Genomic DNA, 142477 nt, shown 5'->3' on the forward strand with positions numbered 1-142477 from the left:
CATGGGTTCTGGGGAGCTAGCCTCATGTCCTCACGCTTTCGAGACAAGAACCTTATTAACTGAGCCGGTTCAAGTTTTCAAAAATCGTAAATCAAACCTAATATTCACTCTGAGGCATGAAATACCAATGTTTGAAAGTGATGTCTAATTGAGTGGCAGATGTGACGGACGGATCAGAGAAAGATTTGACAGAATGGGATATGCCCTGCTCTGGGGCAGTGCAGAGAGAGAGACAATGAGAGATAGGTTGCAGAGAGAGAACAAGCTAGACACAGGCGAGGGCAGATGGAACCAGAGAACAAGAAGGAGCCAGATTAGAACAGATTACCAACGTTAATATGAGGCCAAACAGAAGAATTCAGTCAGAGGCTGAGAGAGAAGCCAGATGGAATCGGTCATTTTAGAGCAGAGTTTGAGTCAGAACGGCTCGTTTGAACCAGTCATCCAGAGCTCAGGAAGACCTAGAAAGGGTAAACTCATTCAGCAGTAAGTCTCAGGGGCTGAAAACACTCTAGGCCTACGTTAGATCGTACAGAGATCAGAAGCTTCCAGAGCTAGGCCTAGGTTAGCAGACAGAGGCAGTAAACCACGGGGATGAGTTACACCAGGTGAATAAACTACTTTTGCAGTGCTATTCGCTGAAGGCAGAAGGCCTTCCTGTAGTGTATGGGGCCGCTCTCCCGTCTTTCTGTTGCATCATATCACTCAGTGAGTCATTCATCACAGCTCCACTAAAAAGCTGTGTCTTCTCCTCTTGTGGCGAGGTCATTTGACATTTTGTCTGGGTTCAGAAGCAAGGGTTCCCAGACCCACACGCTTGTGTGGGTGAGCAGACCCACACAAATAAGTGTAGACCCTGGAGAAGTAGGAGAAGCTGAGACCTAGGGTGATTTCAGGAGCATATACCCAGGACAGGAGGGGTGGCTCAGTCTTAAAGTCCATGTTCAAGGGTGGGGGTTTAAGTTTGAATCCCAGAACCTGTTTAAAATGCCAAAAATAGTGGTCCATGCTAGTACTGAGGAGATGGAGAAAGGAAGATCCCTAGGGCTTGCTGGTCAGCCCGTCTAGGCCAGCGAGACACCCCGTCTGGAAAAAAAAACTGGGTGGGGGGACCTATGGCTGACCTCTGACCTCCACATTTACAAGAACACACAGAGAGAGAGAGAGAGAGAGAGAGAGAGAGAGAGAGAGAGAAAGCGAAAGAGAGGGAGAGAGAGAGAGAGAGAGAGAGCTGACAACAGCCCAGCGGAATAGGAGCAATAACAGCAAAGCAATAGGAGATGTGTCTGCACCTGAGGGAAATCACCTTTCACAGCCTAATGCTGGCAGGAATGCTGAAAAACAGCCCAACGAGAACTTGCTAGGAGCCCAGAGTCCTGTTTCTGTGAAAGCCACCGACTTCATCTGGCTCTGTTTCCTAGCTACTGAGATTATCCCAGTGCTCCAGAAAGAGCAGCACCCCTCACAAAAAAGAAATTGGATGCTTACTTAACTGCAATGGCTCTGCCCCTTGCACAGCTGGAGGTCAGCGAGAGTGGGAAAAGCCAGACTGTGAGGTCCAGCTTCCACACGGCCAATATGATCCGACTTAGATGCAAAAATTCTAAGAAAATGAGGCTGGAGAGATTGCCCAGCAGTTAAGAGTCCACTGCTTATAGAGGACCTGGGTTTGGTCTGGGCGTCTAGATTCAACAGCTCACAGCTCCCTGTAATTCCAGCTTCCGGAGATCTAGCGCCCTCTTCTGGACTCTGTAGGCACAGCACTCACACCTGTGCGCACCTACGTTCACATAATTTTAAAAAAGATACATTGTTTAAAAAGAGAGGAAGTATGAAAAATGACTCCTTGTAGGCTGCAGAAGGCACATTTCCCAGGTCTGTGTCCGTCCACGTGCACAAGATCACTAGTGTACTTTTCCTCATTCAGTGGACTGAGCCCAGAAATCAGAGCAGACTTTTCTTTCCCCCACAGAGGACAGCCATCAAAGCCATGAAGCTCTTGTTATGACTTGGATAACATTTTATTTTCAAATCAAATACCTCTGCCTATTTAGGGGAAAAAAAAGAGAAAAGAACATTGTATTTTCATTCAAAACTCCTCCTGATCCATGATGCTACTCCAGTCATGTGAGGCCATGCTATTTTTAAGTTGCTATCACCAGAGAAAGTAAGAGGGCGAGGAAAGCAGTTCAGGAAGTGGACAGCTTTTTGCTTGGTTTTTTTGTTTGTTTGTTTGTTTGTTTTTCCCTGAGGCCGTCTGGTAACCACTGACCTGCTCACCTCAGTTTCTGGGATGCCTGAGTCAGGAGGAAACACCTGTCTGAGGGAATTCGTCATATCAGCTCTTGGGCAGACACAGGAAAGCCCCTCCCCCACCCCACCCATTGTTGCTTACGAACCATGACGAATCTGTCTGATTGCTTACCTACAGAGACCAACATGAGGATATAATGGGGATAAAAGTTTCCCGTCACAGATTTATGCAAATTTGGCCATTTGATCCTTGGCAAACAATAAACAAAACAAAACCCACTGAAGAAAAGACATTTCAACAGGTGGTATGATCAACAGAAGGGGTGAGCGATGGGCGGCGTGAGCAATGGATCCACCACAGGACAGGAAGTCAGTCTTTTTTGAAAGACAGATTGGACATGGCTCACAGACCTCAGTGAAAAACATAAACCCGAAAGCCTGTGGAAGGAAAGGCAGGGTAAGCCTTGTGACTTTAGCTAAACAAAGATTTCTCATATGACAATCCAATAGTGCTGGCATCATTCATTGTCAAAGGGACACGATGCCCAACAGGTGTGTGTATACGGGGAAAAAAATCTCAGGAGAATTACTTCTATTGTTTAACCAGCCCAGCCTGTGGTGTTCTACAGCAGCCCAGGAAGAGTGGAGCTCTCTGTGGAAGAACTCACTTGTGCTTGACAGAGCTAGCCAAAAGTATCTTAGGGGCTCCACCCACCAACCCATCAATCATCAGCTGCCCCAAACACAGACTCCAATCTTTCAGTCAGCATCTCTGGATACTTTGTGTCTGACTCTTCCCTCCTTGACCCTAGGTTGGCCTCACCTGCACTAGGGAAGCATTCTGCCACTGAGCTCTGCCCTGCCCGCCGCCGGGGTATCTTACTTTTTTGAAACAGGTTTCTGCTACTTTCCACAAGCATCAGAGGGCAGCTTTGTCTTCTCTCTTTGATCGTAGGAAACTGGCTGTTACCACCGGACTCCCAGAGGGCCTCTTGCCCTCTATCATCCCTCTTCAGAAGACTTAGTAAGTACTCTGTAAATAAGACTCCTGAAGTCCGGTGCTCGGAGTTCCTGAATGGAGGGATCAGCGATGGTACAGGAAGGGGCAAGTGCATCTCCAGGACTTGCATATTGAAGCTCATCCATCAGCTGCATGCTCTCCAGTATCCTGATGCTGAGGAAGTATGGAACCCTGAAGAGCTGGACACTACTAGGAGGTCATTGTCTTGGGGAACGCTGACTGTCCTTGGCTGGATTTATGACATTCTCATACATCTTGGGTTGGTGTCCATGAGTGAGTTTTTTACAGAAGAGCAAGTCTGGCTTTTCTCCATACTTTGGCTTTGTGCCCCACCTTGCAACTGTCATGATGTTATCTGTCATAGAGTCCCCAATCAAAAGATAAGGCCAAAAATAAGGGACCAATATGTTCTGGAACCTCCAGAACCAGAATTTAACAACTATTCTTAAAAATTATCCAGCATTGAGAATTTTGTTTCAGCAGCTTAAAAATGGACTATTCTAGTATCCTAATTAAGAACGTACTAAAATGAAACTTTCTTCCACATTTCCCTTGGGACTTCGGGAAACTAAGGCGGTCTACAATAGGTACCCAGGAATATGCTGGGTTCTTCCCAGGAGAGATAACAACCTCTTAAAGTAGGGTTGGGGGCCTCCCTTTCTGCTCTCACCTCCACCACTCAGAGAGCACTGTGCTTGTCATTAGCATGTGAGTGAAAAGGTCAAGGGCCAAGGAAAGTGTGGCTCTCCCAACAGGCTTATCAGAGTATGTGCTGTACAGCAATGCTAAGAAAATAAGACTTGACCTTTGGGCAGGGGCTCCTTTAATAAACATGGTCAAGGTCAGCCCATCTACACAAAGAACAATGGCGGGACGGATGAAGAGAGATGATGGATGATCTCCAGCCTTGATGATTAAGCTACTCATAAAAGATAACCAGGACTGGGTCTAACGGCAGGTGCTAATTGGGATAGCTGCTTCCCAAGTGGCTCTACTTCCTGAACTTCCTGTAAAATAATCTGCAAGGTTTCTTGGCCCAGGTCTGGTCTCAGTGCCTATACTTCTTAGGGGTCATAGGTGAATCAAGGAGAGACTGGGACAAGCTGGTCCCCAGAAGTGTGGGATTCTTGTACTGTCCTCATAGAACTCTCACATCACGAAGGGAGGCATGACACTCATGCCCTAGTCAGTGAAAGGCTATCAACAAAGTCCTACTAACAAATGATGTGTAGGCTGTTTTCATCTTCTCTAATGCAGCATCCATCATAGTCACTTCCCGGTGCATTTCCCCTATCGCCATGGCAACCTTCATCCATCATAGGCAACTAGTACAACAGTATCCATCAGAAGGAAAGCGGAGGCCCCTTATCTTCAGCTCACGTGGTTATTTCAAATAATGACCTTGTCTCTCGGTGAATTCTGATCATATTATAACCCCGCATAGCCAGCTGCGAACACTTGGTAAGGCTACAAGGACATCTGGGCTTTTGGCATGAAGGACTGATCAGATTTTAGTTTCCTTTTTAATGACCAATTAAGGGCAAGATTATATAAAGTCTCAACTTCTGTAGTCAGTCTCCACCATAGTCATTAAATGATACTACAGTAGTCAAAGACAGAGACAATGCTGACTGACACAGGGCAGCCAAAGGCCCCTCCAAATGGAAAGTATGGGAATGGTATACAGCTCAGCCTCGCCTGCAGCTCTGTGCCCAGGCCAGCACATATAACTCCTATGGATTAACTACTTCAAGAAACTTCCACAACCAAATTATCTATTATAACTTCTTCAGGTTAATGGAGATGACCCAGTTAGAGATGCACCCACTGAGGCATGGTTGAAATTACTATGGAGTTATAATAGATTTCCACCATGAGCTGGGGACATAGTAATTCTTCATATAGCTTATAACTCCAAGTTAGGGAAGAGCCCAGATCTCACAGAAACATTATAGTCAAGGCAGACAGAAGAATACATAAATAACACTACTGTCTGTCCTCATGGGTCTACTGACTTGCTTTTATTGTCCTGGTAAGTAGGTTTCACATTTGCCCCTTTAAAACCTTAAGTGAAGTCTCTCAGGGCAGCAGAGGGCATCTGTATTCAGATGTAGGATATTGCTGACACTCTACACTGAACTTGGTGCTTCACAGCACAGCTGTCAACGTGTGAGACAGCGTCTAGTCAAGGCCGAGGCACTCACCTGCAAGGCAGGATGGCGGTGAAATAGAAGTCAAATACACACGTGCTAGACTGTTATTAGCTAGGAACTCACAGAAGAGGCATTTGCATCGAATCATGAGTGGTAGGTGAAACAGTTTAGAAAGAAAAGATGTTCCAGATAAAAGCAGGTTGAAAAAACAAAAGCCAGTGAAGTCAGGGCATCACCCTGGGATGATGAACGAAGACCATCGCGGCCTCACGACTCCCAGACTCAGACAGACATCAGCTGATTCCTCTCATTTCTGTTTCCTAGGTTTTATGTCACAGGGATACATCAAATTAGACGCAGACACATGGCGTGGCATGAATGTAAAGCTCTCTAGGAGAGCAAAAAGGACTGACGAGGGATGGTGTGGGTATGGGGGAGACTATGCTCAAATTACAGCATATACCTGTAGAGAAATGTCTTTATCTGGGCTGCAGAGATGGCTCAAGGTTGAGAGCACTGACTGCTCTTCCAGAGGTCCTGAGTTCAGTTCCCAGCAACCACATGGTGGCTCACAACCATCTGTAATGAGATCTGATGTCCTCTTCTGGTGTGTCTGAAGACAGTAACGGTGTGCTCATACACAAAATAAATAAACTAAAAAGCAACAAAAATAAGAATTGTCCTTACCCAACCTACCACCATGTACAATGAGCATCAATAGGAATCAAAAGGAATTACAAAGATAAAAGGAAAACTACACTAAAAATATAGTGAGAAAGCAGGTAGACCTCGGCAGAATGGATTTTTTAAATAGAAGATTAAAGATGTTTTTCTTTTTATTAATTTATTTTTATTTTATTACTTTTAGTGCCGGGGCTAGAACTCAGGACCTCACACATGTTAGGCAAGTGCTCTTCCACTGGGCTACTTCCCTAGCCCTAAGATATGAAAGACTTTTGACAGTCTGGGGGATTGTTTCCTGAGTAAGGAAAATGAGCTGTGTGTGCTCTGATGTTTACTCGTTGTTTCTTGTTTATTCACTAATTCCATTCGTATTTCAGTATTCAACTCTGCTGTAGCATTGCAACTTAATAATGAAGACTCTTAGTGAAAAGCAGTGTTGTGGCAGGGCCCAGGGGAGTCAAACGGGACTCCAGGTCCTTCGAGGCGTTGTCTGCCAGAACCTTACCTGCTGCGACATCCCCACACTTCCAGGACCAGAACCTCATCTGCTACACCATTTTCATTTTCCCAGACCTGGTTCCTGCCCCTCAGCTCCTGTACTAGTCTTGCCTGGTGAGTTCTTCCAGAGCCACGCCTGCCTAGTCCTGGGCCTAGGCCTGGATGTGCAGCACATGCACTGGCCTTGCCTAATGTAGTTTATAGCCTGTTTTCTCAGTAGATGGACACCAGCACAGAAACCCACAACTACTCAAAAAAATGCAGAGAACAGTTGCCTGCTATGCCTACGGCACAGGGAACTTGGCAGAAGCGGGTGTAGAAAACTTGTAAGAACAGGAAGACCTGAATGACCGCTGTGAGACAAGAATCTTCTGGACATGACAGAGAGGCTGCAATCACGAAATCTCAACACTACGGTCATCTAAAGACAAGCATGACAACACCAACTGGGACATCAATGTGCATGGGGAAATCTCACAAGGCCCTACCCCTATCTGAAGAGCTGCAGGCAACCAAGGCCTGCTTAAAGAAGACTCAGTCTGCTCTATGGTCAAGTCCTCTGATCCATTACACTATCCTTGGTGGTCAGCCTTAAACACATGCGTATGAATAACACCAAACAGACTCAGCAGGCTGTATGTACACACACACACACACACACACACACACACACACACACACATGTACACACACACTCACACACACACGTACACACACACACTCACACACATGTACACACACATGTACACACACTCACACACATGTACACACACTCACACACATGTACACACACGCTCACACACACGTACACACACACTCACACACATGTACACACACATGTACACACACATGTACACACACACTCACACACATTTACACACACTCACACACATGTACATACACTCACACACATGTACACACACATGTACACACACACTCACACACATGTACACACACACTCACACACACACGTACACACACACACACGTACACACACTCACACACACGTACACACACTCACACACACGTACACACACACACACATGTACACACACATGTACACACACACTCACACACATGTACACACACACTCACACACACGTACACACACACAAACACAATTAAAGATGAGTGAGGTCATGAGCTGGAGATGGTTTGGGGAAAGCATGGAAGAGGTATGGGAAGGGGAGAAGGGTATTCTGAGTGAAATTCTTAAAAAGTATTAAAACAAAACAAAACAAAAAAGTGTCATAGACTTGCAGCTGTTTGGTGTCCTCTAACACCTTTTCCTTGAGGGAATTTTTCTAAACAGTTACAAGAAATCGTTTAGTTTCATAGCTGTCCAAATAAATGGGCACTAAGACAAATGACACATTAGCAAAGAGCTTAAAAAGAAAGGTTAGGGGATGGGATATCCACAGAGTCTTTCGTAAGCACCTATCTATTTCTGAACCTAAAAGTCCATGCCCATATGAGTCGAAACTATACCCAAGGCTGAAGAGAGCCAAGGAGGCCCCACATTCTCAATTCTGCTGACCAAAGGCTCTGCACAAGTGGAGTCAGAACTGTCCACAGCCTGGATTCTCTTAAAGACACAGGCCAAACCACCGCGGAATTTCTTGGCAACAACTGGGAACCTTACTATGATTCCTGCTGTCCAATTATTAGTTGGTGAACAATAAAGCTGAGTGACCAGACACTTCTGCGGTCATTCACAGTAAAGGATGATTACAGAAGTCATTCAGAAAAGTCACTAAACAAGCAAGAATAGCCCTCCTAGCAAACAGTAGCAGAAGCAAACATTTTGATAATGGAGACTATAAAACACAAAACTGATGTAATGAGTGGGGCAGACTCAATAAGGAAAAAGGCCTGACTAAGGCATGAAGAAGTCATGTGCCATACTCCATAAGCAGGGAGATGTGGGGATGTCCAGGAAACTCTGTGAGAAACAAAGAATCCATAAGGAGATAAAAGTATAATATGACGGCTGAAGCTTTCTCTGTGACAACACGTGGTAACAATCAAGACCATGGATAAAAGGTGGGAGGGAAGAGCTTTCACACAAACAGGAAGTCAGCGAGACTACTCTCAGGTGCAGCATCGGACTTCAGAAGGCACCCAGGTGTACACCTCTCTGGAAACTGCACTCCAGTTCACACTGGGGAAATCGAGACGACCTATTTATAGATGAATGCTGTCTGATCCCTACCTCACAACATATGCGAAACTTCAAGTAGATGAAAGACCAAACGCTGCGACCACAAAACTCAGAAAATGGGAGGCAAGGCTCATGGCTTTGGATTTAACAATGGCTGTGATAGTGAAAACACGGCAGCAAAACAGAACAAAACAAAACAGAACAGAACAGATAAATAAAACCTAAATCCTCACATCAACAGTGCTGTCAAGAAAGTGAATTGACAGCAAGATGAAAGATGATATCTGAATGTCTGATCCGAAACTGAATTATGCAGTAAACACAGGATCCTGCATCCATCAAGGACAGCCAGCCCCAATTTCAAATGGCCAAAGGGTTTCAAGAGTTATTTCTCCCAAAAAAGACCTAAGAATGGCCAATAAACACATGGAAAGAGGAAGACCATCACTGCTCATAAAGAAATGCAAATCAAAGCCATAGGAAGATGTCACCTCCATCATGATGGCTGGGATTAAAACAGGTTATCAGCTGTCTGTAATTATGATGGCTAGGATTAAAAAATTAGAGGTTATCAGCCATCCTTAAGGACATGGACAGATTAGAACATTTGTGTGTTATTGGTGGGTGGGTGGAATGGTAAAACCCCTGTGGAAACACATAGGTCGACCCTTCCCCTAAATTAAACACAACTACCAGCTAATGTAGCATTTCATTTCTGGGGACACAGTTGAAATCAAAGTAGCGGCTTGAAGGGGTATCCATTTGACCACCTTCACCGCAGCATCGCTGACAGTGGCTAAAAGGTGGGAGCAATCGTGTCTATCAACAGTTGAGTGAATAAATGAAATGTGGTCTATGCCCAAGATGTAATTCTACCAAGCCTAGAAAGGAAACGGGATTCTGACATAGGCTACGGTCTTGAAGAGAGTATGCTAAGGGGAGTTAACCAGTCAGCAAAGGACAAGTACTGTGTGGCTTCTTGTATGTGAGGGCCACAGAGTAGACCTGCAGCTGCCAAGGGCTGTGGGGAGTGAGGACAAGAATTCTGTGATAATGAGTACACGTGTCCAGTTCTGCAACGTGAGGTTTCTGGAGACAGACGGCAATGACTGTTGCGCAAAGGCAGGAATGTGTTTCACGTCACAGAACTGTTGACTTAAAATGGCTGAGATGGTAGATGCCATCTCATCTTTAAAACCAGGATAGGACAAGAGAGATGATGACTGTATTGAGGAAAGGCACAGCCAAGAGGCAAGAGGACCACTGGGGGTGTTCAGACAGGGTGAGTTTCAAGCTAGCCCAGATTATAAACTGAGACCCCATCTCACACAACCAGATCCAAATCCTCGATGAAAACAGCAGAGCGCAAAGGTCAGAGCCTCAAACACCTATAAAGACGCTAAATCTCAGAGCTCTTCATGACTCCTTCAGTTGCTGAGATCTACTGTCCGTAGGGACTACGAAAATGTAAGATTCAAACAAGAGTGTATATGAGACATTACTAACGTGGTGTATCATCACACAGGGGCACATTATTAGAAGCTCAAAGGGTGATGGCAGAAATGCAGTGGAACCAGGAGGCTCACACAGTACCTCTCAGTCCTTAACAGAACAGGAGACAGAAACACCATCAAAATAAAGACAGGGACATTCTTATCAAGTGCCCACCATGATGACAAAGACAACCTTAAAACCTTTAAAAAGTTACACTTGCATGTTAATAAAAAAAAGTAAGAAATAAATGTGTGCTAAATAATCCTGGTAAGGAGAATTAAAAAAGAATAATAAAAAGTCACAGAGACACTCACAGATGTGTTCACTGATCTAAATAAGAATAAAGGAAAAAACAACTGTATACACTCAGGGACCACCCCCCCCCCCACACACACACAGAGTTACGGAAGGTTACTCTGTAAAACCTTGTGGCAATTGACTTAAAACCGGAGTTAAATAGGCGATGTTCCAGAAGGCAATTAAGGAAGGCAGCTCGAAAGCTGCAAGAGCCTCTGTAAGGAAACCATTATAAACTGCACAGCTGTTAGTTTTGTTGCTGCAGAAAATGCTGAGCTTGCTCTTTTTATTCATGGTTCTTTTAAACTTCCAGGAAGTGTATAATTCATGTAAACATGTATGTATTCTGTAACAAAACACCAGAGAAACACAGTAAATATGCCCAAGCTATATCTAAACTCTTTACATGGAGGATCTGTGTTTTTACTGATTTTTTTTTCTCCAGAAAGTATGACAGACAAAATGGTCCCCAAAGGGTTGAAGTAAGTCTCCTGTGTCCTCTCACCCTTATCCTTCTGCCCAAGCTGCTAGAAGCATCCAAAACTTCTGGATCCCTAAGGTCTGAAGGTTAGGATGCTCTTTCTTTTTTGAGATTAAGCACAAGGCCAACCTTTAGGTGAGCTGTCCCGCTGAGCTCTCAGCTCTAGCCCAGGATGGCTCATCTTATTTACTGTGTCACTCTGCTTCATGCCTCAGAATGAATTCCCATGAAACCAAGAAGTAAAACATGGTAATGGAACTAGGGGAAAGAGAGGAGCTCATATATGCACCAGGGACTTCTGTGGTCAGTGCCTCAAACTTCTGATAAAAACTGAAAACTTCAACAGTCGTCCAGCAGTGGCACTCGCCTTTAATCTCAGCATTCAGGAGGCCAAGGCAAGCAGATCTCTGTGAGTTCAAGGCCAGCCTGGTCTACAGAGTGAGTGAGCCCAGGACAGCCAGGGCTATATAGAGACCCTGTATCAAAAAACCAAACGCAAAACCAAACAAACAAAAGCATAAAACTTCAAAATTAGGAACCATACATTTGAAGAAATAATCTTCAAAAGAAAAAATAGAAATGTTTAATAAACGTTTAAAGAGCCATATTTCTAGGCGTCAATAATGTGCAAAGTACATCCTAACAATAAGGCAGTCCCTTAAGGTAGCCCCTTATCCACCCGACAGACACCTCCACCACAACTGATAATTTGACAGACTGGGGAAAATTTCCCAGTGTTCAAGAGATCGTGAAAATTCCGACTTCATATAGCCTTTCACAAATAGTTTAGAAAAAGACAATTTACTACTAAAAAGTTTTCACAAGAAATGTCACAAAGGCGTTGGAGTGACTATCTCTAGCTAGTAAGGTTTTACTGAATTTTTCTTTGTTTTGCTGGGACAGGATCTCTCCTTTAGCTGAGAGATGGATGGTTTTAAACCACAGTGGGTCACACAACCCCACAGGGGTCATGTGTCAGATGTCCTACATAGCAAATGTTTGCCTTGTGCTTCCTAACAGCAGCAAAATTGGTTATGAAGGAGCAATGAAAATAATTTTATGGCTGGGGTCACCACAACGCGAAGAACTCTTCTAAAGAGCTGCAGCATTAGGAAGGTTGAAAACAACTGCTTCGAACTCTCCAAGTATCCCAGGCTGGCCTTGAACTGGCCACCTGCCTGCCTCAGCCTCTCCAGAGGTAGGATTAGGTATTTATACCACCACGCCTCACTCGCGCTTTCAATGTTAGCTTTTCTTGTATCACCCAACATTATAACCAACAATTAATCATTTTAAGAAAAAAAAAGATTATAAATGACAGAACCCAGTACTCCAAGCCTTGAGTGTGCTCAGAGACCACAGAAAGCAGAAAGGGAAAAAGCACATAGGAGAGCTAGAAGGAGAGAGTGCGTATGCGAACTAGCTGTGGCAGCCTGCCAAAAAAACCCTCAACATGGCCGGCCTGCTCATCAACTCTAAAACTGTACACATGGCATGCAAGAGAATTTGTCTGCTGCTCACCTAGGGCTACTCCCTTGGGCTACTGCAACTTGAGCAAGGGCAACAGCCCTCTTCCCAGGCACACTTGAAAGCCAGGAGAACCTTTACCTTCTTCCCCTCTGCAGAGCAGGCCTCAGCCAGGACGCCTGATCTCCTTCCACTGGACATGTACTCATGCGCACGCGCGCGCGCGCGCACACACACACACACACACACACAGAGGGGGAGAGAGAGAGAGAGAGAGAGAGAGAGAGAGAGAACACATGCGAGCCCTCAGTATGAGCTCATCCCTCACTGGCCACCAGTACCTTCACGGGTCAGTAGTCCTTTGCAGGAGGAAGTGTGTTTTGTGTAACTCTCCACCCTTCCCATCAGAGGCAGCAGCAGGCAGGCCCAAGATTCCTCAGAAAAGTGGAAGGGGCAGTCAGCTCGCCCCAGGGGGCAGGTGGTTTTGCAGACATTCCTTCCCAGAAAATAACAGGTCTTCCAGGACCACGAGGAAAAGGGAAATGACCTCATAAATGTCACATGTGCTCAGTCGCATTATCAGCTGGCAAATGAATAGCTCTAATCAAAGTAGGAGGCCAATGTAGATGAAAAACAAAAAACACCAAAGCTTCCTTTTAAGACTGCTGGGGCTTCTTGACCCCCGGACTGTCATCCAGACACACCCTATCTTATTTTATTGAAGATAACCAGCAGCTGCTAGATTCATCTCAGCATCCTCACCAACTGCCACTGGAGGCATGAAACGAAAGAGATATTAAAAAACCATCGCTTTAAAAACTATGTGTCATGGCTGGGCAGTGGTGGTGCCCATCTTTAGTCCCAGCACTTGGGAGACAGAGGCAGGCAGATCTCTGAGTTCAAATCCTTAAAAAGAATCCTTGACAGATCCTGAGTGCCACACCTTATGGTAGGCCCTACTATGTGAGATATTTAAAATCATCAGAGCAGATTCACAACTTAAAGGCAATTAATGTTTCCTGTTGCAGGTGAGGAAAAGGCTGATACCACCCCAGTCTAAAGCCATTATGTTTCCAAGTTCGGTTACTAACACTAAAGCATCTTTAGAGAGTATTTTTGAACTATTCCAAGGCCAAACAGATACTGACCACAAAATATATGGATGCCCTGTGCAATGAGAGAAAAACGTTGATGGCATCTGGCAGGCCTGATTGTCTTCCCTGGACAATCTATGTGGGCTACTATATGTGCTGATGAGAGGAGAGACATTTCTAAGAGGAAATGGTCCCACCACACTCCGTACTCACGTTTCTTCTCCATAGCTGGGGGTTTAGTCAGGATTAAAGTGCTGGGGAAGGGGTCATTAGAAGTTATAGATTTCTTCACAATTCTAGCCAAAATTTCTAACACCTCATTTCTCAATCTATTCACCCTCCTCAGGAAGCAAATGTTGCTATTATTAGTTCATTGTTCAGACTGGGGGATCTGAGGTCTTCCTTTCCTGCAGCTCCTTTTGAAGTCTTCCCATTTCCTAACCACACAAATCCCAGTCAGGACGAGGACTGGGAAGGGTCACAGCTTGGGATGCCTGTCTCATCGTGTTTTGACTGTCTCAAGGCCACTACAGAATCTTAGTCCTCACATTTCTTGAGTGGACCCAAGCGCACTGCAGGTTAGCAGTGTTCCCAGAGTGATTAATAAGAGTAACCCCTAGAGACACCCCAAAAGTCAGCCATGGTGGTAACAATGTCTTGCTCTCCACTGCCTGTTAATGAAGGCTCAGACTCCTGACTGGTCATGTAAGTGAATATATAAATGTCTTCCTCCACTGAGTTAGTACCGGAGAGAAAAAAAGCCTTCAGGCTTCCCGAGAACATGAGAATCCTTAACCGATCTGAATCCTACATGCTAGCTCGGTTCAGCAGCCTCCTGTTCTAAGCTCGAGGAATGAGGTGAAGATGTTGCTAACAGTCTCTCAAACAGCATTGTTCCTGCTTGGAATCTCTCACTTCCTCGGGAGGTGGAAGGGGCAAGTACTGTGTGAACCTTGTCATCCCCCAAGTAGGTCTAGACTCAGCACTGCCACCCATAGCTGTGACCCTCGGAAGGTCACTGTCCCTGGTCTCCAGTTTTCACCCACCTGACAGTTTTAGGAACCCCGAATCGTCTTAACCTGGCAGCGTGATGTTGGAACCCTTTGGACAGTAGTGTGTTGACGGGTCTCTTCACTAAACAAGCCCAAAGAAAGGTGAGTTCAGGGGAAAAACAAGTACATATTATCGGCCAGTCCGCACCCGTTCCAATGAGACCTGGGATACAGCGGATGATTGAGAAGTCACTGATTAATACGATTCTTCCTCAGGTACTAGAAATACTTGGATCTTCTCGTCATTTATACAAGTCCATACATGAGTAAGCTTCCAGCTTCGCAAGGCAGGCTGGAACGCTTTGAAAGGAGACAAGGTGTACGATCCCTGAACCCCTTACTGCTCACATGACAGCATCATGCGATGCCAGCCAGCTGCGTATACTGACCATTCCCTTCTCTGGGTTACGGGTTCTACTTATCCCTCGTGATCTAAACCGTGCCCTTTGCCCTCCCTCCCTCCCTCCCACTAGTTTTCCCTTCCAGCTCGCCCTAGGGCTGCTGCTGCACCAGGCCCCACCTTACCAGCCAGGTCAGCTGACTTTGGATCCAGCCCTTCCCTGCCCTGCAGACAGTACTGGGAGCATAAATTCCTTCCCCGTGAAAGTGAGTCTATGAAACTGGCTCTTCGAAAATCTTGCAGAGTCAGCAGTGTAGAGTTCCACAGCATAGCACAGGGGAATCTGGACGCAACTGTTGTCTCAAGGATGTTCTGGGACCCATTTACTAAGGGGCCTTTTTTTTCTTGAGGCGTGTCTAGATGAGAAATAAACACAAGGGCTTGTCAAGTGTCCCCTCAGGTCACATTTCCAGCTGTTTTCATTCTTCTGACTAAAGTTATTTGTATTTAAGTTAACCCATGAAAGCCAGTTTTTGAGTCCTAACAAAGAAATCTAAACACCGATTTAACAGGGGTGGTTTTTAAAAATGTATTTGTCTTCAAATGCCTGGAAAATCTATCACAATTTTTACAAATATTTTGCAAAAAGTAAATTGACCAAACGGACAGCATTCCTGAACTTCTACTGTGTTATTTTTATTAGAAATACAAGCATTACAACATTGATGACTAGATCCAAAATTCCTCCAAAGAACACCTTCACAGTGCAGCGATGGCCTCTGAGAACAGGGAGAAGGTCAGTTAAACACACACTTGGACACATGCACATCTATCACATGCACCATGCATACAACCACACATACAACATTCCCACTTCCCAAACATCACATGTACACCACATAGACCACATACACATATACACATATATTATACACACACATTCACACACACACCACACATATACAAAACACATTTACAGACACATATCCACTATACATGTCCCATATACATATCATGCACACCATACACATACACAACATACCCCCCCACACACCACACACACCACACACACCACGCATACAGATACTGTAGGCAAACACATATACACATACTTCATCTCCACAGAGCCTATGGGCTAGTAATGACATCGTTCTTTTAAGTTACACAGTAGCACTAGCATAGAAAAGTCTATGCTGCCTTAAGAGAACCTAAGAATCAGGGAACAACAGAACTGATCTTCCTAAGACAACCGCTGAGCGTTAGGGAGACAAGGGGAGAGGGCAAGGGCTAGTATGGGGCTAGTTCAGTGGTAGAGTGGGTTCAAGCCCCAGCACCACACAACAAAAAAAGTACAGCAAATGAAACTCAGAAATCAAGACTTGTTAGCTACAAAGGTGTCTGTGGGCAGCTCAGCTTATTCTTTCAAACAAGAGCCACACTGGCTCTCAGTGGGGACCATGACTTACCCACATAGGTGAGACGATCAATACACAGAGATTATGGCTGTCATCCATGGTCTCTGTCTGCCTTCTCTGGCCAATTAATCATCCCATTGATTTGCAATATGTTGAGCTACTAGATCAATAATAGTTGATATGCAGATTCTGTCTGCTTGATATCTTAATGACACATACTTCAAATGGTGGTAGGCTGAAGTCATTCACATTCCAGTCCCCAGAAGCTGCCTGTTCTTTTATTGTAAGAGATACTTTTGTGCTGTGTTTAGGGTTAAGGCCTTTAGATGGGAAGATTAGATTGAATTCTTGGGCCGGATCATTACACGGGAGCCAGTTTTTGAGGGAGGGAGGAGATCAGAGGGAGAAACGGTCTCTGCAGTGATTGGGAGTGATGTCATCAGAGCCAAGGAATAGGGAAGGAAGCAACTTTTCAACAGAGAATCTGGAAACAGTCCTGCGGACAGACATCTTCATTTTGAAGGCTCATTTTGTATTTTGACCTGCCAAACCATCATGTCTGAACACAGTGCTAATTAGCTCCAGTATTAACAGGAAATGGATGCCACCCCCACCCTCTGCCCACATACACCTCCACATCAAGCCTGAAAACTACTCAGCCCTTGGAAGTCAACTTTATGGGCAAGTGACTTGAATTTATCTACTGGGTCTTTTCTGCAACACCCTCTACACAAGCAAACAACTTTCCCTCCTCTCCTCCTTGACTACAGTATCTACTTCCGGTGACTATAATCGTAGCACTGATTTCCGGAATAATGAGAACAGTATTTGAAGAAACACTGCTGCTGCTCTGCCATTTCTCCTCCTGGGGAACTTCAAAGTTGGTATTCTGTTCTAAGTGTTGCAACAGAAGAAGCATGTTATGGACATACCAATCTATTTGGGGTCACTGTTTTGATAGTTTGTATTCTCAAGAAAGTGGGGGTAGTATGTGAGGCTTTAAAGCATATTTTTACTGTATTAGTCAGGGTTCTCTAGAGTCACAGAACTTATGGGTAGTTTCTATATCTAAGGGAATTTGCTGATGACTTACAGTCTGTAGTCCAACTTCCCGACAATGGTCTGCAGCAGCTGTGAATTGAGGTCCAAGGATCTAGCAGTGGCTCAGTCCCACAAGGCAGGCAGGCGAAAAAGAGAGACGGCTTCCTTTTTCCAATGTCCTTATGCAGGTCTCCAACAGAAGGTGTAGCCCATATTAAAGGTGTGGACCATCATGCCTAGATCTGGGACTTGCTTTGTCCCAGATGATCTTGAACACCGAGATCTCCTTGCCTTAGTCTCCTGGGATTCATAGATCTCCATGTCAAGATCCAGGTCAGAAACTTGTACCTCCCAGCCTCGAGATCAGGAAAATAGGTAAGCCTTCCAATTCTGGATTGTGGTTCATTCCAGATACAGTCAAGTTGGCAAACAGGAATAGCCACTACAATCCATCCCTTGTCAACTTGACCAAATATCTCATGTCCACATGAAATAATAACAAGGCCTAAGATGATATAACTATTCCCCATACAATCGAAAACACATTTGTAAATTTACAATGGTGCAATGTCCCTTGGGAACATTCTTTTAGTATGGAAACTTAAATGTCAATTGATGTTAAAGAAATTGGAAGAAAGGCAAATGTGTACTCTTTGGATGGTGGTTTATCCCTGGGAGCTCTGGTTGGTTGGCATTGTTGATCTTATGGGGTTGCAAACCCCTTCAGCTCCTTCAATCCTTTCTCTAACTCCTCCAATGGGGACCCTGTTCACAGTTCAATGGTTGGCTGCTAGCATCTGCCTCTGTATTTGTCAGACTCTGGCAGAACCTCTCAGGAGACACCTATATCAGGCTCCTGTCAGCATGCACTTTTTGGCATCTATAATATTGTTTGGGTTTGGTGTCTGTATATGGGATGAATCCCCAGGTAGGGCAGTCTCTCGATGACCTTTCCTTCAGTCTCTGCTCCACACTTTGTCTCTGTATTTCCTTTAGACAGGTGTCATTTTGGGTTAAAAATTTGGAGATGAGTGGGTTGTCCCATCCCCCAACTGGGGGCCTTGCCTAACCTCTGGATATTTCCTCCCGTGATTATTTTGTTCCCCATTTTAAGATGGAATGAAGCATCCCCATTTGTTCTTCCTTCTTCTTGAGCTTCACGTGGTCTGTGGATTGTATCCTGTGTATTCAGAGTTTTGGGCTAATATCCACTTATCAGTGAGTGCATATAATGTGTGTTCTTTTGTGATTGAGTAACCTCACTCAGGATGATATTTCCTAGTTCCATCCATTTGCCTAAGAATCTCATGAAATCATTGTTTTTGTTGGCTGAGTAGTACTCCATTGTGTAGATGTACCACATTTTCTGTATCCATTCCTCTGTTGGAGGCATCTGGGTTCTTTCCAGCTTTTGGTTATTATAAATAAGGCTGCTATGAACACAGTGGAACATGTGTCCCTGTTATATGTTGTAGCATCTTTTGGGTATATGTCCAGGAGTGGTGTAGCTGGGTCCTCAGGCAGTTCAATGTCCAATTTTCTGAGGAATCGCCAGACTGATTTCCACAGTAGTTGTACCAGTTTGCAATCCCACCAACAATGGAGGAGTGTTCCTCTTTCTCCGCATCCTCATCAGCATCTGCTGTTACCTGAGTTTCTGATCTTAGCTATTCTCACTGGTGTGAGGTGGAATCTCAGGGTTGTTTTGATATGCATTTCCCTGATGACTAAGGATGTTGAACATTTCTTTAGGTGCTTCATGGCTGTTCAATATTCCTCAGCTGAGAATTCTTTGTTTAGCTCTGTATCCCATTTTTAATAAGGTTACTTGATTCTCTGGAGTCTAACTTCTTGAGTTCTTTGTATATATTGGATATTAGCCCTCTATTGGATATAGAAGAAGATCTCAAAGGATGGAAAGACCTCCCATGCTCATGGATTGGCAAGATTAATACAGTAAAAATGGCCATTTTACCAAAAGCAATCTATGGATTCAATGCAATCCCCATTAAAAATTCCAACTCAATTCTTCATTGAATTAGAAAGCAATTTGCAAATTCATTTGGAATAACAAAAAACCCAGGATAGCCAAAACTATCCTCAACAATAAAAGAACTTCTGTGGGAATCACCATCTCTAACCTCAAGCTGTATTACAGAGCAATAGTCATAAAAACTGTATGGTATTGGTACAGAGACAGGCAGGTCAATTAATGGAATAGAATTAAAGACCAAGAAATTAACCCACACATCTATGATCACTTGATCTTTGACAATGGGGCTAAAACCATTCAGTGGAAAAAATACAGCATTTTCAACAAATGGTGCTGGTTCAACTGGCGGTCAGCATGTAGGAGAATGCAAATCAATCCATTCTTATCGCCTTGTACAAAGCTCAAGTTCAAGTTGATCAAAGATCTCCACATAAAACCAGATACACTGAAACTAATAGAAGAGAAAGTGAGGAAGAGCCTCGAACACATGGGCACAGGGAAAAATGTCCTAAACAGAACACCCATGGCTTATGCTCTAAGCTCAACAATGGACAAACGGGACTTCATAAAATTGCAAAACCTCTGTAAGGCAAAGGACACTGTCAATAGGACAAAATGGCAACCAATAGATTGGGAAAAAAATCTTTACTATTTCTAATACCTACACTTTTCTATGGATTATAAGTACTCAAATCATCCACATTTTTCTATGGATGTTAGGCTCTATTTTTAGGAGAAATTTAGGTACCATGTAGCCACACCTGCAGACTTCTTTACGGTGGAAATTAGCATAGGACTTTTGTATTTGTATAATATAATAGTAATTGTTCTGATTGGAAAATATGGCACAAAAAAGAGAGAACTTCATTTAGTAAGTATTCCACTTGCTCTTTTAAAAAGAAATAACTTTATTCTTTGAGAAATTTATATGCCTCCCAGATCTTTATCTCCCCAACTTCATATCCCTCCCACCCCCACACCCACCTTTAAAAAGTTAGTAATGGGCTGGAGAGATGGCTCAGCTGTTAAGAGCACTGACTGCTCTTCCAGAGGTCCTGAGTTCAATTCCCAGCAACCACACGGTGGCTCACAACCATCTGTAATGAGATCTGATGCCCTCTTCTCGTGTGTCTGAAGACAACTATAGTGTACTTATATGTAATAAGTAAATATTTTTTTAAAAGTTAGTAACCCGTGCACTCCAATTTGTGCTATTTGTATAGCACTTCTGAAGAGGTGGTAGGTGGTAGGACATCACTGGAACACGGTTGATCTACCAGGAACCACAGCCTTAAAGAAAACAACTCCCCTCCTCCAGAGTCACTCACTCTTGAGATCTTACCACCTCAATATTTGAAATTTTTTATTCCATCCTGTGCACATGAAATGGAGTATATGCATTCTCTGATTTGTCCATGTACATATATATGTAAATATAAAAACTCATTCTACAACTAATAGTAGCACAACGGGACTTCTTTGAACATGTCTCCATGCATGTATGTGCATTAGGCTGGAAGTATGATAGAAGGGACAGCACATCTTTCTATAGCTGCATGCTCTGACTTACTGAATTGTGAATCATCTCAGAATCCTCACCAGTAATCTTTTCTCTTTAGTGAGGCAGTATGGTGTGGATATGGGTTATTATAGAAGTGTACACACAAATATGTTGTTTGTCACTGTGCAAAACTAGGCCTTACAATGTTACACTAAAACCTGAAGGAAAAATTATTCCATGATTACAGAATATGCATATTTTCCATCCGACTTGCCAAAAATCCAATTGAACAATTTTATGCTTCTATCATGATGTCAGTAATATTTTTCTCCAGTTTCAATATTTGGTAGTCTGACTAATTTTTCTGGAATCTACTTATCTTTTTTGATCAAGATTACAATTCATAATTTTGATATCTTGGAAGTCTGGTTATTTACTGGGTTTTTGTTTTTTATTTTTAAAGAATATCTTAACTAATTTTTTAAAAAAATCTTTACTTTCCCATGTGAATTCCAACATTATTTCATGCCTATGTAAAATGTTACTTTAATTATCATTGGCACTGACTATCAACATCTCTGGTAATACTGCCTGAAAGAAATAAAATGGCTCCACCACTACGAAGCACAGCCATAAAAAGCAGACCTCTACCTAACTTCCATATTTTAAGTTCTGCATTTGATAGGCTGAAGCTAAATTGCTTCAAGAAGCACAGCTGCAAGGGAGTCCAGGCAGTGCACACTTTTAGTTTAAAGCTTTGGCAATACAAGGGAAATGGTGTAATTTCAAGTGGGGTTACAACTTAACAGTTCATAACATTTATTTATGTCACAAATGACAAGAATGAAACAAAATTGTTGAATTATATTTTATGAGAGTTATATACACATTTATTTCATATTTTATGCATATTTATATATCTTTAAGGAGAGAGAATATATGAAAGCATTTCTTAGGCTGAGGAACTGACTCAATGTATAAAGTGCCTACTATGCAAATATGAGGTTCTGTACTAGGGCCCCAAGCAGGATGCAGCAACATGCCTCCGTAGCCCAGTGCTCAGGGGTGGAAGTGGGTGGGTCCTGGAGCCTCACTGGCCAGCTGGTCCAACCAGAATGGTGAACTTTAGATTCAGTGAGAGACTCTGTCTCAAAAAATTATGTGGAGAGAAATAGAGGAAAATTCTCAACATCAACCTCTGGTCTACACTCACAGGAGCCCACAGGCACACATGAATATATACATTTTTAGAAATATTGTGTACCTGGTGTGTGTGTGTGTGTGTGTGTGTGTGTGTGTGTGTGTGTGTGTGTGTGTGTAAAATGTATGTGTGTGGGCATGTGCATATCACAATGCATGTGTGGAGACCAAAAAGCAAACAAAATTGTTGTGGAGTCTGTTCCTTCCTCCCACTTTTATGTGGGTTCTGGGGACCAAACTAAGGCACCAGGATTGCACTGCAAGTGCCTTTACCCATTGAGCAGTCCTGTTGGTTCCATAACAGTTTTGTTGTCTTTTTTGTTGTTGGTTATTTTTGGTTTTGCCTTTCTTTCTTCCTTCCGTCCTTCCTTCCTTCCTTCCTTCCTTCCTTCCTTCCTTTCTTTCATCTTCCTCCTCCTCCTCTTCCTCCTCCTCCTTCTCTTCTTCTTCTTCTTCTTCTTCTTCTTCTTCTTCTTCTTCTTCTTCTTCTTCTTCCTCTTCTTCTTCTTTTTCTTTCTTCTTCTTCTTCCTCTTCTTCTTTTTCTTTCTTCTTCTTCTTCTTCTTCTTCTTCTTCTTCTTCTTCTTCTTCTTCTTCTTCTTCTTCTTCTTCCTCTTCTTCTTCTTCTTTCCTTCTTCTTCTTCTTCTTCTTCTTCTTCTTCTTCTTCTTCTTCTTCTTCTTCTTCTTCTTCTTCTTCTTCCTCTTCTCCTCCTCCTCCTCCTCCTCCTCCTCCTCCTCCTCCTCCTCCTCCTCCTCCTCCTCCTCCTCCTCCTCTTCTTCTTCTTCTTCTTCTTCTTCTTCTTCTTCTTCTTCTTCTTCTTCTTCTTCTTCTTCTTCTTCTTCTTCTTCTTCGAGACAGATTTCTCTGTGTAACAACCCTGGCTGTGCTGAATGGACCTCACTTTGTAGACCAGGCCCCATAAATTTTAATTGTAGATCAGGATCAAGAAAGTCTGAAGACTGCCGTTCCAGGAGATGCAGATACTCTCTGCCACTCACCATATCTACTACATCATCTCTTATTTCACTAAGTAAGTTTTTGTGGAAGTCCTAGGACACATACAGGAATCAATTCTCCACTTCCATTATACGAGTCCCAGGCATTGAACAGAGCTTAAGGCCGGGCCATTTTGCTAGTGTTTCCTGTATTCTTAGTCTGTTGATAGCTTTAATTTGGAATGAGTATTGAATGCTGTGCCCGCTAAAGTGTCATGAATCTTTCTCCTCTGATGTACACCATGCATGGATTTTCCAAAATGTGTCATCTTTGCATTCTTCAACACTGTTCTCCTAGGATTCTCCTGTAAGCCTCTGACTTTTTACAATCCATCTCATACAGAACTCGTGACTTCTAGGTTCTGTATATATCAACGTTGTTACTGTACTCCTAGTGCACTCTATATGAACAAAAGGCCTGTGTTCTGCGATCCTTTATTAAATTCATAAAAGGCAGGCACTAATTCCTGGTTTTATTTAGTTAATAAAATACCCTGATCTTTGTTACCTTTGCAACCTAAGGACCAATCATAAACTATCTGTAGGAAGAAGTCCTACTGAAAAGTGGGATTTCAGTCTCAAACTCTTACCTGACAGTTACTTGAATATGTGTGCAATAAGAGCCTAAAGTGCACTAAACTGGACAGTGCCTGTTCCAGTCACAGCCACGCCAGTAGTGCTCCAGAAACTTTATTCTTCTTGTATTTTGTGTTTATGCTGAGAAATGAAGACTATCTCCCTTGCTACAGAGCAGCCAGGAGACAAGCTGCCATGCTTCAAGGGACGAAGTTTAAACCCAGCATCTGAAACTGAAGCACAGTATCTTTGAACAGATCATGCAGCATGAAGACTACATTAGACCTCTGGGACTGAAACCATGAGTTTTCCTATTGTCTACATTTTTCTTGTCACTTTTAATTTTAATTAAATTAAATTTAATTAATAATTAATTAAATTCTAATTAATTAATTAATAATTAATTAATTTTTAATTAATTTTAATTTTAATTTTATTGTTACATATGTCTATCTATCATACACACACACACACACTCACACACACACAATCAACAGGGTCTTACCCTCCATTTCTGGAGGGCACCACGGGCAATGGCAATAGCCTATGATGTTTTGTGGGTCTCTTGGACAACCCTATCTGACAACTCAAGAAAGGTGTTTTCAGCCTCGTGTTGGACTTCCTGTTAGTTATGACTGTTGTCAGCTCAGAGGGGCAGGCAATTCTTATTTAAACTCCACGTGTTTGTTTATATGGTGATTTCCATGTGTTATAGGTATTTTTAGGTAGATACTGTTTCTTTAAAGACACTTTTAATAGACTATCTATACAAGCCAAATATGCTACCTACGAAGTAAGATTTCGGTGGCTTTGTGCCATCAATATTCACTAACAGCCATAGGGAAGAAAATCCATCTTTACAAAGGCAGAGAAATAATTATTAAACCGTGCTTAGAGAACTACCCAGGGAGAAGAAAAATGTAATAATTTATCCAACAAGAGCAGCTGACAGCCAGCCCGGCCTTATTACATGGCACATAATTCACACTGGGTCTCTCCTTCCACCTCTCAGCTGGGAGTTCCCTGGACCTTCACTTACTTAGCCAGCAGCAGCAGGAACTGCAACAGTGGCAGGGAATGATACACGGGAAGACAAGCCACAACTCTGCTTTTTCTGTGCCTAGGCTGATGGATACATTTTCTAACTTCTAATATCAAATTCTCTCTAACGGGTTATTGTAGCTCTTTGTATTCTGATGATAATTGTATCCCTCAAAATGGTTTGCATGAGAGGGTCCACATGTAGCTTCTGGGAGCCTGCCCCCAGTTAATTCTGATTGGTTAAAAAAAGATGCCAGCAGCTAATAGTTGGGAAGAAGGGAAAGAGGGGTTTTAGGTTTCCAGGGCTAGGAGCCTCGAGGAGGAAGAAGAGGAGAGAAGCCAGGCTTGAGAATGCAGGACAGAGAGGCAGAGCCACCATGTAAAGGGGCTGGGAGAGAGCGGCCCAGAGGGCTCTCAATTGGGTCAGGAGCAGCCAAGATGGAGCATAGAAATAAGTAAGTAGTAATTCGGAATCATCAGTGGGAAGTAGACTCTAACAGCAGTTGCCCAGCTATTGTGCTACACAAGGCAATTAAATTATAAAGGCTGTGTGTGTGCGTGTGTGTGTGTGTGTGTGTATGTGTGTGTGCGTGTATGTGTATGTCTGTGTGTGTGTCTGTGTGTGTGTCTGTGTGTGTGTGCATGTGTGTGTGTGTGTGTGTGTGCATGTCTTTCATTTGGGAACACAAACCATTGAGGCAGGAAGCAATCTTGCATCAGAATATATTGAAAATAATAATCCTACAGGTTATAACACAAAAAGAGAGATCAAACCAATAAAAATTATATAAATTTACTGGTTTATTTTAGACACTTTATTGGACGAGAACCAAGAGTTTCTGGAAGCCCTTTTCTTCCTCTCCTGAGGAGAGCTGACCTCCCTTTCCCGGAGAGGAAAGCAGCAGGACTTCGTACTTCGGAGTGTGGGACAAGATGCTGCCGGGAGTTCCATCATCTTCCTGACAGACACAGGGTCACTATCGGGTCTTCACCACATCCTGGCCGGCCAGGGTTCTCCACAGTGGTAGAAACAGCTCCCCCATGAGCCAGGGCATAAAGGAAAGATGACCTAACAGAGGAGCAGATGGATACAGTAGAAGCCGAGACAACATGGAGGAGTCCAGGAGCATAACTGGAGGCAAGGAATGCAGGCTTGCACAATTTCCAGGAGCATCTACAGAGCACCTTTCCCTCAACATTTGTGTGCTTTCTACTCCCCAGAGATTAGCATACACAGAAATCCTAAACACACAGCCGCTTCCCTGGTCGGGAAGTGACCGATTGACCACACGTGGACTCTGGCTTATATGCCTATTTGAGAGTGTTCAAGTTCTGTGAGAAATAGGTATTAGGTGTGATTTTGATTCATTTGGAAATCCATGGAAGCACTTAATGAAAACTCACCATTTTCTTAAAAGAAAAAAATAACCCACTAGTAGAGGCTGATGTAGTGCAGAGTTCAAACCCTGGTGTGCTGTGCAAATCCCTCATTGCACACTGTTGAGAATCTTCACTCTTAGGTCATTTCACAGGTGCTTAGTGCATCGCGCGCTGACCACCCTCAGTCTGTAGAGTTTCGTTGTTGGCTGGGCATGATTTTCAAATTATTGCTGATGGCTAGAATCTCACAAAGAAAAAACAATTCCCCAACTGCTTCCAAGTGGGAACTGGGAAAATTGCACAACGCAAGTGCCAACGGGAGCTACCATGCCACAGCCAGTCCTCTGATGACGGATAACTGCTCCGCAGATTCTGGAATTCACCAGTGAATGAACTCAGACTAAAGGCACAAGCAGCCCCGGCAACCAATGAGCTGGGAACCAGCCGATGAGCCCAGGGGAAGCTGGGAGCTCTGTACACATCAGCCTGCACCAGAAGATTCCTGGTGGGGAGAAGCAAGTGACAGGGATCCCGTGAAGCTTACTAGGAAGGTGAAATCCCGGGAAGGTCTGGCTAACCCTAGTAAAAGTGTGAGCAGTTTCGCACACCAGCTCTTAGGTCCCGAGGAAGGGAAGCAGCATGAGACACAAGGTGGATCTGAGCTGTGCAGCCAGAGGCACGGTGCTGGGCTCAGCCTCAGTCCTGACAACGACTCTCCATGCAGCAAGTTCTCCCTTGTGGAATCTGTCCTCCAACCGCCTCTCCTGTCTGGAAAGCATCAGTGTGGGCTGAGCAGTCTCTGGTGCTGAAGCTGAACGAGGCACTAAGAATGATGGGGCTTTGCTTCTGGGCAGGAATTCGGGCTCTTCACTTGATCATCTGTGTCTCCTCATTTGCATCATAGAACTCTTCCTCCTCTTCCTCACTCTCGCTCCCCAAGCTGCTGGCCTTGCCCAGGGGCTGCAATGGCAAAGGAGATCTTGTAGAAGCCGTAAAATGTGCAAAATGACATCACGACAGGTCCAAATGAGAATTACCACCCAGGCACTCAAAGAGTGATTTCACTGTTGTTTTGAGACAGGGGCCCAGGCAGACCAAGTCAGCCTTCAATCTGCTAAGGAGCTGAGATCAACCTCAGAACTTCCTGCCTCCACCTCCCAAGTGCTGGATTTACAGGGGTGCACCACAACTCCCAGTCTTAGATCGTTCTGAGGATCAAAGCCCAGGGCACCTAGATGGTTACAGCATATGTCTGTTTACCTGTGGAGGATCCAAGGTCTGTAGAGACAGCGCTTCCTCCCCTAACCGCCGATATGAGTACATTTGAAGATCAGAGAATGTCTCCAGCAAAGGACTGTTCAGAGTCTCTGGCAAGAGCAGGCTCAGGAGGCCTGAGGTCAGGCCTGTGGCTCCAAACACGATGAAGGGCAGGGACCACTGCACGTCCTTCTGTGGAGACAAAAGCCAAACAAATCTATCAGCCCCTCAGCAGGTGACATCAACAGTCCTGTGACCAAGAACTGCCAGGTTTGCTGTATGGTCAGCCCCTTCTCACAAGAACACCACACACTGCGTTTTCTTTGCTCTGAGACAACCATCCAGGAAACGGGTATACAGAGTGAGCCAAAGCCTTGGACCAACCGTGTGAGGCAAGGCATGGCCATGGTCACCTGTGAGCCTGACAGGCTCACATCAGCAGAGCTCCTAGGAACTCTCAAGTCCGGCTTCCACCTGAGGGCAGAGTCTGCTCCACACTGGTCTTCACATTCTCTTCATATGAACTATGGACTATCTACTGCTAATAAACTTTGCAGTGGTCAGATGTGTTGTCATGACATCATTGAGAGTCCTAAGATCAAAAGAACAGAAATCCAAAGAAAAAGGTCTGTGGCACACAGAGTTTGTAAACTATTTGAGTTGAATGTGGTGCTACCAGGAATTGCTTCAGAGATTCACAGGGAATTCTCAGAGAAAGTCGATGATTTCTTTCAATGCACAGGCTCCCGACCACAGTGAGCTGGCTCTAGCGTTTAGAATATTTCTTTTCAAGATCCTCTAGAAAAGTCCTTAAAGGCAGTGTTGAAACCATAGTAGAAGTAATAACATAATGATATTTTATTATATAATAAGATACCTCATGACATAATACTCTAAAGACTATTTCAGGATTTTTAACTGTGTACATGTGTGTGCACGGATGTGCTGGTGCCCACGGCAGTGATGGAGGCCCTGAAGTTATAGGAGGTCAAGGGCTGCCTGACACAGTTCCAGGGATCAAACTTGGTTTCTTTGAAACAACAGGTGTGTTCTAAACCATCGAGCCTTCTCTTCAGTCTCCTTTATAAACGTTCTAGGATTTGGTGTTTTTGTTGGTGTACATGTGGAAATGTCCCGGACCCTTCCAGAGGACAATGAATAATGAAGGGCCATACTGACCCTCAGAATACAATATCATGGCTGCCACACGTCATGACAGCTCAAGGTCTCATGCCTGATTTTATAATTGTCTACCAGTTAAGACATCTATGGTCCCTTACAGCGACTATGGAGGGTTACATGCAGTAATATGTGCAAAGTACTTAGCATAGAACCCAGTACTCCATAGATCATACACATTAGTTGACTTCTGAGTGTTGATGGGAGGGGGAATGCTGGCATCACCAAACCCTCCAATGAGTCCAGGTGAACAAAACGTCAGATGCACCAGGGGTGAATGCCCCAGTCCATCCACCCTGACAGAGTACGGCGCTCTGTGTCAGAAAGGCACAAGCTTGGCATTTGTGTAGCCACTCTTGGCCGAAATCACTCATTATCTCTTTCTACACAAAGCACAAATGGTCGCCAAAGCAGAGGACCAAGAACAGAGACAGGAGGTACAAACCAACCAGAGAGGGGACGAAGGGAGCAATGATCCCACCGACTCGGGAGAACATGGAGCACGTTCCGAGGCCAACGTTTCTAGAAGGCAGGAGAGAAACCAAGTTAATTAAATAAATACAATCATTAAGTCTCAGGGGGACAACTTTAATACTGGGTAGGAAGACTATTCCGAATCCAACATAGTAAATTCCTAAGGAGAAGGTACAGTGCCCCATTAGACCTTTCTATGAGGCCAAGGAGTTCTGAAATGACATCACCCTGTGCCACAGCACTGGACACATGAGGCTTTTCATCACTTGAATGTGACTCATGAGGATAAGGAAAGGAACTTTTATTTTAAGAACAAGGTCTTGCTATGCTGGCCCTGGCTGGTCTTGAACTGTGCCAATCCTCTTGTCTTCCCCCCAAGTTCTTCAAACTGAAGATATGGGCCATCATACTCAGCAGTGACAGACTTTTAAAAAATGTATTTATTTTTATGTATATGAATGCTTTGACTATATGTATGTGCATCATGGCCATGCCTGGGACTGCTGCAGTTAGAAAGGTGTTGGATCCCCTGGGGCTGAATTTTCAGGTAGTTGTGAGCTGCTATGTGGGTGATGGGGATTGAGTCTGGGTCATCTTCAAGAGCAGTCAGTGCTCTTAACCATCTCCAGTGTCTGTAATTTTAATTAATTTAAGTCTCATGAGGATAGCAATAGCCGTATGGGTCAGAAGATGAACAGATTGAGCATCTGAGTGTGTCTCATGGAAGGAGTGAGCTTTAGTTCTTCTGTCAGTTAAGAGAGCTACAACCAAGGTTTTGTGAGCCAAAATCTTTGACTTTTTTAAAAACTCAGCTAAGTGTTAAAAGCCAGGCATGTTAATAGAAATGATGTGTGCACACTGTCAGGTAACCCAGAACAACAAGCCAGGGATCAGAGAATGGCGCCGTTTCCAGATAGGCTAGCCCTCCACTTCTGCCTCAGCCTTTCTGTTGGCATGGGAAGGCGTTCCTGTGTGTGTGGATGGACGGTGTGGCACCCATGTTGCAGAAACAAGGATGAGGAGACACCAGCAGAGCAAGCTGTTTCTGGGAAAAGACTTCAACAGGTGGAAAGCACTCGGAGGCCTCCTGCTTGAAGAAACAGAGGTTTTCCAAATGCTCTTTAGGGAGACTGGCATAGGACTGGCACAGGGAGGACCAGCCCAGGGCACAGGAAGCAGAGCTGAGGCTGCAGCCCCATCCTGAATCTGGGTTTGCCCTTGTCCTCATGAAGGGCTATTAGGATTGAAGATGTTCTTTCTTATATAAGTCTCCACTCACTTCCCCTCTAAAACAACTGACTCTCAGAAACTGTAAGCAAGCCTCCACGTAAATGCTTTCTTTCATAAGAGTTGTCTTGGTTGTGGTATCGCTCACAGCAATAGAACAGTGCCTAAGACAATGGGAGATTGAATGCTCTCATGAGCGACACATGCCCACGCAAAGGCAGGGAAGGCCATCTCCGTCCACAGCAGCACCGTTAACAAAGCTGGACGGCATGAATGGGGTACGGCAGCAGGAGAGAGCCTTACCGGATGACAGTGGGGTACAGCTCAGAGGTGTAGATGTAAACAATGTTGAAGGCAGCGCTGATGGTCAGCTTTCCCAGCAGGGACAAGGAATGGCTGTTGACCACGGCAAACACACCTGTGTCTGAGGAGCAGAGACAACACGAGTGAAGTCTACGGGCTTTGTGGACCATTCAAAACCAAATGCTCAAAATACCAAAGTGTTCCACTGTGGTGAGAGATAGGCCCATGACATTTTTGAAAGAAGATATGACGATGTTCTGAAGAGAACAAAAGGTGAAAGAAATTTGGAAAAAAACTTGTTTTTTCTCCATTTCTTGCTTGGGTTATTAACTGATAATTAGATTTGAATTTCTTATTCTGTTTAAATAAAATATAAATGCATTCTAGTTTCACATTCTTAGTAAAATAGTATCCGGTGGTTCTTTCTTTTATTTTCTGGGTCTCTATAGTTGTTATCTGTCTCCAGTGAATCTCTTCCTTCAAAAATCCACACACCTCTGCCTTCTAAATAGCAACTTTCTCCTTGTGAGGAGAAAACAGGTCTCAAGCTTTCTGTGCCTCCTACAGTTACCATCAGCCTTGCCACTGATCTTCCTCTCCAACTCCCAGCACCCAGCTGACTCCCTGCCTCTCCTCAAAGTCCCCAAGGGCCAGCAGCACTGTCCCAATCTCAGATGTAATTGCCTCTCTTAGTGACACTTATGCCAAGCAGAAGACCTTGTCCCCTCCTTGGGACCACACAGCTCATGAGCCCCTCTTCCCTTAATATCTCAGTGATGCTGCTCCTCCCGCTGCTCCTCCGTATAACCGCTGCCTCTTCCTCCCAGCCCACCGACCAGCATGCCTCGGGCGCTCTCTTGTTACCCACTTTCCGTCTTGTTTGCAAGAGTGTATTTCAAGGTATTCTATGCTAAGGTTGGTGTCCTATTTATTCCTGTCTGACCCAGAATTCCCTGTGGGATAGGGCACACCGCTGATTACTAAGTATCTACTGAACTAAGAGGCACTGGGACTCTAGCTGGCATGAACGTGGTGGGAAGAGTCTGTGTTCATGCTACCTCAATTGCCAGTGAGGAGGGCATATCCCATCCCCAGTCCAAAACCATGTTCGTCTACTTTAACATGGTGTCAGGAGACCATGAACAGGCATCTTAAACATCTAGGATGACATTCAGTGCTGCCAAGATATTTGGGGATGACCATGGCTGCTGGTTTAAGTGATATATATATTTAAGCTACAAGGTCTCTCTAGAAAGAGTCCATGCCTCCCAGCATTTGCTCCAAGGCATGTTTCTAGGACCCTGATCTCACTTCCTCTACTAACAATTTAACTAGATTATTCACTTCACCATTTCAACCAATAATTAGGATATGTGAGCCTCTCCACTATTTTCTAGAAAACTGAATCAGGAAAAAGTATTGAGTAGCAGGGATGAAAACAAAACTATTTGTGTAAACTGAAGTTTCCTCAAAACCAAACGATCGAGACACCTACGCTGAAGACTCTAGGCATTCCTGAAGAGTTAGAATGATGTGGATCATAGTTCTGCCATCAGGCTTTCTTAGCGCCCCCTGCCCCGCCCCTGTGCTTGATCTATCAAAGTGTCTACTATAAAACAAAGCCCTTGGAAATGTGCCACGTCTTCCACCAACTCCAAGGACAGGACTACAACCAGAGAGCATCTGAAGCCCACAACACAACTGTTGTTTGGATAAGTTTGTTCCAACCCATCCGCCTGCAGCACCCCACAAACGCAATTGGTGGGGACATGTTTATGACGTCTCTCATTCTGTGGCTAGCAGATGCTTCCTTATCAGAACATGTTATCCCGGGCACCCTGGATCTATATAGGGTCCTTCACACAATCGGTACTATTTGGCTCAAGAATAAAATATCTCTTCTTTCTCTTGAGGCGTGTTGCCTTTTAACTACAAATGGCTTTTGGTAGCGGTGGATTTCCCTCACGCCCTGCCCTGTGCACAGTGGCATCTTTCAAAACCACAGGAAGGCACTCTACATCTTTACTAACAGGAGAGACGATTGCCATCTGGAAATTTAAATTCACGTGGAGGACACAGAGACAATCATCTAACCTCCAGCCGAGTCTAAAGCTGCAAGAGGATTCCCCCGTGAGGAGGAGGACACCTCCAGCAGTAGCTCATTTGGGGAGGCTGGCTCTGGCCACAGGCCAAAGCTAGTCCATCTGCTGCTTGAACCTTCTCTCCTCTGCTCCTGCCAACACACCTGCAGTCACTTCTTCAGGGGGAACCCACTTCTCCATCCCCTAAGATGGCTTATGTCAATAGCAGACAGCTTTCTTTGTTAAGGTTCCTGCTTGTGCAGCTGCTGGGCTGCGGGCTGTGTTCCAGAAGACTCTGCCGCCACTGAGCCAGTCCCCTGCCTTCCTGACCTACATTCCTAAGTCATTCCCAATGAACGGTCAAAGCGTTGTTTGGGGAAGAAGGCAAAGTGATTTAGAGGGGAAGTTAAAATGGAATTACAGTTTTTAAGATGTGGGTTTGCACACTTGTTTCTTTCCATGTACTAGACTCCACGAGGTCATAACTTAGCTCCCACAATGCGGCTTTGGAGGACAGAGTTTCCAGGACTTTCAGGAACCCTTTGGAGCCATCAGAACAAACGTCTCTTTTGTCCATTTATTACTGAGTTGTAAAACTCCATTCTTTATTTCGAATCAATCTTTCGCCATGCATATATATTTTACAGATATTTTCTCCTAGTCTGTTCTTTACTTCTTTCTGTTAAGGGTGTTTTGTTTTAAGGGACTTGTGTTTCCTCTGCTGCTCACGTTGGCCCTGAACTCCTAGCTCAAGCAATAAACTGTTGGTTCCAAATAGCAAACTTCAGTCACTGTTCTTTTACAGAATGATAATCATAAGCCAATCTGTTTTATTTTGCTGTTTGTAAGACAGACATGGTTACAGGTAGCCCAGGCTGTCCTTGAACTTGCTGTGTACCCAAGGATGACCTTGAACTCTTGTGGTGGTCTCTCCTCCTCCTGAGTGCTTTTCTAAAATTCAATCCCTTCCCCTGATCTATCCTATCAAATATCGCACTATCTGGATTCCTATAACTGCGGTAAGTTAAACATGATAAATTCTACAACTTTGTTTTTCTTGATAGAAATTATCTTGGCTAGTCTAGAATCCTTTGAATAGTCATATTTGCACAAATTTATTCTATCAGTAAACGAATACTCCTGGGCATTTGATAGCTAAATCGGTTTGGTAAGAGACGAAGGCTTAAAGGGCTTGGTGATCTCCTTATTTGTGAATATTACTATTGCTAATTCAATTATTTAGCCCTCTCTAGTTCCTCCTTTCATGGTTTTATGTCATGCTTTATACATGCTATGGAAATTTTACCTCTAAAACTTTAAAAATTTTTATTACTAGTGCCATTGTTAATTGCATAGTAGATTATTTGCTAATGATATATAGAAATAAAATTGTGCATCCATGATTCTGGCAGGCTTACTTAATTCTATTATTTAGTGTTTAAATGTGTGTGTGTGTGTAGTGGTGTGTGTGTGTGTGTGTGTGTGTGTGGAGTGGTGTGTGTGTGTGTGTGTGTGGAGTGGTGTGTGTGAGTATGTGTGAGTGTGTGTGTAGAGTGGTGTGTGTGTAGTATGTGTGTGTGTGAGTGTGTGTGTGGAGTGGTGTGTGTGTATGTGTGTGAGTCTGTGTGTGAGTGTGTGAGTGTGTGTGTGTATGTGTGGAGTGGTGTATGTGTGTGAGTGTGTGTGTGTGCGTGTGGAGTGGTGTGTGAGTGTGTGTGAGTGTGTGTGTGTAAGTGTGTGTGTGGAGTGGTGTGTGTGTATGTGTGTGTATGTGTTGTGTGTGTGTATGGAGTGGAATGTGTGCTGTAGTTAGAGCAGATCTCTGTGGGTTTGGTTCTCTCCTTTCACCATGTGTGTCCAGGGCTGAACTCAGGTCAACAGGCTTATTTCCCTCTGTCTCGGCTTCAGTCCCTTCCCTTTCTTTTCATGGTTACACTGCATTCACTGGTTTGTTTCTGACCATGTTCCATAGAGAATGGCATCCTGATGACAGCGATTATTCACCCTTTCAGTGGTAAATGCAGCATTTGCTAGAGGTTTTCCCTTGATCCAATCTGTCAGGTTAAGGAAATTCTCTTGTGCTTCCAGCTGCTAATATTCTTTCTTTTATTGGATATTTTATGCATTTACATTTCAAATGTTATCCCCTTTCCCAGTTTCCCCTCCATAACCCCCTATCCCATCCCCCTCCCACTGCTTCCATGAAGATGCTCCCACTCCCACCCACCCACTCCTACCTCACCCCCTGGCATTCCCCTACACTGGGGCATCAAGCCTTCACAGGACCAAGGGCCTCCCCTATTGATGCCAGACAATGCTATCCTCTGCTACATATGCAGCTGGAGCCATGGGTCCCCCCATGTGTATTCTTTGGTTGGTGGTTTAATCCCTGGGAGCTCTGGGGGGGGGTCTGGTTGGTTGATATTGTCGTTCTTACTGTGGGGTTGCAAACCCCTTCAGCTCCTTCAGTCTTTTCTCTAGCTCCTTCATTGGGGTCCCTTTGTTCAGTCTGATGGTTAGCTGCAAGCATCCTCATCTGTATCAGTAGGGCTCTGGCAGAGCCTCTCAGGAGACAGCCATATCAGGCTCCTGTCAGTAAGCACTTGTTGGCATCAGCAATAGTGATTGGGTTTGGTGGCTGCATGTGGGATGGATTCCCCAGGTGGGGCAGTCTCTGGATGACCTTTCCTTCAGTCTCTGCTCCACTCTGTCCCTAATATTTCTTTTAGACAGGAATCATTCTGGGTTAAAAATTTGGAGATGAGTGGGTGGCCCCAACCCCCCAACCAGAGGCCTTGCCTAACCTCTGGATATGGTCTCTACAGGTTCTCCCTCTATTTTGTTGGACCTTTCAGCTACTCTCACCTGTGTTGGGTCCTGGGAGCCTCTTGCTTCCCTGGCATCTGGGACTTGCTGGTGACTACCCCCAGTTCCCCATTCTCCCATTGCTACACACCTCTGTTCAAATTCCTGACCCTCTGTATATCATCCCTGTCTCCTCCCATACCTGCTAATATGTGATGTGATTATCAGTAACTTTCGTTTTTTTTCTGGGTTTTAATATGGCGAGTAACACTGTGCTTGTGTTTGTGAGCTAAAGCTTGCTTTTGTCTGACTTAGTCCTCGGAGTAAGTGATGGCCTAATGTTAATTGCTGGGAAATCACATGAATTGGAATTTCTTATTTACATGTTTTATAGCACCCAGGAGCAAAGCCGTTGGTGTTCTCTGTGGGATGTTTCTAACCTCACACTCAGCTGCTCTCCAGCGAAGGGCCGCTTGCTTCCACATAAGCTTTCTGGGTTTGCTTCTCTGCAGACTGGACCTAAATTGGATTTACTAGCATAGGAATATTCTTGATGTTTTCTCATTAATTGCCACAGCTCCTTCAGTGATGGCCCCATTCTCATTTCTGATATTTGTGATCCGTGTCTCCTTATATTTTATTAGTTTAGAGGTTTATTCATTTTAATTGGTCCTAAACAAAAAGTTTGGTTTCCTTGGTTTTCTCTATAATTTTTCTGTTTTCATTCCTTGCTTTTTTCTCTCTTATATTTATCACTTTATTCTTCTGCTTGCCTTCTGTTTCACTGGCGTTCATTTTTTAGAGTTTATCTTCTAGAGACAGCATTGAGATTACCAATCTGTTGAGTGTTGACAATTATATAAATTATATAAATGTTCAAACTAAGCTTTATAAAAGTTTCTACATGAGTTTTGATGGTTATATATTTATGTTTTAACCAAAATATCTTGTAACTTCCCGTGTCATTTGACCTGTGCATCCTTAAAAGAGTGTTGTTTAGTATTTAAATGTTTAGGATTTTTTCCAGATACAGCTATTGATTTCTAGTTTAATTTCGTTCTGGTCAAGCAATACTTTTACAAGTCTTCAGTACTTTTAATTCCCTTTGCTTGTGCTCCTGGCCCATTTGATGGCATCCTACCAGAGGCTCTGTGGCTTTTCAAATGGAAGCCATGTTCCCTGGCACTAGGGTAAGGTGTGTGTGTGAATCGGTTGGGTTGTGCTTGTTCTGTCTCCATTTCCTATTTTTCAATCAATCACTGAACCAGCCATTGCAGGATCAACTGAGTTCTGCACAGGTTTGTTTTGGGGACTCTGAATGCTTTATAAGAGGCACATAGGATCCTCACATGGTCACTAAAAGACATTTGAAATTTTATCAATTTATGAAGCTCTTGGTCATTGTTTCTGCAGATATTTTCCCAAGACCAAAGTTAAAAGTCAAGTCACTTTATATTTCCCCACACTCACTGTGCTCTGTTAGATTTAATTCATTTTTGTTTTAATTTTAAGGTGAACAGTTTTGTTTTTTTAATTTCTAGCTATGACTGAATTCATGGATCTCTTCTTCTGTGCTATCCAGTCTGGTGTTGGTCTCATCTCTCCACTGCTTTCGCATGCTGCGTGCTTCCCCTTGAGCATGTCTTCTTTATGGCTTCATTTTTTTCTGCTCATTCCAAGGATGTTTTTTGCCTATGTGGGCTCACGGGACACAGTATACCAGCTTCTTGGATTGTCTGCTTAAACCCACAGAGCGTAGCCACGGGAGCTGCTTGGATATTCGTCCACTCAGGCACATGGGCCACTGTTGCAGCTGCTGCTTGGATCTCCTGGCTTTCTGGTCCCATCACTCATGGACCTCAGGGTTGTTTCTGCTGAATTCTCTCCTTGTGAGGAGGATTTCTCCTGCTTATGTGGAAGCCTGGAAATTCTGACTGAAAGCTCTGCGTGACTGTTCCCTGGTGAGGTGGTGGGTGGGCTCCCTTAGTGACTTTGCTCTATGGTGCAGTTCAGTTACTCAGAATCGGTTGATCATGGAGTGTTTGTGTTGAGCATTTTGGCAAATGGCTTTTCACTTAGGCTTCTTCTCTAATGGTTAATGCCCAGCTAAAGGATGCACAAAGGACCTTGGCCTGGGTTCCATTGATGGATCTACTTGCTATTGTCTGATCATTTCCTCTACTCCTATTTGATGGTCCTTTCTACTTCTGTTTTATTGTCCTCCCTACTCCTGTCTGGTGATCCTCCCTTCTCCTGTCTGGTGGTGCTACCAGTTCAAACTCACAATCTTCCCTACTCTTGTCTACTGGTCCTCAGCTCTACTCATGGTCTTTCCCACTCATATCTACTGATTCTACCCGGTCCGATCTCATGATCCTCCCCACTGCTGCCTGGCAGTCCTCCCCACTCACGTCACTCCATCGGACTCTGATCTGTGGTTTCCTTCTGTCCTCACGCGTAACCTCCCTTGCATGCACAGAGCCTGGAGGATCTTTCTGGAGATCTCTGGAGTCTTCCTCTGTGTATTTTACTCCTCTCAATATTGTTTCCCAGCAACATTTAGCCCCCTTAATATCTATTTCTTCTAGCCACCTTAATATCCATTTCTCAATGTTTTTGCCTTAGCAACTTGTAGCCATGCTCAATAACTAGTTCTTTGATTCTTTGATTGACCCTGCACAAAGACCCTCCTGGAGCCTGCCTTTGTTTAGTGTCCTTATCTTGGGGTCATTGCCCTATGCAGCCTGTTGTCCAGTGGATAAATATGAACATTTTAATGTATATTTTATTAGTTTTTTTAAATATAGGTTTTATATTTTAAAGTGCGGAGATGGCTGCCCTCTTACGATCATGGCTGAAGGCCCAATCACTTGTCAGTTCTCCTGTGGCACTGTTGCTCATTATTTTTGGATCATGAGATTTTAAGCTGTCTGAGGCCAGGAAGCAGGCCTTGGTTACAGGCAGGACCTCGTATTCATAGGTGCTGGAGAAGCCGGGGCAGAGATGGGCAGACGGCTCTGAGGGAGGAGATGTGGCGTGCGGCCACTCCGGGCAGTCAGTGCACATGATCTCCATCCTCACTGTGGCTGGTCTGGCACATGGTCACATCTTCCAGAGAGGACACAGCCGCCACAAGCCTCCCCTGCAGGTCAGGGCCACCCTAAAGTCAGTCTTTTAAACCCACCAGGCCTGCCACTGGAGAGTTGAGAACTGGCTGTGATCACACAGTGTTGTTCATGCTCAGACACCACGGCTTCCCCGTTTGCAATCACGGGCTGTGCTGTGAGTCAGGGGTGAAACGCCAACCCCTCACTCTAAAGCTGGACATGCTAGCTGACCAGCCTGAATTTTAGTTCCCGTATGTGGTGACGCGTAATGACCTTCTGTATGTGGAGAGAATCCAGCACTTAGTCAACACTCCACACGGCAATTTATAATTGTAAGATTAATTAGAACCCTCCTCTGAGCAAGAATACAAACCAAGTAAAATGCCTGCTGACCAGTCTGTTTTAAAAAATGAGTAAGTGGCCCTGTTAACATTCCTAGAGGAGAACACAGGGAGGCTAACCAGGAAGGAAGCTCCTGGAGAGGAAGCTTCTCTATTAGTGTTGAAAGTTTTTGGATTTTGGAACACTTCAGGTTTCAGCTTTTTGGATTAGGGATATTCCACTTATAATTATAAATCACAGGCTGCAAGATATCACACATCTGGTTTTTAATCTTGTTTTCTGGAGATATATTGTCACGGTATTCACAAACGCCCCCAGAAACTGAGAACCACAACCATAGGCAGATGCTAAAAGGAAGCCATGGGTAAAGGGCACCTGAGTTGGCAGAAAGGGGAGAGCGCAGGTGTGGAATGCTTGATGGAGGAAAGCAGGGAAATGAGCAGGAGCACGGTGGAGAAATGAGCAGGAGCACGGTGGAGAATTGAATGGTCTTCAAACTCACATGAGCTGCTAATAGAAACTGCGAAGTCTCTTTCTTAATACACACTTATCAGGACTTTCATAACCTATAGCTTGAAACTCTGAAAAGGGCAGATTGAAAAGAAACCAAGCAAAACATCTTAAAGGGTCAATATGAATAGTTTAAAGAATTTCTTTTACTTTCAGAGAGGATTCCAGAAAGAAGAAGAAGGGTTATGTACAAAAAATAGGCCATCTGTTCTCTGTCGTTAGTGATGAATCAAAGGGGGGAAATGGGCTCAGCCGCAGTGGGAGAGGATCATTCTAGCAGTCATGGTTGTGAAAACCAGACATCATTTACTAAGGGTCATCACAGAATTTCTTCCCTAGGAAATTTTTGCAATTTGTCAGGCTGTCCACTTTTCTAAGCATAACTGCCGTGGTATATTTATTCCCCAAGGCTGTGGAAAACAGTGCTCCACTGTGTCTCAAATGTGTTCATCAAGAGGCACAATCCGCAGAGGGTCCCAGCAGCTCTGAGGACAAATGGGGATAAAGAGGGCTGGCTGATCTGGTCAGGAGATCGCTCACGTGTGTTCATCTTGGGTTTTGTTTTGTTGTTTATAGTAGAGTAAATGTTAAGGAAAAGTCATGCGCAGAGTCCTAGGGGTGGGCTACCTGGATGTGCAAGGAAGCAAGAGGGAAAAAAAGATATCCCTTGGCCCTGCCTTCCATAGTGAGATGAGGCACAGAAAAGGTTTATGGCATAGTCAAAGCTTTGCTCTCTGAGGTGAGGCATAAATATGACAGTCATGGTAGAAAACTGCATCTCCAAAGTTGTCTGCACAAAGCACGCTCTGCTGAGCATAAAGCTACCACAGTTAGAAGCCCGTTATCTCTTGCCTTAGACAAACAAAACGAGAATGCTGGCACTGGTATAGGATAAGAAATGGGCAAGCATCCTGAATTGTCTAGTTTCCATGAGTTGATAAAATCCCTGCCCGGCTGTGGTGCAATCCCAGCCTAAATCGCTATTGAACAAACACACGGTGTGTGATCTGCTCATGGCACGGAAGTTCAGGTGGTGACCGACTGAAGAACAGTACACCGCAGGGTCAGGAAGTGAGTCTGGGCCTCCTGAAGGCTCTGGATAAGACCCTAGAACAACTGAACTCAAGGAGCAGCAGTTTAGCAGAGGGGTGCTTAACATGCAGGCTGCTCTGGGAAACGACCATTTCATGCTTCCCAGAAGCTACCAGAGTATCTCCATGATTCTCAGAGCACGAGAGCAGCGATCGAAATCCCCAAACTCAGCGCAGGGTGTTATTAGCCCGTGTACCCTGGTAGCAAAGCTGGTAGGACCCGCCTCACTGAACACCATGTCTCTGTGCTGGAACAGTCACATCTCCAATGTGCAGGTACCATAAAAGAAGCACAAAAAACAAACAAACAAACAAAAAGCTTAGAAAGCTGCAAATGCCTATGTATCTACAGATTTTCTTCCTCTTTTGTTCTTGAAACGGTGTCTTGCTGTGTAGCACGAGCCTGCCTTCAACTTGCTACACAGCTCAGATCTTACTGTTGGGATCCTACTGCTTCCACCTCCTCTGTGCTGGAATTTCGAGCACACACTGCTATATCCAGCTTCACAGAATTCCTACATGGCTAACATTAATCGGATGGCAAAGAGACATTTATTTCTAGTAGGGTCTCATGTATCTGACCTCAGATTTGTAATATAGCCAAGGATGTCCTTCAACTTCTAATCTTCCTGCCTTCATCTCCAGCATTCTGGGATTTGCCACCGTGATCAGATTTCATGTGGTCCTGGGATTGAACCTAGAGTTTTGTGCAGGCTAGACAAGTGGTCTACCAGCTAAGCTACAGTCCCACTCCAAATATCTTTTGAAGCTGTATTATTTAGTAAAGCTACAGAATTATAAAAGTACCAAAGCTTCCTACAAACACACTTTATTTGAAGTGGGTGAGCGTGTGTGTGTATGTGTGTGTTGTGCGTGTATGTGTGTGTGTGTGTGAGTGTGTGTGTATGTGTGAGTGTGTGTGTATGTGTGAGTGAGTGTGTGAGTGAGTGTGTATGTGTGTGTGAGTGTGTGTGAGTGAGTGTGTGTGTGTGAATTTGTGTGTGAGTGTGTGCGTGTGTGTGTGTGTGTGCACCACAGCATGTGTGGAAGTAAAAGAACAGCTTGTGGGAGCTGTTCTCACCTCCATCATGTAAGTACTTGTGATCAAACTCAGGTCGAAGGCTTTGTGGCTAGGGCCTTTACCAGCTGAGTCATCTCAGCACCCCTAAGTCATGCTTTAAATTGAACAAGAGCATAACCATTGTGATGGACAGTGAGTGTTACTCTTATGGTGTTGCTGTTGTTATTATTATTAACCCTGGGGGAATCATGTGGAGACATTTAGGGGTTCCGAAGCTACCTCTGAGAACCAGTGTCCGACCTCCTGTCTCCAGCCTGGCCAGAGCATTCAGTTTCATTTGCAGCTTGGAAGGAGTGTTTTTCAGTGCAGAATGGGCCTTGGCCTTCCCATTATCAAGTAAACAACTCTAACGTCACCAGTGCTGCATCCCAGACACCCCAGATGGTAGCTTAATAGCCTGAAAGAATTAATAGCACACCTCTGAGCACATTATTCACCAGGAGAATAGTTCAGGCAATGCGAAGAGTCTGGCCCATTATAGCCCGCACAGTTGCTAAGTGATATGCAATCATAGAAATGACGCCTGGCATATGGTAATCCTTTTACTGTATTGAGATTCATTGTAATAAAGTGCTGTTTAGAACCCTCGTGGAAATTTGAAAGGCATACCTTTTTTTTCTGGAAGAAACATCACAATAAGACAGGCCAGTCCTCCAAGGCACAGAAACGCCGCTAGTGTCCGCTTCCGACCAAACCTAGACAATGGGAGGAAATAACATGTCTCTCTAATGAATCTTATAAAGCCATCTTCCTTCTCCTGCAACTTTCCTACTTAAATGTTCTCAATTTAATCTTTTTTTTGAGTGGGTGGCAAACGTAGCTGGTCAGGAGACAGAGCGGGATATAAACAAGCATGAAAGGGGATCCACTGGAAGGCAGGATCAGATCCCGTACACAGAGTGTGCAGTGTGGCAGGACTGTTTTAAATGCGTGCCACCTATTACCTCACTCAATCCTGATAACACATGTGTAGGCATGTGCAGTTACACTCTCCGTCTTTTAGAGACTCAATCTAATCAAGAGAACAGAGTCCTCTAGTTTGTTTTAGTCTCTGGTTATCCGATTCTTATGGTATTAAAAAAATTAAATACAAGGTTTGTTGGGGCTTTTTTGTTTGTTTGTTTTTGTCTCAAACCTTTGGAAATATAAACAGGAAAAGAAAATCCTTGCTAGTGGTTTCAATTAGAGTAAAATGTACTGTATGCTTCAATTTTCAATTAAGAGGACCAGGCTTAGAACAAAGAGGTGACATTGATCTCCACTCTCAAGCAACAGGCCAGCAACAGGCCAGCAACAGGCCAGCAACAGGCCAGGGCCTCTGCTAGGAACTTCAGTATCTACGTGTAATTCTGATAATTTGTCAGGGTAAGACTAAGGTTTTAGGCTAAGTACAAATGGAAGCTTAGTGCAGGAACTTGCTGAAGTCAGAAAGCTAGCAATGTGGCTCAGACTAGAAGGAAACCCAGGTCTGCTTGATCCAAAGGCACTGAACTTCTCCCCTGCAGATTGCAGCCCCGCCTTGAGGCAGTAGCTGCTGGAAAACAGGAAAGGTCTGGCGTCTTCTTGACAGCTATCTTCCAGGTTATTTTTAACAGGTAGCATGCAATGGCTTTTGAGTGGCATCGACCATGATAGGCAAGCCTGGGGCATAGGCTACCCTCACAAAAGCTTCCTGGTGATGCTGGAAGTGGCCATCAGAGGCGCACACAGGAACCTGTAGCTGCAAAAGAGGAGGACCTGCCCTTCCAGGGATGCTGCTGAGTATGCTGGCTGGCCTGCTTCTGGGACCATGGTGAGAGGGAGAGATGGGCACCAGCAGAGGACTCAGGCCAGTCATCTGCAACGCTCTCTGGGAGGACAGCTTCCAACTGAGCAGAGACCTGCATTTGGCTCTCAGCTGAAGCACGCTGTCAGGAGGGCAGGTAAGTCAGGGGTGGGGCTATAATGGGGGTTGCAGCTCATGGCCCGATGCTTTTGATAGCTTTTCCCTTCAGCTCACTAGTCCATCTCTTTTTTCAACATTGACCTTTCTACTTTTATTGGATTATTTTTTTATTTACATTTCAAATGTTATCCCCTTTCCCGGTTTCCCCTCCAGAAACCCACTATTGCATTCCCTCTCCCCCTGCTTCTATGAGGGTGCTCCCCCTCCCACCCACCCACTCCCTCCCACCCACCCACTCCCTCCCACCTCCCCACCCTGACATTCCCCTACACTGGGGCATCCAGCCTTGACAGGACCAAGACTAGCCCACCTCTTACTCAGCAATGTTTTACTCTTTTGCTTTTAAAAACAGAAATAAACAAGAGCCTGGGAGAGGTTGGCCCGGCACCTAGCATTTGTCTGCTGGCCATTCTCTTCATCTCGTCACATACATATTTTCCTCGGCACTCTAGATAGCACTGTTTCTCTGACTTCTGGGTATAATTTGAAAGCATGGCATTATCTCTGTCTCCCCTCTGCCCAGATCCAGCCTGCCTGCCCCATTATTTTTCTTTCAAACTCTAATAAAATTGTCTTCAAGCTTCCTTCTAAGTCTGTTCAAAACTTTTTTCATTAACGAGGCTAAATAACCATTAAAGGACTCCTGGTTTCCTAATCAATAGTAGAGTGCTAGGCAGAGCGATAGTTTGGGTTGAAATGATAATGTCTAGACAATGAGAAATGTCACAACTCACCTGGCCCCTCAGTCATGACGTAACAGAGGGGCTAAGCAGACAAAGATGCTGATCTCTATAAAATAACTCTTGGAATTTCACTTCCTTGCTCACAAGCAACAAAAGCAGGGTATACTCTGCCCCATCCTAGTAGGTCTTAGGAGGTAGGGAGTCTTTCTAGTTCTGTCAGGTTTTGTCTTAAAAGAACGTGCAAATTCTGAGTTGATGGGGTTCTATTTACATGGAGCCACCCACCACGTTGCTCATGCTACGAAGCTGCATTGACTACTCAATGACTATGACTGTAAGCCTGTGTAAGCGTTCATATACACAAAACTCAAGAAATACTACAATGAAAGGTGAGCTGAGCTGCACTTAGCCTGAGAAGAACTCTGATGGACAGCGTTGGGCATACACTGTCAGGCCATGGAGCAAAGCAATTAGGTATGTGCATACATATGGAAGATTACATATACTCTAACACAGACCTCTGTGTGTGCCTTGTCATCCATACTCACCATCTTTGGTTAATCAGGTAGATGCAGAGAGGGTAGGATGGAATCTCTATGAGGCCAGATAAAGCCAGGTTGGCATAAATGCTCCCCCCTAGGTCACCCGCACTCAAGGTAAGACCGTAGTACACCAAGCTGCACACAAACCTATATCGGAGATCAAAGGACTGAGAGGTGAGAGAAAAGTTCATAGGGCAGAAACAAAATTTTTTCCAGGAGAGATTAAACAGTACCATTCAATATACTACCCTCTGCTTCAAGTAACGAGCTTTACTCCCCCACTGAACTTCCGATCTTAATCTAAACATCTATCCTATTAAGAAACAAAAGCATAATAGGGCTTTGGGAGTGATTTATGTCTATGTATTTGATAAAGCAATAGATGTATAGTTCCTGCTTGAGAGAAGACATTGTTCCTGCCTCCTCAAGCGTTTCTGCACTGCCATGAAAACAATGGCCCTGTTCTTACTTCATTGGGTCCAGCAATCTAGGGACTATGGCCTGTGGCCTTGTGATATTACCAGAAGGGCGGGACAGAGCCTTCTATGGGGGAAATCCAACAGGTGGTGGCTAGAGAGTGGCCTGAACCCTCAGGTGGGTCATCTGCAGGCCACCAAGCCTGGCCCTCCATCCCCCCTAGAACCCTAGTCACTTCCAATCCAAGGTCTTCAGCAGTCACACAAACTACAGAGAGCAGAGTAGAGAAGAAAAGGTCAGGGTCACAGCAGAGCAGGACCTCCTGAGAAGAGCAATGGGGAGGGAGGCTCTTGAGAGACATTAACTCATTTCTGCACACCGTCACTTAGGAAGCGCCTCCCAGCCCTGGTATTGTGCTGGACACATGCCTGTCTCTTGTGGTGGGGGATGATGTGCTCCAAATAAGACTGAAGAACTCAGAAGCACATCAGTGATTAGCAAGCTGCTATATTAAAAATCACAACACAGAATAGCTGGTTCTAACAACCTGAGCTTGGCCTTCACTGGTGTATGAACACAGCTAGTAAACCACAAGTTCCTACCCAAGCAATAGATTACCTGGGATTTCCAACTTCCACTAGCTGTTCATCTGCTGCACATCACAATGGCCAATGCTTGCTAAACATTTGCTTCTATTTTGTTTTCCCTAGAAAAAGCCTGATATGTTGTGGTTGCATTGGGGTCGCATGCCAAAGGGAATATTTTGCTCTTCCCTCTACCAAAACCATAGAAGTGGGCTGAGTGTCCTAGGCTATGAACGACAGGCCATGGTGGGCTATAATATCGCTCAAAGACAGAGCAGTAGAGCATTTGACCTGACATGTATAATGCCCTTCACTTCCTTCTATCATACACGCATACAAACACACATGCACATAGGCACACGTGCTTGCTTACGTGTAAGCTCTAAAGGGAGATGCTTCCTCCAAAGCAGCTGATGGACATGTGACAAGCAAACTCACAGCAGCGTCATACTGACAAGGTGGCTGCAGGTAACCCTAACAAACAGGTTATCAAGAGACCTTTAGCATTCAAACGGGAGATCCCATAACACCTCTCGGAATTACCAGATGAACATCAGGATCAGAGTATGTCCTAGGAGGACCCGGTAACGGAACAGATCCAGGAAGCTTCCTGTTTCCCTGTAGCTCCTGTTGGCCGGATGTGTTAGTGAGAACGTGCACTTGAGCTTGCGGTTCCTCTTGGCAATGAGATACAGGGCCTCCTCCGCCTCACTCAGCCGACCCTGGGAGTACAACCAACGAGGTGATTCAGGAATGAATCTGAAAGACACGTCATTAAAGGCTGGATATTCATACAGGTGCACGTGCAGAGGAAGGAGACAAACATCCCCTCTGTAGGTGGCTTCCCTCTCCATGGCTCACTTCCTTCACAAGCATAAAGTGACTTACTTCCCCAGTGACACATGAGAGAGAACAAAGGGGCCACTCTGAACACTGTGGTGACGGTAAACGGTGGCTCATTTTTCTCAGTTGGAACTGAGCTTTTCAAACATCGGTTTCAATAAAGGTAAATAGTTTCCATTTCAATAAGTTTCAGTAAGTGAATGGCAAATCTCCAGTACTGGAGGATGCATGTTCCTCACAAAGCCTAGGCCAGGCTCAGCTCGGGATCCCCACTAGATGTTGTTGATAGACAACACAGCAGTGGGTATAGCATAGCTTTATATTTTTCTGATCTCACTGGGTAGAACAGGCTGGCCTCAGAGTTGCTCCAAAGTCCAGAATAACTCTGAACTCAAGACCCCCCGTAGTGCTGGGATTTAGGCTTGTTCCACCAAGCCTAAACATCTAGGTTCTTAAGTTCTGGAAAAATCTAACATTGAGATAGACTTTTTATCAAAAGGAACCTTTCAAGGGTGTTTGTAACATAATGACATGGTTAGGAGGAAGCATTATTTTATGATTACACAGAAGCATGAAACGGTAGAACAGCTCTTTGTCACTTCTGAATGCTCACTGCTTCGAATCATCCAACACAGCAGCTTAGAGAGTAGGGAGGCTTTCATGTCTGTCACACCAGGCCTGCAAAGAGTAAATGGCTAACATCCAGTCACAGAGCAACGGGCATTTCCCATCACAGCCACAAGGTGTCCAACTACTCTGGGCTAGGCCAGTTCAAAAACGTAGGTACCATATAGATTTTTGCTTCAACATTCTGCTTTAGGAGGCCTCCCCAAAGATGTGGAAGAATGGAAGCCTTTTAAAAATTATAGTGTGTGTGTGTGTGTGTGTGTGTGTGTGTGTGTGTGTGTGTGTGTGTGTTTATAGGTTGTGTTCTTAGAGGCCAGAGGAGGATGTCAGCTCCTCTAATCTATCCACTCTTTGCCTTATTCCTTTGAGGCACGGTATCTCACTGAACCTGGAACTAGGCTGGTGGCCAGTAATTTTCCTTGGGTTACCGGGGCATGTGGCCACACTCAGTTTTTTAACATGGGTACGATGATTCAACCTTAAGTCTTTAAGTTTGCAAAGCAAGCATTCTTCCCTACTGAACTGTCTTTCAAGACTGGACGCTTTCATTACTAAACACAACATCGAAATACTTGTTTAAAAAAAGTCCAATCTTATATTTTCTGCCTTAAGTCAAATTTTGATGAATGTAATAGGTTTTTTGTTTGTTTGTTTGTTTGTTTGTTTGTTTGTTTTCAAATTCCTGCTACTCCTTAGTAAGGATGGCAAGAGCAACAAGCACTACAGGATCTGGAAGTGTAGCAGACAAACGTTCTGTCAGAAACCACTGAGTGAACATTTCCACTCTGTACTGGGCAGGATAATGGGTGCTGTGAGGAAAGATGTCGGGACAAAAAGGAGATTTTATAGAACTTCCCCAATGGGGACAAAGACACTCATGTACAAACCTGGACTGTCAATCAAAGCCATTTATAATGTCTTCTGAAAATCCTTTAGACACTTCCCTGTTGGCATTTAACTACTGATGTTGACTAATGTAAATAACCAAGCCAACGGTGTTCTGTTGGAGGCTGCATCTTCCAATGATCAAGCTTGACCCACCGACCCAGATGCGTGTAACAGCGCTACTATGTACACTATCTGATTGAGTCTCCGTGTAAACGAAAGGAACTGTTAGGGGACAGCCACCCTGCCTATGCAGAGAAAGCAGATAAGGAGAATTTAAACTGGGCAGAGTTGGAAGGAACGAGAAAGAACCAGCAGGAAGTGGATCAAAATCCTGACGTGATTTTCGGTTATTAATTTTTGGTTGTTAACAGCAGCCATGCACTCCCGGGCCTCTTTGTGTTTTTAGAATGATTAATTAGTGAAAAAACAAAACAAACAAAACCCTCCATCCATGATGCCACCAACCACACTGAAGATGAATTTGGGAGTGTGGATGCTTCTAGAAGTTTTACATCCCTTTCTCTCCATTGTTCATGCCCTGCTGTCCTTTTTCAGGTAGGACAGTTCATCATCTAGCACTAGGCAGTAACTAACTCAGACTGCAGACTCAGGGAAAACAAAAGCACACAATGGCTCACAGCATGCATTGAATTTGTCCTGCTATTGAAGGAGGGAGAAGAGCCAGGCTAGGTGTAGAGGTATGAGCTTTGTTAAATATTTTAAAAGAAAACTCATTTATTCACCAATGCGTGCATGACTACTTATTAACTCAATGTACCATATGAAGCACAGCTTTATTACTTTTAAAAATGTACAATGTGCAAACTGTAAAGTGCTATTATTTCCCTTTATAATAAAATCACCTTGGTTGGGGATTTAGCTCAGTGGTAGAGCGCTTGCCTAGGAGGCGCAAGGCCCTGGGTTCGGTCCCCAGCTCCGGAAAAAAAAAAATCACCTCACTGAAGTTCATATAACTCAATCCTTTAATTTTTTTTTACTACAGTTAACTATTCTGCTGCATTTGTTTCTGCATTTAACTCTTCTTTTGTTTTCAAAAACACATAGAAGCAAATTTCAGTTCAGATCTCACCAAATCTCAACTTAGAAACAATAAACAGTTACGAAGTAACAGAGCCACTGACACTGAGACACTGCCACGGGTCTGTCTCACTGTATGCCGCAGAAGAAACCCCAGACACCATTGGATGAAGTCTTCGTTTACACAAAAGATTTTAGTCGGATACCTTAGAGAAGATACAGCTTTCATTCAACACGTTAAAGCTTGCTGAAGGGGGCTGAGCTTAGTGGCTTACCACCCTAATGTGTCACTTGGGTGATTGTTTGTGGAGCCCACCCTGACCTGGGAATTATTTTTTGTATTGCTCTAAGTGCTCCTGTAGACCTTGTAGACTCTGTACTTGAAGAACCTGAAATGAGACTCCAGTGCAAGATGGACAGATGTCACTACATGGTCAGCACTTACACTTGGCACCATAGTATCAGACCTCAGTCTCGAACCTAGTCCATGGTGAGATCCAGCTTGAAGATCTTTAAGCTTAAGGCACCGAGTTAAAAAAATAAGAAGAAAAAGAAAAGGAGGAAAAAGGAAAGAAATTTCCAATAGCCCGAAGGCCAGATACTGTTTACTGAGAAATTAAACTTGAGATACCTGTATTCTGAACTAATTAACTAGCATCTCTCTCTTCAAGAAGCTGGCAAAAATTGAATGTTTGCAGTTTAGCTCTTCCCAGAATTCACTGCAGGCAAGCTCCTGGAAGACGCAATGCTGCTTGCTTGCCTGCTCACATCTTCCAAGATATTCTGGTTTATGGAACAAAAATCCCAAGGAGAAAAGACTACTTACAAAGACAAGAGAAAGACTACTGTTCCCTGAAGGTTGACCAGAATGGCTAGGGTCCTCCAGGAGCGGATGAAGTATCCTAACAGGGCGTATTGTGCGATGCCAACGGCAAAGAAGAGACCGCCAATCGATCCTAAAGCAGGGAAAAGAGAATTGTCACTGGAGAGGACCACTCACGGCACCCTTTCCAAACTGACCAGTGTGCGTGTCCTCCTTGTGAAACATTGGTCCTGCCCTCCTAAGTGTGAGAGGCAGAAGAGGGGGAAAGACTGCATAGCACCAGCTTCTAATGCTATAACACCAAGAAGGGGCAGAAATCTGTGAAGACGGAGGGAGGGCAGCTGAAAGCCTGTTCCCTGTGTGCACAAGACGGAAGTTCAAGGCTTTAGTCAAGCTTTCTGTACTGGGTGTGGCAGTGACTTCTGTCTACACTTGGGGCTGAGGCTGGAGATACTGTGGGGGTGATGTGGCTTTTGGGCCATGCAGTTCCTGCAATGCTGCTCTTAATCTTCTTAAAAGGTTGAATTCTGTTTTTATTTACTGTTCTGTGTGTCTCTGTGTGTGGGCTTGCGTGTGCCACAGTGCACTTGAGGAAGTCGGAAGACGACCTGTGGTAGCTGGTTCCTTCCTTCCACCACGTGGGTTCCATAGATCAAACTCCGATAGGCTTGTCAGAGAGGGTCTGAAGGCACGGAGCCGTCTTCCAGCCCCTGACTCTTAATCTTTATTACAGAGGCTATTCATGAAAATAGTATCTCGAGCCCCCCCGCCCCACCTCCTTTTCTCTACTCAATTTATCACCATCAGACGTATGACTACTTACGTTTTCCTGTTTCTCACCTGCCTCTCCCAAGTAGGAACACAATCTGTTTGAAGCACGGGTTTTTGTGAAACACTAATGGGAAAATATCAGCCACAGAACTGTGACGAAGCCTGTGGTTTTTTTTTTTTTTTTAAATAAGTGTTGAGATAAAGATTAAATGTGCCAGCTTGCCTGATGCTCTTGCAAATTCTGTACCTCTGGCACACTTTCTGTAACTGCTATTGTCGCTGTGGACAGGTTATTGAGTTTTGTTGAGAATAATCTACTGTGTGTGATGTTTTATGAAACAGGTACCATTATTAACTGCACCCTGAAGCAAGAAAGTAGCTTGTGGGTTACGGGAGGTCTCAACACAGCACGTTGGATATGACAAAGTCAGGCATGCACAGGGTCCACCGGCACTCTGAGCCCTTCCCATCTCCTTTCCCATCTCTATGGAAAGGCAAGGTGTTTTATTGTTTTCTGGGACAGGACTCTGTTCCGTAGCTCTGGATGTGCTGGAATTCACTCTGTAGACCAGGCTGGCCTTGTGCTCACAGAGATCTGAGTTCCTCTGCTTCCGAGAAGCTGGGATTAAAGGTGCCTGGCAGGAAAGGCAGTTTTTAAATGGGCTTTGCTACTCTTAATTTTTCTATGCTAATCTTATAAACAAATGTTTTCTTTGATGTTTGTTCATAACTTATTACTTTATGACAAAACATGATGACTTGTGTATTGTTTGCCCTGGTTAAGGAAAGAGCCAAAGGGGTGTGTGTGCATGCGTGTGTATATGTGTGTGTGTACGTGTGTTTCGTGTGCATGCACGTGTGTGTGTACGTGTGTATGTGCGCATGTGCATGCCTCTGTGTGTGTGTATATGTGTGTGTATGAGTGTATGTGTGCGTTTGCATGTGTGCGTGTGCGTGTGTGTGGGTTCAGCATTCTGAAAACAGGATTCAGCAAGTGAGGGAATAGACACAATATGGAGTCCCCTGGAAATTTAAGACAATCAATAGCTATTTGCAGATTCATTATAGTACATCAAATAGCCCCTGGCTGGCTTCCAAGGATAGGGCTTCTTTCTCTGTCACTCAGTATTCACCCATCGCCACACAGTCAGGGGACAGTATTAGCTAGTTTCAGAGGAATCAAATCTAAACCCCGATTCTTCCAAATACTAAAGGAGTGGTTCTCAATCTGTGGGTTATGACCCCTTTGGGAGTCAAATGACCCTTTCACAGGGGTCACATATCAGTTATCCTGCATATTAGATATTTACAATATGATTCATAACTAGCAAATTACAGCTAAGAAGCAGCAACAAAAATATTTCTATGGTGGAGGGGGTCACCAAACACTGGTCTTAAAAGGCAGTGCTCATTATTAACAGCTTCCAAAACTAAATGCTTGCTATGCAAGTGTTATATTTGTGATCTTGCTACTTTTCTCCTCACAGTGATGGGGCATCTGACAGGAATCAATTTACAGGTGGAAGGGTTTATTTTGGCTTACACTCAGAGGGCTGGAGTCGGTCATGGTGGAGAAGCACAGCAGGGAGAGGGTCTGGGCGGATCAGGGAGCATTGGAGAGAAGAATGCTGGCGCTCATTCATCTCTTGTTCTTTTCTGCTTTCCTCAGTCTGCACTCTTAGCCCACAGGATGGGGCCGCCTCCTTCAGGGTGGGTCTTCCCTGTTCATCGTCTCTGGACACTCTACCTCAGGCATGCTCCAAAGCGAGCTCACTAAAGTGTTTCCTAATACAGTCAAGGGGAGTCGGAGTGAACTACCACAGCCCCCTATTTCAGTCTGGGTTTGGGTTTGTACTCTTCTCTACTTATCAGGGTCAGGGCAGGGAAGACATACGGACACCTCTGGTTATGAGTATTCATGACAGAAGATTTTCTGCCTTCCCTTCCTTTCTAATTCCAAGAACCTCTCAACCACACTGAACTGGAGGACTGATTCTATCTTATTACTCCTGTTGTCCAACTTGGGACTACCAATCACGGTTCCCTTCACTGTAAGAGTAACTCTTCCTGGACCAATCAGAACTTGCCATTTCAAGTACTATTTGGGTCTCATCTCTGACTGAGAAGGTTTTCAGACAGGATGGAGAACAGAGATGAGGCACCCAGCTTCCAGGTTTCAGAAGTCTCCTTGGCCTGGCTGCACTTTTGTGAGATGCTGAGCGAGTGGGTTCCTTACCCATCCGCTCTCTTTAGAGTTGAGCCTTTCTCACCATCAAATGGATGTGGTGGACCAGGGAGATGATCCAAAGGTATGCTGCAGCTCGGTGGAAAATCATAGCCGAGGCTTCCAGCTTACACACTGTGATGACAGTAGCAGGCGGAGGTCCAGACAATAATGCCAATTGTAGGAGGAAAGAAGGTAGTGTTGAGTCTGATGGGCTAATAGACGGCCACCTAAGGTCCAGCAAGGAGCCACACATACATACCTGCAAATGACAGCAGGCCCAAGGAAAAGGGCTGCAGACCTGACATGACTCAAACCATTGAAAATTCGAGGATTCCAAGACCATTCATCATTCCAGTCCTGGAATACCATGTGCGGTCTGCTTAATGCTTCCGTGCCTCAGGGTCTTGTGCTTTTATTCCTGTTGTTTTCCATTTATTTCTTACACAAGTCCCTACTCAGTTAGAACCTGCCTATATGTTGGCAGGTTAGACAATATCTAGTTCTGACTTTATTTTGTAAATGCCCCAGTCCCAGACCCTGGAGCCACCCTTGGGCCTGTGTCCCCACCTCTGCTGGTCCCTCTTCAGGTCGTGGCCATCTAAATCTAACTCAGTTTTCCCTCCTCCCTCTCTGCTGCAGCTCCCACCTAGCCTGAACCATCACTGGGCTCACAGAGCCAACTACCCAGCTTCTTGAAAAGACCCTCAGTTTTTATTTTCTCTTCTCTACATCAATCTTTCTGGAGGAGGTCCCACCGTAACTTTATGTAACATAGGCCCCGTGGCCTTCATCTGCATTTTGAATAAAAACCCAAATTGTTCATGCAGCTCACTTTGGGCCAGGCACATGTGGCCCATCCCCTCCTTATTCCTCTGTCCCTCACCCCTTCCTTTATCTTTTCCAACTGCACCACAGTAGGGCCTCAGGTCTTGGTCACCATAGTAGGACCTCAGACCTTGGTCACCACAGTAGGACCTCAGACCTTGGTCACCACAGTAGGACCTCAGACCTTGGTCACCACAGTAGGACCTCAGACCTTGGTCACCACAGTAGGACCTCAGACCTTGGTCACCACAGTAGGACCTCAGACCTTGGTCACCACAGTAGGACCTCAGACCTTGGTCACCACAGTAGGACCTCAGACCTTGGTCACCACAGTAGGACCTCAGACCTTGGTCACCATAGTAGGACCTCAGACCTTGGTCACCATAGTAGGACCTCAGGCTTTAGTCACCACAATAGGACCTCAGGCCTTGGTCCTTTCCATTCCAACTGCAGTTATTTCGTTTACTGAATTGCATGTGCTCAGGTTTTCCTATTTATTCAAATCTTAAATCAAACACCTATCCTGAGGTTTTCTCAAACCAGCCTGTTTAACTACTCTGGAAACTATCTGGCCCATCACAGTGCTTAATTTTTCTCATTGTCCTTAGAATTCTCTGAAGTTGCTTATTTTCTCAGCTTCCCCTAATTAAAAGATAATCTTCAGGACAGCAAGCTTCTGAAGTTGGTAGGACCGACAGTCCTGCCAGCGATGGCCCTAACTGACCACATCAACGACCCATGGCACAGTAGCGCTAATGAACAGAAGTGACATGCATGCCCTAGCTGTAACCAGCTTCTCACTCACCAATCTTCAGGCCTGCTCAGCAAGCAGGAAACCATGCCTGGCACTAGAAACTCAGTGTTAGAACACATGGCTGTTGGAGGAGTGGCTACGACCAGTAATTTACTTAAACAGCACGATTGATAACAGTAATGTACACCCATTTGTCCTTAGGTTGACATGGAAGTGTAGTGTTCATCCCTCATCAAGGACACGTGATTGCAGGAGACACAAGTACAGAGAAACACATCTAGCCAGGTGCAGACTTGTGGAACCTCGTCCCAGTGGACACATCTACAAAACATTCCTTCAGCTAAGGCTCAGGGGACAACGCAGAAGAGGGGGTGGAGAGACTGTAAGAGCCAGAGGGTGGGGGCTTCTGTGACAGCGTGTCTCCTAGGAATGTTAGGAGTCACTCCCATACAGTCTCACCAACAGGACTGCTGCCCAGAGGTGAGCTGAGCAATGACAGTATCAGTGGATATGACAAAACGGAGAGGGAACAGCCCACGAGGTCTCAACCTTGCACAAAGAACTATGGGTAACTGAGGCAAGCTGGGAAGGAAGGGAGAGGAGGTCCTCCCTAGGGAAGAGTGCACCAAGTGCTGTCAAATGGTCAGCCCTGAAAACACACATGTAAGTAACCTATGGACTGATGAGGTTATGGTTAGGAATATATGAATATGTATAAACATTTACATATATGTATACAATAACAATAATGAGAGCATGAATCTGAAGAGCGGTGGGGAGGGAGAAAGAGGAGGGTTTGGAGGGAGGTAAGGCAAGGGAGAAATGTAATTATGATCTCAAAAAAGTTGTTAAAATTAGTAAGTTAGTTCTAAAGAGTAGAAATGGCATTCTCTCATAATTTTATTATTTAGATACATTTTATCAACTATAAAGCGAATTTTGTTCTCATATTGGTTCAAAAATATTGTTTGCACCAAATGACTGTCAAGTAAATAAAAGGTTTTTTAAAAAAAAAAAGAATCTCCAAGGGGCTGGGGATTTAGCTCAGTGGTAGAGCGCTTACCTAGGAAGCGCAAGGCCCTGGGTTCGGTCCCCAGCTCCGAAAAAAAGAACCAAAAAAAAAAAAAAAGAATCTCCAAAAGTTATCAGTACATATTAATAATCTAAAAGGTAGGAGTTTAGTTATAGGCACTCTCCTAAGGTGATATTTGAAGTCACATAGTGTTTGTGTGGGCATGTGTGCCTGTGTGTCTGGTGTGCATGTGTGCCTGTGTGTCTGGTGTGTGTGTGTGTGTGTGTGTGTGTGTGCCTGTGTATCTGGTGTATGTGTGTGTGTGTGTATGTGTGTGTGTGTGCCTGTGTGTCTGGTGTATGTGTGTGTGTGTGTGTGTGTGTGTGTGTGTGTATGGTATATGCATGTGTGTGTGGTGTATGCATGCGTGTGTGTGCATGTGTGTGGCAGGTGCCTGTGCCTGTTCATGTGGAGACCAGAGGCTCACATCTTCCTCTATTGCTCTCCACATTATGATTTGAAACAGGGTCTGTCACTAAACCAGAACCTTGCCACTTCCTCAGCAGAGGTGACAGACACACACTGTCATGTCTAGCTTCTTATATGAATGCTGGGAAATCTGAAACTAGCAAACATTTTACCCACTGAGCCATATCCTCGGCCCCCAGCCTTTATGCTGGTTACTTTTATGTCAATGTAACACAAGCTAGAGCCACTTTGAAAAGGCAATCTCAGCTAAGAAATGTCCCCACAGGTCTGGACTATTGGCAAGCTTGAGCGTATTTCATTGATTGATGAGTGATGGGCAGTGACACCCCGGGGCTCGTGGTCTTGGGCTCTGTAAGCTAATGGCTTGTAAGCCAATGCACAGCACTCCTCCCTGGTCTCTGCATGCAGGTTCCTGCCTTCAGTTTCTGCCCTCATTCCCAGATGGCAGGCTACAAGAGTAAAGTGAAATAAACCTTTTCCTCCTCAACTTGATTTTAGTCACAGTGTTTCATCAGAGCAACAGCAACCCTACCTAAGACAGCCTAGTGAGATGGCTCAGTGGATAAAGGTGTTTGCTGCCAAGCCCGATGACCTGAGTTCAATCCCCAGGTACCACATGATGGAAGGAGAGAACCGACTCTTGCAAGTTTTTCTCTGAGCATGAGCATGTGGGCACGCATGCTTGCACACACGTGTGTGTGAATGCATATACAACAAAAAATTTAAAAAAACGTAAAAATTTTAAATAATTCTTTTTACTGTATATGTGGTCTTGAGAGGATGTGGAAATTATTAGAAATAACACAAAGTGTGATCTCAATGTAGAAATTTAGCATCAGTAAGAAATACTACAATGATGCCCTCTACTGACCAGAGAGAACAGTAAGGATGAGGAAAACCACGAAACAGGAGTCATTAGGAGGAGGTAAGGGGCCTCAGGAGTTCTGAGTTTCCTGGCCTTGCCCTGTTTCCCAGGGTAAGGGAGAAAGTGATGAATGCTGTTCTAAGTGAATGGGCCACTTGCCACAGTCATCTGCACACAGGTCGTGAGGTGGCCACCTGTCTGTGAGGCAGGCCCAGGGAAGGCTCACCAGGGAATATGACATCACCATGTCTGACACCTTGAAGCACACACCGGAGAAAGCATGTGACACAGGCTGAGCATCCCGAATTCGAAAACCTCCAACCCCAAATGTTCTAAAATCGGAAACAGTTTGAAAGTTAACACAATTCAAGTGTAAAAAATAATCCATGCCTTACCTGGACATGATGGTTTGAACCCAAAATAGAGACAGGGAAAATGCCACATAGCGTCACCCCCAGGTTATGCGCATAAAGCAGCTATGAAATGTAAATGCATTTTGTGCTTCGAATTGGGTCACATCTCCAAGGCATTTCATTATGCACACACATGTGGAGTCTGGAACACGTCGGGTCCCCAGCATTAGGGCAGGGAATACTTAAGCTGTAGATACGAAGTGCCTCAAGTCTAAGTGTTTTCTGACTTTCCCTCAAACCACTCACACCCAGAGCTGCACGAAGTGAGGCAGTACCTGCAAGTGCCCAGTAGGCGGCGCCCACGCACTCATTTAGCAAGACAAAGGCCACCAGGGACATCCCGCCATTCATCATGCCCACCAAGAAGCGAGTTACTGCGAAGAATTCGTATGAGGGGGAAAATCCATTTGCAATGGCAAATAAGATGTCAAGAGCAAAACCTGGGAAGAGAGGAACAATATTCAATGACCCAGAAGCAAAACAGCATTTGAGGACAGTAATAAATTATATTCGCCAGTTTGTAAAATAAGCCTTTGTAAGCTTAAATGTCCTGAGATATGTTTTTATTTTTATTTTTTCTACCAATTTGCATTGAAAATGATGAAGAAATACCGAGGCTTGCTTTCTTTGTTTTACAATTTCTGTCAATCACGCACTGTTTTCGGTTATTTGTAATAATGCTAGAAATTGAAAATCCTCGCTCCCATTCGGCCTGTCAAGACGGCTATGCCAGGTCCTACAGAGCTCATTTGAAATAAATCAACACAGAAAAATACAGGGAAATGGAAGGGAAGGCTGTAGCAATCCTTCACTGCTCTCTTTAGAAGCAGGGCAGAGATTACAATGGGGGGGGGGCGGCAGTGCAGAAAGCACTGTCAGGAAAAAAAAATGTCTTTAACCAAAATATCTGGTCTTAGCCAGGTGAGCTCATTCCAGAAAACCACTTGGCCAGAGTCAGCGCTAGCGCGGTGTGGCCTCTCGCCAATGTAATAAACAGAAGCTCTCTGTCCACCTGCGAACTCACAGAGAACGTTAGGGAAATAACCTCCCTTTGTATTTTCATAAGAGTCTTAGGAAAATAAAGCCTCTCATTCGGTGTATGCACATGGTGACAGATTACCTGTGAGATAGACTTTTTTCCTCCCGAAGCGATCTGAAAGCTGACCAAAGGAGATTACGCCAACAAACACCCCACTGAAGAAAAAGGAGCTGGCTGCGCTGACTTTGTAAGACCGGTTGGCAATTAAGAACCACTAGAAGAAAGCAGAAAGAAAGAAACAGAAGGGGGACAGTTTAGGCCACAGACAGCAACATATGCAGTGAACTAAATTAGTCTAGTATGCAGCCCAGACCGGGACACCTCACTGCATCAACCACTATTAGCCAGCATCTGGTATAATATTCATCTTAGACAACATCCAAGGAGACAGCTTCAGAAACAGTGGGAACCATAGCTGCTGTGGTACATTTCCAGAGTATTCTTCATCCACTTCTAACAGAACTGGACGCAGCATATCTGATTGCTGACTATGGCTTAATCCTCAGTCCTTGGCAGTTTGTGGAGAGGAGACACCTTGCTCTACTTCTGTTTTTCTGATGCCTGCACATCACGTGGCACATAGGTAGTGATCAGTACTTCTTTCATTTAACAGATTAGTAGTGTGTTTAAAATTCCTGGAATACAATCCTTAAAAAAATTAAAAATGGGAAGGAGGGCGCCAAAGAGATGGCTCAGGGGTTAAAGAGCGCTTGGCTATTCTTCCAGAGGACCCAGGTTTGATTCCCAGCACCCACATGGCAGCTGACAGCTGTTGGTAGCCCCGTTCCAGGAGATCCAATTCTGTCTTCTAGGTTCTGAGGGCACAGCCCAGACATAGGTGCAGGAAAAACAGTACATGCTATACTCATAGACAATGGAATATTATTCAACCTGTAAAGCTAACACAGTCGGATTCATGCTGCAACCCAGATAAACTTTGAAGACATTGTGGTAAATGAAACAAACCAGGCACGAAGGAATAAATACTGCATGAAGCTAGTTACATGAGGTACCTGTAAGAGGAGGTAGCTTCGCAGAGACAGACAGAATAGTGGTTACAGGAACTACAGGAGGAGGAGCAAGAGAGCCGCCGTTTAAAGGGAACAGACTCTCCATGCAGAATGATGAAAACCTTCTAGAAATGGACAGCAGTGGTGGCTGCAGAATAGTGTGAATATACGTAAGGCCACAGAATTATACCCTTAACATTAAACTGGCCAGCTTCGTGCCGTGCACATTCACCACAGTAGAAATCCACAGAGTACGATTATCTCCTGTAGGACGATTATGAGGTCAGATTCTGATTAGCATCATTTCCTGACAGCCTGTCTAATGATGGTTAGTAGTAGAGACCAGTAAAGTATGTCACAGAGACAGTAACCTCGTAGGATACAAAGATATTCATATTTCATCTTCCCAGCGCCCTCGCAGAGCCATCCAAGAGCCCTTCTCATTGGGAACTCTCAAGGTGGCACCTTTCAGGGCTGCCTATCCCTGTTTATTATGTTACCCCTTCTCCAGGCTCTGACGCTACTCATTAGGGCCCCCAAGTACACCTAGTCTCTCTCTTTGCTCTGTATCTCCTATGAGCCTGGACTGATGGCGGTCTTGACAAGCCAGTCCTAAGGCTGTATATTATGTGTCAGGATGTCATATAGACTCATGGAGAGCGCTCTGGCATTTGGAGAAGAGTCTTGTTCTGTGAAAAGTTAATTTATTTTGGATACACTGGTAGTTCTGAGGAAGAATGTTCAGCTCAGGAGGAATGACTATGGCGACATATTCTGAAGTGGAAAAATGAGACGTTAGATGCTATGCCGCCCTAGAGATGGATGCTCAGCATCCACCACGGGGTCAGCCCTGCTCCTGTGACAGACGAACAGGACCAAATGGAATTGTTTTTAAGTATAATTACCTCCTAATTCAGACACTTGTTATAACATCATTGCTCAGTGTTTGTGTTTGCACGCTTTTAAGACCTGGCTTGCAACTCTAGCCTTCTCTCCTCTGTTCTTTAGGGTTTTCCGATCCGTGTCCACAGTGAGGATACTTGGGTGGACTCTGAGCTGGGTCTGTTAATCAGGAAGAAATGAGTGTTCTGTTGACTGTATTTTCCAAATTTCTCATATCCACTAAAAAGGCTACAGAGCTGTCCCTCAGCAACTGAAGAGCTGTCAACTTGGACAATGATTTTAGGGAGAAATGGCCCAAGGGACAGTTAGCCAGCGAGTTCCAAATCCTGATTCTCAGGCTGCCAGTTCCAAGTGTCAAAGTGATTTCTACTAATCTTTCTTCAAGTCAATGTTGGTTAGGCTAATGCACCCTCCCACTTCTCCTGGAATTCATTCAAGGATGACCAGAAAAACCGAAAGGCAGATAGATTTTCCCAATGCTAATGGGAGAACGGCTAGTTAGAAGATGGGGTAGCTCCCTAGCAGAGTTTCATAAACGAAGAGTGGCTGAGGCAGGCCATCAGCTGGCTGACAGATTTCCACACCCCTGACCTGATGCTGTTTAACATGTTTTGTTTTCAATTTTCTAAAGAGTCATTTACATTCTTATTCCTTAGCTACATGTGATCGAAAGGGTTTAACTTTGTCCAAACTCGACTAAGGTAAAGTAAGACAGGCTCCCTGTGGGTTGGAAGACTAGATCAGTTGCTAGCTTGTTTTCTCACCCTGTGGTTGCTATTTAGTGCCAGGATAAAAATCTAAACCAGGAAGTCACCAGGACACAAGAAAATAAATTATAACAGATGACTCGAATGTCAGAGAATGTCAAGAAACATTTTAATGAGTTTTGAGATTTTAAAAATAAAAATGTATGTCATTCAAGATCTTATTGGCCAGAGATTATTAAAGTGGTTACTCTCTTATTTTTTGTTAATGGCAGGCCAAATTCTAAAGCAATTAGAATGAATGTTCCCTTATAGTCATTCATTTCAAATTAAAGAATAGCTTGCAAATCCAAAATGTAAGAGTCCCACTTTCTCTCCATGTATATTAATTGGAAAGAAAGACGTATAAAGACAAATACTTCTATCCCCTCATGTTGACCTGACTAAACAGTCTACATACATCTGATATCTAAACCCATGAGCATTTGCTGTGTTTATTTCAAAACAGACTGGAAGGGCCCCGTGTCAAAACTAGATAGCATAGTTCACTCGGCTACAGAAATAGGCCTGAGAGGAAGTCAGGCACAGTGCAGGCCAGAACCAAGAGCAGATGCCTCTACCATAAAGGATGAAAGGAATATAAATACAGCCAACACAGGCGCGGGCCCAGCACCAGGTGCTCAGCAAAGCCTTCCAGCTCTCAGAGAGGAGCAGAGGTGATGAGAATGAAGGTGGACTTCCTCTTGGCTGGGTATCAGTGACACGTTTGGGAGAGGGTTTTGTTCAGTCTTCAAGCTTGCTTGTTTACAGGCTGAGGATAGAGGGGATGTCCCAGTAAGGCACTGAAGTCTGGGAACAGAGAGGGCAAATCTACCCTGGTCACAATACAAGTGTGGGACGAAGATGGCAAGCTGACCGTGAGGCCCAAGATGGAAAATTCCCCCTCCCTCTGCATGCATGTTAATAGGAAAGGAAGACTATGAAGGCAAATATTTTTACCCCAAATGTTCAGCAAGGCAGGCTGGCCTGAACGGAAAGGGGCAGGGAGGGCTTCTAGAACAGAACAGATTCAAGTTAGGCATGGAGACCTGGTGTTCACAGAGTCTGAGTCCAGGAACAGGAATTACTACTGAATGGACCACACCAATCAAACACAGAGAAAAGCTTGCAGATGAGTTTTAAAGGAAGTCGTAAAATGTGTCTTCAGCACGTCTTGAGTGCACCAAACCTTATGCTTTATGGAGATGTCAAGTCAACTCAATCATTTTTCTGACATGGCAGATATATGATCATCTAGGGAAAAAAAAAACCAGCGTTCTTCCCTAAAATGGACTCCATGCTCAGGCATAATTCTAAAAGCAAAGTTAGCAGCCAAAGTAATGAGAAACACAGACATCAAAGAGCTGTCAACCAGGCAGGCTGCACACTTTACAGCTAGATAATTAGCCAACCGACTTCTCCACATTCTTTCCTCCTGTCCCCACAGCCACCCTTCGCACAGAAATGACAACATACCGGGGAAAGAGTTTCTAATTTTAGCCCTCGGCATGTGTTCTAGTCAGGAAACATGCAGGAAAATCAGCTATCGGAAGGAAATGAGGAATTAGTAGATCTTGTAACTTAAAGCAGTGATTCTCAACCTTCCTAAATGCTGTGACCCTTTAATACAGTTCTTCCTGCTATGGTGACCCAACATAAATTTACTTCTCTTGCTATTTCATAACTGGAATTTTGCTACTCTTATAAATTATAATGTATATCTGTGTTTTCAGATGTATCTGTGTTTTCCGATGGTCTTGGGTAACCCCTGTGAAAGAGTTATTCAACCCCTAAAGGGTCATGACCCTCAGATTGAGAACCACTGACTTAGAGAAACAGACTACAGTATTACTGGGAGGTAAGAAGTGTGTGTGAGAGAGTGTGTGTGTGAGAGAGTGTGTGTGTGTGTGTGTGTGTGTGTGTGTGTGTGTGTGTGTTAAATACAAATGCCCAATAAAGTTTCTGGTTTTAGACTGGGGTTGTATCACCCACCTGCAGTCTGTGTGCCGTACACAGGTCCCCACATGACACCAGGTGTCATTATTTTCCTTCCACACTGCATAGCTCATGGTCACCCCTTCCTCCCTGACTGCCCCAGCCCACAGACCCTGCAGCGCATGCTCCTCAGGTGAGCATAAGTACTAGAGGGGCAGGAAGGACCTCTAGTACTGCTAGCATTGAGAACTGCGGTGTGCACAGCCTGACTCTTAGCAGCTCAGGAATGCCACAGGCCTGCCTGCTTCATGTTCCCCTCATGGCCTAAATGGCCCACTCTCTTCCACTTTTGTTTATCTTCCCAGTTTATGGTGACATTTTTTGGAACAGTAGTTGAGAGCTGTAGTCTCGAACACAGGCCCCTCTTTTCAGAAGGATCTGTACCTGGGAAGCAAGTTGTGATGAACAGTAGGCTTTTATGAGCATTAAGTCATTTCCCTCCTCCACGGAGGCCTGGCCCTCTCTTGTTGTTCTTGTTTTGGCCCAGAGCAGGTAATGACTGCATCACCCACCCAAGAGTGATACATGACACACAGCCTGCCTTGCAGGAGCTCCAGGGAGGGCATGGCATCGCTTTCAAAGGGAAGCAAACATTTTGATTTGCGCCACCAAGTTCCTTTAGGGAACTGACCTTTCTTTGTACGTTGCTAGGCCCCTGCCTCCCCCTCCCCCAGCCTCCCCATCACCGAACTCCTGTTCATCTTCTGTAACATACGTCCACACCGCAGTCTGACCCCTCTCAGCAGAACTGGCCCTCTCTTCTCCCTGCCATATTTTCTTCTGCATCATGCAGACCCAGCCACGTGCTCCCTTGTTTCTCTCACACAATGCCCTGAGCGTCCTGAGGGCACACTTGAAACCCACGTGCTAATCTCACAGTGCCTGCCAACACTAATCACTCACTCGCTGAATTATGTATGTAAGAGTGGATGTTATATGGTCTTACAGGCATCTTCACAAACAGAGGACTTGTGTTTCTGGGTCTGGCTGACCTTGAACCAGAGGTGCTCCTTCTGCCTCCACCCTCTGACTGCTGGGACTCTAGCACAGTCCATGCATCTTGGCATCATGACGTCCAGCCTTGCATTTTGAGTTTACTAGTATACAGAAACTAGCTAACTGGCCACCTTGCCTTCAGAGCCACTGAGGGGGCATTTGGAGTTTGAGGGGCTGTCTTCTTTCTATAGTCAATCTGACATCCAGACTACTTTGTTTTACATTTATCTCGTGTTCATTAATGCACGAGTATTTCTACTGAGAACAATACCCATCATCATAGGAAGAGCAGTGCCATGGGTGGGCGCACGGTGGATCAGTGAATCAGTGAGCCCTGGCACCCCTCCCCTGCGGCTGAATCTCCTCTGGAAGATGGACTTGTACTGGGCCCCAGTATACTTCACAAGTACCACCTCAGCTTTCCAAGAGATGGGTGCAGACCATGGCAGTCTACAAAGGAAGACAAAGCAGCTCCCTGGCTGTTATGGCCACCTAAACACAGGCAAACAAGACTGGCCCATGCCCACCCATCCAGCACCCTGCACCTGGAAGACACACTTTGGGAAAACCAAGTTATAACAACTACTTCCACACCCAGATTCCTAGCTCATGGATATTCCAAGACTGCTGAGCTGGAACAAACAGCAGTTTTCTAACACCCCAAGGAACGACCTTGAGGGCCCTACAGGACCTCGAGTGGTTACTCATAGCAATTCCACACAAACATCATCACCAACCTCTTTGCCCTTGTCTTCTCCATAAAAATTACAAATGGCTTTGTGCAGGCAAACCTCACTCCGGGAGCAGATCAGGTAATGAGAGCTCCCGAGAGTGGGGCGTACTTGGACCGGGCATCTCCAGAGCAGTTTCATGGTGATTAACTAACTTGCTTCATTCCCATGTAGTTGTCATTCTGAATCACCACTTAATGGGTGAAGTGTGCAGGCGAGAACAATCCGTAGCACAGGCGTAAGGAAGCAAGACATTAAAAAAAATTAGTCCCCACAGCAATTAATTGCAGTGAATTTTTCAAATAGTTTTAATACTCTGCCTTTTGACCCCGGGGTCTGGCTTGGGGAAAAAATATATTAATCTCAAGATAATAGTCAGTCAACCTCGGCTCTTCAATATCCACAATGATATTAAAGATTCCAACCCTGTGCTTTTTGGTTGCAAACATTAATTAAGCATGATAATTGTGTGTCTCCATGATATTTGGTATTTTCTGTAGGAGTTGGAGCTCAGGGAATAATTTGAATATAGCAGACAGCAATTTGCTACATAAACCCACCCCAATGGCCATTAGCTTGTTTGAGAATAGTCAAGACTGCTAGATTAGAGGATTTTTTAAAAATTAAATACCGTGTTAATCACGTAACGTTTTATTCACCCTTCCTAAACCCTCCATAGAACAGCTCTTCAAAATCAAGCACAATAATATGTTGGTAGAAGCTATAAACTGTGGATTTTAACACAATATCCTAGACTGTGGTGTTCTGTCAGCACTATCTTGGTATCTCTGTAGACAGGTAAAGAGGATTTCATATTATATTTTATTTGGGTTTATTTAATAGGCTGGGGGATGTGTGCCCCACCAGGCATTTGTCAAGGTCAGAGGACAATCAGCTGGTCTTCTCAGTCTTGTGTTGGGCAGGCATCAAGCTCAGGTCCTCATCTCATCTTTGGTCCAGGGTGGCTTCAAACTCATAATTCTCTACCCCTTGAATTCTGGGGTTGCAGGCATGTTCCACCGTGTCCAGTTTTTTTTTTCATTGCCTCTGCGGTGTTTTCTGTAGTGTTGGGAAGCATGTTCCCTCATGTGGGTTAACCATGAAGCAGGACAGAGCCTGACCTCTCCCACTGTGCTGTACAGGCGTGTGTGTGCAAGACAGCTACCCAGGCTCCCCGCATGTCCAGAACAAACACCCTAAGCCATATCTCCTCAGAAAAGGCAAGTGTGGAGCACTGTTCATAGACAGTTGCTTCCTTGCCTGCCTGCTCTGTGCCTCCGTAGATCACAGGAGTCAGTGAACAGGCTCCTTCCTTAACTATGAGGACACATTGAACAAGTTCCCTGGCCACTCCAAGAGTGCATTATTCTTGGTTCTCTATTTTCCCAAAGGCACTTTTGGGCAGGTGAGTGACCGTGGGAAGGTATTTCTTTTATTCAGTCTTCTGTCTGACATGTGCCCCACACAGTCTCTCCATAGTCATTTTGTTGAGTGCACTGTCACCAAACTGCCTGACCGTATTGTCATTCCTCGCTTCTTGCCACCTCAGTGAAGTTAATACACAGCTCAGGAGAGTGGTCATATTTTCCAAACAAGGGTTTCTAGAACTAGTAAAGGCAGAGCTCAGCTTAGACCTCTCTTCAAGGATGACAGCCAAGTTCCTACTGTTAGATATGGTAGGGCTGGCTCAATAGCCTCGGCAGTTAAAAATGCATACTTTCTTTGTTGGGATTGGACTGGATTCCCATACACATTGGGTAGCTCAAAATTGCCTGTAACTCCAGCTCCAGGGGTTCCAATGCCTTTGGCCTCTGCAGGGACCTGCACTCCTGCACACATACACTAGATATGCTTACACCTAGATATCAAAAAATAAAACATTTTAAATATGACCCTCTACTTAGGACATTCTTTAAAACTAAGCTTTATATGGAAAAGTGTTTGGAAGTCACTATGTAATGGAAAGAATATGGAGTCACTGGATCCCAGGACAGCAGCTTATCTGGGATATGGTTTAAGGCTAACCCCTTGCCATCTGTCAAACTTACTTTTTGTATTGCTGTGATAAGATACCACAACCAAGGTAGCTTAAAAAGAGACAAAGTTTAGTGAGGATTTACAGTGTCAGAAGCTGTGTTCAGTTCATGACCACCATGGTGGGGAGAAGCACATCCATAAGCAAGCAGAAGAGCATTAGGCCAGTAGCTGAGAGTTCACACCATGACTATCAGGTAGGAAGCAGAGAGAGCTAACTTGGAATGGCACCTGCATTTGAAACCTTAAAGCCCATCCTCCAGGGGCATGCCTCTCCAATAAGGTCACATCTCCTAATCCTTCCAAAGCAGTTCCATGAACAGGGACCAAGCATCCAGATATATATGCCTAAAGGGGCCATTCTAATTCCACTGTTGATTTACACAATAGGGCTATTGGGCTATGAAAAGCCAGTGGTATATGAAGCTCAAGAAGATGTCAGAACAAAATGTGGATGCTTCAGTCCTTCTTAGGAGAGTGAACAAAATACTCATGGGAGAACTACAGGGACAAAGAGTGGAGCAGAGACTGAAGGAGAGTCCATCTAGAGATTGCCCCACCTGGGGATCCATCCCATATGTAGCCACCAAAACCAGTCACTATTGTTGATATCAAGAAATGCTTGTTACTAGAGCCTGATATGGATGTCTCCTGAGAGGCTCTACCAGAACCTTACTGATACAGATGAGGATGCTTGTAGCTAACCTTTGGACTGAGTACAGGGACCCCAATGGAGGAGTTAGAGAAAGGACTGAAGGAGTTGAAGGTGTTTGCAACCCCATAGGAAGAACAACAATATCAATCAACTAGACCTCCCAGAGCTCCTAGAGACTAAACCACAAACCAAAGAGTTCACAGGGAGGGACCCATGACTCCTGCTGCATATGTAGCAGAGGATAGCATTGTCTGGCATCAATAGGAGGAGAAGTCCTTGGTCCTGTGAAGGCTTGGTTCCCTGGTGTAGGGGAATGCCAGGGTGGTGAGGTGGGATGGGTAGGTGGGGAGGGGGAGCATCCTCATATAAGCATGGGGAAGGGGGAATGGAAGAGGGGGGAACAGGAAAAGGATAATATTTGAAATGTAAATACATAAAATATCCAATAAAAATGCAAAAGAGGCCTGTGGTAGATAGCCTGACCCATGATCTCTGAAAGGCAGTCACACTGTCTGCCTCTCCATCTTCTCTTCTACCCATGAAACCTTCGGTAGGTTCATCTTTCCTCCTACGAACCTGGAGCACAGAATGAACAGTCTGTGAATAGCTGAGAGGCCTGGGAGGGTAATGGATTTCAGTCCCAGTAGTAGACAGTGTTGTCACCTGTACTACTTTGTGAACAACGCAGACAGGTCATGGCTATCCTTGCAAAGCATCATGGACCTACTCAGTCTGAGGCAACTGGTTAAGAGTTGAGATGCTCCACAGATAATCATGATTCCAGCCATCCTGGAGAGGGGCTACACATCTACATTTCCCAACAGTGCAGCAGACCAGTCTTCTTTCACCTCAGGTCTAAACACACTAGAGGGATGCTGGAGGGGAGGGCTCACTCTATGCAGGGTAATTTGCTCCCTGTAATGCTCTCTGAGGGTGGAATATTGATGCTCAGGTAGGAAAGGAACATAGCATGTGCCTTTATGACCCAGAGAGAAAGTCATTACAAACCTACAGTCAAGATGAGTAGTAGCCTATAGGCTCAGATGTGGGCATCTAAGTAGTACTAGTGAGAATGAAAGAGAGGTAGACAAGGACGGCAGGAAGAGAGAGACAGGAACAGAGAGGAAGAGAGGATGAGACAGAAACAGAGAAGCATATAAAGAGGACAGAAAATTAGGGTCTCAGTATGTAACTCTGGCTGGCCTGGAACTCACTATGTATACCAGGCTAACCTTGAACTCCTAGCCACTATCTACCTGCCTCTGCCTCCTCAATACTGGGACTAAAAGGAATGCACCATTCTGCCCGGCAAGTCAGAGAACTTACAACATGAAAGCTTTATGTGGAAGGGAAATAGGGAGTTCAGCTCAGAGAATGCAATGGGGGAGAGCACTGGAGTCAGCATGACAGAGACAGGAGGAGAAGTAGTAAGGGGAGGGGAGGAGGAAGGAGCCAACACAGGCGCAGACTGACAGACAGATGGTGAGAGAGAATGTGACTCACAGATACACTCCAGTGGGACGGATACAGGTAGTGTGAACACAAGGCGTATCTGAGCCCTTGGGTTATGTGCTCCGAGGGATGCTCTGGCTGGAGAAGCCACTTAATTCCATTTCTCCTTCACCAGCCACCTCTGTCTCTGTGGAGGGAGCTCTCTGAGCTCCCACTTGGTAACTCCCACTTCTGTCTATCCTCAGTCAGTCATGAAGCACTGTTTGCTGTGAGCCTCCAGAGTATCAGCACAGGACATGGTGAGACAGATGGCCTAGTCCTGCTGCCCTGAAGTGTAGGGTCTAATAGCTCTCCCTCCTACTGTGGAGGCAATCATGAGGCAAGTAGTAGTCGCTCAATGAACACTGGTTAGTAAAGGTGTCCTTCCAGTCATAGAGTATTAATTTCACTCAGTTCTACCACAATAGGTTGTGTGCCTGCAGTGCTGAAGCACAGTGTTGCTCTATTACCTAAATTAAAAGTATTTAATGGATGCAGTGGGACAGTCTACACAAGTATCATCGAGGCCTAGTTTTCACTGGCCTATAATTCCAACTGATTGGAAGGCTGAAGCAGTAACCAGCCTGGAGTAGACTGAGTTCAAGAACGGGCAGGGAAATCTAGTAAGATCCTGGCTCAAAATAAAAAGTAAAAGGAAAGATATTAGGACAGCTGTGGTACAACACTTGCTTATCATATTCAAGGCCCTAGGTTCAATCCCCAGTACCACAAGAAAATCAAACAAGAAAGGGTTGCTGCTGGTGAACTGAATGGGATTCAGAACACGCAGATTAGCTCAGTGTATTTTGACAGTGATCCCTTTACTTTGTAGGCAGCAGCTTCTGAGATAAGCAGTGTGGTCTGTACTCTTTACCTACTGGGGTGACCCCATTTCAGTCCTGAACTCTCTGAACTCTGGAATCATCTCTTATCTCATGAGTTCAGGGTACCCCTGGGAAAGAGTCAGTACTCAAGCCTGCAAGAAAGTTTACTGAGAGCTTCTCTGCTGGTGATAATTTGGTTGAGAAGTGTTTCCATGTGCAGCAGGCTTTGGCCTAAGACTCACTTGCATTATAGTATAATGGACTTGTTAAAGAATAGATCTATAGCTCTCACCCACCTCATCATCCTGGGGGAGACTAAATGGGACCAGGCTTTCCTCAAAAGACGACCAATACCACAGCTTGGACATGGAGCTGAAAGATAACCTGTGATGAATTAGGCCAAAGACACAGAGAGACAGACAGACAGCCTCTCTCTCTCTCTCTCTCTCTCTCTCTCTCTCTCTCTCTCTCTCTCCTCTTCTTCTTCCTCTCCCCAACTCATGTGTGTGTGTGTGTGTGTGTGTGTGTGTGTGTGTGTGTGTGTGTGTGTATGTGTGTCAGGGGCGGAGCGCTTAAACCCAGGCCCTTGTGCATGTTAGCCAAGAGTTCTACTATTGGGCCACATCCCTACCCCTCAACAAAGGTGTCTCAAGTACTTTTAAAAATCAAAATCACCTGGGAGGATGCCTACTTTCTAAGGGCAGAGGCACGAGACAAGGACAAGGTAGACACCGTTTTCCTGCTCTCCCCCAAACGCTGCTGAAAATTACACATGAAGCAAACACAAGGTGACTCTGCAAAGTAGAAAAGAATCCATCTAGGGACCCTAGATTTCAAGAAATGACACAGTGGAGTGCTCACCTGTTTTCTCCAGCTTCATATTCAAGACTAGATGTTGGAGAAACCAGCATGTCAAAAATGAGACAGACAGAAGGACCCAAGCTTCCATAAAGGTACTGGCTGAGTGCTCAGTAAGCAGCACCAAATACTGTTAAGAGTGTTAGTGTCCCTGTAAGTACCCAGTAGTGCTTCTTTTTCTTCCACATATACTAAGCTGGTTAGGACGATGCTGTCAGAATTTCCCTGGAGCTCCAGACTTCCAGAGAAGCGCTCACTGATGGACACCCAGCCAGACCAGCATCGTGGCAACCCTACTGCTCAGAACATTCCAGGTAGAAAGAACTGCAACCACAATGGATGTAGAAGCTGTGACCCTTCCAGAGGCCTTGTTCAAGTGGTGACCAATCACAATCACAGCTGCTTAGAGAGACTCTGCTTGAGCCACGGCAAGCCTCAGGGAACCCTGCTCGACCTGCAGACGTTCTTACTCAGGCTTGTGATTGGGGAAGCTAGAAACCATCCTGCAACAAAGCTGTGCCTGCAATAGATGCAGTAGACTCGTACACAGGCTCCAGGCAACTCCTAATAAGAAAAGGTGCCCCAAATATTTATACAGACAAAATTATTATGTGCAGCCTTAGTATGTGCAAATGGAAAAGAAACAAAGTAATATGATAATTTGGAAAACAGTCAAGCAAGAAGAATTAACCCAGTCCATCCCAAGCTTATTAGCAGCTAAAATAATACAATGATACGATCCTAGTCTAGTCAGTCAGCAGATTATGCTGAGCAAGGAGGTGGGGGGGGGATGCAAACCACGAAAGTCTCCAGCACTAAGACCTTTATACAATTCTTCAAAATGGCATCCCCTAAACATGGAAGTTTAGGAGAAAGTATCTGTGCTTAGGAGGAACTATGAAAGGGTGAGCCATGGAGAGAAGCAGGACTGCTCTAAAGGCAGCAAGAGACGTCACAGCAATGTCAGCATTTAGCTGCCATCAGCGGAGATGTCATAGAATGGTTCGGGAAGATGTTATTGATGGGGAGACAGGGCAAAGGGTAATATGAAATTTTTCTGTATTATTTCTTGTGACTGCATGTAAATTCACAGTTATTTTCAATTAAATTTCAAATTAAAAATAAAAGGGCACTGCATTGGTAAACTGGGGGATAATTTAGTTAGTAACATAATTAAGGGCTGTAATAATCTATAAATCACTGGAGAGAGATCTACACAGACATACTTTTGATAGATATATAGATCAAATATACAGACACATGGGGAAAAGAAAAGGATGCCAGCTTACAGAAGGAAGCAGGCTCCAGGCCTGTCGTGTGGAGGTGTGCTGAATTCAGAAATAACCGTTTGGCCACTATGAACATCCTCTATACGGGATCACACAAGAATCATGCCTGGCCACTGAGCTGTGCATGGAGCTCTGATAACCAACAGTGATTATAATCTGAAAGTCAGTCCCCATAGACTTCGTATTTCTAAAAAATGAAACAGAAACTGTACAAGGAGTGGGGGAACTCAGATGATTCCTGTAAGACATGATGTCAATGTCATTAAAGCAGAGATAAGTGGCCTGAGACAGGACACATCGAGCTAACCCAACATAAGCAACATTTCCGTTTTTAAAAGGGAGGTGAAGTGGGAATTTCTGGTTTTATTAGAGATTCAGTTGTGTCATGTGATGTTTTCTGGAAACTGTCTTATGGGAGGATGTTTTGCTGAGGTAGACATGAGAAAGGATGCTTTGCGAGAACAGACAGGAGGTGTTTTTCTGGAAGCTGTCTGGTGAAAGGGCTTGTGATGTTTTGCTGAAGTGGACAGCTGAGAGAGCACGTGATGTTTGGGAAGAGAATAAGTATAACCCAACAGACGGTGGACGGTACTCTGGCATTGGTTGCCTTTGCTGGTCTTCGTTAGGCTTTCCTTGTTGATCTTCACTTGTTGCGACTTCCTAAAGGGAAATGCACCAAACAGCTTCTGGTGATATTCCGGCAGCTTCTCATGGCTTCTGCGGACTCATGGCAATCAGCAGAGCTCTGAGGTTTCTCCCGGATCAAGCCGCTGCTACTGATTCATGGACTGGACTGTCACTGCAGATCTGTGCTAGTGGGCTGGACTGCTCACAATGAAGATTGGAATCGCCCCAAAGAACTATTTCTAAGCAGTCCACTTCTCTCTTGATCTGTTAGCCATCTTCCTCCCATAGCTTTGTCTGGTGGGCTATAAGGGAGGTTGAAGCATTTAAGATCCCTCACTAAAGTAGGTTTTGAAAAATCTAAGCCTACAGGGAAGAATGGATTGTTGAAAAACAGACTCACAAAAGCAAGGAAGGTGAAAGGTCACAAGACCCTGAGCAGCTCTGGACAACTAATCGTCATAGAGCATCCTGGATTAGATTTGACATACTTTGAAGAGAAAACAATCCTGTTGTGGGAGGTACTAACCACGTGACACAACCGGATGAGGCTGGAACACTAATTCTAGCGAGGTGTCTATCTGTTAAGTTGGTAACTGAGGTATAGTTGATAATCCTCTCTCTTAAACTGATGGTCATAATTCTCTTTGTGAGAGAATGTTACTGTTCTCAGGAAACCCTGTAATACTTAGTCTGAAAACACTGGTGTGTACAACTTTAAAATGGCTGAAAGCCACAGACAGCAACAGTGTTGCAGAAGCAACAGATGAAACCACAGGATTGAAGGGCTGGCCTTTTTCCATCCCCATTGTTTAAATCAGTTAGTTTCCATCACTCCTCCCCTCCCTCAGTGAAGACAGAACGTAGGGCCTCATATGTGATAGGCAAGTATAGTACCTCTGAGCTCTAGTCTCAGCTCTGCCAGTTTAAAATTATTCATAAAGAAGGACAAAAATATTAGGCTACTGCTGCCAGTCAAAAGAACTTTAGAGATGTGCACCCCAGTCTGGATGCAGACAGGGTGTTCTTTCTTGGAATGAGAATAAAGAGCACAGGGTTCCAAGTTAAGACAAATCTAGGTTCAAATACCAACACTGTCATTATGAGTTAGGCTTGACCTCGGAATCTCAGTTTCTCCATCAGTCAAATGAAGAAAACAGCCAACCTCCACTCCAGAAAACAGCCTATCCCCACTCCAGAAAACAGTCTGTCCCCAGCCTAGAAAATTACTCTGAATGAATAAAACAAGCCTATAAAGTACCACAATGTCTGGTCTGGAGCTAACAATCAGTGATGCTACTTGTCTCATTAACAGGCTAGCGGTGGGCAGTTGGTTACCGCTGTTGCTGCTGGACCAGAGACATACAAAGACAATCAAAGCCTGCTTTCTTAATGCTGCCCTCAGTAGATGGTTCTCAGCTGCTTCGTCTCTGGTTGGCTCTGCGGCATCAGAGTCTCTTGGTCAGCAGTGGCCCCACAGAGCAGGATTTCCTGCTTACACTGGGGAAAGGATCTGTACTTTATCCTGTGCAGCCAAGGAGTCCTGCATCTCCATATAGCACGGGGCTGAGACATAAACTCTGGGGGTTTCAGATAGGCCACTTGCACGCTTTTGCTTTAGTCAGCTAACGTGGCTTTTAGTTCACTTTGTAAAGGGCTCTCCGGACAACATAGGCTCTTTCAGAGTTGATGCCTTTTGTCACCTGGCTGGTTTGGTGGCCTGCTTACCTCAGAGGCGATAGAGGTGAAGCTGTTGCTGAAATGCACGTGCTTGTGGATCTCACTGCCATTGGCGGTCAGAAGCCAGTCCCCAAAGGCCTGGCCTTTGCCCGAAGACTGGTTGCTGTGGCTCTGGTTGGGCAGGAGCTCCGCCATGTCCCAGTGGTATGCTGGTGTAGCTCCAATTAGTGCAATGAGGATGGCTTCCGTGGCCACATAAAGCTGGAAGTAAATACACAGAATCAAAGGCTGCAGACGGGCATGAACCTACAACACTGGGGAAGCCTGCACATCTTGAAAGACACAGGGATTGGGCCAGGGTGACGCTCAGCTGGTTGGGTGCTGGCCTAGCATTGCACAAACCATGCACATTGCCTCACTTCCACCTTCCCAGCACTTAGGAAGTGGAGGCAGAAGGAGCTGTAGTCCAAGGTCATCCTCAGTTACACAGCAGGTTCAAGAAAGCTTGAAATACCGGCTAGACTTACTCAAGAAGACGAAGAAGAGACAGCAAAGAAGAGAGAAGCGGGGAAAGGGCTGGAGAGATGGCTCAGCAGTCAGGAGCCCTGGCTCTTCTTCCAGGGGGCCCACATGGCAGCTCACATCCATCCATAACTCTAGTTCCAGGGGAGCCAATACTCATGGGCACCAGGCATGCGGGTAGTACACATAAGTTCATGCAGTCAAAAACACGAACACACGTCAAGTAAAAATAAAGAATCAAAGAAGAAGCAGAAGAGAAAGAAGAGAAGAGGAGGGAGAGGAAGAGGGAGAAGAGAAGGAGGTTGTCTGTAGGTGGTGGTTCTTCCTTCTGTGCTGTGTTTTGTTTTGTTTGGGCTACAGAAATAGACCCCATCAGAAGCCACGAAGAAAGAAAAATGAAAAAGCATCCCATGTTATGAGAGGGCCATCATCAGGGCACTCACAGAGCACTCTGAGCTTCCTTAGACAGTTTTCCTTCCGTATCTGCAGTGTGTCTGATGCTGTGGGCTTTGTGTGATATTGTCCAACACTGGCGTAAGGCCCGCGTCGCTGGCTCTGGTTGGAACGATTGATGTCCCAGTTATTTCCTTCTCAGCACAGGGTTTTCAGCTCAAACAATCTGTTACCGGGAGCCTGGAGGCTCTTAGCTTAGGATTCATGATCTAAAGGCATTGTTTTAAAATGTGGCATGCAATTCCTAAGACTTAAAAGGGTTCAAAATCTCAGGCATATTCAGATTGCAACTTGTCGCTGTGTTTAATCTTTGTTTACTCTAACCATAACTGTCCACTAACAAAGAAAAATCGCAGCACCGATTCATATGCCATCTGCTGATCGCTCTAGATCTCGCGGCTTTCGTGGTTGGGTTTATGGGGTGCTGAGCCCTATCAGACTTTACTGATATGGACATCTGTTTGTGTTAGCTCTTGCTGTTGGATGATTATTTGAGATTTCAAATTCACTAAGAAAATATGTAATTAGCCTGCAGGTTAAGAAGGTCTTATTTCAAGGAAATAAGATCCCTGTTGACTTTGAACTTGGTCTTAAAAATAAACTAAGTGTCTAAAAGCTATAAAGCATGTGATTTCTGTCATTGTGTGGCCATGAGTCCCCTTGCCATAACGGCTGACGAGGCACAAGAAGACAGGGAGTTTGTCAGAAGATTTCTCTTCTGACCACCGAGAACTCTAGCTGAGGGCACCTTCCACACCATTCTGTGGCGCATTTTCAGCTAATCAGATAAATAGAAGGGCCAACAGCACGGTCATCTACACAGCAGTGGTACATGATAGAATTAGTTATGGAAGAGAAAAAAGTCATGACATTTTGTGCATTTTCTCAGGAGCTAATGCAGAACTTGGGTTGTGATTTCTTCCCTCTTGGTAAGGCTGAGGGGCACAAGACAGTACCAATCTATTCTGAGTCTACATACTGTGGACCTTCTGGACAAAGGTACCATGGGTCCATATGCTGCAAGATTTCCTATGAGGTGCAAAGGAAAATCTGTTCCTAGGCTTGCGTACTTCCTGGACCTTATTTGCATGCTATTAAGGACATTTTAGAAGAGGAGGCAATCAGCTTATAAAAATAAAAACCTTAATAATCACAAGAACAAATAGATTACACATCTAGCAGTAGCTATAATTACGAAACCACTTTCATCCACTTAGTAACTGCCCCTCTGATTACAATCTGCTGAAATTTAATTGATGGGTATAAAGAAATGAAAATCATGGGCCCAGGGAATGCAGGAGATGACTCAAAGCACAGCCTTTCATCAGGCAAAACAAACCAGCCACATTCCCTCTCTAACTGTGCCCCCTTCTACTTCTGTGCATTCTGCTCCTTTCCCTGGAGGCCCCATCTCCTGTCAGCCACGTTAGAATGCTCTCATTCTCTGACAGTCCGCTTCATTTACCTGCTTCCTTACCAACTCAGCTTCCTCTCCAATGGCCCAGAAGTTTTGCTCATGCATATTTGTTATGTCTGATTCATCTTTGGGCTTCCAAAGTAGATAACCACACTCAACAAGGGGATGAGCAAATGACAGAGAAGGACAGTAACAACGGCACATGTTTCTATGATGTTAGCTATGTGCCTTCCCTAGTCCAGGTTCTGTGAATATATGTTAGCACATAATGGTTTTATCTGGATTGTTCTGGGACAAGCAATATTCCAGATAAAAGAGGAGATGCTCTGAAAGGTCCTCTCATTTGAGTTGTGCCTCGTTATGACGGTCACACCGTTCTTGGTATATACTACAATTTGGGGAGGACAGATCAAGATGAATGGGTGCTATTGCAGCACTTTCTTCATAGAGATCGATGGAATCTAGGTAATCAGCATTGAGAAACCGTGCGAGCTCCCTGCATCCCTAATAGCACTCGCTCTTCATCCTCTCTGCCCTCCTCCCACCTCACACAATGTCCTCTTGGCCCCTCTATGAACAAGCATGAGTGTGCATGATGTGATATACACACACATTCAAGGCCCTTAATGTATGTGTTCATCATTTTATGTGAACAGAGATACTAACGGATGGAGCTCTTCTATGCAGTGCCAGCCCAGGTCATCCTTGGTTTTGTTACTCGTCAGGGACACACAGTAGCAGATAGGAGCCATGCTGCGTAATAAACATTACACGGGGCACCATGAGATTAGGCCAGGGGTGAGGTTCAAAGCCCACGAAAGGCTGGTCTTCCATCCCAGAGACACACCCGGCAGTTACAGGTCATACGAAGTCAGAGGTGACACAACCAACCGTGGGGTGTACCACCCACACAGAACACGGAGGTGCTTACCCTTGGTTTGCCATTTTTGACTGTGACACAGTTCACATCCTCCTCTATCCCCCAAAGCACCAAAGTGGCCTCTCATTCTTTACCACCACTCTGCCATTACCATGTAGGCACTCGCTCACCCACATTTTTGCCTAATGAAATCACACCTATCAGCAGATGGGCTTCAAAGCCACAATGAGAAACCACCATCTACGCTCTTTCTGTGCGGGACTAACGACATCGTAGATAAATCATAATCTCCTCTGGCTCTAGCTCCGGGGAAGAACAAGTACCCCAGATGGCTGCATTCCCCTCCCCCACCCCATCCCCACCCGCCCCCCAGTGTAATTAAAATTACAAAAATGACTCAAGGGTATTGAAAATTTGTTTCCAAAAGTGGAGGTTTCTAAAGTAATTTTATAGACACACCATTATGGGCTTTCATGATGTGTCTGGGGAAACCATCACAACCCTGCACTGTGAAGTCATGGGTGTATGCCTGATGTTTACTTTGTGAGTTGGAACAAGATACAGAGCAATTAAAAATCATTCAAGGTTTCCTGTAACAGCAAAACCAAGATGAGAGTGGGGCCACCTAATTCTATGGACAGATCGTTTTCAGGGGAACATAAAGAACAAAAGTCAAAGTTGATTTCATTGCTGCCGTTGCTATTAGTCCTTTATGCGTTTAGGACTCAGTTGTTTAACTGGTCAACAAGAAACACTGTGTGGGTAAGACCTTAGTCATGGAAGCAAGACCACATGTCCAGTGTCTGGAGCATAGAACACTCTTAGTTATTGAGTGAGTGTCTTGCTGATAAGGATGTCTTTGAGGGGTTTTAAATGTGGACCTCACACATTCTAAATGACTGGCACCTCTCTTCTCCGCTCTAATCCATCTATGCTGTATCACCAGCTCAGTTTCCTGAAACTCCTCTACAAACTCTTCTGGTCAAAACATACCAATGGGTGCAGGATTCTCACTAGTCTGCACTCAAGCTTTCTGCATTGGCTTATGCACCATGACTTCCCACGCTCGGCTACTCTAAACCTACTAACTTCTTGCAGTACAGCTGGGTGTTAATGTACACCTCTGTCTAGTGCACTCCCAACTAACTAGCCTCTCCAGAGGGTCCAGTGGAAAAATGCTTTACTGAACAGCAAGTCTGTACAGTACTATGGGAACGGTATGCACCAGGGCTTCCCAAACTTTCATAGGCAGATCCTGGATAAGGGGTGCAGACTGGGACTGTTTCTCACCAGCTCCAAAATAGATTCTGGGCTATGTGTTCACTCATTTGTTTGAATGTAGTGTATGTGTGTATGTGTCTTGGTGAATGTATGCCACATGGTGTGTGTGTGTGCCTAGGTGTCAGTGGAGACCAGAAAATGGTGTGGGATCCTCTGGAGCTGGCTATGGGTGTTTGTAATCTCCCTGATAGGGTCCTGGGAACCAAACTCAGGTCAGCACCTTTAGAGACATCACACTATGGAGTGTGGAAGAAACTGAGTTAGCTCTATTCTATTTTCATAGAACACTAAGAAGTGTGCTCTCTGCCCTCCCTCCTTTGACTGGGCTATTGCTTTTGTTAAGAATTCCTCTCCCGAGCTTTACCACACCCACCTCTCTGCACTTATTCCAGTATGACATATACAACATTTCCCTGGAAGATCAGCAAGGACTCAACTCTTGAGCCATCTCTCCAGCCCCAGCCAACGCACAGGGAAGCAGAGATACGAGGTATTCTCCGCTTCTGTGATGGCGTTTGTCCATCTAAAGTTACCTTCATGTCTCTCTCTAAACCTAAGCTTCCAGTTCAGCTGCTCATCCTTCTGAAGGCTTCAGCAAACCCCGACCTCCTTCCTTCCTTTCCAAGGCATTGGTTGGGTGCATTTTTCACTGGGGGAAATGGTACTTGGCATAACCACATGCATTGAGTTAAACTCTAACTTTCCAAAGAGCTGTGAAGGAAGACACATTCATGTGTCATCTAAGCCCTCTTTGTACCACTATGATGATAGCACATCCTATATATGTTTAAACTGATTCCTTCCACAATGGTATGGCAGAAAAATAACCCAACCCAACAATTTTGGGCCAGGCATGGTGGTGCATGCCTTTAATCACAACACTTAGGGAGCAGAGGCAGAAGGATCTCTGAGTTTGAGACCAGTCAAGGCTACACAGTGAGACCTTCTCTTAAAAATAAGCACACAAACAAATAGACTCAAACAAATGAGACAATGATTCTGGTGTCTCATTTTTTAGTCCCACTACTTATTAAGATTCTGGAGAATTCTTTTATCAGTACCTATATTTCTCCTTCAAGTCAAATGAAGTTTACAAGCACACAGAGAGGCTGTTCAGGAAAAAGTATATGTCCTACCGTGTAAGTGCAGAGAGGCTGCTGAGGTGTGAGTTGAAGTTTAAGGGATGGAATTCTTAACAAAAGCAATAACCAGTCAGAGGAGGTCAAGCAGAAAGTACACTTCTTAGGGTTCTATGAAAATACCCTAGAGCTAACTCAGTTTCTTCCAAACTCTGCCATGCGATGTCCCTAGAAGTGCTTTATTTTCTATATGCTTTTATTCACTAGTTTCTTCTAGACCAATTCAATTTCTAAAATTTTGTCATATTTGTATCTATTGCTTGGGGTAGGGTATGGACATCAGAGGATAAGTTGTGGGACAATCTGGTTCTCTCTTACCATGTGGGTCCAAGGAATTGAACTCAGGTCTTCAGGCTTGGCACCAGACACCGTACTTGGCTGAGCTAGCTCACCAGCCCTCAATTCAGTTCTTTTGTGCATAAGTCAACATAAAAGTACAATCTGTTATCAATACAGCTATCCTTTGGCAGGTGGAAGTAACAAAGAGACACACAACATTACAAACTCACGTGTTGCCTGGGATATTCTTGTCTAAGATGACCTCCAAAACATATTCTAGGCAAGATCTGCTTTTGGTTTTGTGCTCAAAAGGTTGGGGTAGGTGCTTTTGTGCTCCACACTCCCTGTCAGTACTGGCTAGCTCAGGCGAAGCGATACAGCTGCTGGGCCTGCAACTGCTCCTTCGTCTGGGACTGCCTTCACATGCTCTGACTTCTTGCACCTTTAAGTCTATGCTCAGAGGCATCATTTTCACTGAGGATGCAGGCAGTGAGAATGACACAGATTCCGGTCAGTTTTGATACGCCTCCAACCATATCGTCCCTTCCCAACAGCCTGCCCCGCCAAGTCTGAGCCCCAATATCACACAGCAGCTCCTATATCAATGTGTGTTCAGATCTTAAAAGCGCAATGTTCATTAGTTACAGACATCTATCTCACATCCTAGGTGCTATCTGCCCTGCCTTACAAGCTAAACTATAACACAGTCTTAAGCAAATATGGAAAAAATATTAGTAGCATTCAACCTGAATGTAAGTACATGTGTGTTTGTGAATTATTCTTTACATTGCTTGAAGTGATTTAAAATTATAAACAAATTTTAAAAGAAAATTAATAAAAAATTACAGTGAAATAAAGCAGCGTCATAAGGTCATGTTTTCTCTCTGTGCTTCAGAAGGGGAGTGTCAATCAACAGGCAAGAGATGGGGTCCAGAAAAAGAAGAGCCCAGCATCACAGCGTGTGGGTTCTGAACTGAAAACAGGAAACTGATAAGCAACCTAAGGTATAGTTACACATCAAAGATTATACGTGGCAGCTGTTGAAATTAAAATAGGAGTTGTTGATCTGTGACTCTTGTAACAGGTCCCCAACCTTAGCACAACTGACACCATATTGAAAGTACCATTCTGACCTTAGAACCCAGGATGTAGGCACTTACACCTGCCAAGACCTAATCCATCAAAGACCTAGCTCATAGTTCCAGGATCCAGGAACATCCCTAAATGCACTAACCTTGCCTTTTGGCTTCTGTAGTTTGGCTTCTTGCTAACCAAAGTGTATCTATTAGGATGTGGTATTTGGGCATTATAGAGAAAGGACAGCAAGGCTTGGGACTGCATGATTTGGGCAAGATCTCTGTGCAGCTGTTGGCTGGCAATACAGATTTTCTAATGGGCTTTGAGAGTGTTTGTGTGTGTTCTCTGGTGGAGTTACTTCTCAGTACCAGCAAGGCATCTAAACATCGCCAAGAGACAAAACCAAGCAAGAATATGTGTTTCTGCAAAAGAGCTATGTGTGCATTTAATAAAATATTGGAAGGCTACACACCAAAATGTGACCCTAGTATACACTCTAAAGAACTTTTTTATTTTCTTTCCTTTTTTCACAATGTCTCTTTCTTTCCCTACAATCACCAAATATAATCTGTGGCATGCATACAGTTCTCGAGAATGCAGACCTTGGTTTGCTTGAGCTTTAGTCAAGGAACCAGAGGAAAATTACCAACCTGTGTGCCTTTTGGTTTGATTACCTCTTGGTCATAAAACACCTTCAAACTGTGGTGAGAAACAGTCCAATGTTCTAAAAACCTCAAGGTCTATGAATTATGCCAACTATTACTACTAAGTTGGTTGGCAACTTTAGGAAAACTTTTCAGCTGGAATCCAAAGGAATAACTATAAATGCTTCCTTAACAAATGCATTCAGTCTATGCTGGACTCATATTCATGTTGATCAGATAAAGTATAAATGTTAAAGACTAAAAGTGCTATCTACATTTGCAAAACAAATTTTCACCACAAGCCATCTCCAATGGTCTTTTGCATAAACTCAGCAGTGATAGGGTGGCAGGACCCTGTACTTTCCACTAGGTTCACTTTATCTGCCTCCCTTTGTAATGGCTTCTTTTGTGCTCCTTGAAAGGTGACACCTGCTCTGTCAGAGCACTGTCAAAGAGAGAGCTGGGGGTGGCCTTTCCTTGGGATCTAAATGCTGAGGTCACAGCAAACTAGATGCTTTCCGACCCACACTACACTTCTCGAGATAGTCTGAACCCAAAGGGAGTCCTCTATATTTCCCCTTGTACCTTGACGGCCTCCTCAAGAGGAACTATCTAGAAGACTCACAACTTTATCTGTGTTACATGAATCCACAGTCCAAGGCAACCATTGTTCCTGAGAGCATACTGGGGGAAGTGTGGCCCACGGTCCCACCCACTTAAACTGGTGCAGGGATAGGTAAAAAGTTGATTATAACCCTCAGGGGGCCTGTGACAGCTATCCTTAGGTGTCAACTTGACTATATCTGGGCTGGGACTAACACACATGTGGCTGAGTACATCAGTGAGGATGGCTTGCTTGTTTTATAAAATTGAATTAAATTAAATTAAACGGGAAGAGCCTCTTTAAATCTGTATCTTTTGAAGTGAGACGATACATCTTTAATCTGAGCCACATGAGCTAAAGGACATGAAAGAAGGGAAGCTTTAGATTTTTGCCTGCTTGTTCTTGCTGGCAAGTTCATTTCTTCACTAGCATAAGAGCCCGTTTCTTTGAGATTCTCCTAACCAGCTGAGACATCCAGCCTCGTGAACTAAGTAACTATAGGATTCTTGGACCTTCTGTTGGTATAGAGCCATTGTTGGACTAGCTGAGCCACAGTCTTTAAGCCATTATAATAATAATGATGATGGTGGTGGTGATGATGATGATAGTGATGATGATGATAGTGATGATGATGTATAATGAAATATATATATTTCATTCTATAAGTTCTGTTCCTCTAGAGAACCCTGACTAATACAAGTCTCAACCAAGCTCTAAGCCCAGGAGCAGCATAAAACTTATTCCAACTTGTAGAGCACTCTGGCGACTAGTCATTATGTTTTGGAGTGACCGTTAGAAAGCTCTTACTAGATAAAAAACCAAGTCCTCTTTTTGGCTGAACTCCCTAGACAAGAACAGTTCTCTTCATGGCTGAACCCTTCTGTGGAATGGGCTGGACTTAGACTACGATACAGTAAGGTCTTTGATAATGCTTATGATGTGACCCTCATCCCTTGTCTACAGCAAGCCCCTCAGAAGAGCCAGCTATCCTTTCAGTCACATCACATCATAAAGTAGTCTTTCTGTGGATCTCAGGTGGAGGAAGGGACAGGTATGGCCCACACCTACAAGATAAACATTCATCCACTTGAAAACCTGGCAAATAGTGACCATAAATCAACCAATGGTTGCTGAGCAAAAAGAGCTTGGAATTCTTCCTAAACAATGAACTAGTTCGGCCATTAATATAAGCAGGGGAGGAGTGGGAATGAGGTGTAGGTCAGCAGTAAAGCTCTCCTATAAAAACCACAAGGCCCTGGATCTCCTGCTGGCAGTGGGAGAAGAAAAGCCCAGGAAAATTAACAGGTCCTGACTCAGAATACTCATCTTTTCAGTGCCACCATCAAAAACATTTTATTCTAAGTTGGCAGCCACCTGGCTAAGCAAGTAAAAAGGTGCTAACATAGGAAGTGGAGAGTGGAGTGGTGGCCAGAAGGGATTGCCAAGAAAGGGAATATATACTTGGGAGTCCTGGTTAGGCAGAATATTGTCAAAGAAACCAATATACGCGAAGACCAGACATTGCAGTTACATTTTTATTTCTCTATACTAATTCTTATTCTGCTAAGAGAAGGGTTTCCAAGTATCACCACTTGAACCACTCTTCTGCCTGGTGCTGAAGTCAATTGAACTTTTGAAGATTTTGATGGGGATAGAGAATCAGTAGATCAAGTTGTACCTTACTGACTCTCTTGCTGTTGCAGCATCACCCCGATGTTGAAGCACCTTCTGGGCTCTGGTTATAACCATGTCCAGCCAGTACTTCCCTTGGAATAAGACCTGAACTACTTAGCTTAGCTGTCAGCTTGCCTCATCACAAACCACTTCATCCCAAGAATGCAAGCATCCTGAGCAGGGAGCGAGCTTCATTTTCTGGCCCAGGTAGGGATCAAACCTAGAGCCTAGCACATTCTTTACCACTGATTTACTTCCCAGGGACTTTCTGAGCCGCTCAGGCTGACTTTGAATTTGCCTGGAAGAAGAACCATCCTTTTCCTGCCTCAGCTTCCATTGTGCTATGATTACAAGAGTGAATCTCTTGAAGAGCCCAAGGCCCCCTAGAATCAAGAGTTTCAGGTTGAGGTGTGCAAAAAGGTTCTGAGAATTCTATACAATGAACCACATTATGTGAATGGTATCATTTCCCTAGACCAATGCTGGCCTCAGAGCTTTATAACCCAGTAGAACTTTAACCAGAGGGAAATAAATTCCGGTGTATGTGAAAGCCCCCTTAATAGGAAGTCCTCTCAATCTCAGAGAGGGCTGAAGGAGGCCGTCCTAGACTGGATCTTTTGTGGGCAGGTTGTCCATGTTGTCTCTGTCTTAGACTGTAAGGTGTTAGAGCCAACGGGTTAGGGTGCCGACTCCTTTTGATTTTTGCAGCGATCCCAGGTAATGGTTTTCATCTCTCAACTAGCCCTGGCGGTGAAGTGTCAGTGCCAGGCTCCGGGTGACAGCCTGGGAGAGCTCAGTGGCTGGCCCGCCACCGCGCGGCGCCCAACCCCTCCCGCCCTGCGCTCTCGCGCCACACCTGGGGCCAGGCTGAGCTGAGAGCGCCCGGGGGCCGCGGGGAGCCGGGGACTCACCTGCAGCAGCACGGCCAGCAGGAAGCACAAGTACATCTGATAGAGGCCCATCTCGCCCACCGCCTGGAACGCCTCCTCCACCTCCATGGCGGGCTCGCGCCTGAAGACCCGGCCGCCACCGCGACGGAGGACCTGGCTGCGCGGTGGCTGAAGATCGAGCAACAGAGAGACAGAGGACTGGGCCGGGAGAGGACGGAGGGCCGAGCGGCGGGGACGGGAAGGGAGGACCAGGCGGACCGCGGCCGAGGCGAGGACAGAGGACTGGGCCCAGCCGGGGGTGGAGGACCGGGCGGGGCTGCGGCCCAGGAGCAGACCTGGTCCCGGGGCGCGGCGGAGATGCGCGACTGGTCGCCCCAGCGCGGCCTCCCCGCTTCCTGTCAGAAGTGACAGGAATTTTTGGCGAGCGGTTGGCTGGCGCGCGGAAGGGAAAGAGGAAGTGGGTGCGGCGCGGGCGGCCACGGCGACTCACGGGAGGGGCGGGCAGCTCCACGCCGCGTCCCGCGGGGTTCGCCCCTTCGCACAAAGCGGTGGAATGCTGGGGCGCTGAGAGCTCTAGAGCCTTCGGAGGAGAGGGCCAGAAGCATCAGTCCCCTTCCTCCTTTGTCCTGCTTTAGATACAGGGTCAGATGTATGCTCCGCGCCTCGAGACACCCAGTTAGAGAAGTGCCCGCAAGGCCCACGGACAAGGAACAAAGGCAGGGGGTCATGGTGGCCAAGGTCTGCCAATGGAGTTTGGCAAAGGGCTGGAGAGTTGTGGGGACAGATTACTAGTGTTAGTCCTCTCATGACCCCGCTCTTAATCCTGTTTTGTTTTTAAACTATTCCAAGTATCTAAACCAGTGGGTGAGGACCAAAGACCCTTTCACAAGGGTCCTATATCAGATATCTTGCGCATCAGATATTTACAATACGATTCATAACAGTAGCAAAATTACAGTTATGAAGTAGCAAAAATAATTTCATGGTTAAGGGGGTCACCACAACATGAGGAACTGTGTTAAAGGGTCACAGCATTAGGAAGGTTGAGAACCATTGATCTAAACTATCGCTCAGCTTACCTTTTTTTCCTCTTGGTATGAGAATAGCATGACAAAAGAAACTTAGGGGAGAAGGAATTTATTTGGCTCACAATTCCTCTTAGAGCCCATCATTGCTGGTAAGTCGAGACACCAGAAACATAAGCAGCTAGTAACATGACATCCACAGCGAAGAGCAGCTGGCAGTGAACGGATGGATATGCACACCAGCGATCAGCTAGTTCCCTCCCTCATTCATTCAGCCTAGGCTCCAATCCATGAAATGGCCTCGCCCATGTTCAGGGTGGGCCTTCCTAACTCAACCCAGTTTTGAAAAACAAAACAAAACAAAACAAAAACAAAACAAAACAAAAAAAAAAAAAAACAAGAACAAAAACAAAACCCTCAGAAGCATGTCCAGGGCCAACTTAATCTATACTGTTCCTCACTGAACTGAATGAGTAGGAACTACCTTCCCAGAGGAGGCTGGTCCCCCCCCCCCCCACTTCCCGGAGCTGGGGACCGAACCCAGGGCCAACGCTCTACCACTGAGCTAAATCCCCAACCCGCTGGGTTTTGATCATTAAAATGAACCACCCTCTGAATATAACGCAGAGCATAACGGATGGCCAGGAGGTCCCCTTGTCTGGCAAGCATCCTTGTACTCCCACGTTTCCGATTAATTATGCCTGCTGTTTATAACTGCCCTTTAGTGGTCATCTACCTAATTATTGTAACAAAATGATAAAAGGTTGAATATGGGAGGGTTGGAAGTGGGGAGTGTAGAAGCCGCATAAGATGCACTGGAAGTGCGTAAGCCAGTGGTACCAGCAGCCACAGAGGCTGCACAGACCTTCGATTCCAGCATCCGGGAAGCAGAGGCTAGGCTGGTCTACAGAGTGAGATTCAGGGCAGCCAGGACAATGAAGAAAAAGCAAAACAGCAGCAAAACTTTCCTTTAACCATATGGGTCTAGCTTTCTTGGCAGGCAGTGCTCTCTGTGAGAAGAGGGAGAAGGAGGGAGGAGAGGGGTCACATGGCTTTGCTTCTTCTTATAAAACTTTTACTATTTTGTTTTCTAAAAATGTTTCAATTTTTATTTACCACTGGGGAATAAACTTGCTCATTTTGCCGTTTGAATCATGATCTTGCTGTATTTACACCCCACTTTTCATTATTTTTATTATGATGTACTTTATTTAGTGTGTGTTACATTATTATTGATTAGATGATTCATTATTTGTTTTGCACTTTCCCCACATTTTTTTCTAACCAGGAAATATTTGAATATAAAATTGTAGTTCGAAGACTTTGAATTTTTCCTATATTTTGTTTAGCTTTGTTACTTTGTAATTCTTTTGCTAGCTAGATAGCTTCAGTGTTTAGCTTGTTTGCTTTCAAGTCCCTCCCTACCCATCTTTGATTTATTTGAGATAAGGACTTCTGTAGCCCAAGTTGACTTCAAACTTGTTACATAGCCAGGGCTATCCTTACACTCCTGATCCTCCTGCCTTTGTCTTCTAAAGGCCGGAGAGAGCATGCCAGCCTACTACACTTTGCTACAACTCTCCTTTGTAAAGAGTAGTTATATGAAAGGGTCTACAATTTTCTAAGTACTATTTTGCCCTTATTTACAAGTTCTCCTAGGCAATATTTTGATTTAAAATACTTCATGGCATTGCAATTTGTTCTTTAACCAATAAGTTATATTTTTGAGCATTCTTTTTAACTTTCCAGTTAAAAGCTGTGCCTTTAGAATATTTTTTAATTTGTTATTTATTTGAATGTTTTGTGGACAAAGGCAATATTAAATCCTGGAACTGTCTGACTTTTCTTGGGACCTAGGATCTTTGTACTACAGTGTATTCATTGTTTTAAAAAAAACAAAACAAAAACAAAAAAACAAAACACCATATGTGTTGAAAATAACACATGGTTTCCATTTGTTGGGTTTGGAACATTCTGTAAGTTAGTACATAAAACTTGTGATCAATATGCTATGAACATAGTGGAGCATGTATCTTTGTTATATGTTGGGGCATCTTTTGGGTATATGCCCAGGAGTGGTATAGCTGGGTCCTCAGGTAGTGCAATGTCCAATTTTCTGAAGAACCTCCAGACTGATTTCCAGAGTGGTTGTACCAGCTTGCAATCCAACCAACAGTGGAGGAGTATAACTCTTTCTCCACATTCTCGCCAGCATCTGTCCTCACCTGAGTTTTTGATCTTAACCACTCTGACTGGTGTGAGGTGGAATCTCAGGGTTGTTTTGATTTGCATTTCCTTGATGACTAAGGATATTGAACATTTCTTTAGATACTGCTCAGACATTTGATATTCCTCAGCTGAGAATTCTTTGTTTAGCTCTGTATCTCATTTTTTAATAGGATTATTTGGCTCTCTGGAGTCTAACTTTTTGAGTTCTTTGTATATATTGGATATTAGCCCTCTATTAGATGTAGGATTGGTAAAGATCTTTTCCAAATCTGTTGGTTGCTGTTTTGTCCTAATGACAGTGCCCTTTGCCTTACAGAAGCTTTGCAGCTTTATGAGGTCCCATTTGTCGATTCTTGATCTTAGAGCATAAGCCATTGATAGTTTGTTCAGGAAATTTTCCCCAGTGCCCATGTGTTTGAGGCTTTCCCACTTTCCCGTTCTATTAATTTGAGTGTATCTGGTTTGATGTGGAGGTCCTTGATCCACTTGGACTTAAGCTTTGTTCAGGGTGATAAGAATGGGTCAATTTGCATTCTTCTACATGCTGACCTCCAGTTGAACCAGCACCATTTGTTGAAGATTCTATCTTTCTTCCAGGAGGACATTTTCAATTCATCTTGATATTCTCTTGTTGAGGTTTAGTCTGTTGCTATGTATGGTTATGCTAAATACTGGCCCTAGCTGCCTCAGGGAAAGGAGATCCTCAGAACATCAAGTGATGCTATGTAACCTTGTCCCCCAAGTTATCCCTATTGGTCAATTAAAAAGCCTATGGCCTATGGCTTACTCAGGAAATAGGAGGTGGGACATTTGGAAGGAGAAAGAATTCCGAGATAGAGCCAGGTGGAAAATGTGGGGAAGAAGTGAGGAGACAGACACATGGTCTGAGTACAGGTAACCAGCCATGTAGTAGATGTAGATTAAAATAAATGTGTTATCTTAAGTTGTATTTAGTCAGAGAAGAGCCTAGCTATATGGTCAAGATGTTTTAATGGACAGGTGGTGCATCCATCCAATACACAAGGTATTCTCTCTCCAGTCTCTCTCTTTCCATTCAACCTGACAGTCTGCTGATTGTTCCTTTGCTTTGTCTTCTTGGTTTGTTTTTGTTTTGTTGAGTTGCTTTTGAGACAGTCTTCCTATTTAATCCTTGGTGACCTGAAACTTGATATCCTTGAACTCACAGGAGTTCACCTGCCTCTGCCTCTGCCTCTGCCTCTGCCTCTGCCTCTGCCTCTGCCTCTGCCCCTCTCCCCTGCCCCTCTGCCTACCGAGTACTGGGATTAAAGACCTATACCACTACACTAGACATTTTAGTAGAAGAATAAATCTCTATTTGTGATGAATTGTATAGTCAAAGTTATTTCTGCCTCTTGTTCTGTTCTTCTTTTAACTCCTCGGTCATCTGTTGGGTCGTTACATTTATTTTTAAAGATAAGGTCTCACTATGTACCCCTGGCTGGCCTGGAACTCACTTTGTAGACCAGGGTGGATGTCAGTTCAGAGACACACCTTCCATTGTCTCCCAAGTGCTAGGATTTAATCTATTTCTTTAAATCCATCTTCTTTTGCTACTCTGGGAACCTTGGATCCCTTCGTTATTAGTGTTATGTAAGTCACACATACATTTTTTAACACCTACATAACTGTGCTTTTCCACAATGTTTATATCTATTCATTCTACATAGAATCTATGTGTGTGTCCTCTTTGCAAACTGATTAAGAATACTGTATCTGAGAGAACTCAGGGGGACACAAAGATGTCACCTTCTGGAAATGTTTATAAATGATTGTCAGCTTGACAAGTTTTAAGTTACCTAGGAGACAGCCTTCTGGAGACATCTGGGAAGGTATTTCAGGAAGCGGAGCACAGTCAAGCAACAGTTTCCCTCTCTCAGCTTTCTGAGTGCCTAGCCCAGGGACTCGAGGTTCATGTGAAGAGTTTTGATTAGAAAAATTCAGAACATTTTTTATTGCTAAGAATAATTATGTTTAATATAGAAATAAGAAGGCAAAAATAGGTCTGTTTGTCATGGCAGCAAACTGGGAGGCTACGGGTCAGCTTACAGCTGTTATGTGTGTGTGGAAAGTGGCAAAGGATTTCTTAACAGGAAAGATGGCTGCGGTTGTGTTGCTCTGTGGGGTATCAATTTACTTGGTGCCAAGTCTCGCACTAGCACCCTGGCACTCCTGTCCTGTATGCAGCCATTTATGCTAAGAAAAGGCTGTGGGGCCATCTTGCCTCCCTTCAGCTCCCTTCAGTTCCCTCATCTGTGCTCTGGTTGTACAAACTCTAACAAGTCTTCAGCCCGTTTTGGACCAAAGAGACATGTTTTTAATTTTTTTCTTTTTTTCCTTTTTGAAGACAGGGTTTCTCTGTGTAGTAGTCAGAGTCTGTCCTGGAACTCACCTTGTAGACCAGACTGGCCTCAACCTTAGTTTCTCCTGCCTCTGTCTCCCAAGTGCTGTGATTAAAGGCGTGTGCCCATATACCCAGCAATGTGCATTTAACTTTAAACCCCTTTCTTTGATCATGAAGTGTTTAAGTGAAAAATTAAAATTAACATTATATATAACGTATAGTTAAATTGATAAATTGTTAAGCAGGTGAACTCTTGAATCTTATGCTCAAAAGCAGAAGTATTTTCAGTTAACCAAAACTTGTTCTATATAGTCAGTTCCTGCTTTTAATCATATATGTATATATATACATATATATATATATATATATATATATATATATAATAGGTACACACAGGTCAGAAGAAATGATCTTCTGAAAACAGACAATGCTGGATACTACAGGTAAGGGGATTGAGATATTGTTCTAAATTGGAGAGATCCTATTTACATAATCTGATTTGGCAGCAGCGAGGTGGAAAACACACTTAAGACCAGTGGAAAAGCGAAAGCAAGACCCAGAGAGAACCTAAACCCAAAGGACAACAGATGGAGAAACAAAGTCCCATCTAAAGTAAAATCAGCTAAAATTGATAGAGATTATATTTTGCAAATAGAATCAGGATGAAACCAGGATTTGCTTCCAAATTCAGGCCTGAAAGCCAGATTAAAATAGTGGAGGAGCTGTTAACTGAGGCAGGGTCCCAAAGTATGGAGGTTTGTGGTAGAGGGTCTGTGCCAGAACGGTGGGGCCAACATTGGTCTTTTAAATGACTATTGTCCCTTTAAGATCCTGCCCTCCCCCCTTAACCTAGCCAGACCCCTGCTGGGTTTCCATGCCCTAATTTACTATGAGTAGCAGAGCTTCTGAGCATGCGCTCTAGAAAGAGCCAGGCTAATTAAAGCTCTCCTGAGGTTCAAGGTATTGCATCTGTGGCTCTCAGCAATGGCTTCCATTTGAGCACATATTTCCCTCATCTGACCCCCACCCCCACCTCATTTTGTTTTTCCTTAAGTCCTTTTTTAACCATAATTTTATAATATCTGTGTCTTTATTTATAAATCAGGAACAGTACACATTGCTTTTTTAATAATTAAAATATTAGAATAATGTTTAGAATACAGTGTCTATCAAATGCCCTTTGAAAGCATACCTATTTAAAAAAAAAAAAAGATCAACTTTGAAGCCCACGTCATCCATCACCATCTTCTTCAGTGGTGAACCTGTGTCCCTGAGCTCTGCCCTGTCTTTTGTTTCATTGGTAATTTGGTGTCCCACATGGCTACTGAAATTTGGTGGGTGAGAGATTAGTGAACAGAAAAGTGTTCTACACCAGCTACATATACCCAGGGGCACAACTGTCTGTCTGTCTGCCCGCCCATCTGTCTGTCTGTCTCTCACCATCTGAAGAATATTTTCCTCTGCAAAACCTTCATTCACACTGAGAGGACACGGCATTGTGTGGGTGGCACAGCAATTTACCTTGATAAAGACATCTGTTGTACACATACCTGTGTCAACAGTACATGGATAAGAAACTTACAGCATATATGGTCGGAATGCACAGGTCACAAGGGAGCCAATAGTATTTCCAGGATGCATCTCAAGGAGGAAAGGGCAAGAAAACAAAGGAAAAATAAAGTGTTCCCTGTGAGATAGATGGGTGGGTGCCTCTGTCATCTAGGCTTCTGAAGCGACAACCTTTATTCAAAAACCGTTGTGAGGGTGGTGAAAAACATTAAACGGACCTCCAAGTAATGTGGAGCAATTGGCTATTTCTGTAGCCAATTTCTGTAGCCTTAGCAGTAAAGTGTAAACAGAGCTAGGCTGAGATTCAGGAGGTTAAAGGAGAGAAGTGTGAGGGGAATTAGCCATTAATTATGCTTGAATTTAGATAGTAGAGTGTTTTGCTTGCTAAGAGTCTAATTTTACATGTAGTCCAAGAGGCACGAAGCCTAGATAATAGGCCATTCATTTAATTCAACAGAGTCATCCCCGAGTGCCCGTCTTTAATGAAAATGTCAGTGGTGCTGCTGTTCCTGTTTTTGCTGCTGCTGTTTCTTGCATCGAAGAGCTCTATTATAGTAGGGAACAAGGCTAAAATGTTGAATTTGGTGTGCTCATGGGCTCAATAAACTGAGGTTATGATTCAATTGGATGGATCAAAATTTACTCTTTGTAGAAGCAAATGCCCCCCAGATTCCCAGTATTTATGTATGGAGATTTATGAAATTGTTCCAAACCAGTGCAGCTGGTGGTGTTGTACAAGGGCGAAAATAACCCACATATCTCTGAGCTGATCTCCATGGGTTTATAAGTCACCAACAGCAGTGTTAATTGATCGTGGGAAACAAAGTTCTGTAGACTTCAGAGAATGGAGTTTGATATGCACGGTCTACTTGGGCTCAGAAATACGGTGTCATGATTCTGAGAATCTCCCACATTTTACATCCAATGCTGTTGCTGATTTCTGGCTCAGTAAAGAGTTGGTCTGCTCTAGTGCTAACATCGGTGTTCAAAGAAGAAAAGTCCTTTCCTTGCTGGGCTCTCTTAGACACCTGGGGAAGACCTCTCCTTCCTGACAGCACTGAATGGGATAGCAGGGTAAGAGCAAGGAGGAGGAAGAGGAAGTTGTAGCACAGGAGAACCATAGACTTGTTCTGTTATCTGAACATGAAATCAACCCCAGTCAAAACAGCAGCTCCAGCAGATCAGAGAGGAGGACAGTGCCCATTAAATCTTCGCTGTAACCTAACGGCTTTTCCCTAGGGTTGTCTGCCAGAGGAAGCATACAGCAGGATCTTCTCTCCCTGAGGTGAAAGTTCACGAAGAGAATTTACATGATTTTCAGAACCAAATTAATCCTTAATTTACTGTCATACAGCTATTTGAGCCAAAAGATCATATTGCGTTTTAAACAATTTAAACTCATGGTCTTTCTCAGTCTTCATTTACATAAGAAGGGTGACTTACTCTCAGCCAAATGGAGCAAATCAAATCCTCCGGTAATTTCTCTCTTCCAACCAAAGACTTTGGGTATTCTCATTTTCCAGTCCTACAGATAATCTGCCATGGCTAAGACTTTTTTTTTTAATTGAAATTTTTTTCACACTGTGTATTTTGATCCTTTTCCCCTCCCCAAATTCCTTTCAGATTTTTCCCACCCTTCTCTCTCTCTCTCTCTCTCTCTCTCTCTCTCTCTCTCTCTCTCTCTCTCTCTCTCTCTCCCCTCTCTCATATATATGTATATCCTAGAAGAAATTTGAATATTTTCTTGACTTTTTAAACTTTTTATTAACTGTGAATTTCACATCATGAACCATAATCCTATTCGTCTCCCTGTGCCTTATCTCCCCTCCCCCCCAACCCTGCAGCCACCCCCAGCCAAGGAAAATAAAAATAAACAAAAACCAACAAAAAGCAAACAAACAGAAAGACCCCCATCAAAAGAAAACCCATTGCATTGTGGAAGCTGTAGTGTGTCACAGTGTGCCACACAGTGTACCCTTTTGTCCACACATCTTTCTTGCAAATGTTCCTTACGATGAGTCAGTGGTCTGGTTCCAGGCCTCTGGCTTCTGCTACACCATCAATACTGGATCCTCACTGAGACTCCTCTCAGAGATCCTGTTGTTAGCTTGTTTCAAGGAGATCCTGCAGGTTTGTATTTGCAGGACTGCGCCCTAGCTTCCACACCAGGCTCATCCAATGCCACAGCCAACAAGAGAACACACACACACACACACACACACACACACACACACACACTCTTCCACTCTCATGCCTTCAGATCCAGGTCACCTACACCTTCTTCACAAGGGCCAGGTCTACTGTGCTGCCCAGGCAAGTTGTGTCAGGCAAGTTGTGTCCTGCTCTTCGGAATTCTGTACCCAGTGAGGGGAGGGGCCAGCTCTCATGACCTCAGGACCAGCTCTCCCTCCTCCAGCTGGTGATGGGAAGGAGTGGGGATGGAATCTCTCCTGGGTCCATGCCACTACATGGCCAATAAGGAATGGGTCCAGCACCCTGCCTAGCTCTCTCATATACTTGCCCTAGGTCCAGCAAGGGTTGGGGCCAGCTTTCCTGAGTGCTGCAGCCAGTGAGGGGACAGGCCAGCTTTGCACAGCCCTTGGATATCGACAGGGTACCAGGCGGCAGGCCAGACCAAGGATGTCTGCACGGCCTTTGGTGATAATGTGGAGTATGGACATTGATATCAACACAGATTCCTGTTGCTGCATGGCCACAGACCCAGACATGGCCCTTAGCAGCAGCATAGGGGCCATGGCCTCAGGTGATAGGGTAGGCTGCTCTCACCAGGCTGTTCCTGTCTACCCTCATGTCTCCAGATCCACCTGCCTTCAAACTGCTCTAACCATTTGGCTTCTGTGGTGCTTTGGATAGGTATGCCCCCCATAAACTTATGTGTGTAAATGTTTGGCCAATAGGGAGTGGCATTGTTAGAAGGTGTGGCCTTGTTGGAGTAGATGTGGCCTTCTTGAAGGAAGTGTGTTTTTGTAAGGGCAGGCTTTGAGGTATATATGCTCAGGTATATGCTATGCCCAGGGTGGTACACAGTCTCCTTCTTGCTCCCTTCAAATCAAGATGTAGAACTCTCAGCTCCTTCTCTAGCACCAGTCTGCCTGCCTGAGCCATTATCCCTATCAAGAAAATAATGAACAAACCTCTAAACCTGTAAGCCAACCCCAATTAAATGATTTATTTTATAAAAGTTTCCGGGGTTGGGGATTTAGCTCAGTGGTAGAGCGCTTGCCTAGCAAGTGCAAGGCCCTGAGTTTGGTCCCCAGCTCTGAAAAAAAAGAAAAAAGAAAAAAAAAGTTTCCATGGAGTCCCTTCACAGCAGTGAAACCCAAACTAAGACAGCGTTTCCTTTTCGCCCATCTCTCCACTACACACTTGACATCATGGTGGCCCCCACTGTGGGCAGGCCATGAGGCAGGCGTGGCCTCTGGGTGTCTTCAAATGTTTGCTCAACCCAAAGATTCCACAGGAAATAAATTCCTGACCAAAGTTAAACACAGTAAGTAAAACTGTAATTCAACACAGAGTCATCCAGTCTCAGGGCTGAACCTCCACCTCAACCAACTAGAGAGATTGGCAGGGAGGTCAACGATGAGGAGTCAACACCAGGACCTGTCCAGTCAGCAGTGGGTCTCCATTCTGAAGGTCCTGGGTTAGGATGCAGCTCTGGGAGTCACAGTGACTCACGTGTGGTCAGTTTTCTCAAAGGAAGAGGGCACAGGCCCACTGGCAGTCACATCTGTTACTGGCTCTATTGATGGACAGTGTAACTCACCATTTCCCAAGGAACAAGAACAGCAACCCAGGTACCTTCAAGGCTCCCCTTCTGCCTCCCTTCGTAGCACACGAAACACTCGGCCTCTTTCCATCTTCCATCTTTCCATCACCCATTTGCTGCTTTCTCCCCCATCACTCCCTCACCTGCTTATTCAGTACTTCTTCTCTCTCTTTTTCAAACAAAAAATACATACACTGACCCCATGAAAACGGAAATCAAACAGGCAAAAGACCAAAATTTCAAAAGAAAAAGAAGAAAAAAGGAGTCCAAACAAAGCAAAATAAGACAGTCTACAAAATACCATTGAGTTTGTTTTGCGTTGGCCAACTACTCGTGGGTGTGAAGTTTGCCCTGGGGTGTGATAACCAGAGAAACTCCGCTGGATAAAGGATTTTCCTTTGCCAGTAGGTATCATCCACTTCCCTCTGTCAGTGCTGGGACCCCATCTGTCTTGAACCTATAGGCCTTGAGGGTGCTGCTGGAGTCTCTGAGCTCATATGTGCACAGTCCTGTGGTGTCTGGAATACACTGTTCCCTTGGAGTCAACCATCACCTCTGGTTCTTCAAATCTTCCTGCCTCCTCTTCTGCATAGATCCCTAAGTCTTAAGGGGTGGGCTTTAATGAAGACAGCACACTTGGGATCGAGTGCTCAAAGTCTCTCACTCTCTGCACAGTGTCCAGTTGTGAAGCTCTGGGTTAATTCCCATCTAGTGCAAGAAGAAGTTTCTCTAATAAGGTCTGAGACAGGCACTATTCTATAAGCATGTCAGCAGGAACATTTTATTATCATGTTTCTATAATGGAATAATAGTATTAGCTTTTCCTCTAGGCTCGTCACCTATCTAGTCTTGGGTTCAGAGGGTAACTTGTGAGCATCAGTTCTCTTCCTTCCTTTCATGGATTCCCGGGATTAAATCCAGTTGGTCAGGCATGGAGACATGCATCCTCACCAGCTAAGTCTCATGGGCCAGGAAGAACATCATACTTTTAAGCAATCACTGAGTCTAACCCCATAGTACATACAAATATAAGTCTGGGGCCTGGGAGATGGCTCATTAATTAAAGACCTTGTCATGAAAGCATAAAGGACCTGAGTTTGGATCCCCAGCACCCACATAAAGGCCTCATATAGCAGTTTAATGCCAGCAGGGAAGAGGGGCACACACATGTATGAGAACCCTTACACTTACATACATCCCACATACAGGGCTAAGGCTAAATGGAGGTAAAATAAGATGTGCAGGATGGCTAGTGAGCATACGGAAAGTCACACACCAAAGCAATGACTGTAACTAACTTTTCAAAAGTGTGTGTTCCCACCCATGTATACCTTCACAGACTATTCTCAGATATAAGCTGCTGCCCGAGGGCCACTTTCTCTTAGTTTACCTTAGCTTGGTAGCCTTGTGTTCTGGTTTCTCTGTCGGAAGAATCGATGTTTTGTGTCTCCAGTTCCACAATGATTTTAGGGTTCAGCCAAAGGCAAAAGTAAGAACTTTGCCATATCTCCTAGGTTAGAAGCCCTAGCTGGGCTCATACACTAGTTCAACAATGCAACCATAGACACAAGCGCACACAGAGTGCTTGTCTATTGTGTTTGGAGCCAGAGAATGGAATTGTGTTTGTTAGCCCATAGAAGGTTATTTCTTATGCAATGGCCATTCTGCCTCTGACTAAAAAGATGCTCCACTTTAGGATATGCTTGCTATAATTCAGGGTGTGGTTAGTTACAGTTCCCATCTCCTCAAATGCTCTACAATCCACTAAATGCTACCCATTCTCTTTGGCTTACTGTGTGTAGTACTTTTTGCAAGCAAAGTAGTCAGTGTTTCTACAGGAGGCATTTGTAACCTTTCAGATGTTTGATGAACTTGGTGCTGGGCTGTTAATGATACATTCTTAGCCTCTCTGTTCAGTGGCCTGCCCTTTTGCTACTGTCAGTGTCCTGGGGACCATCTTTCTCTTCCTCTGTGCCATCCTTCCACGGTGGATACATTGTCTGTTGAAGATGAAACAACAACTAAGTTGGGAGGGGGAGGATAAGGAAGGTGATACTTTAGCAACAAAATGACTGTGGCATAAAACAAATGTGTGGCAATGATAGCTAGAGATCATTGAAGTGAGTCATTGGTTATTACCTTTTATTTTTCTCTGGGCCCTTTTGAGCTGCATTTCTAAGGCAAAAAGAAATGCGGTCTGTTGGAAGGAGATGGTTGTCTCTTAAAACAACATAAATGGAGAGATATTGGCTTCATGTTCATTTCGTTTTTAATTTGTTAGATATTAAGATGCAAGCTGATAACTAAGCATCACTTAAGCAGAGAGGTTTTTCCCGTAATGAAGTGTTTTGCACAGGGGGAGGACAGTCTGAGAGAGGCAGTCTGTTTGTTGTCAAGTGTAGAAGGGCAAGATGAATTCATCCCCAGAGCTCTTTGCTGGCCCTGCCAACAGGTGCCCAGCTGGCACTGGATATAAGAATGACAGCTTGACGCACTCAACTGAGACCCGCGTTTCCATTTTCCTTCAACCAGGGAGTAGCTAAGAACATGACCTCTAATTCCCCTACTGCATTGAGGACATATAGAAGTAAATGAGCTTCCGGTTAAAGGCTCCAAAGAGGAATGTCTCCAGTAATTTTGATTTTTTAAGTTTAGCTGCAGAACAGGCTGGGAGTCCCTCATCGGAACTCACTGGGACCAGAAGTGTTTCAGAATCTTTGATTGTTCTCGGATTCAGGAATATATGCATACACGATGAGATGCTTTGGGAAGGGACCCAAAACTGAACGTGACGTCTCTCTGTATTTTATATATACCTCACACACAGCCTGGTGCTTATTTTATAATATGCTTACTTTCTTTTCAGCAGCCTGCCTTAGAAGGTCAGGTGTAGGATTAGCCATTGGTGATGCCCAGGCTGAAGACGTTCTGCATTTTGCAGCAATTGGAGAGGCTCTTCCTGTAGTGATGATACCTTGTGAACTAAATTAACTCGTGGATCCCGAGTCCTTGACCATGTGAACAAATTTTTAAAAAGCTGACAGTCTGGGAGATTTCAAATTGGGAAATGTAATTTTAGTATCAAGGTCAGGCTTTCTATATTTTTTAATGAGACCCATGTTCCGGGATGCACTCCAAAGACAATGGAGAGAAGGATTGTCCCTTCTCTGTGAACTCCAATTTATTTAATTTGACCTAAACCCAACATTGCTGTCATAGGCTCACATACTTGTAATTCAAATTAGCCTTTGAACATGAACATTTTCTTTCTAATTGATAGTTCTCTTTTTATTTTAAGTATCTCTTATATCCCATTAAAGTTCCCAGAGGATCATGTAAAACAAGAAAGAGCTGGTAAGATGGCTCAGAGGGTAAAGGTGCTGCCAGCATATGCCTGACAGCCTGAGTTTAATCTCTAAGACTCACATAAAGGTGAAAGGAGAGAACCAACTCCATAAAATTTCCCTCTGATCTTCAAGCACATGGATTATGGAGCATGCATGCACAAGCATGCACACACACACACACACACACACACACACACACACACACACTAAAGAAAATAAAAAATTAGGTTGGATATGGTGGTGCACACCATTAATCCTAGCACCCAGGAGGCAGAGGCAGATCTCTGAGAGTTCCAGGCTAACCTGCTCTACATAGCAACTTCCAGGCCAGCCAGAGCTATAATCTGAGATCTTGACCCAAATAAATAAATAAATAAATAAATAAATAAATAAATAAATAAATGCAATTTAAATCGGTGGAAAGATGAGACACTATGATTAGCAGTTGAGAGAGCCTGCATAGCGTGGGTGTGTCAGGGAAGAGGGACCAATTAGGTAGGGGGCCTTAATGCTGCTGTAGAGAACGCTGGACAGAGGGGGCTCCTAGAGCCCAGCCCAAGGCTCTGGGGTACAGACCAGAAGTCTTACAAGCTCTGGAAAACAAGAGGAGCAGAAGTGTGTTTACACTTCTCTCACAATCGCAGCTACTCCACACGTGTCATTTTAAACATGTATATTGGGCTGGAGAGATGGCTCAGCAGTTAAGAGCTCTGACTGCTCTTCCAGAGGTCCTGAGTTCAATTCCCAGCATCCACATGGTGACTTCCAGCCACCTATAATGGGATCTGATGCCCTCTTCTGGTGTGTCTGAAGACAGCTACAATGTACTTATAGATAATAAATAAATAAATCTCTTTAAAAAATGTATATGATATGTTTCTCTAGGTAATTCTTAAAAACACAAAACATCAAAACACAAAATTGCCTGCAGTAAAATATCTATAGAAAAGAGGGTGTAGGCTGGCACCCCCCCTCTGCTTATATTTCTTTCTTTGTGCCTGTCATTTCTTATTATATTTGTGTTTTCATTTAAATATACGCCTTGTTTCAGGATTTTTATTGTACATTAGAAACATTTTTTGCAGATGATGGTGGCACACACCTTTACTTTTTAACTTTTTTTATTGGATATTTTATGTATTTACATTTCAAATGTTATCCCCTTTCTTGGTTCCCCCCCTCTCTCCCTTCTCCCCTTCCCCTGCCTCTCCCACCCACCCACCCACTCCCACCTCAACACCCTGGCATTCCTCTACACTGGGGAAACGAGCCTTCACAGGACCAAGGGCTTCTCCTCCCACTGATGTCAGAAAATGCCATCTTCTGCTACATATGCAGCTGGACCCAGGGGTCCCTCCATGTGTACTTTGGTAGGTGGTTTAGTCCCAGGGAGCTCTGGGGGGGGGTTGGTTGGTTGATGCTGTTGTTCTTCCTATGGGCTTGTCCATGTATATTTTGTTTGTTTGTTTCTTTGAGATGCAGCTTCACTCGGCAGGCAGGCTGGCCCCAAACTAGCAATCATCCTGTTTGAGCCTCCTGAATTCTGGGAATGATTCCATGATGTCTAAATATATGGAACATTTCTTCACACACTGGCTGTTTGTGTTCCTTCTGCTGCTAGTGTCTGTTCAGATCACTTGCCCATATTTGATTGGCCTTGTTTTGTTGGTAAGGCTTTCTATATTCGGGATACACAAGCACCACTTCCGAGGAGCCTCTTCTGTCTTGGCACCTCCCACAGTCCTTGTTTTGTCCCTATGTCCTTTATTAATCAGCAAATGAGGTAAGACTGAGTCTATGACATCCTCTGTTCTGTTCCATGGTGCCTAAGGCATAACTCATGCATATGCTGAATAACGGAATTAATCTTTGCAATAAACCAGAACTGATAGTTTTACTAATTATCCGTTATACAAAAAAAAAATAGCTGGAAAAAATAAATTGGAGAGTTTTGGATGTGATAGTGGTTTGGTACATGAATCATAGGAGTAAGTTTGAAGTTGAACTTGGTTAGTGTTCACTACAAAAGGCCCAGGCACTGAGAGAGGGGATGGGAGAGAGGACAGGTTTGGAGAATAGGGTAAAAAATAAGAGAATGTGAGGGAGCAAATGCCACACAGGGTATTAATACCCTTTCACCCGTGTTCCCTGAAGAATTGAGACACTTCTATATTCTATGTTTGAAGTCTGAAAATTTTTATACATTTGAAGCAAAAAACTATTATATATTAAAGTGAATTTAGCCAAGCCAGTGTGTCTCCATATCATTCTTTTATTGCTGATACCTGGGGACCTAGCCTTTAACACACAGTCCTTCGGGGGACAGTCAACATACGAAAGGGAGCAAGGTCCCAGCAATGTGCAAACTCTGCCTGAAAGAACCTTCAAGCGCCAACCAGTTAAGCTGTAAGGGCAGGGCTGACTGGGCCCTGGGAGCTCGTCTGCCAATTACACAGTGGGTGCTGGAGAAGCGGTGTGAGCACTGCTCTGCTGGGGTCTGGTCTTATTTTGACTCATCTCTCATCACTATCTTCCTGATTTTCATTTTTGGAATCTGGATGCACACTGTGTCTATCCCACTGTAGCACCTTATCGCGATGCTGGGAAAGTTAAGGCCTTAGAGACTCTTGGGGACTGAGTGGATTTTGCAATGTGAGAGGCCAGACATGAGCTTTGGAGACCAGGGACAGAATGCTACACTTTGATGCCCCAAAGATTCACGGTAAAGACTTGATGCCCACAGTGGTATGGCAGGGAGGCCTTGGAATGTTCAGAAGGTAGAAAGGTGGGGGACGGACTTTCAAAGGGAACTGCGAGACGCCCACACATTCCACTTTCTCTTTTGCTTTCTGACTATGAGGCAAATAGCATCATTTCACCATTTGCCCCTGCTGTGGCCTCTGGTATCCCAACTAGAGACCTCCCAAAACAGTGAATCTGCTTGATCATGGTCCTGAGCCCCTAAAACTGTGACCAAAACAAACCCTTAATTGTCTCAGGAATTTTGTTAGGGTCTGAGAAAGCAATGTGCTTTCCTAACTTCCTGGGATCTCCGATCGCACTGTGGCTTTCTGCCTGGGGTTCCATGTGTTGCTCAGGGTCTGTGGCACGGCTGTGAGCCTGCACTCTACTCCCTCGCCTCTCCTCTTTTTTTTTTTTTTTTGTGAAGTTTTCCTGCAGAAGAATTTGTGAAATCATAAATAGTTGCATACTGCATGCCTGCAAGACCAACACCAGCTGTCTGAAGCCAAGGTCTGCCACTGGTGCTGCTGTTTCAGGGCTTAAACCACAGCTGCAGTAAGAGACTGGATAATATAAATATCCCAGAGAAATGGTTCCTGAGGCGGCCCTGGGTATGCAGGGCATCAGGGGGGCTCTTTTATGAAAGGGTTCTATCCTAGCAAGTCTCTGAAACAAGGACTGGGGATGAATCACGGCATGTGAGAGACTCTGGTGTAATCTCCAATACAGGAGGAGGAGGAGGAAGAGGAAGAAGAAGAAGAAAGAGGAGGAGGAGGAGGAGGAGGAGGAGGAGGAGGAGGAGGAGGAGGAGGAGGAGGAGGAGGAGGAGGAGGAGGAGGAAGAAGAAGAAGAAGAAGAAGAAGAAGAAGAAGAAGAAGAAGAAGAAGAAGAAGAAGAAGAAGAAGAAGAAGAAGAAGAAGAAGAAGAAGAAACAATAAGGCCTTTGGAACCAATTAGCATTGTTGTTCTTTGGGCCTGTGTGGATGGGATGGCCTTGGAGAGTTTCTTGATGGACTCCGGCATCTGTCCTACTGTCCCCACTGAGGATCACTTGCCTGCTCGTCATCCCTTCTTAACACTTGTATCTTTCTTGGACACATCTTTATATATGCTCTGCTTTTGTTCAAGGGTCAAGTTTTAAAACCTTTCCACTTGGCTACTTTCTGATCCAAATTTCCACTGTGAAACTGACTAAAAAGCAACCAATAATGCTCCTGCTGTAGCCCATACCCCTAGCCTCTGTCTCCCTCAGAGTACCAGAGTTTCAAGGTATTGTGGTTTGAATTTGAACTCTCCCCTTATAGACTCATAGAACATGTTACTTGGTCCCCAGCTGGTAGTTCTATTTTTAGGAGGCTCTGGAAAATTTAGGAGGTTGGATCTAGTTAAAGAGAAGAGTTTGCCGGGGATAAGTTCTTGGGGGTACATTATCCCTGGCTACTTCCTATTTTTCTCTGCTTCCTGTCTTTCATGATGTGAATAACTGTTCTCTGCCACAGACTCCTACTGCCAAGACATTCTGCTCAACTGTATGGGGCAAATAGATTGGACCATGAACCACACGAAGCCTTCTTTCCTTAAGTTGTTTCTATGTGGTGTTCTCTTAGTTCTACTGTTCTGATGAAACATTATGACCAAAAGCAACTTGAGGAGAAAAGGGTTTATTCTGCTTACCCTTCCAGGTCATACTCTACCACCAAGGGAAGTCAGGGAGGAACCTAGAGGCAGGAGCTGATGCAGAAACATGGAGGGATGCTGCTTACTGGCTTGCTCTCCATGGCTTGCTCAGCCTGCTCTTTTAGAGCAGACTTCGGATGGAATAGATTCATCCAAATCCTGCCAGCAAGAAAAAAGACAGGTAGCACTGAGCTTTCCTCAGATTCTCTATAATCTGGGCCACATCCAGTGTGCTTCCCACTCTGGGGAAGACTTCCTCCTCGGTTTGTCATTTAGAGACCTGAGCTCAGGCATTCTTTTAGTTAATTCCAGTGCTGTCACAAGGACTTTGCAAAGGGTCCCATCTTATCTCTCAAAAGTTTCACTGTTTTCCAGAAGTCTCATCCAAAAGACCAATTTTTATCATATGTCCCCTTGGAAGACAGTTACCATCTAAACTACAACAAATCCTCTTCCGGTTTCCAGTGGCTGCTGTCATCCCTTGGCTCCTGTTACTTTACTCCTGTTTCTACTCGGGTGGTCATGTGACCTTCTCTTCCTCTATAAAACTGTAATCACACCTCTCTCTCTCTCTCTCTCTCTCTCTCTCTCTCTCTCTCTCTCTCACTCTCTCACTTTTCCATACATTTAAGATCCATTCACATAGCCTGGATTATCCCATATCAAGATGATATCCCTTTACCAGGATCCTTAATAGATCACACCCACAAAAGCCGATGGTAATACTCTTGGGTTCCAGAGCTTAGGGAAATGGTTACATGGGAGACCCATCACCTATCCTATTTCAAACTTGAGCTTTCAGAGTGCCTTCTTAATGTTTCTTTTTTTAAATAGAGGCTCATTTTGTGCTCTTTATAATTGGATTGTGTCTCGTTCTCTGGTTCTCCAAACTGTTTTCATAAGAGAGAGTGCACTGTGAGCTGTCAAAACAACTTCAGCTTTGTTTTGTCTCTTTTGTTTTCAGTGAAATCAGCTTCAATAAATCTCTCTCTAACTAATGATCTGCTTGCGAGTCCTCACAAAACAAAGCTTCCAGAGATTCCTGGTTGGCAAAGCAGGGAGCAACAGCCTTCGGTTCTAGCAGACCTAGTGCCCCCCCCACCCCCGAGCGCCCAGATGAAGATGGGATCTACAACAGGGAGCTACTGCTTCTTTGCTCATCTCTACAGAAGCAGTACTGGAAAATCAGCCCAGCGCTTTCACTCAGGCTGTTACATGTTAACCCCGAGGCCCTGCTACACTATGCATCTCTGGGTTAAAGTCAGGTCGTTATTTCATTTTCTCCGTGTGTATGAGTGTGTGCTAGCATGGATGTCTGTGCACCATGTGTGTGGAGCAGCAGGGGCTGGAACAGGGTGTTAGATCCTTTGGACCTGGAGTTAAAGGCAGTTATGAGTCACATGTGGGTTCTGAGACTTGAATCCCAGTCCTCTTGAAGAGCAACAACTGCTCTTACCCAACAAGCCATCTCTCTTGCTCCAAAGTCAAGTTATTCTTTAAGGAAATGAGGTAATGATGGCTCATAGGAGTTATGCAAGCTGCTCTCCTGTACCAACTTCTCCCATGCGTAGATGGACATGACCCCGCATGGGATTCTGAAAGCCTTGTTTTGTTAGTGAGTCAGGGGACTTTGGCCAGTTAATTGACATTCCTCGAGCCTCGGGGTACTCATTAAGAAAATGACGAAGTTGGAGTTCATCAGCGGCTTTCTAACAGTAAGTAGTGAATGCGTTTTCTAAACAAACAAAACTTAGCAGAGAATCCAAATGAGTCAAACAGACCAAGGTGAAGCTGCTCTATGCTGAAAGGACAGGGGCTATGTGGATGGAGACACAGGGGAGCAAAGTGGGCCCATGGACCACCACTTCCCCTTCTCACCTGAGGAAAACGTGAAAGCTTAGACACTCTCTGTCACAGCTTTGAGAATTAAACAGCCCAATCTGTGCCCATCTCCATTGTTCTCAGACGTGAGGCTGGCTCAGAACTCTCAAAGGCTCTTAGTTCTCTTTCTATTGCTTTGATAAAATATCCTGACAAAATCAACTTAAGGAAGAAAGGGTTTTTTTTGGCCAACATTCAAGGTCGAGTCTCATCAGGCAGTAGGAACTAGAAGCAGCTGGTCATGTCACATCCACAGTCAAGAAGCAGAGAGGGATGAATGCCTGCTGTAGTTCAGCCCCCCTCACCTTTCATACGACACTCCCACAGTGGGAGGGTCTTCCAGGCTCAATACAATCAAGATAGTCCCCTACAAGCATGCCCAGAGGCCCATTTCTCCAGAGATTCCGGATCCTGTCAAGTTGACAATCAACACTAACCATCATCGACTAAACGTGCTTCCTTTGGCACTCCACTATGCTACCCCATTCCAGAAGAATACTTTACTTTTGCTATTTTGGGGAGAATCTATTTTCAGGTCTCAGATATCTGCACAAGTCCTTGAAAACCTTCTGAGGTAGAGAGTAGAATAAGCAGGCTGGGAAAGGTGCTTCAATGCTATGTCGCCATGGCCCAGTTCTACACATTCCAGAGATTAAACATGACACGGCAAAATGGCTAGTGTGCACAGTCTTCCATGTCCTTCCTGTAACTTCTCTTCAGTCCCAAATCACCTCATCTATCAGCTAGGATATCCAGGCATCCAAGTGGAGAAACTAAGACGATGAATAAATAAATGGAGGGGATGTAAAATTTTCAGTAGAACTGAAGCTCGATCTGATAGTCAGTTATTGATCAACAACTTGACCAGATTTTGAATCAACATGAGCGAGTCTGGGAGGGCATTTCCAGAGAGGTTTAACTGAGGAGGAAGAACCAGCCATCCATCGGACAAGTCCCGAGTCAATAGAAAGGGAAAAAGGAGGAACCAAGCTGAGCACAAGCATTCATCTCTCTCTGCTCCCTGGATACAAGGTGTCTAGCTAACTCATGCTCCTGTCCCCAGAACCTTTCTGCGGTGATGAACTGTATGTATCCTTAAAGCCAGCTGTCACATAGTCCTGTCTCTATGACCTCCTTTCCATGATAAACTGTATCTCCTAAAACCTTGACCCAAAATAAACCTTCTTTCCTTAACTTGCCTCCGTTATTTTGTCCCTGGGATAAGAAATCAGCTAATAAACAAAATAAAAATAATACTAAAATACTTGATACAGACCTGAGCTTTCCGGGTATGTTGCTATTGACATGTCATGTCTGACACCAATGCTCTTACCAACTGAATGTCTGGACCCTTTGCTCTACCCAGATAGAAACAGTAGGGAGGTAAAGAGAAGCTCTGCTATTTGCAAATGCTGCTGCTATTGGGGGGGGGGGGGCACATCCCTGGGAGCAGTAGCATCCGACAAGTGAGATCAAGGGCAAACAGGACTTAGCGTTATGGCTTCCATGGAGACCTTGGGTAGATGAACTCTTAGTTCTGTGGTACTGGTGGAGTCAGGGAATCAGGATGCCTTAGCCCTTGGCAGCAGCTGGCACTGCAGTGTCTCAGCAAACCCAGGTATCAGGATTCTTTAGTTTGTTGTCAGCGGTCAAAGTTACAGCTCCTGGGCCTGGGCTGCCTGAGACCTTTAGCTCTAAAAGCATGGCAGGTTTGGAATTCTTCCAGTTACCTGGGCCTGCTGTTCCTCTTCATTGGCTCCTCTGGCCTTTGCCCTCACTATCCTGGTTGCTGCCATGGCTACTGCCCAGCACTGTTCACCTGGCTATGGTTACAGCCACAGTTAAAGGAGCTTCTCCTAGGGAAGCTTCCACTTGTGTCCTGCTGCTGCAGTTTCTGCCACTGTCAGCTGCCAGTCCTGGGGTTCTGCCTTTGTGGTAGCCGGTTGTTATGCTGAGTTTGCAGCTTAGCGTCTGCAACTGACAAGTATCTGGCCACCTCTGCCGTTACTACACCTCAACATCAATCTGCTGGGCCGTGACTGCCATTCTGTCACCTCTGTTCCACTGTCTCTGCTTCTTTTTTCCTTCAGGTTCTCAACTCAGCTCACACTCCTGAAAACAGACAGAAAAGGCCACTTGAGCCCTTTATGTGGCTTAGTCTTGCCACATTGGAGAGGCAGCACAGGAGTGGTGGTGCAACTGGCTATGTGATCCAAACAGCTTGATTATGTAATCAGAGGAGCGAGGGCTGTGTTAGACACAGCAAACCTCCAGTAAAATTGAAGGTTGGTTCACAGCGCCGCTCCGTTAGCACTGGCTTTGTGGGTCATGAAGGGTGCTCTATCTCTGGTGCAGAGAGAAAAGGATGCAGGGTCATCTAGAGTTCAAGGTCTGTGGCATCCCACTGTCTGTCTCGGACTGTTTGAAACAGTCCCAGCTGAGACGGTGCCTTCAGACGGTGACACAATCAGCTGTGAATGTGTAGTTTCCTCAAGGCATCTGTGGAGCGCACAAAACCACGGGCGCTGGCAGAGGAACAATCTGGCCAGTTGTTTGGCTGACAATCCTTTTGTTTAAGGCAGTGAGGCCAGCAAGGGGAGAGTCCAACAGTTATGGAGTCACTTTGCTTCATCTCCCATTATATTACCTTTGCTTATTTACAAAAAGAAAGAAAGAAAGAAAAAGAAAAGAAAAAAGAACATCACAAAGTGCTTACAATACAGACTTAAGGAATTCATCACCCACACTAATAGTAATTTTAGCAGATGTTAACAGTGCTTTGACAATGCCCCCAGAGAAATGTAGTTCCTCCTCATCTGTCTTAATTTACTATGAAGAAAAATATACACGCCTAATTGTGGGGAAAGTGGTATAAACACTGAACCGAAATTTTGTTTTTTATAATGTACTTGATGATACTTCTAATCACAAGTTTAGACAACATTTCATTTTGTGGCACTACCCTAGAATGAAATATTTCTATTTGTGTTCATAGAACAATATTACTCATTTTATTAATATTTACTAATTTTACTAAGTTTGTGATGATTTCTGGTTTGTGTGTGCCTGTATTCTCACATGCATATTTGTGTGTTCATGTGTATAGGTGCATGTGTCCACACTGTACACATGTATGTACACATATTTATGCTTGCATGCAGAAGCCAGAGGATAACTTTAAGTATCCATTCTCAGGTACCATCCGCTCTTCCCTGGTGTCAAGGTCTCTGGCTTGGAACTCAGCAAGTAGGATAGGCTGTCTCTCTAGCAAGTGCCAGGGATCCCCTTGAAGGCTACTTCCCCCAGAGCATTTGCTGTTTGAATATCATAACTAAGTCATGAGAGTCAAGGTCTCCTATTCTGATGAGAGAGTTGCATTTATTCCCTGAGTTTCATCCCAAGGATGTCAATTAAGAGATCGATGAACTGGCCAAACCATCAAAATAATCAGTAAGAAACAAAGTCAAGACAGAAAAAATTAGCAATAAGAAATAGTTTTAATGACTTAGAGAAACCACAATAAGGATGGTCCCATAGGCACATATATTTGAAGATTTTGTCCCCGGATGGTAGAACTGTTTGAGAAAGATTAGGAGGTGTGGCCTTGGTGGAATTGATATGTCACAGGGACGGGCTTTGAGGCTTCACAAACTTCTGATCATTCCCTAGTGCTCTCTGCCTTCTGAATGTGTTGGAGATGCTCTCTCTTAGCTATTCCTGCCCTCATGCTTTCCCTCCACCGCCACAGACTCTACTCCCCTGAAACTGAAAGCCCAATGAAATTCTCTTTTATAAGTTGTCTAGGACACGGTCAAGATAATGTCATAGCTTTCTGCCATGCGGGTTACATTTCTCCACTTTCTGTTTTAGATTCTCAATCTTGAGGTAGACTCTGCCTATACCTGAAATATACTAAAAAAGGTAAGTAGAGCCCACGGATGGGACACATTTAGTTAGTGCTAGGTAGGCAAGGAAAAGAATTATTGGTCATAACTTCTTGGCTTTTGACTACTTTTAAAGGGCTAACCTTTTGCCTCATTTCCTACTATTCTTTAAAGTCCCTATTTGACAGTTGAGGCACTGGGCCATATCTGAAACAGGTTTTCAATTGCTCAGTGCTGCTCTTTTCTTCCTTGATTTTCTTTCTTTCTTTTTCTTTTTTCCCCCCAGTCTTAAGTTTTGATTGGATGTAAGACACTGGGTGTAGAAGAACAGTGGATATTGAGATATAAAGCATATCTGTCCACAAGTAGGCAGGTATCTTTTTCTAACAAGTTATCCACACAAAGGGATAAACTAATCTAGTCAGACTTGAGCTGAGTCTCCTCCCTTTAGTACAAGGCAAGATTTCTGTTCAATCCTGAAAACCCAAACAAGTGCGATTAACTGAGAGAAGATTCTCCCATCATTCAACATATCTAGCAAGTGCTGTTGATCTAAAATATACATTTTGACATATTTGGTTTATTTTAAATCAAATTTAAATCAATATCAACAATGACAAAAAAAAGTAACAGAAAAAGCCATTAAAAGGATGGGATACACATTCACGTGGGCAAACCTTGGAAGAAGGTGGCAGAACAGCTACAAGAACATAAAGACAGGTTCTTTATTCTTCCTTTCCACAACTGAAAAGTTAAGTTACTGCTTTTCGCCAGTCACATCACCCAAAATTAAAACATCTGAATAGGTGAATTACTGACAGTGGGGACACAAGAACACAGGCTTAGGTGTGAATTGTGTTCCGGGTGCTGGTGTTTTGTGAAATTACTACAAGTGTCTCTAGTTAGAGTCTTACATAGAAGCATCACCAACCCCATATCGGTCTCTCAGTAAATGCATTTTTAGTGAAAATATGAAGGTATCCATCGACTCAGTCCTGCATCGAGAGGATTGAAGGAATGAAGTTGTTTTCAAGGAATATGTTTGATGATGCCAGACATCAATGTACTGTGGTGTGCCCAGCCGTCTGTAAGGGCCTCCCATGTACTAACACAGGCACCCTCAGATTGCTGCATGGCATCTTTTACCCAGAAAGCACTGTCCGGTTGAGCTGAGGAGCCCTCAAGCAATAAGTCAGAGCTGTGTTTGAACTCAAGCACCTGGCTCCTGCAGCGCTCTCGGAACCGCATGACTGCAGGTCGCCTTCTGTACTAGGATGCTTGTGCACACCTACCCCATGGTGTGTCCATTCACCCCAGCTCTGGCAGGCCTGTGTTGCTGACCTTCTCCTTTGTCAAAAGTCAGCCTTCCTCCTCATCCTCCAGTGCACAGGAGCAACCCAACACTTTCCTCCACCATGCAAGAGTCTCTCACAGCTTCTGCAGGTCCCAGGTGAGAATCTAGGCTTCTTTTTCCTAGTCAGCCTGAGACACATTTTCAAATGCTTTGAAGTGATACTGTGGTGCCCTGCTTGAGATCTCTCTCCTCTGGGCCACAGGCACATCTGGCCTTACCTGCATCTTTTGGAGATGACCACACAAACATTAACAGACTGTGATGCAGTCGTCTTTCAGAGATTACTTGCACATGTAGAGCAATGGTCCCTAACTGGAAGGACCCCAAACGACCCAGCCTTTTTACGTATCTATTCTCTCTTGTAGTGCTGCTTACTACCTAGGCAGGTGGGGAAAATTAGAATACACAGCTAGGTAGAATTGTACGCAATGAAGCCACCAGGTCCTAGACCCATGGGCTTGGTGGATATGTTTCCAAATTTAAATGTGAACATCCGTGAACTCATCCCTGAACACTCTGTGGCCTTGGTTGTTCTAGGTCATCCTAGTTCACCTGCATGGCTTCCCTGGGAGACAGGAACACAAATCTTTTGCAGACATTGGAAGACACTTGAAAACGCCAGGAAGTGGAGCCTTCCAGAGATGAAATAGTTAAAAGAACTGCCGAGCTGGAATTCAGCTCCAAGTCTTTCAGCTTGACTACCTCAAAATCTTCCATCCTTCTTTTTTTTCCTTCTGATTTCCACATTCTAAACTGCCAGTTAATTAACCTTTATTTAAAGGTACATTTATATATTTAATCCCCCCCCAAGCAAGTTACCTATAATTTGAAATACTCTCTTACTTTAGAATATTCAGGGGCTTGCAAGACTAATTAGAAAGTGGAAATTTCCTACAAGGGAAACACATTTCTGTAACAGGAAGCAGAATCTACCTCCTTTCAGTCCCATTTACAGCAGCCCAGCTGCCCCTTTATGGAAGACTCTCATCTCCTTGGAGCGGAACAAACACTTTCCTATAGGTACTATGCACTAAGCACCATCCTGGACCCTTCTCAGGTGGGACTTTGCCCAGCGAATTCATTCACTTTATCCTGCAAGTAGGAATGAACTGTCAGCCAGCCTTACAGATGACAAAATGAAATTCAGAGAACTCAGGGTATTTCTCCTCAAATACCTTGAACTCAAGGCATTTGAACTCAAGTTGCATAGGCAGCCTACCACAGTCTTTGCTAACCCACATCTGTGTTGGGCCAGAATAGTTAAGTGCCCTCAGAGGAGGGGTTGGAAGCAGGAGAGAGGCAAGGGAACGTTCTCTGTGGCAGGGTACAGTGTGAAGAACAGAACTGTGTAAGCCGAGCCCATCTGTAGAGCCTCTATTAACTCTTCTGCATTACAGGGTCAGTGTTGTGGGACAGAAGGGGAGATAACCCATGGCACCCTTCACCCACCACACCCTTCACCCACACTGCACCACCTGTTTCCACACCTCTTGCCTCCCTGGCCTTGCTTTTTTTTCTGTGAGAGATTCCTGTGTAGAGGACGGTGGGAGTCATTAGCTAAGCTACAGGAAGATGGCTGCCTACTCCGCCTTTTCTTTCTGGCTCTGGCTTGGAATTTTAGAAGGAGGACCCAGCGTGCATTTGGAACACCTTAGATTTATGTTTTGAACCAGCAAATATGTATATATTATTATGGCACATAATATACATATTATATTATTTATAATACATATTATTTATATTTGATATTTATATAAATAATACATATTAAAATATGTTTTACAGGAAAGTTCATGAGATGTTTGCATATAATAATGGAATTGTAAAAGAAAAAGGAGGCTCTTTGTCTCTGCTTCGGCATTTACAGAGTAAAAGCTGCTCTCAGTTCTGTCTTCATCCACAGAGGGGAGCAAAGAGGTTATAAAAGCCTGGGTTTTAACATGAAATAATCATGCTCTGCCCTTTAGCGCCTGCATTTGTCTGTGGCCTGTCCAGAGGGCGTCTGCATCGCGGTCTCCATTTTACAGAGTACACATGAGCTTTCCTGGGATGCTCCAGTGTTGGCATCACAGGCTCCTTCCCTTCAGTCTCACCTTTGGCTTCACTGAGAGCATTCTCAGTGTCCCAGCATCCCAGTGCCCAGTTCCCTTCCATAAGAGCTCTCTGTAGGACGCAGCTTTCAGAGAGAGGCTGCTTAAGCCACAGCCCCCTCTAGGTCGATGGCCCAGGCAAGTCGTTCATTGGATGTTCATTGCATATCCATTACGGCAATTAGTGGGAAACATGTGTGCCCCAGGTACAAGGTCTAGATCGAGGTGGGTGCTGCTCTTAGGGAGGCCTGGAGGTACACAGCCCAGTAAATGATCCCAGTGCAGGCCAGGGGCAGCTTGGTTGAAATGTGTGTATTGCCTGGAACCACTCTTTAAAGGTAACCCCCAGCTCTTGGGCCCGTGACTTTACATTTAAAAATGATCAATATCTTTATGGCCCTTCCACAGCAGAATCCTCTGGATAGACTCCAAGATCGATGCCTTTGATACCAACTTCCACAGTGGTGAAGAGCAGTGTGCAGACTTTATAGAGTACAATCCACGGCCTTAATTGATGCTAGCAAATGTAAGGGGGAACGTTAAGCTGGTTTGTTGGAAAAACTCCAGGCCTTTGCAGGAGGCTGGTAAGCTCCGTGGGCGTGTTCACCTCTAGAGCACAGGCAAGTCGCACTAAAGGACTTGTCCCACTACCTGGTCCATGTTAAGAATTCAATAAGTGACCAGGGAGACGGCTGAGAGGGAAAGAGGAGTTGCTTTGTAAGGGTGCCAATCTGAGTCCAAGTGCCCAGCGCTCGCATAAAAAGCTGGTTGTGGCTTTGTGTGTCTGTAACTCGAGCACTCGGGAGTAGGGAAAGCAAATCCCAAGAGCTCACTGACTGCTCAGCCTAGCTGCCAGCTGAGCTTCTGATCTAGTGAGGAAGACTGACTCAAGGCAACAAGATGGAGGTGACAGAGGAGAACCAATGCCCTACTCTACCCTTTGTATATGTATGTGTGTGATATACACTTACACACCCATACACACGCCCCATCACACACACACACACACACACACACCACATCACCAACAACACTAAAACCATCATCATCACAAAAAACAACTGTGAAAATGCTCCTTCTCTCTGTGCCCATGTCCCTGATCATAGTTGAGGAGTTTTAGGCTTGAATATAACCAAGAGGATGGTATTTAAATGAACTGGTAGAGATTTGGGGTTCTGTAAACACTAGCAGGACCCCTGGGTCCCTCCTGCTCCTCTCTTGCTTCCCAGGAGCTGAGAACCAGAGCTCAGACAATCTAAGGGAGTTACTGCTGCTGCTGCTTATCCCAGCAGCTCACACCCTGTCGAGCACTAGCCCAGCACAGCACCTGATGCTATACCACAGGGAACTGCTGTTGGTTCTTTTCCTCACTCATGGCTTCCAGCTGATGTGGCAGCCATCTTGGCACCATGAGGGAAGACACTGCCCAGCAGTGGAAGGCAGAGGTGGTTAGAAAGAGCCTCTAGACTGCCTTCCTCCAATTCCTCATTTAAATTTGTTAGACTTTAAGTCATTTCCATTTGTTTTAGATGTATGTATGTATGTATGTATGTATGCATGTATTTTTAAGTATTGTGCCCTTTTCTGCATATAGGTCTGTGTACCATAGGTATGCAGTGCCCATGGTGGTCAGAAGAGGGTGTCAGATATTATAAACCTGGAATTATAGACGGTAGTGAGCTGCCATGTGGGTGCTGGGAATTGAACCTGTATTTGTTTGGAGGAGCAGCCAATGCTCATAATCTCTATGCTAAGGATTGAATTCCAGGTCTCATGTTGTGCTAAGCCATGGAGCCCCTCAGCTAGATAAAGTACCCCCTTCCTCCACAATGAATTGCTGGTTTCACTAGACCCAGGCACTCTGACCTATTTGCTTTCAGTTGGTTCTATTTGAAGTTTGGTCCCTAGAATTGTCTAAGAGATGAGGCCTAATGGAAATCAGGCCACTGGAGGTGTGCCCTTGGAGGGAACACTGATACTCTAGTCTAGAGAGAAAGACAAAAAAAATGAGAGAAAATGAGGCATAGAGGTTGAGGCTTGCTTGTGCTAAAGCCGGATGCTTCCTGGACATAGTCATTGCCTGTTGGCTCTAAGACAGCTTCACTGGTGCTGGGCCCCAAGATCCAAGTCCTCTGGACCATGGATATAACCAATTTTTATTCACCTGGGAAATAACTTTACATTCAATGATAACCTCACTTTTGCCATTTCATTTTATATTTTTAGGTTTTATTTTTGTATTTTATATTCGAGGTTGAATGCAGGACTTCATTCATGCTACGGACCTACTCTACCATTTTATTTATTAAAAGTTAGAGTAAACATTACATCTAAATGTATATGCAATGTATAGTCTGTGCACTATTATATAACCACGTGTGTGTGAACTAGAGCCAAGATTTAGTTATGTACAGATGTTAAGTCTAGGTGTTACTTGGTCTTCTCTGGCCTGCACAACACTGTACCAAAACAAAAGGCCGCAGATGGGTGTCCTTCACAACAGAAATGCATCTCTCCCAGCTCAGAAGACTGGGGCGTTCAGGATCAAAGGGGCTGACTGTTCCATCCAGGTAGGGGCTCTCTTCCCAGCTTGCAGAAAGCCGTCTGCAGATGGCCTTTCTTGGTGTTTATGCTTAGGTGCACAGACAGGGACACAGACCATGTTCTGCTGTCTCATCTTCAATGGCATTAATTCCACAAAACCAGAGCCTGGCTCTCATGAAATCATCTGGTCCTAATTCCCTTAATGGCCCCATCTCCAACATTTGATCACAATGGTGCCTGGGGTCTCTCCCACTGAATTTTGGGGTGGTGGGTTAAGTTTTAACATTCAATCCATACTAAGTATGTTTTTAATAATATGTATAAGTATTAAAAATCCCATTTTCTCAAATTAAGGGCAAACATCCCTCCTACTGTGTGCCTACTTTGAGCACCTACTATGTGCTAAGTATATGCTTTCTCAGGGTCTGAGTCTTCAGGTTCCAAGGTCCTGCACCTCGTGTAAAATAAAAACCCTTACCAGCTTTCCTCTTTCTCATTATCACCTATGTTTCAATTTCTTTCTTCCTTCCTTCCTTCCTTCCTTCCTTCCTTCCTTCCTTCCTTCCTTCCTTTCTTTTTCTTTCTTTCTCTTTCTCTCTTTCTCTCATGCTTGCCTAGTGAAGAGATTCCCCATGGGGGCTTAAATACTTTTCTTCTTAGATTTCCACTTTTCCTCTGACTGTGGCCAAGCAAGCAGTCCTCTCTCTGCACCCACGCTTCCCAGTGTGACTCCCTGAGCCTTGGCTTTGCAATTAGTTTGCACATCTCACAGGAGAGGCCTCTGTGCCCACAGGTGCTATATTTGGCGGTTGAGTGCTTAATAATTAATTGCTCAGATTTGCGATTCTTCTCCTCTCATGAATTCTAGATGGCATCTAATTTACTTATAGGGTTGATTTGGATTTTTAAATGGCTATCTTTTAAAAACCTAAAACCAAACAAAGCCCATATCCGAAAACTCACGTCTATGCAGTGTTAAAAATTGTGTTTAAAACAGTTTTCCACCCTACTGTCCTGTTAGAATCAGCATGGGAAACCGTGGCTACTGGAGACAAGAAAGGATTCTTCTGCCCATGGTTAGAACTCTGTTTCCCAGGAGCTGGCTGGCCTCCACCACATTCACCAGCGTAGGTTGGTTGTGTATTGGCTTTAGCTGCCTGACTAATAACATCGCCCTTCAGGTTGAGGAATGCAGTTGGTTGCGTTATACTTGGGATCTCCCACATCGCCATGCCTTTGTGCTGTCCATGCTGGGAATTGTTCAGAGGTAACTTGCGGGTGGAAGACACAATAGAAAGCATCAGATTCTCAGCAGTCTAGCCCTGCCCAAACCCCTGGGAGGCCCCTGCGAGTGTAGAACCACCGTGTGCGAGCCCAGGTAGTCTACTCTGCTTTCCTGTTGCTATTCTAGAACATTCTGAACAACAGCAACCTTGTAGAGGAAGAGATTTATTTGGTTTATAGGTGCTGACCTGTCATCAAGGGATCACAAGACAGCAGTTCAAAGCAGCAACCTGGAAACAGGAAACGAAGGGAAACCACGGAGGAACCCTGCTTTCTCCCATTTGCAGAGTTGTCTTTCTTAAGCAGTCCCCGATCCCCCACCCCCACTAGAGGGCACAGCTCACAGTGGGCTGGCCCTCCTGGGTCAATTAGCTGTCAAGAAACGCCCCATGGGCGTGCCTGGAAGATTAAGTCCATCAAGGCATTTCTTCATTTGAGTTTCCCCCTTCCCAGGTGTGTCAAGTTGACAATAAAATTAAACAGGACAGCAGGTGAACCAGCAGAACTGTTCAGAAAATACACAGTCGTAAGAAATATTAAATAATTGGGTTTAGTCTCTCTATATTTGGGGACCTTATGTTATGGTGTGAATATTTTCAATTAAAGTGCAGGTTTCCTGTACTGTCCACATGTGTGAGGCCTGCTCACATTTAACCAGCATTTACTAGCATCCCCTCCCAGAGATAGCATGGCGACAAGACTGAACAACACCTTCATCCATTCAACCAGAGCAGGAAGACCTGCTGATGGATCCTAAACGGCCCTGCAGCCTGGAGTGGAGGACCGAAGGCTGGGGAAGAAGGAGGACTTTCCGTCTTAGAGTCCTTGTTCACTTAAGGAGTTTCCCAATGTGCAGTTTCCTGGTTTGTAATTCAGACCATGTGAAGGAGGATGATGTGGTCTATTGGTCAGTGACTAGTTTGTGGACATTAGCCTGAGATGCTGTGTACACAATTTCTGCTTATGCAATCCCTCCCATTCTCAGAAGGGCCGCCCTGGCTGATCAAAGTTCAGTTTCACAGCAGAGGCTCAGGTCACAGGAATTCACCAGTTTGGCTAACTAGCACCAATATAATTTCTCCTGAATCTCAGTTGAAGACTGTACATTCAAAGTCGATTTCATAAGTATTTGGGGGTTTCATTGATTTGTTTCGTTTCATTTTGCCTGTGGGGGAATGCACTTTCACTGGTAACAGCTAATTTCTTAGATATTTCTGGTTGGTTGGTACCAGCAACTGAGCGCAACACGTCTTGAACATTGGCAGACAAGTATATACTACCAGTGAGCTTCGATGAACTGAAGTCTTCAACCTCCATGAACTAAATTCTTGAAGTCCTGAACAGCCAGGGTTCTGCGGGAATAATTTTCTAAAATAGATTACTTTTTTCAGAAGATGAAAGGATAGAGTAAGTTATTACATTAGCTAAGTTAAAGTACTTCTTAAAACACACTGGTCACCAGGCCTCGATCCCCAGATCCTCTCCCCTCACCACTACATACCACTGTGTGTGTGTGTGTGTGTGTGTGTGTGTGTGTGCATAACATGTGTACAAAATATATATGTATGCATAAACATACATATATGTATTTTTATATGTGCTACTAGAGAGGAAATTACAGAATGAGACTTAAAGGAAACAAGATAGATATTGAGTTTGGTAACTTTTTTTGTACTTTAATGATTTTAATGATCACAAGTCACTATGTCACCTCATTGTGCCCAACCTCCAATACATTCTACACCCAGAAGAACCGATGCCTTGAGACAAAAGCAGTGCGGACCAGCGAAATGGCTGCATAGACACCTAGAGGTGTTCCAAGAGTCTCAGATAGGAAGATCAGTGTATTAAGCCTGGACTCACTCACTAAACCCTATCTGAGTTAAAGTACACGAGTGTATGGGAAACAAGGGGAGCCATCTAGAAAACAGTCCTTAAAGCATGGTTTTAATTAGCTGAGTAAGGAGACTAATTAATATGCAAATGAGGAGCTTACCAATATTAATCATCTGTTTTACTAGGCTGCTTTTTACTAAAGAGTTTCTAACGAGTTTGCAAATTAAGTTTCTTTGACATTAAAAATCAGCTAAATGCTTGTCTGAGAATAATCTCTCCTAACTCAAGGGTGGGAAGGGGGGATTTTTTCCCCCTTTTTTTGGATGGAAAACAGCCGTGTTGAAAAACCAATTCCCATGTTGGCAAGCATGGTGTGAGAGTTCTGCATCAACCCTTTCCAGGCTCTAATTGAAACCATTTCGGCAGGAGAGACACCAAAAAGCAGTTGGAAAGGAGACAAATGGGAGCGAAAGGGATTTAAAGACACACGAACTGGAGAGCTGCATCACGAAATTCACAAGTCAGTGGGCTCCATGTCACAAGCCCAAAGAGGTTACAAGTATGCTTTGAATCCCCCTTCACGACCCTTAGCATACACATGAGATTCTGCTTTCCCGGATGTGCTGGAAACGGTTAGATCTGACAGGAGTGACTTCGGGAGTAGGATGGATCAGCAGCTGCCAGAGGCCTCTTGACCTTCAGGGTTCATTTGCATTCTATCTGGAAAGGTGCACAGGCTCAATTCAATTACCTCAGTTGTGCACAGTCCTAGTCAACTCCATCATCAATCTAGTGGGCCATTAAGACAAAACAGCACAAATACACACACTGCTTTGAGGGCCTATATCCTAGAAGAATGTCAGTAGGGACCTTCAACCAAAGGGCACCAGAGACTTGGTCTTTGCCAATCTTCAGTGTTAGCAACAGAAAGTTGTTCTTTTCTGTTTTCTCTCAAACAATAGTTCTAGTCACTGCTTACTTTTTGGTATTTTGGTTTGTTTGTTCTTTTGTTTGTTTGTTTTGTTTGTTTGTGACACTGTCTCTTTATGTTGCCCTTCCTGGCCTGGAATGCTTTATAGACCAGGCTGGCCTTACACTCACAGAGATCTGTCTGCCTCTGCCTCCTGTGTACTGGGATTGAAGTACCTGGTACCTTCAGAAGCCAGAAAAGGGTGTCATATCCCCTGGAACTGGAGTTACAGATTGTTGTCACGTGGATGCTAAGAATCGAATCCAGGTCTTCTAGAAGAGAAGCCAGTGAGCTATCTCTCCAGCCCCACACAGGTCTTCAAAGAAGCTCGGGAAGGATGCCTTTCCAGTCAGCTCGCACTCTGGAGTTTGCACCTCTCTCCTCCTCCACCTTTTCTGTAGAGTTCTGTGTAGTTGACACAGTTCTGACTTGATGTACTTGTCACTGATATTCTCTTGCACACACACACACACACACACACACACACCACACGAATAAAAAAATAAAAGTAAGTAAATAAATTCTGACTGACTGATGGGATTGAACCAAAGAGCTCAGCACCTCCCACTCCCATGACATCAGGAAGGGTTAAGAGCACACATGTGTGAAATTCAGTTTAAGGGACTTACATAGGACAAAGAAAATAAAACGGGTCCAGTGAGCCCGCTCTGAACAATAAAATGGATAAGAATCAAGAGAGGCGCATATCTTATAAGATCACTGAAAATGACTTTGAGCCATCCTGTAGAAAGATTCCGGTCTATTCAGACACATGAACGATAGTCTCAGAAATGAGATAGGTTGGAAAACGGCATAGGCTTGCTGATAGTTTGCCTTTTATCACTACTTTTTACAAGTCTAAAGTGGCAAATGACTGGAGAGAATCCCCATCTTTTCCTTGTAGGGAGAGACCTTTCTTCAGGCTGCAGGATCTTTTCAATTGCCACTGTGAGCCAATGGCATTCACCTAGCCACGCCCATTCCAGAGCCCGCCATTTATCTTCAGGTCTTGGATACAGTACTGGCTGGTCTGAAGCCTTACTTCTTTTGTTCAGTGCTGATACTAAATGTCATGGCTGGCAGGAAACATTGTTAAAGTCCAGAGTCATTGAAATTCATGACAAAAAGAAAGCCCTTAATCGGAGGCATGGGCTGGATTTTGCAAAGAAACATTGGCCAGAAAATTAATCCAAAATGTGCTTCACTTTGGGCTTCTGTACAAGCATGTCTTGGCGGCAGGTCTGGATGGAGGTTCAGGGAGCCGCGGGAGTGGAAAATGGAAATGCTTCATCTGCACCTGCCCTTTCTCCAGAGAGTTGGCTCTTCTGCTGTGGTGACACACAGGACCTCCTCACATTCTGACAAAGGCGGTTCCAAGCCACCCAGCCAGGCTTCAGCAGACGGCCCCCCAGTCAGTGAAACCTTCCATACTGCTTTACGAACGACTGTGTAGGGTACTTCTGTGAGATACGGGGGTTCCAGTCGTTTATACAAGAACAGCCATGTCTAATAGTGTGTCCTGCTGGAGACAAAATATATCCTGAAAATCTGCACTCCTTAATGCCATAGCTACTAGCCACCATGGCTATGAAGTACTTAAAATGGGCTGTGCAGTTGTTGTGTTTTTAAATTTAACTTTAATTCATTTTAGCTTAAATGGTTACATGCAACTGGTTCTTACTGTCATAGAAATGCAAACATCCGTCCATTAGGATTTCTGTGAATTTCAGAAAGGAATCCATGATCATCCTATGAGGATAACTCAGAAACACGAACTAACCCTCACCATTTTGACATAGGTGGAATGAATAAGCGTCTGCAACTTTTTATTCCCAGCATTAGGTGGCCTCTCTGCCCACGTGTTTTCCACACCCCGGTATCAACTTGAAAGTAAGATAGTTGAAAAGGCTAGGTCTTCCAGCGGGTGCTTTGAACATCAGCAGGTAATTACAGTCAGATTTCTCTCTGTCCTCAATCAGTCTTCTGACTCTCGGCAAAGAGGGATGATGTAATCAGGCCAGGCAAGAGGGAGGAAACAGCCACAGACTCTGCTGCCAACAGAGTAGGGCTTGAAAGTCAGCTATCTCGACCTAGTATGTAAGTTGCCAATTGCTCACTGTGACCCACCCACCCCCGTTCACTCTATGTTTTGTGCACATTCCTAGCCATAGACAAGTAAGACCAACCCTTTTTTATTTTGTTTAAAAAAAAAAAGCCAAACAAAAGACTCTCAGGATTCAAAAGTGTAGAGTTGGGAATGGTGGCCCACACCTGTAAGTCTACTTAGGAAGTAGAAGCGAGAGGGTCAGGAGTTGTGGGTCATCCTCTGCTACATGTGGAGTTCTAGCCAGCCTTAGGTCTGGGAGACCCTGCTTCAGTATAATCCCAGCCCTCTAGAAATGCAAGGTTCAAGGTCATCCTAGGCTATCTATCTAGTTCATGCCCACTGGGGCTACCTGAGACTCTGGTATAAACGAATGTAAGTAATAATATGACAAGCCCCTGCATAATTTTAGATCCTGTTCTTCATTGAATTAAATTTGTCATTTTTGAAAATTATTACCTCAAGTGTCATAAACAACATGTTCTAGTGAGGAAGACAATCTGCTCTTGAGTACATGGTTTATATACGAAGGAGTACAACTAAGATCAATGGTTATTTACACACACACACGTACATATATACCTATAAAACATATACACCTGTCAAAAACAAAACAAATGCAAAACCACAAATCCTCCAGAGGTTTTCGTTTTAGGATTTGTGAGATCTCCAAAATTAGCACAGAGTGTCTGGGAGGAAATGACCCTCGTGTCTGCAGCAGAGTTCCCAGTTTGGAAGTTAGCAGAGACTCTGATTCTAAGGGCTGGGGAGTGAGCTCTCCTGAGGTCCCCAATTCTGTGCCCCCTACAGCACAGACTGCTCTGCACTCATCAGCACGGATGCACCCAACATGCAAGAATATCGATGTTTTAAAATCAAACATTAGGTTGGCGCTAATAGGATGGGTTTAGGAAGGACAGAGATGTGGTGGTTCAGGTAACCAGGAGGGTCAGCCTGAGTCTGGGGTGAGCTGGAGAGGACCACTCCTCTGGGCAAGTTGATGCAACTCCAGGAAAAATTGACCTGCCTGTTTATACAGCTTGTCTTCTTTCACTGGGTTTCTTATTTGAACCAAATGAGATCCTGGGAGAGTTACACTCCAGCACAACCGAAGATGAGCGGAGAAACTGTCGGAGTTCTTGAGTTCTGACCTCAGGCTCTCCTTAATGGCTTCGCATTTCTGTTCTCTCATCCACTGTCCTGTCTCAGAACGTGCAAAGGTCACAGGACATGCCCTCTGTGAACACAGCCCTTAGCTACAATTCTGTCAGACAGAGAGATTTCCAGTCACTGGATTAGCTGGTACTCATTGACCTCTCTTGTCTCCTGGTCACCGGTCGCATACAGACAACAAAGTGATTGTCTGGGATTAGTGGCATGATCTGTGAAGGTGAAATTGAGTGCAACACAAGGTCCCAAGAAAGGCCTCAGATCCAAGCCCTTGACGTCAGTAAGTTCACCTAGTGGTCTACCTTCAGTCAATGCAGCTTTCTGACCCTTTGCCCACTTAGTCTCTCTGTCAGCAACTGGAGGCCCAGTCAAAGGGCAGGGCAGAGAACCCTAGGTCACTAGGTCACCTTGAGAATATTCAAGACAATAAGCAAACCAATAAAATCTCCTAGACAATGAGCATCCTACCTGGATAAGAACTGCAGGATTGATTAGATTCAAACTGTTAACCACCATCCCGTGGTCAGCAGAGGGACATGACAAGGCCTCTCCCTGGAAACAAACCATACAAAAGCACGGAGAGAACTGGAGGTGAGATGGGTTCAGATGTCTGCTCTTCCATTTACTTAAGATAACATATGTGAAGTATTCTTTTAAAAAGTTATTTACTGGGAATTTTCTCTGCAGTGGGCAAGCAATAAACTCTGTGGTTGTTGTTAAGATCATTTTCTGGTGCTGTTTCTTCCCTGTGAATCCTGAGTTGAGGGACTGAGGCTTCTGCCATTTTAATTCCTTTGTTAATGTCTTTATGAATGCAATTAACACTTCATTCACGCTCCTTTGTTTCTGGATCCCATTTGGATGTGGTTTATGCCAGGTCCTGTCTCCCAGGAGACACCCCTGCATCACACAACACTTCATTCAGCTGTGGGGCTGAGTCCTGACAAACCCAATTTCCAGGAGACGTGCGTGTGAGTTGACACCATGCTGCAGCAGTTGTCCTGAAGGGAGCAAATGACTCATTCATTTCCCAGGTGGAACCCACCTCCTCAGAGGAGCACGTTTGTGCAGGAGCGCGCCGTGGTCCGGGAGGAAAGGCTCCAGTCAAGAACTGAAGCCAAGGAAATGCTCAAAGCTGAATGTGCGTCCTAGTTTTAGAAAGAAAAACAAACGAAAACCTCTCAACAGGTTGAAGCAGGAGGATTGCTTGTTTGAGGCCAGTCTTGATCACATAGAGACAGCAGGTCTCAAAACAAAATCAGGGCTGGGGAGATGACTTAGCCTATAAAGTACTTGTTGCCCAAGCATGAGGACCTGAGTTCGGATCCCCAGCACACACATAAAAAGCTGGGTACGGTGGCCAGTGCCTGGAATCCTGGTGCAGGGCAGCAGAGACAGGAGGACCTGTGGAACTTGACGGCCAGCCAGTCTAGAACTGGGGAGCTTCTGACTCAGTGAGAGATGCTGCCTCACAAAATAAGGTAGAGAGTAACTGAGGAAAATAGTGTCAATCTGTGGACCTCTGTCATGCACACACAGGTACACACGCACGCACACACGCACACACACACACACACACACACACACACACATACACACACTAAGGTGCAACAGTGCACAAATACATAAACGAATGAATACAAACAACCAACAACTCTGAGAGCCCAGTGTGCATAGGTTGCATAGACTGCTATTGTCTTCAGAAACCTGCAGTGAGCAGCATGTCAGGACACAGTAAAGGGAGACCCCACACATAAGTGACAGGGTCTCCATCCTCTGGGGCTCAGGATTTAGAGAGGTAAGAGGCACTCCATGGCTGTTCCGAGTGAGAAGCAGAGACAGAGCATTGGGAGTTCCACTCTCTGGGGTGGGAGCTGCACGGAAAATGCACTGGAAGACAGGACATGAGTAAAACGGTTTCCCAGGCTGTCCCACTGTGGTGACGAGCCTGAACAGGTGGAGGCAGTAGGAGGAACTGCAGAGAAGCTGGCAGTAGCCACAGTGCAGAGGTGAGAAATGAATAGGGGGTTCGTGGCCATGACAAATTATTTCCCTTTTATATTAAAGTCTCTCCTTCAATTGATGGAATCATTTCTATTTCAAATACCAGTGTGATATTTGCTTAACAGCCGAAGGCGCTGCAGATGAATCTATCTGAATCTTGCTAAGATACTGTGCGTGAGGAGAGGCAGGAAGCCTGGAGGAATAAGAGACAGGGGGGAAGCAGGAAGCATTGCCCATGGGTGGCATCGTGTCTGTTCTTTTAGATGGGTAGATGTTACTTACCTGCAGGCCCGTTTCTGGACTATAGCTTTATTTTTCCTCTCCAGGAGGCTGAAAAAAGAAGAGAATTTTGGATAGCTGTTACCAAGCATGAGAAATTGGAATGAAAAGGAGAAAGACAGGTTGTAGCCTGCTGTCATCTGTGCCTATTGCTAACGCCAAGGGAATAAGTCGAGGACCCTATTTCCAATGCAGTTTTGACTTTATTTAATAGCATGATGGTTGTCTTCCTGTCCTACGGGTACTTCAAATATCTTCCCTTGGTTCCATTTGGCTCTCTGTGCTCAACACCAAGGCCTTTCTCAGATGTCTGTTAGCCAGACCTGGGCTGGGAACCACAACTCATTATAATAGGAACCAAGTGGGTCCCTGCCAAATAGGGATGCCCCTAGGACTTAAAGCCTTGCAAACTACAGTCAAGCCCAGACGCCTTTAGCATTAGGATCATTCCAAGTCAGGAGTAGTTGTGCATTCCTGAAATCCCAGCACGGAGTCAAAGGGGGCAGATTCAGTAGTTCATCCCCAGCAGCAAAGCAGTCTGGGTCTAGCCTGGGCTACAGGAGACCATGTCTCAAACAAGCAATAATGAAGGCCATGTTGGTTATGTCTCATCACATAGCTTCCTGAATTCTTGGCCAAAGAGCAACTCATTTTAACAAGACCTTCGATCCCAATCACAGATTAAAGTATTGGTGATTTTTTTTCATAGTTGTTTCTTTTCATGAAGCAAAGAGTTGTCAACTGTCTGTGTTGGGACTACACAGTAATCTGCTGGAAGACTAGCAGCAGCTCAATTAGAATGGGTAATTCTTAAACACTAGAAGGGGTAAGACAGAGAGGGAATTGTCTCTGTGTCTGGATGGTAGACTCTGAAGTTAAAAAAAATATCTGTGTGTGTGTGTGTGTGTGTGTGTGTGCGCGCGCGCGTGCGCACGCGCGCCCACGTGTGTGTGGTATGTGTTGTGTGTGAGTGTGTGGTGCGTTCAGTGTGTGTGTATGTTATGTATGTGTGCGTGTGGTATGTGTATATATGTGTGCATATGGAATATGTATATACGTGTGGTGTGGTGTGTGTGTGTGTGTGTGTGTGTGTTGCATGTGTGTTTGGTGTGTGTGTTAACTAAAAACAAGCCTCTCTGTAACCTCTGGCCTGAAGCCACTGGGTAGCTGTGTAAAACCGCACCCAGGATTTGCGTTCTGCCGCTTCTGAGAAAGATGTAAATGTGTAAATATGATGGGAGAGGTTTTATTTTCTCTCCCCTCTCAGGAATGGTCTGACAGCCCCAGGCTGGAGAATGTGTCTCTCCCAAGTACTCTGTCACCCTGGTAACCATGGAGACTGCGACGATCGATTAGATGCCATCTGATCTCAACCTCATAAAAAAAGGCGGCAGATGGCAAGCAGGCCACTAGACCTGTCTCAAGAGAGACGGAGAGGAAGAGAGAAGAGAAGGAAGGAGAGAGAAAGGAGATCTGGGGGCGGGGAGCTCACACAGGGAGAAGGACACAGAAGCAGGCAGTAATGGGAGAAGAGCAGAGAAACACACAGGAACCAAGGAAGTTGGAGCAAAGGGGAGGAGGAGACGTAAACAGGGAAACAAAATTAAAACCCAACTGTGCACCAGGGCTCCCGAGCGAGCTGCAGGGGGAAAATCCTCTAGGGGAGAAACATCAGCCGTCTCCTGACTTCTGCTGCAATGTCGGTCTAAATAGTGATGAGGAACAGCACAGAACCTGGGCCTCCAGGCTTCTCTGAGGGACACACAAGCTTGACCTTGTAGCTCTGGGTGACAGCTAGAACCTGATGTGCCCTTCAAATTCACAAACCTGGCTCTCAGATGAGGCCTTTCAGAGAAATGGGTACTCCAAGCCTGGGTGCACTTTTTCACTCCAGCCGAGCAGTGTTAGAGTCATCCCCTCAAAGGAAAAAGTGACAGGAACCCAAGGTGGAAAGAAAGGAACCATTGAGCCAACGATGGTAATGAGGAGTCTCGGGCTCATCCTGAAGCAATGTAATGTTTAAAGTTAATGAAGGCTTTGTCATTTCTAATGTATCATAATTTATTCAGTGGCATCCTCGTTTCTTCATATCCAGATTGTTACTCAACATAGAAGCAATGATCTTATGATCATTGATCTTGTGTGGAAAGTCTTTGTTGTCTTCTTTCCTTTTCCTTAGGGTAAAAGCACCAGTATTAAGTTAAAGAGGTTGTTTCCTTGAAATTTTAATATTGAGATATAACGAATACAGTAAAGTGAATAAATCTTCAGGCAGCTGAATAATTACACACACACACACACACACACACACACACACACGTATGCTTGCAAACACACAACTACATAAGTACCACCCATGTCAATGCAACAACCATCTGTAGTAGTAGGATGTTTATGCCCTTCCAAGTCATTCTACCCTATGTTCTTGAACTTGGTACAAATGGGGTCATCAATCAAAATGCAGAGAACAAGACAGCATGTGGAGCCCAGCCCCAACTGATATTTCAAGAGCCTAACTCTTATACTCAAGGCTCAGGAAACATCTCAGGAGAGGAGAAAGAATGGGGGAGTCAGAGGAACCGGAAATCTTCCATGAGATTGCATCCCATATGAATGTCAGGGAAGCTACATCCATGAAGTGTCACCAGTGTGGCTGCCTAAACCCAAGAAGGATAGCTAACAGACATACTAACGTGGAGGGGACACATCTCAGGGGGCTTCACCCCTAGACAAAGAACTACAGGTGAGTAAAAATTCTGAGATGAGGAGAAATAACTTTCCTTAAGAAAGAGCACCCCCCAAAGTTGGTTATGCAGTACCAAGTGGTCAGCCTTAAAATAGTATTCATAAAATAGGCAACATTAAATGGGCTGAATAGGTTGTGTTTATCTAGCAACCAATAAGGAAAAGAGGCTATGGAGTTGAGAGAGAACAAGACCGAGTCCGACATGGAAGGGGGTGGGGGAGGAGAAGGAAGGGGAAATGATCTAATACTTAAATTTCAAAATGTAAAAGTAATTATTAGTTTTTTTTTTAAGAAAACAAAGGTGTAGATCAACATGTCTGGCTAGATTTTTCTTTTTCTTATGTAAGCAAGGAGTACAACTGTGTATTACCAAGCGTTGAGCTTTTAATGCAGGATAAATGCAGGTCCACTTTCACACTGCCTTTCAAAAGTGTGCCCATTTGAACTCCAACTGTCTAGTGCTTCGAGTGTGCCCTTCCCCTCTTCTCCTGCCAAAAGCAAGTGGGTATTCCAATTCTCAGTCTTCCGCCGTCTACACGATGCCGTGGCACCTGCACGTTTACACCGCTTGATAAGCAAGCGTGACACTAAGCAATTCTTGCCTTCTCTTCTTCTTATTTCTCTTGTAAATTACACATGCATGTCACCATTGTCATGCTTAGTATTAGCTTCAGGATAAGGCAGAGAGACAGAACACGGTCCAAATAGCCCAATTAAACTCACTGGCATGGCGAGGAAGAAACCCGCATCGGCGTTTATGCGCAGAGTGGAGCCACATTGCGTTAGGTCCTGTGTCCTGTATTTCCAAGGAAGTAACACTCGTGAACACATACTGTGATCATGGCATCTCTTTAACCAGCCCACAGTAGCTGTACCTCCATTTAAAATTCACAAGACTTTAAACGAGCACCTACTATTCTGTCTCTTTTTGTGGATTTAGGAGCTGTGGCTCGAGAATACAAAACTATGCTAATACTGTGGCTGGGATTTAACCTCTCAACAGGCTGAAGCAGGAGGATTGCTTGTTCGAGACCAGTCTTAATCACATAGACAGACAGCAGGTCTCAACAAAACAAAAATCAGGGCTGGGGAGATGACTTAGCCTATAAAGTACTTGTTGCCCGAGAATACAAAACTATGCTAATACTGTGGCTGGGATTTAAACCTGAAACACTATTTGTCCAAATTAAAGCTTTTCTCTGTTCTTTAGACAACTGAGATTGGGGTTTAATATGTTTCCTTTTCACAGTTTGCATGTCGAAATCCTCACCTTCAAGCTGCAGGTACGATGGGAAGGCACTGGAAGGTGAGGAGCCTCTGCTCTCACAGTATGGGGTTAATATCCTTGTGAAAATTTCCAGCCTCTCCCCCACTGATTTGGTGCCTTTCTAGAGGCTGGCCCTCCCCCTCCCCCTGCCACCCTCCCCCTCTCCCACTGATCTGGCTACAATTTGCACTTAAAAATATTTAACCCTGGTGGTGCACACCTTTAATCCCAACATTTGGAAGGCAGAGGCAGGCATATCTCTGTGAGTTCAAGGCCAGCCTGGTCTACAGAACAAATTCTAGGACAGCCAGACCTACACAGAGAAACTCTGACTTGGAAAAAATAATTAAACTACAAGCATCACAAAATCCCAAACGAGACAAAAAGTTAACAATGTTTTTTATTGGTGCTTATTTTCCTTGAGAGTCTTGAGTTTTTTTTTTTTTTTTTTCCTTTTTGGTCAAGGGGGAAAATCGTCTCTTCGAACACAAATATTCTGTGATTAATGCTGCTAAGAGAATATAAATTGAGTCAGTCTTTCCTGAAACATAGTTAATCAAATTAATTCTAAATTAGTTGTTTAGAAAAGTATCTATGAACTTCAAAACTTGCTGATGGTATGTATCATCACGCACATGTTTAAGATGATCACCAGCTCTGAGAAGTTTCTATCAAAGTTTTGTAATATACACACTAAAAGTTTCAGAGCATTTGATTCATTTTTGACACTTAGGGCACACTCGTAAGTGTGTTTTAATGTATGGCCCTCGCTGTTAGCTCCATTGTTTTCAGTGTCCTTGGTGGATTCAAATTATTTCCACCACCCACCCCCACCCACGCCCATCCCTGTGTGTGAGGCATGCATTCCTGCTCTTGGGGTAGTCTCTCACTGGCTGACTGGCAGGCAGCAAACCCCAGTGATGCTTCTTTCTCTGTCCCCTCCCCTCTGCCATGCTCAGCTTTTTAATAGGTATTAAGGTTCTGAGCTCAGGTCCTTATGTTTAAGCAGTAAGCACTCTCACCCATTGAGCCATCTTCCAAACCTCTATAACTTTTATTTTTAGGGGATGGGTATTGGTGACCTAACCCAGGTCCCCACATACTCTAAGCACTCACTATGTTGATGAGCTAAGCCTTCACATCCATAGTCCTACTGCTTCTCATGTCCCACCTTTCAATATGAATATTCTTGCCATATCCAAACCAATTTAAACAATTAAAAATATGTTCCTACTGTTCTTGACGGATTAAATTATTCAATAACTGTGATGGTTATTCATCGTTGTCAACTTGACTACATTGGGAATGATCTACTATCCCAGCATGAGGGCCTACTTGGGAGAGGTTTTGCTTGGTTTGAGGTGGGTGAATCCACTTCTAGTCCAGATCTTTGAGGTAAAAAGATACACACCTTTGTGACCTTGAAAGACACATCTTTAATTTAGGCCACACCTTCTGCTGGAAGTCTATTAAGGACTTGAAAGCAGTCAGCTTTTGCTTTTTTCCTGCTTGCACTCACCTTGCCAGTACATCCATTCCTTCACTGGCACTAGAGCCTACTTCTTGAGGATTCCAGTTTATACAGAAGGCCAGTTGAGGCTTTCGGCTTTGTGGACTGAGCAACTACTGGGTTTGTGAGCTTTCCCTTCACAAGTGGCTATTGTTGGATTATTAGATTTTAAGTCATTCCAGTACACACACACACACACACACACACACACACACACACACACACACGCACGCACAACATGGATACATGTGTGTTCATCCTATAAGTTCTGTTACTCTAGAGAACCCTGACTAACAGATTTTGGTACCGGGGACTAGGGCATTGCTATGATAGGCCTGACCATGCTTTTGTTTGGAAGAGTGCAGACTTTGGGATTTTGGATTAGGAAAGCAGTTGAGCATTTTAAGTGGAAATTAATGGGTCATGTTAGTAGGAATTTGGAAGAGAGTGGTGCTGGGAACAATGTAGATTATTATGGACTGGTTCAAGAAGTTTCAGAGGAGAAGAATATTAATAAGAGGCCTAGAGATGTTTCTTGTGATATTCTGATTAAGAATGTAGTGTCCTTGTCCAAACCATCTTCCTGAGACTAAATTGAAGAGTTATGCATTAACAGCTTTGACAGAGTAGATTTCCAAACGGCCAAGTATTGACTGTGTTTTTTGGCTATCGGTGGCTGCTTATGTAGTTCTATAATGAAAAGGGGCAAGCCAGGAGTCAGCACCCCTCCATGGCCTCTGCATCAGCTCCCGCCTCCAGGTTCCTGCCTTGTGTGAGTTCCTGCCTTGACTTCCTTCAGTAATGGATTATGATGTGGAAATGTAAGCCAAATAAACCCTTTCCTCCCCCAACTGCTTGGTCATGATATCTCATCACAGCAATAGAAACCCTAACTAAGACAAGCACCCAAGAGATTACTGCTTATTTACCAGTTTAATTCTCCTAATGATTTCCTGCGTTTACAGGAATCTATTTTCATTATAGTTTACTTCTGGATGTTAAGATAATTTCTGTTGACTTTGTGTTCAAACCCATAAAGATGCTTTTTTAAGTGAAACAAAAAGATACCAATATACCAATGCACCTTCTCATGAACCCCTAAAGAAAAAAACTTTGCTTTAATTATGCATGCTATACGGACTAGGCACCTCTTTAGTTACTAGGATTACAAGAAGTTATAATGGAGTGCTAATGAGACAGGAAGAAAACGGATGCCACTTTCACAATGGCTGAGGAAGCCTTTGCTGAGATTTCTTCCCTCCCCTTCCCTCCCCTTCCCTCCTTTCCTCCCTCTCTCCCTTCCCCCCTCCTTCCCTTTCTTCATGTCCCTGCAGTATTATGAAAGCTAGTTTTCTCAAAGACATTTTTTTTCTGATGCTGGTGCTGGGGATCAAACCCAGGCCCTGGTGTTTGCGAGTGGTGTGCAGACTGAGTGATATCTCCAACTCTGGAAATATTATTCCTGTGGATTCCTTAAGACACAAAGGGCAGCCAGCCCAGCAGGTTTCCTTTAAGTTGAGAGGGGGAGGGAGAGAAGAAAAGTCAGAAAGATTTCTTCCCCTCCCACCTCCAGGTACTTTTGAATAAAGAGGGTGAGGAGGAGGAGGAGGAGGAAGAGAAGGAGGAGGATGATAATGGAAATCCATTCTAGAAGTTACCTTGTCTTCCACAGGTTGGAGCTGGCTCCACTTTCCTCTGTTGAAGTGATGTTTGTACACTGTGTCAAGATGTGTCTCATGGGTCCTTCCTTGCCTGCCTAAGCCACCTTTGATTGGTTAAAATAAAAAGCCTATAGCCTATAGCAAAAGGCAGGATAGTCAGGTGGGAAGCCTGGCAAAGAGAGGAACTCTGGGAAAGAGAGATAACCTGGGAAAGGAGATTCACCGCCCAGACTCTGAGGAAGTGAGCTGTATGAAGCTGGAGACGGCTACCTCACCAGCCACATGGCAGATGTAGAATAGTATAAATGAGTTAATGTAAGTTAAGAACTAGTCTAAATAAGGCCAAAGGCATCGTAAATACATACAAGCCTCCCTGTCATTATTCGGGAACTGCGGCAGGCACAGAAATGACCTACGGATGGTTACGTTACTCCCTGGGAGAGTTCACGCGTCTTGAGTTGTGTATTTTCAAACTGATAAAAGTAATAAGCTAAATTGTATTTACTCATCACTGCAGAGGGTCTTGTTAATACCTTCTGGGTGTGCTAATAGTCCTTTCTGAGAGAAATTATGCAAACAAACAAACTATTAATTAAATCAAGAGCATGTCTACAATATGAACAAGCCGCAGATCTGGAAGGACTTGAGCCACTCAGTGGTCTTTGTCTACAGGGAACACACATGAGGAGCTACTCCTGAAGGCCTCTGTGTACCCCCACGAGAAGGACAACAAAGCCCTTGTGTCTGTTTACCCCTGGGAGATCTCAGAGACCTCACAGCCTCAGGGTAGGGGCCAGGGGAAGTATTTTGGTGCACTAATTGAACTTTCTAGAAAGATGGAGTGAAGGTCTCTGTGACTCACGCAGGATCATGCAGGACTCAGGAAAGCAGTGTGGAATTTTACGAAGACCCTCTGAATTCTTTGTCATTAGAGTTCTTGGGTGATGTAGCCGGTGAGAAACTTCCCCAGAACGAGAGCAGGTTCGCTGTATGAAGAAATCCAAGCCCACACAGCATGGAGTGTGCTTCATCTAAACGTGTCTGGCTCAGCGTGTCTCCTTGGAGGTCTGCTTGAGGGCCTATGAGTGGACGTGCATAAGGCTGCCTTGCTTGTTGATGCTGGTCGATGTGCTGTGGGCCCGTGGTCCCAGGTGTGCTCCAGTTTCATCGTTGGCTCAGACTGGCCCTGGCTCTCTCTTGCTGCTTTATTGCCCTGGCAATCTCTCTCCATCTCACTGGCTGCTTGCTCTTCCCATTGGGCGACTGTCAGGAACCCAGCTGCGGACAGAGTGGTGTACAATCTCCCTCTTTCTAGTTCTGGGATTTGTCTCTCCCAAGAGTAATCATTGTTTGTCTATTTTTTAACTCCCCTTTCCTCATCTATTCTTTTTTTTTTCTTCCATCCTAAGATTTTTCCCTTTCCTCCTAAAACATCACTGGGTGTTGTACGTGAACTTTGCAAAGTGCATTCCCCTGCAAAAATGCCTGTCTTTTAAAGCCTGAGTAGGGCTCGCAAGCAAAGACTCTATATCAGTCTCGTCCAGCTATGTGTGCAGGTTCCAAAGGCCTCCTCCCCCCTTCTCCCATGGAGAACAATAATCAAATGTCATGGAGAACCATGGAGAATCATGGAGACCGCTGGAGTGAATCCTGAACGCCACCAAAGGCCAGGTGTTGAAGGCCTGGTGGCCAGGCTTTTGGTACCAATGGTAGCTGTTGAACATTTAGTTGGTGGAGTCTATGCAAAGGAAGTAAGGTCATCGTGGGCTCTTGAAGGCTATATTGGGACCCCAGTCTCCCTGGCTCTATCCTTGCTTCCTTGCTTGCCATAGGGTAAACAAGGTCATTCTCTGCTGCATGCCCCCACCATGCAAACCTAAGCTGCCACAGGTCCACAGCATCGGGTTAAACTGTCATGAGCTGCAACTTCTGGACCAAGAATCCCAGACAAGTGCTTTTTCTCACGATGTAGTTCTGGTAGGTCTGGAACTTACTATGTGGACCAGGGTAGCTTTGAACCCACAAAGATCTCTCTGCCTCTCCAGTGCTAGGATTAAAGGTGTGTACCTCTAGACTCAGCTGAAACTTTCCTTTTAAATCCCATTGGGGTTACTGACTTAAGGACTCCTGAGATGCCACCACTGGAAATGCCAGTCTCTTTGGCCTTGTAAGGTATTCCCTAGTTCAAGTGAATACTTCAAAGAGGCCTGGCTCCTTTAAAAGCAGCAAGACTTTCTAAAGCCAGTTCTATGGAGGTGAGGGTGGTAAGGGTTGTGGAGAGAGCAGCTGTCATTCAAGCTCTGAGCAGGAATCAGGTTGGGGAAGGTGGAAGGCAGAAGCAAGAGGGGCGTGTTCTCTAAGCAGAGTCTTACCTTGCACCTTTGCTGAAGATCAGGCCTCCCAAGACTCAGGCAGGGCCACAACTCACCCTGGACCCTGACTGACCTTAGTAGCATTCTTGGATTCTGCAAAACTGTCCCTTAACCCAATGAAAAAAATCCAGTCCTGTTTGTAAGACTCTCTCCTTTCTCTGTTCTCTTCATTGAAAGGTTGTCCCTTGGGATAGAGTCACGTGTCACTGACACAACTCTTCTGCTTGCTGAAGACTTACAAAGGAAATGACAGGGCCAGTCCTTTGTTATCATAGCCACTGCCTTCGGAAAGCAGCCTTTCTTGTCTCCTTTGGTGTGAGCCTTGAAGGACTAATCTATCTCTCCCTGGGAAAAGGGCCTTGTCTTAAGTAGTGCATCTGCAAATGGGGTAATAGAAACTTCTATCTTGTAGAGGTGGGTTTGAAAAATATATTTGTTATTATTATCTTGATTACATATGCTGGAAGGGCTTGGGATGGTCCTTTAGAGTCAGTACAGGGCATATCAATACACTGAATTCCCGGCCCAAAGGAGATTTATTACTGAGAGGGGCAAGGGGGTGGGGAGTGCCTCTGGATTAGGCAAAGGCAGAGAGTAAGGAGCAGCAGCAGCAGCAGCAGGTGTTTTCTGCAGGAGTACATTTTTAAAGAAGAAAAGGAAACGTCCGACTTAGGGTGGGTTGGTAAATCCTGATTGCACAGGTTAGACGATGTAGCCAAGTAATGAACTTTGACTGCTGGACCTTGCTGTTTGGATATTTGAACCTTGGTGATCAGTCTCGGGAACAAGTCAGTGGTCAAACAAGGGAATCAGCCTTGGGGGCTAACTTTAGGAATGTGATCTAATGGGTTTTGGCCAAAGAGAGAGAAGGGTAAGGGGCAGAAACAGGTTTGCCGTGCTGGGGCCTGTTAGAGCTCTTCATAATCATGCGCACATGGGTGTAGGTACCCTCGGAGGAACTGCCGTCTCAGGCAGTTGTGTGCTGTTGGTACTGGCAACTGAACTCGGAGTCCTCTGCAAGAGCCGTGCACCCTCTTAGCCACAGAAGCGTCTCCCTGGCCTCATCTTGTAGAGTTCTTGAAGGACGAATGATAATGTGCTTAAGTATTTGCTAAATGCCTGGCAATCACTCAGCATCCAATAGATGCCAGCCGCTCGGTTTAATACTGGTAGAAAGTCATCAGAGAAGTTAATTCCTAAGAAATATCTTGACAGTCAAGGAAGTCATCTTTCCAACAAGCATGAGCTCTCCCCAGGAAGGATAGCTGGGCAGAGACACATCTGCAGGCCTCACCTGCACACAGGGGTGAGGGACTGAAAGCTCTCTTCCCCAAATCCACTGAGATATATCACTGCATGTCTGGTTTCATACGCAACACCCAAACTGAGTATGGCCTGCTTGGGAGTGGGGAACCTGAAAATTCTCAGCCTTATTAGTGGTTGGCCTATTGCTCTCAGAAATTGGATGCCCCCCTCCCCCAAAGAACCCTAAGTGCGTGTGCACATGTATGTGGAGTGTGGACACACATGCACATGGTATGTTTTCTCTGGTTCTCCTTCCCAGCTCCCGTAGCCTTTCAGTCCGTTTGGGCATAATTATGATTGCTCTGCTGACTTGGTTCTGCCGCTCTCCCGAGTGGAGCAGATGTCGACGGCTCTGAGAGATCTTGTGCTGTTACACAGCAGAACAAAGGAGGATGTCAGGAAGGCTCTTCAGTCTAACAAGAAAACAGAGGAAGGAGACAAAAAGGATAGAGCCCTGGGAGCCCTGCAGACACGCTCTGATTAGATCTTACGCTAACATGATGCCCACTCCGAGTACCAACAGTGATTTAATATGTTTAAATGATAAGGAGGAAAAATGTGTCTTGTGTGTGTGGGAGGGGGAAGAACACAGAATTTCTTCTCTGGCAGGCATGATTAAGATAGTGTGAGTTTCCTTGCAAAATATGCCAGCAGCCCTAGACTGTCATGTGCTGTCTCGAGAATATTTACCTACAGCGCCTGGTGCTGTCTTATTACACTGGGCAGAGCTGGCTTTCTCCACCACGGGGTGCGAGAGAAAGGGGAGCTGTTCAGGTGACTTCTGAGATTCATTGTTTCTTTCCTTACTAGGAAAAAAAAGACTATAATTTTAAGGTATTTTTTATTTGAAGCCATCAGTCTACAAATCTTAATTAACCACATAACAATGATTTTTTAAAAAACAAGGAAAGAAAGAAACTCTAGAAGGTTTGGAAGGGAAAGGAGGTCCTAACTAATCAAAATGGATGAGATAATGCCCACGGATATAGATTATGTAATTTACTGATGCAATATTGTCTTCAGTGTCCAGTGCTGGACCTATTTACTCACTTTCAACTTACAATTATAATTGTTCCTGTTGCAGTGAGCTCCATCAGTGGAAACGACTTAGCAGCCCTGGGATGGGGAAGTTGGATTGGAAGGCTGTCGTATGCAAATGAACCCTGACAAGAGGTATCCAGTAAGGTGACAGGAAGTGAGATGACAGACCACAGGGAGGCGGAGGATTTCTTGCTCTTTCGGGTAGAGGTTCCTTTAATCCTTCCATGCCGGAGGGCTGATCTATAGCAGCCACTTAGGGCTTTTGTTATGTGAGCAAAGCTGAGTGCATACTTGAGACTTCCCTGAGACTAAAGGTTAAACATCCAAGCCAGGCTTGGAGTCCAGAAACTCACGTTCCATCTGGTTTACACTGAGTTGCTGGCCAGCTAGGACTGTTACCCTGTCTACAAACAAACAAGCAAAAACAAACAAACCCAAGTCTGAGCTGGGCATAGTAGCACAGACTTTGAATCCCAGGACTCAGGAGGTAGAAGCAGCCAGATCTTTGTGAGTTCAAGGCCATCCTGGTCTATAGAGTGAGTGACAAGACAGCCAGAGATACATAGTAAGAATCTGTCTTGAAAATAAACAGGGCTGGAGAGATGGCTCAGTGGTTAAGAGCACTGACTGCTCTTCCAGAGGTCCTGAGTTCAATTCCCAGCAACTACATGGTGGCTTACAACCATCTATAGGGGGATCTGATGCCCTCTTTAGGCAGGTGGATGTATATGCAGCAGAGCAACTTGTACATTAAATAAATTAAAAAAAAAATAAAAAAGAATAAGAAAAACCAGGTTGGGAATTTAGCTCAGTGGTAGAGCGCTTGCCTAGCAAGCGCAAGGTCCTGGGTTTGGTCCCCAGCTCCTAAAAAAAGAAAAGAAAAAAAAAAAGAAAAGAAAACAAACAAACACGAAGTCTGAAGACAAATTAAAGACCAAAATATCAGAAGTATAAAAGCAAAACTTCACAGAAGAAACAAGCTCTCAAGGTCATGGAAGACACTAGAAACCCTTGGGAATCCACCTGTGTCTGAAAGTGTCTCCGATCTGGACATAGAACCTCAAGGTCCAGGGTCTGGTCCTGAACTGTTCTCAGGATGGCTGTGCTGCAGGTCTCCTAATGCTGGGGCCTCACTCTTTGGAGACATTCTAATCCATTGTTAGAACGCTCTAGTTACTGGAAAACCTGGGTTCAAAGTCCTATGTAGCTTTCCCTTTTATCCCTGGTGCTGCCCATTTCCCAGTGAGGTAGGAGCTAAGCGTGCTACACACAGGACAGAGGTCACAGCACTCTTTCCAGTCGTCTGTGTGAGCATTTATTTACTGATTTATTTTGAGAAAGGTCTCACTATGGAGCCCTGGCTGGCATGGAGCTCACCATGTAGATCAGGCTGGCCTTGAACAAACAGAGATCTACCTCTGTCTCTCCGTTTGCTGGGTCTACAGACTTGCACCATCAAGCTGGGAGGCTCCCTTGGGATCTTCTCCACCTCTCCATTACACCTGAAGCTCCCAGTCGCTAGCGATTCACTTTGAACTTCCAAACCATCTCTATCATTCTCAGCAAGGCTTTGATCAAGCAGCACCTGTCCCATCTGCCATGCATCCCGTCAAATTTCTTGTTTATTTTAACCATGTGTGATCTTGTTGGACCGGATCCACTGTTTCAGTCTATCAGATCTTTTACTGCACTGTGGCTCTACTGGCCAGTGTATTAGCCGGCCTTTCCAGCTTTCTGTCAACCACAAATTTTATCACTGGGCCATCAATGTCTTCATCAAAGACATTAATAAAAATGCTTAATAAGGCGAGACGGAGGCCAGAAGCTGGTGAAGTGAAAGATCCCTTCTGGAGATGGACACTAGTCTATTAACTAACACTTTTCATCCAATCAGTTGCTCATCTATCTGACTTGGCTGCCACTAGTCCCTGTCTGAGGTGTATGTATTGCATCTGGAAGGACCAAGATTCTACCAGTCATTGCATTGCTGCCATCCAAGCACACCAGGTCAATAACACTGGGAAAACCAGTCCAGCAACTTCCTGTCTCCTCCCATACCTGGGACCAACAACAGCAGGCAAACATTCCCAAACTGCCTAAACCTGACCTTTGCTTTAAAATATAAATTTTCCTTGTATGTGTGTGTGTGTGTGTGTGTGTGTTGCGGGGCAGGGATTTTGGGGGAGGGTAGCATATGACATCTTCCCCCAAAGCTTCAAAAAAGTTAGGAAAATATCTCCTGTGGCTGGTCCCCTGAACCTGTATAGTTTACTACAGCTTCCTCCCCTGCCCAGAAAGGCAAATACTTTGCATGAAAATCAACAGATCAGCCTATATCATATCCTCTTTATTTTGAGGAAAGGTCAACAACTTAAAACTTACAAAGCACAATGGAGACCTTGCAAGTCGAAAAGATCATAAAACCCAATATCCAGACTCCATTTATACTTTGTACACCTGCTTTAGTCTCCTAGAGTTCTTTAAGAGTGGATGGGAAGGGCTGGAGAGATGCTCAGTGGTTAAGAGAGCTTATTACTCTTGCAAAAGATCTAGATTTGGTTCCCAGCACCTACCTGGTAGCATTGCAATGACTGTCTATAACCTAAGTTCCAGGGGACCCAGCACCCTCTTCTGACCTCCATGGGCTCCTGGTTGCATGAATTACACATTCATACACTCAGATACACACACACACACACACACACACACACACACACACACACACACACTTGAAAAACTGTAAGAAAAAAGAGTGAGGTGTCATGCCTTTAATACTAGCACTTGAGAGACTGGAGTAAGAAGACAGTAAGTTTGAGGTCACCTTGGGCTACATCGAGAAATCTTGACTCAGAAAATATAAGGAAAACCAACCAGCCAAACAACCTAAACCAAACTGCAATAGCAGCTAGAGAGAGAACATACCGTTAGTCTGCCATAAACAGGAAATGACGAAGACTAGACCGGAAATCAGTGTCGTGGAAAACAAAGGACAGAGAAAATCAACACAGCCAAAAATGATCTTAAAAGGAAAATCAATAAAATTGACAATGCCTTTGACTAAGGAAGACATAGGAACCGTGAGCAACCACAGGAAAATCAAAAGTTCCCGACGTGAGAGGTAATGACGGGTCACGGTAAACGCCCCATCTGCTGCTGTTGACAAGGTAAATGAAGTGCCCCGGTCCCTTGAGAAACAGGACTCGTCACAACTGACAAAGACACAGTTAACGCCCTGAATATCTTTAAGGAACTCTTGGGAGGAGGATGGGTTTAGTGGGGAGTTTTATCAGTACTTGGGGAAGAAAGAGAGCACCCATTTTAATCCCCTGGAGAGCAGGGAAGATGCCACCTTTCCAGAAAGTGACAAATTCCTAATGCTGGGACCTGAGGGGCACAGCTTGAGAAAGTACAGCCCAATCCTCTGAATAAAGGAGATGAATGTCCACAGCTAAGGGAAGCTAGCAAAATTATAGCAATGGTTTCATCTCCATCCCATGATAAAAGCTCTCAGCAAACTGGCAAACTAGGAATAGACAGGAACTTCCTCAGTCTGATGAGCAGCATTTGTAAGCAACAACAGCAACAACCAGCCAATGTCTAGCATGATCATGTCTAACATGGTGATGTCTGAGTCTGTGTTGCCACTGGGGACCAGGTCTGGGTCTACTTCAGCCTGGGTTACCATGAAAAGCCATGTAAACGTCTGTGGTCTGTGCTGCAGCCAGAAGCCTTGCCCTGTGTTACCACAGAGAACCATGATGGCCCCGTGCAGCCTCAGAGACCCTGTTTGGGGTTTATACTGCCACCAGAGACCATGCTGAGGTCTGTGGCATATGCCAACACGGGAGACCATGTGGAAGTCTGTGGTCTGGGCTGTCTCCGGAACCATATTCCCACTGACTGTAAAGGCAAGGAAGCTACTTCTGCAGTGGTATTGATGACTGTGGACTCACAGTTGAGAAAGAGGGACACAAAAGGCTTCTGTGACAACCATTCCCTGACTTTTGGTACCAGCCAAGACAGAAAACCATCAAAGAGAACTCTTAAAAATTGTGCTAAATATGCTGAAGTGTAGCTCTCTGCAATTCCATAGTTGATGGCTTCTGGTGGGGGTGCGGGTGGGGAGGGCTCAGTTTCTTTAAGGCGTTTGACCATGCTCCAATGAGTGTATGAGCCATACGACTTAGACATTATTATTATTACCATTATTATTGAGGGGGAGGAGGGCATAAGATAGGAGGAGCAGACGAGGGAGGGCTGGGAAGGAACTGTGCTTGGGGTTCAGAATGTGAATAGTATTACCTATTAAATGTAAATATTAAATGTAAAAAATCTACTAAAGTATTGTGAAAAGCCAAAGAAGAAAACAAGATAAAAGAAAGGATCAATTCTTCAAGCCCCGAACCACATTGAACTTCTTTTAAAAAAAATCTGTCTGATTTACCCGTCAAGACCCAGGCCACCTAAATCAGCCAAGAATCTAGCTGTTGTAAACAAAGAAAAAAAATATATTGTCTCACATGCTTAATGTATCAAAATAAAGCCAGATATAAAAAAGGGAAAATTTAAATGCACTCAAACTTAAAAAAAAAAGATTAAAATTGTTTAGTGTTCTGGGTGGGGAAGATTTCTAAACTGTTACACATTAGAGGCGGGGGGATGTGAAAAGGGAACAGGGGATACTTTAAAGAAAATGAGGCTTAACGTAAAAATATCAGTATAATATCATTTAGATAGGAAAAAAACAGGGGTAAAGTATCTACTACACATATTTCAGGCAATGGATTTATAGTCTTAATAGCTAAAATAACTTATTCTTTAAAAGCATGACTCATGCTGGACCCCAGAACTCCCAAATACAGTTAGTCTGGCCAGACAGCTTCCTCCGGGGATTCTGTCTCCCCTCTGGATTCTAGAATTACAGCCAGACGACCCACCTTTCCTTTACATGGGTTCTGGGAATCCAAACTTTGAGTCACACTTCTCTGGCCAGCAGTTTATTCACTGCGCCCTCTCTCTGTCCAGATGATCACAGTTTTATTCACGAAGATGTTAAACAAAAAAGAAAAATTACTTCGATGGTAATATAATTTAGTTGATTGAATAAAATCAGTTTATCAAAATGATGGGATTTTTTTTACAGCCTTTAAATCTCAAGCTTTTTCATTTTGTTGTTATTGTTTTCGAGACAGGGCTTCATGTATCCTAGGTTGGCCTTGAACTCACGACGTAACCAAGGATGGCCTTGCGGTTCTAATCCTCCTGTCTGTACCTGAGCAGCTGGGATTACAGACATATGCCACTGTGCATATGCAGCATTGGGGATCAGCCTCTGGACTTCTTTCATTTTAGGCAAGCGCC

At 44.6% G+C, this 142477-nt stretch overlaps 1 protein-coding gene across 4 annotated transcripts; it reads right to left on the minus strand.

The window, feature by feature from the left end:
- Positions 1-25541: 25541 nt before the first annotated feature.
- Positions 25542-87992, minus strand: Slc22a15 (solute carrier family 22, member 15). 4 transcript variants are annotated; one of them, NM_001107707.2, is made up of 12 exons: positions 85095-85493; positions 74262-74474; positions 58462-58594; positions 57617-57781; positions 49989-50118; positions 46310-46525; positions 44772-44912; positions 42205-42290; positions 30579-30699; positions 29024-29096; positions 27399-27587; positions 25542-27098 (listed from the first exon to the last, which is right to left on the minus strand). In NM_001107707.2, exons 1-12 carry the CDS (start codon positions 85179-85181, stop codon positions 27006-27008), a joined length of 1647 nt encoding a protein of 548 aa, NP_001101177.1. In that variant the 5' UTR covers positions 85182-85493; the 3' UTR covers positions 25542-27005. The 4 variants fall into 4 exon arrangements, with proteins under 4 accessions (NP_001101177.1, XP_017446403.1, XP_038958328.1 ...); XM_017590914.3 differs by lacking the exon at positions 74262-74474 and having other exon boundaries at positions 85095-87992; XM_039102400.1 differs by lacking the exons at positions 49989-50118; positions 58462-58594; positions 74262-74474; positions 85095-85493 and having other exon boundaries at positions 46310-46488.
- Between the last annotated feature and the right edge of the window lie 54485 nt (positions 87993-142477).

This window comes from Rattus norvegicus, chromosome 2, assembly GCF_036323735.1.
Source record: "Rattus norvegicus strain BN/NHsdMcwi chromosome 2, GRCr8, whole genome shotgun sequence".
In the NCBI taxonomy this organism is placed as follows: Eukaryota; Metazoa; Chordata; class Mammalia; order Rodentia; family Muridae; genus Rattus; species Rattus norvegicus.

What these genes read in the sequence shown, in the direction of transcription:
- Slc22a15 (NM_001107707.2), bottom strand. Translation starts at nt 85,181, where the DNA reads ATGGAGGTGGAGGAGGCGTTCCAGGCGGTGGGCGAGATGGGCCTCTAT. An exon ending in TGCTGGCCGTGCTGCTGCAG is followed by an intron (nt 74,475 to 85,094) that starts GTGAGTCCCCGG and finishes ATTTACTTCCAG; the next exon opens with CTTTATGTGGCCACGGAAGC. An exon ending in GTTTCTTCCAGAAAAAAAAG is followed by an intron (nt 30,700 to 42,204) that starts GTATGCCTTTCA and finishes TCTGCTCCTCAG; the next exon opens with ACACAGGTGTGTTTGCCGTG.